Raw genomic sequence first — 144,179 nt, forward strand, 5'->3', positions numbered from 1 at the left:
GTGGAAATTCTGCCAAAGATAGTCTGCAAATACCAAGACACATTTTTCTCAGAGCTTAACTGGGGCTGTATCAACAGAACTGAAACGTTTCAAGAATGCTGTGCTACACTGAAAGAGATCCATCTATAGGCTGGTGGATTTTAGGATGAGGGAGTTGGTTTCATTATAACACAACCACAATAAATCCTTCGTATCCACAGTGGAAACTAAAAGCTTCAGTTGAGCCATTACTAGCTTTCATCCTTCAGACTTTAAGAGGTTCATTTGAGACAAGGTGGGAGACAGTCAGGGCCATAAATGGGATTGAAGTGTGGGTGTTGGCAGTAGGGGAAATGGAAATTTTTTATTAAGTGAATGCTGATCATGACACTATTAAAATTATTTATGAATTTATGAATTGGACAATCCCCTCCATTTCCACCATTGTTCTGATAATGAACCATCATCTCCATAACTGATAAAGTTTTCCCTCCAAAGGGAACAGAGCGTGCAGGTGGTGGTGGGGAGGGGGTCAAAGGGAGGACATAGGAGGACTGTCTAAAAATGAAAATCTCCTTTTTCAAGAAGCAAACGATGGTATAGTTCCATTCAGTTGTAAAGGTAATTTGATGAGTTGGTTTTGAATTGCATGAAAAGAAACATATATAGAGCGAAAGACGTAACTGTAATGAGTAATGTCAAAAAGAAGTTGTAACTAAAAGACGCTTTCCCAAATTCAAGCCCTCTTGATGAAATCTGAAAACATTATGATGAATAGCACTTGCCCAATGAGCTGAGCAGAACAAACTGGGTGGGTGTAAAATGTTATTTTAGCCATATTTACACAGTATGCCAATAGAATTTTATTTCAGCCTTCCTCCAGCCACACATGTGGCACAAATTTATTATTTACAATTTGTGCACAGGAAGAGTTTGATTGATGAGATAACCTCTTTTACAGAAAGACCTTTCCAAATGGGAATTTCTACTATATGTGTTGAATGAAGCACCATAAAATCAGTAAGATGTACTTTTTCAGTCCCAGATTTCATCTTGTACAAAACTACCGCATAAGACTTAACTTTCGTAGAAGGCATGTGGCTGTAGATAGCAAGCAAATAAAAATGAATTTAAAAATGTATCTTTCTGCATCAGTTCACTAAAATTATGAATAGATTAAAAATTATGTAAATACATGCTAAATTGTAAGCTTCTGGAGAACAGGGGTATTGTCTTTCACTTCTCTTTTATGTTCCCAGTATAGTGCTCAGCACACATTAGGTGCTCAGTAAGTACCATTGGTGATGATGATGAAATAGGGGAAGATTTTCTTTCCGGTACAGTACCTTTATGTGCACAGTATATACTCAATTATATTTTGCACTGCCATGATTTGTAGTGAGAACACATAAATATTGTCCTAAGCATATTTAATTTTTTTTAATTTTGGGGGGTGGGGTTAAATTTATGACAAGGATGTAGATGTTGGGTTTAAATTTCCCAGTGTGACTGACTTCTGCTTTCATTTTTATTAGTAATCATAGTAGTGGTATGATCATTATGAGTATTAGTATTTGTTAGCCACTTACTACATGTCAAGAATGGTTCCAAGTGCTGGAGTAGATACAAGTTAATCAAGTCCGACACAGTCCCTGTCCCACGTGCGGCTCGCAGACTAAGTAGGAGGGAAAACAGGTATTGAACGCCCATTTTACAGATGAGGGAACTGAGGCTAAGAAGCTAAGTGACTTGCCTAAAATCACACAGCAAGCAAGTGGCAGAGCCGAGATAAAACTCAGGTCCTCTGACTCCTAGGCTTATGCTCGTTCCATTAGGCCATGCTGCTTCTCTAATGAAGGGGAGATTAGCTAGGGCTCTGAGGAATTCATGCCATGCTCTTCTGAGAAATTCCACAGACTTTAAAACCCAACATTCTACACCACGTGGTCTTAGTGGTGTTCTGAGTTACACAAGCAGCGTGGCCCAGTGGAAAGAACACGGGCTTGGGAGTCAGAGGTCATGGGTTCGGATCCCGGCTCTGCCACTTGTCAGCTGTGTGACTGTGGGCAAGTCACTTAACTTCTCTGCGCCTCAGTTCCCTCATCTGTAAAATGGGGATTAAGACTGTGAGCCTCACGTGGGACAACCTGATTACCCTGTATCTACCCCAGTGCTTAGAACAGTGCTCTGCAAACAAGTGCTATGCTTAACAAATACCAACATTATTATTATTATTATTATTAATGATATAATTAAAGGAACAGATATTTTAAGCATCCCCATATAAATTATTCTTTTTTGTGCCTTGTTTATTTGCAAACCACTTTTCATTCAGCTAGATGCTCCCAGTGCAAAAATTACTTTCTGAGACATTATGAGGCATTTTCGGAAATACATAAATATTTTAGGCCAGTACAACAGAATAGGGCACTACTTACTGCTACTTACTACTTAGTACCCTATGACCTGAAAGAGTTAAACACCGCTCAAACACCTCACACTGAGGGAACATATTTCACAACTGAGAAACATGATTAATTGAGAACTGGTTCCGTGTGAAATTTAAAAATTTCATCCTGTTTACAACAGGTTATTTGTGTGCAATCCCCATTCTAAACATTATCTTCAAACCAGAGGACAACACTGTACTTTTGAGTGTCAAGTAAGGTAGATAGGGTTTTTTTGGATTTTTTTGTTTGTTTCCTGTCCAGGTCACCCATGAAAACCTCAATTAATTGAACAGAAACTTTCTTATACAAACAAAAAATACAAAAGGTCTTTGGAATCTTTTAGAAGTTGTGTTGGAAAGAAGACGTAGAAGTTGAGGGACATATTTTCGGACTATATAAATAGCAATCATCCCATTTGCAACTTTTAGTATAGAATTTTCAAATCTCGAAATAAAGTGAAGCTTAGATGCCTGTATGGAGTTAATAGGAGTCATTTCTGAATCAATTCTTCTCCTGGAAGCTATATAAAAAAAATCACACGTTGAGGGCAAATGGCAACAATCTCCTTTTTTATGCGTTTTGAAGGAAGGCCAGCCCATCCCCCTTCTTAGGGAGGTCACTTCCACAAATCACTTAGGGGTGTGCAAGACTTCCAACCACTTGTCAACAGAATAACAGAAGAGATGGTAGAGTATTCATATCATTTCATATGAGCTGATCACATGTAAAAAAAGGTTAATTATCACTCCAACATTTCCAGTTTCCTGGAGTGATTTTAGCAAATCCCTTTTACTTTTTCCTGAATCTCCTTTTCTCATGGCATCCGCTTCTCTGCTTGTCTCTTTGAAATCTGTCATAAACTCCTGAATGATCCTCTCCTTTAAGACCAAAAAGTTCTATATGGACACTTTAAAAAGTAACCCAGGAAATTGACTCATTCCAGAAACTAAGACCCAATAGCTACACCCTTCAATCTACATCAGTTTTATACTCTCATTCACTTTTCTCACCTCAGCATGAGTGCCTGCCATTGTTCTTTCTTAACATTAATGTTGTAAGTTAAGAGATCATTTGGAATCACTCCCCTCTGAAAAACAAGCGTCCATATTTAAAATACAGAAACTCCCTTTGAAAGGCTTGAAGGCCTTTTTATTTGAAAGTTCAATTTATAATGACTGTTGCCCATCAATGGCCAAACTACTTTCTCTCTAGGGATCTTTATTGTTTCTTTCTTATTACATGGTATAACAGTTCTTTGGTACTCATTTCCTGAAGAAGATTACTTTTCAGTATCAAACTTCGCCAATGGGCTTTTTCCTGGCCAAGGTCTGCAAACCTGCATTGCAGCGAAGCAGAGTGACTTTCCAGTCTTTGCCGACTGTAGAAAAAATACGGCGTCTGCTGTACTGTTCCTGTGCATATTTATGGCTTCTCATAAATGAACGTGTGCACTGGGCTGTACTCATCGAAGAATGCAGGCTTCGGCCAATGTGGTGATGCAACTCCCAAACAAGGATTTGGAGACCAGCAAGGAAAAAAGCCTAGTTCACATGATTTAAAGTGATTATGTGTCATTTAGAGAGTAGAAGTAGAATTTATGTATTGGGCTTTTTTTTTCAGATATTCGGTTTCATTAGAGGTGATTTCTCAAGGTGAAGCAGTATCTTTGTCTGCCCAAGTTCAAATAAGTGGGGCTTAAATAGTTTGACAGCCTCCCAAACTGAGGGATTTTTCCTTCTTTCCTCAGGGCAAAGACAGTATATGCCTAGATGCATCAACTCTGGGCACTGGAAATTGGCCCTTTCATTTTTCTATGTTGCCAGTTCTACCTGACAATGGAAGCCTGCTGGAAAACACCAAGGGTAATTTTGGGGGTTGATGCATCTTTACAGTGGAAAAATCAAAGCTATCTGCAGGCATAGACCCTCCCTTTATCTTTACCTGAATTTCAGGCACCGAATACTCTGCATCTTGTGAGTGTTAAATACCTGTTGATTAGTTGACGCTGTGATTCTAGTTAGACACAGATGAAGTCTTAGAATGAAAGAGCAATTTAAGCAACTTCAAAACTGAAGCGTTCAACTAATAAGGAGAATCAACCATGTTCTTGGTTGTCTGGGTGTCTGGGCCTCATAAATTATATGATTAATCAGTTAAAAAGAACATCTATGTCATTGATTTTGCTATCTGGATAGAACAGACCAGGTAGTCAAGGGTGAGGACAGGGCAGTAAGAAAATGGTACAAGCTAGCATTATTTTTGAATTTTTCTAATTATCCAATGGTATTTGTTCAATACCATGGTGGAATATTCCTTCAGAAGAGTAGAGATGGAGTGGATCTCTTGCTGTCAATATTTCCCATACCTGTGTTATAATTTACACATTCTTGAAAAGCTGCTATGTGGAAAATGGGCCTATTCAGAGATTTCAGCAATAGAAGCAGGGAAGAAATTAGCTCTGGGACAGGTGTAGTGTCTGTTCTGGGGGCTTGAAGGGGATCATTCTTCAAAATGGGAGAATTCCTGCAGTCCTTTTGGAATCCAGCCCTCCAAAGAATTGTGGAAGCTAGAGAATTGGTCAAATAATGATATAGGGCTTCAAGTATTCACCCCCTTCTATTCTCAATTAGACATGAGAAGTTGAGGGAAGGATGGGGTCCAACTGAGAATTTTTCCCTGGAACCTTCAAAGATCAATCAATCAATGGTATTTATTGAGTTCAGTCAATTTATTGAGTATGTGCAGAGCACTGTACTGAACTCTTGGGAGTGTACAATACATGATAGTTGGTAGATACGTTCCCTGCCCACAGTGAGCTTACAGTGTAGAGGAGGATCTTACAATCTAGAGGGGGAGACAGACGTTAATATCAGTAAATAAATTACAAAGATATGGGACTGCCTGGGAAGTGTTCAGATTAAAGCCCATGTGTTCTGTTAGTGTTTCTCATTGTGCCTCTTTATTTATGAGGAAGGGTACAAGGTAAGATTGGATATTCCTCATGCCTCTTACGGTTTTTGATCCTTCATTGAAGCTACCAATTTGAATATGAAAAGTCAAAGTAATCATAACTTTTTAAGTTATCACAATGTCATCATTTCTGGGTAAAGAGTAGCCTTCAATACATCATTTCTGGACAAAGAGCAATGCTTCAATACGAGCAGCCTACATGAAAATTGAAGTTATCCTCGTTCACAAAAAGTTGCTACTACTGCTGAAAAGCCTTCTGGATTATTTGATTCAGCTTTTATTACTGCAGGTCTCTCATGTTATCAACTCCTTCCATCCTAAACCAGGATGGTGTCTTGGAGGAAGAGAAATGGCAGCTCAATATGAGATTTGCATACCTCATTTAAAATATATAGGGTGTCCAAAAATGTACAGCACCTAGTATAAAAAGAGCCCTGTTAAAAGAATCAATATCCCTCTCATCAGTGATATCACATATAATAAAAATATGAAACAGACTTGTTGATTGAAAAGAAAAAAGATAACATTGATGACTGAGTTTATGTATTTTACAGGTGTGGAAAAGACCTCTGTTTTCCCACCCTATATTTCATAATAGCAGTTTTAGCCTTCAGTTGATTGGATACTGCACAGAACCCCTCTCTAATGCCTTTTAATTCCCACATCCCTGCCTGCTTTGTGTGAATGTGAACTTAGCTTGAAGTCAACTGGAAATCCATATGCAGATGTGGTGGGGAATGAGAATCAGGTGTATATGAATAGAAGTTCATGTCAAAAATCTCTCAAGTGAAGACCGAGGACAAACTACATGCTACTTTCAAAACGAGAATATTTATTCAGTTGTCCTCCAAGTCACAAATGGAAAGTTTTTGAAGAGTGTTAATGAAAAATTGGACATGAAGAGGGATTATAAGCCAGGCAATATTTTGAGACTGAAGAATGCTGTTTATAAACAGAATGCTGAATATTGGGTAGCCCCCTCTTGTCAAAGAAGCTTCAAACTCAGTGGTCAAAATCCAATGGGCCATTTTACAGATGGGAAAGCATTGCCTTTCAGGGAGAACCATGGGTTATATTATTGATAGATGAACAAAGACCTCTCCCCTCACTTATGTAAGAGCAATATGGCCTAGTGGAAAGAGCACAGGTTTGGGAATCAGAGGATCTGGGTTCTAATCCCGATTCTGCCCCTTGCCTGTTCTGCATCTTTGGGCAAGTCACTTAACTTCTCTGTGCTTCAGTTTCCTCATCCACAATTCCCCTTTAGACTGGGAATCCCATGTAGGTAAGGGACTGAGTCTGACCTGATTAACTTGCATCTATCCCAATGCATAGAACAGTGCTTGACACATAATAAGTGCATATCAGATTCCACTATTATCACTGGTATATTCACTTCTATTCCTTATTTATTTAACTTGAACTTGGACAGAATCAGACAGTTCAATTTTGTTTTTCATGTTGGCAAAATGTTCTTACAGTCCTGGAGGGGAGATAAGCCTACTTCCACCCTGGACCCATATTCTCCAGGTACAGCTAGACTCCTCCCCTTCTGCCCTCCCCCCTCCCAGATTTAGCCATGGATTCAGCTGGCCGCTACCTGAAGCTCTGCTGGCTGTGCCCAGTAGCCAGGAGCAGATCCCCAAGCACTCCTATGTTGTGTATGCAGGGAAATCTCTGTGCCTGGAACAGAAGATCCATAGAGTGTGCCCAGAGAACACCAGAAAAAGACACTTGCCCAGCTCTACTCCCCAGCCCCCCTCAACATGCTCCCCTTACCCCGTTTGACAGTGCACAATTGGAGCTCATCCCAGGCACTGCATCCACAGTACAGTAGAGAAGTAGCGTGGCTTAGTGGAAAGAGCACAGGTTTGGGAGTCAGAGGTCATGAGTTCTAATCCCGGCTCTGCCGCTTCTCAGCTTCTCAGAAGTCACTTAACTTCTCTGTGCTTGTTACCTCATCTGTAAAATGGGGATGAAGGCTGTGAACCCTACGTGGGACAACCTGATTACCTTGTATCTACCCCAGCGCTTAGAACAGTGCTTGGCACATAGTAAGCGCTTAACAAATACCAACATTATTATTATTATTATTGTTATTATTACAGTTCCTGGGCATAAACAAGGCAGTATTTTCCTCATCCTCCTTGCCCCCACATTTCCTGGGCAAGAATATACATAAACACTCACTGGACATAAATACAAAAATTAGTTCTAGCCTACTTTCCCTTGTACCATCACTGAGGATGGAAAACCTGGGTTAATAGGATCATGGAACTGTAAGGGATCTACTCAGATCACCTGGTCCAGCCTCCTGCCTCTGTGAAGGTGAACATTTAAACCTTCCAGGATCGATCCATTCATTCATTCAGTTGTATTTATTGAGTGCTTACTATGTGCAAAGCACTGTACTAAACACTCAGGAGAGTACATTATAACAATAAACAGACACATTTCCTGCCCACAACGAGCAGTTTTCTATGCCATTTAGAAATATGCATCCGAGAAAGAGACTCCTCACTTCTATGGAACTGTGTTTAGACCTAAACACTTTGGTTGTCAAGTCTTTCCTTATATCTGACCACGCACTGCTTCAATTTAAGCCCATTTCCTAGGTCAGAGAGTATGAGTTCATATGCTCTTCAGCGTGTGAGTCCATTTCAATAGCAACATTTTACATTGTAACCTCCTAAGGGCAGGGCTGCGCATGGAACCTGTTTACTGTACAGACCTTAGCATAATGCCGTAAACGTGCTCGAATACTGTATCATAATGATAATAGGACATTTAGTTATCTTATTGGGTACATGGCAGACAGCCTATCAATTTTTTCTGTGAGGAAATTGTTCAAGGCAAAAAAGTCATCAAAGACTTCACCCTGGTCATGATCTGAAGATGAGCTAAATTCTGTTACGAGCCCCAAGATTAAATTTCCTATCCTCAAGTAACCTGTTGGGTCAACAATTCTCGTGAAAACAGAGTCATAAAAATATGATATCCAGTTGAGTAAGAAATTGAACCGGTATCATCTTCCTGCATTATTTCAGCTCTTGTTCTCCTGGGACAAAGATGTGCAAAGCTGTATGGAAATCATTTTAAAGATGCTTTGGGTCAAGGAGAAGAAGAAGGTCCAAGCTGGTTTGGCTCAACTGAATTAGTAGCTCACTTTCTTGGGCTGACACTGTCCCAACTGAGCAGGAAATGAAGTGTGATCATTTCCCAGGATAGATGAGCATAAAGATCACGCACAGCAGTAGAGATGAAGGAAAAAAGAACTAACTAGGCTTTAGGCGAGGAGGATTCAACTCCAAAATATAAGGGAATTTGAGATCTAGTGGAGTCACACTTCACGGTCTTTTACTGACTGCTTTCTTCTTCTGTTCTAATAAACCTTTTTCATCTCTCTTCAGCCTTCTGGAGGGGGCTGTAAAAGCAGCTATAACAGATGATCGTGTCACCTGACACCTCCAAATGGACAAGTATATGCAGTACCTTTACTCATTGATAGGCCACATGAAACCTTGTTGATCACTTGAACAAACTGAGCATCTAGCAAAAATGGATAGACGAGTAGATAGCATAGAGTTGAGACACTCAGAAATCACTGGCCTAGCAAATAGCAATTATGTCAGCTGGTCTATGTTTGCTAAATGCTCGTGTGATGCTTCAGAATTCCATTTAATGGAATCTTGGAATGCCGCAGGGATTAGGAAATGAAAAAACTAGACATTTTGAAGTCCCACCTCCCACCTGAAAGGTTCACGTGTTAATGTAAAGGTGTGAATTGAAAAATAGAAAATGCCCTCCTCTATTCCACAGTGGTCCAGTGGAACCATGAAAAGAGGCTGAGTTTCAAAGAGGCTTGTGCAGTTGGGAAAATTCTTCAGTCCCTGATGAAACCAATTGGTGACTATATCAGAGTAGAAGTGAAAGAGGATTGTAGACTGTTAGGTCTAACAACTGAGCATTCTTTTTCCAGTGCTCATTATTAATAATAATTATAATAACAACAACAATAATTACTGTTATTAGAGAAGCAGCGTGACTTAGTGGAAAGAGCCTGGGCTTGGGAGTCAGAGGTTGTGGGTTCTAATCCCAGCTCCGACACTTGTCAGCTAGGTGACTTTGGGCAAGTCACTTAACCTCTCTGTGCCTCAGTTCCCTCATCTGTAAAATGGGGATTAAGACTGTGATCCCCACGTGGGACAACCTGATAACCTTGTATCTATCCCAGCGCTTAGAACAGTACTCGGCACATAGTAAGCGCTTAACAAACAAATGAAAAAATACTATTATGGTCATTATTAAGCACTTTCAGTGTACCAAGTGCTGAGATAGACACAAGATAATCAGCTCAAAGGCCCCATCCCACATAGATCTCGCAGTCTAAGATTTAGAGAGAACAGATATCAATCAATCAATGAAGGCTATTTATTGAGTGCTTACTGTGTCCAAACCACTATATTAAGACTGCAAGCCCCATGTGGGACAGGGGACCGTGTCCAACCTGATTATCTTGTATCTACCCCATGCTTAGTACAGTGCCCGGCACATAGTAAGCACTTAACAAATGCCACATTTATTATAATTATTAGGAAAGTACAATACAATGGAATTGGTAGACACAGTGCCTGCCCTCAAGGAACTTATCTAGTGCGGTAGGTTATCCCTGTCCACTAGTGGGGAAAGTGAGGCTTAGAGAGAGTAAGTAACTTGCCCGAGATTATATGTCAAATCAAGGACAGAATGGGAACTAGAACCCAGGTCTCTTGACTCCCAGACTTCCACTACTTTTTGTTTATGGCAAGGACACTTCACCCACCTTGCCATGTTATCCCGCCGCCCCTTGTTAACATATGGCCGCCTAAATGTAGATGTTGGTAGACTCAACTCTTTTCCAAGCTACTAGTAAAAAGCCGTCAGATGTGAAACAGATGCACAGATGCACCATGGGACGGATGGATGATGGAGACAAAATCATCACATAGCCTCCAAACTGACTTTTTTTTTCACTTGATCATGTGGTGTACACATGTGCTCTGTTGGTTAGGGCTGTCAGTTGCAGTGAGAAATATCAGATTTAGTTGTAGGGTTGTCTTCAGGTGGGCGGGGAGTGAATGGGTAGCTGATATAGGGGTGTGTGCAATAGTGATTGATCTCTCTCTCCAGCATTTTGGATCCCTTGGCTTCCATAATAACCATGATATTTGTGAAGTGCTTACTATGTGCTAAGAACTGTACTAAGCCCTGGGGTAGATACAAGATAATCAGGTCGGACACAGTCACTGACCCACGTAGACTATCTACCAACTCTGTTGCATTGTACTCTCCCAAGCCCTTAGTACAGTGGTCTGCACACAGTAAGCCCTCAATGCCATTGATTGACTGATGGGGCGCACTGTCTAGTGGGGAGGGAGAACAGTTATTGAATCTTCATTTTCTAGATGAGGGAACTGAAAACCAAGAAGTGAAGTGACTTCTCCAAGATTAGCTAGAAGGCAGGTGGCAGAACCAGGATTAGAACCCAGATTCCCTGACCCCCAGGCCACTAAGCCATGCTGCCTCCCTGTACCCTTGAAAGGACAAAACAGGGAAGAGAATAAGGGACCATCCTCCACTGAGTTATTTGGGATTGAGCACTGACAGGGGTTGAATCATGATGATTCTGTGTGTGACATTTACTCTCCTAGGCACTCTGCTGACCTCCCTGCCCACACCCCTCACCCAGCTACAGCCCATCCCAAGTAAACAGGCATTTTTAGAGGTTCTGCCCCACCACCCAGAAGGCCTAGGGCAGACCCCACTGAGGTCAACTTTCATCCAAGGTGGCAAGAGGGGACCCAACAGCTATAATGCCAGTAGTGGGAGCACCCAGCAGGGAAAGGAAATGTAGAAAAGGCAGCCCAACATCTCCCCTTCCACTTTCTCCACTTTGCAGCTGCAGCAGCAGCTAATACTCCGCCACTGCCATCCAACTAGCCCTTCCGGGTTGCCACTTGGTGTGTGGGCCTGAGGTAGACCAGTTTGCTGAGGCTCAGGAGCTACTACAAGTGCTCAGCCCGATTGGCGGCTGTGTTGGTAGCGAGTCTAGTGGCAGCTATGGAGGAGGATAGGCTAGATTAGATAGAAGGTGGGTGGATGGCAATAGCAGAACTCAGTGAGGAACTTCCAGTGCTTAATATAGTGCCTGACACAGTAAGCACTTAACAAATACCACAATTATTATTATTATTACTTCCCCCCATGACCTCCTCTCCCCTCCTCCCCCTTCTATTCTCCCTCCACTTTTTCTCCCAGTCAGTCAACTGTATTTATCGAGTGCTTACCGTGTGCCGAGCACTGTACTTGAGAGAGTACAATATAACAATATAGCGGACACATTCCCTGCCCACAATGACCACCTCACCCCCTCTCTCCCTAGTCCTTGGATGTTTGTTGATTGTCAAGCAAAAATAAACAAAATTATTATGGCATTTATTAACTGCTGGGGTAGAGACAAGATCAGATCAGACCGTCTCTGTCCCACAACCTAAGAAGAAGGGAGAGCAAGCATTCTCCATTTCACTGATGAGGAAACTGAAACACGGAGAGGTGACATGCCCACGATCACCCAGCAAGCGGCCCAGCCGGGATTAGAATCCAGGTCTTCTGACTTCCAGGTCCATGCTCTTTCCACTAGGCAGTGCTGTTTCTATTTGTCAGTCAACACTATTTATTGACTCATTTCATTCAGAGCTCTGGGAGAAGTGCAGTTTGTGTCTCAATCTCCTTTTTTCCTCAAGAGATCCTTGAGCCTGCGCATCATCTTGTCACATAAGCGCCTTGAGGACATGGATCGTGTTTTCCAACTTGGTTGTACTGTCCCAACTGCTTAGCACATTGTTCTGCAAACAGTAGAGGCTCAATAAATCACGGACCTCCCTGCCTCGCGTCTCTCCCCTCTCCAGGCCATGCTTCACTCTGCTGCCTGGATCACTTTTCTAAAAAAAAGTTTAGTCTATGTCTTCCCCATGGCTCCAAAACCTCCAGTGGTTGCTCATCGACCTTCACATTAAACAGAAACTCCTTACCATCAGCTTTAGGGCACTCAATGAGCTCTTCCCCTCCTACTTTCCCCTCCTACTTTTGAAAAGCAGTGAAGTGGAAAGAGCACAAGCCTGGGAGGCAGAGGACCTGGGTTCTAATCCCAGCGGTGCCTCTTGCCTGCTGTGTGACCTTGCCTCAGTCTCTGTGCCTCAGTTACCTCATCTGCAAAGTGGAGATTCAACACCTATTCTCCCTCCTACATAGGATGTGAATCCCATGTGGGACCTGATTATCTTCTATCTACCCCAGTGATTAGTACAGCACTTAGAACATAGTAAGCGCTTAACAAATACCACAATTATTATTCTTTTTACGTTCCCTCATTGATCTCCTACAACAACACAGCCCGGACCCTTCACACTTCCAACGCCAACCTACTCACTGTACCTTGATCTCTACCTCACCACCAACCCATTCCCACATCCTCCCTCTGGCCTGGAACTCCCTCCCCCTTCATATATTACAGACCACACTCTTCCCACCTTCAAAGCCTCAGTAAGTTTACACGTCCTCCAAGAGGCCTTTGCCAAACTAAGTCCTCATTTCCCCTACTCCCTCTTTCTTCTGCATTGACTCTGCACTTGGCTCTGTACCCTTTCAGCACTTGATGTTCAACCTACCCTCAGCCCCAAGCACCTATCTGTAATCTATTTCTCCTATCCGTAATTACTTTCAATGTCTGTCTCCCCCTCTGGACTGAAAACTCCTTAGCGGCAGGGGTCATGTCTACCAATACTATTGTATTGTACTTTCCCAAGGGCTTAGTACAGTGCTTTGCACATAGTAAGTGTACAATAAATACCACTAATTGAATAAATATTATTGATTGATTTACATTGTGATCTTGTGTCTTACTTCCTCTTCCCAGTGTCTAATACAGTGCCATACACTTGGTAGATTTTTCATAATTGTAGGTTGATGAGGAGGAGGAGGAGGAGGATAACACTGTAAATATGTATCAACCTGCATATTGACGTTTGGTATTAACAAGCGCTTAGTACAGTGCTTTACACACAGTAAGCGCTCAATAAATACGATCGAATGAATAAACATACTACACTCCACTAGTCAGTACAGCCTAGTGGAAAAAGCATGGTATTGGGTCTCTTGAGCCTTTGCCATCTTTCCCCATCCCTAGCTGTCCCTTGGGCAAGTCACTCAAACTTCTCTGGGCCTCAGTTCCCTCATCTGCAAAATGGGGATAAGATAACTTGTGATTCCTGTGTGGGACAGGGATCCTGTCAGATCTGATGAGCTTGAGCTTACGCCAATGCTTAGCCCATAATAAGTGCTCAATAAATGCCCTAATTATTAATTATGTGACTTTTCTCTAAAAAGTTCAAAAGATTTTGCGAATATTCGGACACTGATTTAAGAATAAATATAGTTATTTATGGTTTGTTTTGAGCACTTTCTATGTATGAAGCACTAGTGTTTTGGAGCCAGCTTCTATTTTTCTCTGTTCATACATTGAGAAACTGATTCCAAGAAAAGTTTCCCAGGCACTTGGAAGGTCAGTTGAAGAATCTATATTACTACCAGACACTCTGATTTGGGGACTGATATTAAGCTGCCGGAGCCTTCTGATATCGTAGTCATATTTTTTTTGTTATAGAGGTTCTACAATATTCATTAACCTATAAATATGGAGAAAATATTAATCTTGTGTATTTCTTAATGCAAAATGTACAAGAATTATTCAGTAGACTTTATTGTGTGTTGAATTTTCAATGACCTCTACATCTTCAAAGTCTGCGCTGAGATAGGAATAGGGGGTAATTATGCTGCTGATGGTAACATCTGCAATTATATTGTCTAGATTCCTGCTTGAGATTAGTGTCCTCAGCAGGAGAGAGCCACCAAAGGGCACTACAATCCACTTTCTAAAACAGACCCACCCTCAGGTTCCTTCATCATTTGAGGATCTGCTAATAGGGCTTCTGATCTATAAACCATGAAGCTAAAATACAGGAAACAGAGACTTGGCTCCCATCCATTGAGGGTGATAAGTCAGCCATTACCATTTGACAGTTTATCAGTACCTTCAGGCAACTGACATCTGGCAACTTCTGGGGCTAATTTTGTCATCAACGTTTGAGTTGCTCATATTTTCAATTATTTCCCTGTTATTGGATGGACCCACCACTTATTAAACTCTGGGCAAGTGTTCAAATATGAGAAGAAAAAGTCACTTTTTGCTACTGGTTACAGTCCGCAGGGACTGTGGGGACAGTCGGATGGACAGATGGACACACACACACACACACACTCTCACACACACTCCTCCCCGCCCCACCACCAGGAAAAAATGGCCATAAACCACTTCAGTCTAAGTTGAATTCCTGCCAGGAGGTGACACTGCTTTGGGGCTGATGTTATCCAGTTAGGTGAAAGAGGTGAAAGGGTTAGTATAAGAAAGAACAGTCTGTGGGTGGTGGTGTGGGGCCTTCCCCAGCCCCAAGACAGTGCTCTTGCCCTGCAGGAGAATTGGGTCAAATCAAAACGGTTATCCCAGCAGGCTGCTCTGGCCTGGGCCTGGGATTGCCAGGGCCTGGTCTATGCTAATATTCAGTTTTACTTGAGGTTGTATAAATCATGTCAGGTCATATGTTGTAAATTGAAAACTTTGGCTGATATAGGTACTGTAAAAATATCAGTTTTTGCTTTTTGTTTTTGTTTTCAAACCACACAGCAAAGGCAATAAAATGGGGCATTTACCTAGTAAAAGCATAGTCTTCAGTCTAAAACTAGTACCCACACAAACAGCTTATAAGGTCAAAGGAGGAAAAAACTCAGTTAGCCTAAGATTGGAAACTTCCTCTTCCATTGTTGCCTATTCAGACTTTCCATTTTTAAATGCTCTTGACCTTTTTTCCTTTGCATTTATCTTTATTAATAATCATCAGTCTACCTTGTGTACAGGATGCAACAAAGACCTCTAGTTGTGAAGGGCTGGGATTTCATTTCAACGTAGAAAATTAAAGTCCACATTAACCATTAGGGTGAGGTTAATTATTTTATTTTGTAGGGGCCTGGGAGTCAGAAGGTCATGGGTTCTAATTCCGGCTCCGCCACTTCTCTGCTGTGTGATCTTGGGCTTCTCTGCTGTGTGATCTTGGGCAAGTCACTTCGCTTCTCTGAGCCTCAGTTCCCTCATCTGTAAAATGGGATTGAGACTGAGCCCTACGTGGGAAAAGGACCGTGTCGAATCCGGTTTGCTTGTATCTACCCCAGCGCTTAGTACCGTTCCTGGCACATAGTAAGTGCTTAACAAATATTAGGTAGATAATATCACATTCTAATATGAGTTCTTGGCATTTTGTCTTGAGGCAGTTTCATGGTTTAGTGAACCAAACACCAAACTCTAGACTCAAACTAATGAGTAAAAGTCATAGTCCTACCACAGATTTTGCTGGGTAACTTTGAACAAATTACTTAAATGTTCTGTGCCTTTGTTCCTTTGATCATCATTCACTAATCCCATTACATAGGGTGAGGGATAGCTAATAAATGGCTGTAAAATGCTTAGCTAAATAGAAAGCATGAGACAAGGCTGACCATCACCCAGTGGCCTGGCTATCAGGAAATCCATCCTTCAGTGAGCATTTGCCCTGTCCCTATAAAGGATTCAGCTGCTGGTTTGCTATAAATGTCATCACTGGGGTTCAGTATAACCATCAGAATTTCACTGCCACACCAATATGTCAAGATAAATGGTATCATATATCTATTGCTCTGTCAGAGGCTGTAGGAAGTTCTAAGCTACTTCTATCCAACTGGATGGCTTTTTGAGCTCTATTCATCTGTTCATTTGAAATTTCTTTCATGCTAGGTTTTTCTGACTGCATTCATAACCCCGAAATCAGCCAAGCCCTTTCAATTGGGATAACATGGATTTGCTTTCGCTGCAAAGCCGAAATGGAAGATCTGGATTCGGTCATGGTTTCCGAAATTTTGGGGTGCAGCGGGACTTACGGTTTCCACAGAGAACACAGGCAGACGGTGTCAGGCCTTCTCCTTTAATCAGCACACCATATTGCTTTCGTATTTCCTCAGATTCTTTTCTCCAAGTCAAACATTCATGCCAAGCTTCCTCACGGCTCACCTTTCAGATATCCCCGTTCAAGCTTCTGAACAGCAGGGCATTTGGTAGCCGACAAACAAAATACCTTCAGAGCTTTGTCTGTGGACGCCGGCACACCCCTGGAACTAGTCTTTCACAGCAGCCACGCTAGGTGTTTGGTGCTTCGCTAGGCCTCTGCCAAGAAACAACATGTTTCCAGTGGGGAGGGAAAATCCTCATGTTACAAAGCAGTAGATGGGCTAAGAAGCAACCTGCCACACAAATCTGTGCTCCTGCCAGACAAAGCACATTTCTGTTTGCATGAAATTTCCCATTCAACAGGGGCACGATGAAGAATTTCAATTGATCTTTAGCCGGTGTCATTATCCCAGCACCTCTCTCACACCCTCGTGCAGGTCCACCCACTACGGTCCCCACCCACACCCACGGTAATGGCAGAAGCATATGAGGAAGCCGATTGACTTCTTGACCCAGCCCCCTATCATTCTGTAGATGTCACAAGGATGCCAAATGTGAAGCAGAAGGTTGTCAAAGATGAACTGGGCGAAAATCAAAGCTATAAGCTGTAACAGAAAGCAGAAGGAGCCTCCGGGGAACCATCTGTCTTCCTGAGGAGTCTTGTGAACTGCTTTTTAGTATCAGGTGCATCATCTTGAGAAGTCATCGAACATTCCAAGTAAAATTAGTTTAATGTTCCCACATAAAAAGGTTCTCAGCCAGGTGGAGGATCATTATGAGAGCACACAGCGTGGAACTAAAAAGGTTTGCATGCTGCTGGAAGGAATTTATGGGGAAATTTATTATAGATCCATTTCATATGTAAATCATGGCCACTTATTATAAGCTCAATGGAAGTGGTGAGGGCAGGGAAGGTTACGGGGGCTAAATATCATTACAACAGTCTGTGAAAAGGAAAACGCACATCTCCACCCTAGGGTTTTGAGACTGTAGCCGGGGAAGAAGGAGAGGAAAGAATCAAGACAGTTCTTCTAGAATTGGAACATCCTCTTGCCTTGTGGATTTTTCCACCCCACTGGAAACATGTTAGTGGAAGGCAGGTTGGGAGAAGGGAACAAATCAGAACAACAAAGTGAAGTTGCAGAATGGACCTTTCGGTACCCACGGTCCACTCTGGTGAGAGTTGCCCAAGCACTTCCTGGCTGTTCCCAATTCCTCCTTCCCGATACAAGATGGCACCACCGTTACTCTTTTCAGGGAGAAATAGGGAGGAGAGGGAGGAATGGTGAAAAGAGTGAAATGGAGAATGTAGTCTTTTGGCTATAAATTGCAAGTGATGGGAGGAAGATGTGGTTTTTGTCCAAGTGGAGAGTGGTTGTTTTTTTGCAACAGCTAATATTCTTGAAGTTAAAAATATAGAATTGTAATACTAATACTTAGAATTTCTAAACTTCCCCCCCCCAACAGGCACAAACACACACACATACCCCACCCCCATCAGTGATTTCATGGGACTTACAACATCCACGTGAGCTTTGGAAAGACAAATATAATGATCTCCACTGTACAGATGAGGAAACAGACACAGAGAGGCTAAATGACAGCAGATCAAGGCAGAAGCAGGAGCCCTGCATTCTTCCCACTAGTACCACTAGATCACACTGTCTTGGAAAGTTTCCAGTTATTATATTGACTTGATAAGGAACAAAGAGTCAGGATTTAAATTTGGTGTAATCACACAGCGTTTCAGAACCAGATCCTTTTTTTTTTTTGATAGTCATGGAGAGAAAAGTGAGGATAATACCTAAGAAGAAATTGGAGTTATTTGATTATTTGAGTGTTGTCAAAATCATTTTGAGAGATATGATTGAAGAAAAGTGTGGTTGAAAAATTCTGTGTATAGGTGGTCTAAAGCTGCATGTTTCATTCTGACTCTACAGAAAGGAGCAAAAACTGGTGCAAAACTAAATGGCACAGCCCAAAACAGCTCAATGAGTAACTCTTTACTGCTGAGCCTAAGACTCTCTTCATGGCAAATCCCCACCAAAAAAATTGCTATTGATTTTCACAGAGTTAGAGCAGAGCTGAAATGAATGTTCCTTTTTTTCCTCTGTACATCCAAACTCATAGAGAATGACTTTTCCCAGAAAGTGTTTTTTTCCCCTTTCTCCAGAGAGGAAAAAAATATAGTAGAGTTCAATCTGGGACTTGTTCTGTTTATCTGAACTCCAGAAATGTCATCCCCACCAAGCTTCAAATAAGAGATTCAGCATGATTTCGTGGAAAGGAGGATCAAGGAATAGATGTTGCTATGCCAACAGGCAGAAAACTTTGTTTTTGAGAGTATTTTTCTCAGTTCACGGATAAAGAAAAAGCACCGATTTACATTCAACATTGAATCTCAGCATACTTAAAGCTCTGCCAGGCTGTCACTCAGGCTCTCATTTCAGCATTACCCAGTTCTCTGTCTTTTTTTTAAAGTCAAATACATATACCCAGTCAAGCATGCAATTTGAAGCAAGAGTTAAACATTCTAAATGGCCAGACCATGATCATGCAAATCATCAAATATCAAGAGCTTAAAAATCCTTATTCGAGCATCTTGCTAATTATAATCACTCTGGAAACCCCGAAGCTGCTCAATGTAGTAATAAAGATCCAGCGGTGAAATCCATTTCTTTTGTTTTCTAGGGGACAGCAGGAGGGAAATAATAAATGTGAGAAAACCGTTCTCAAGGCATTGGCTGGGCCTAATAGTTTGTGTGGGCCAAAGCAAAGAATCGGATGGATATGAGAGAATTCCACTCAACTGGCCAGTCCTGTAATCAAAGGCCTCTTCTTCAGGTAACATGTATGAGGTTTCCTCTCCCCAGCATCGCTCATTTCTTTTCCGAGTGTCCATCCACCTGGTCATTAATGCAACTGCAGCTGGAGGTTAATGTACCCGGGTAGTCACCTGATGTCAGTTTAGAATATTCAGAGAAGAGGATGGGGAATTGTGTTAAGAAAGATTTAATCATGGATTTTCATTCCAATAACAATGGCATTTACAGCTACTAGATAGAATAATCCATGTCAAGATGTGGCTTTTATGCTTATTTGTTCTTGACGAGTGGTTAACATATGTTCCTCAGAAACTGCACCATGTCCAAGCTCATGACCGCTCGAAGTGTCAAAGTTGTTACAGACCATGTGTTTTAGTTCTGTTACAGTGGCAAAGTAGTTAGACCCTTGTTAAGTGTGGTATGCCATGGCTACAAAGCAGGAGGGAGCCTGGGACACAGGTCTTGTCAGAAGAATGAATGTGGAGAATGGATTATATATAACTTTTTCTCTGCCAATTTAAGTGAATGTTGAAGGGTCTTCGACTTAACCTGTTGGACTGAAGGATAATACTTTGGGGTCAAGCAGTTGAGCAGACAAGCCTCTTCTCTGTTGCTGTGTAACATTAACACGCGGTGCTGTTATAAATGATTCCATCCTTTTTGTACGAAGGAGGTGATTTATAGATCTGCCGTTTATCAGCGGAGCTTGATTTTTTTAATACCGTTTCAGAGAAAAAGCAGAAGTCTCCCCCTCCCCCAGTCCCCTTTTGGAGAGCAGATTCTATAACGTAGCATCGCTTTTATAAATGCATAGTGTAAAAGTAGTAAGGCTAAAAAGTCATAAAGTGCAGAGGAATTGCAGGCATAATCCAGAGGTTATTAAGGTGCTGTTTTGGAATTAAGATTACTGCAGATTCTTCCTAATGATCATAAATATTTTAGTATCCTTTTTTCATTAGTAAATGCTCAATAAATACCACTGATGGTTGATCCCTACAAAACAACTAAAATACTGTGAATTACATTTATTATATGAGCATTGAACAGAAGCATAGGAGAGATGGCCCCTGTTTCTAGCTCAACCAAGATATAGAACAAATCAGTTCACTTCTGTGACTCAGTTTCCTCATAATTGCAAGATGACTAAGCATTTGTATATACATATATGCATACATATATGTGTGCATGTGTGTGTGTATATATGTGTGTATGTTAGTGCGATTAGGGGAAATGGGGACTTAGTTGAGGAAGGCCTCTTGTAGAAGATGTGATTTTTATGATGTCTTTGAAGGTGGAAAGGATGGAGGTCTGTTGTACATGAAGGGGAGGGAGTTCCAGGCCAGAGGAACGAAGAGGACAAGGGTTCAGTGGTGACTCAGTCAAGATCAAGGTACAGTGAGTAGGTTGATGCTAGAGGAGTGGTGTGTGCGCTGACTTGTAGTAGGAAATCAGCTAGGCAGAGAGCTGATTGAGTTCCTTAAAGTCAGCAATAAGGTGATGCAGAGGTAGATGGACTGGTAGTTTTTGAGGAGTGGGAAGACACGGACTGAACTTTTTTTTAGAAAAATGATCCAGGCAACAGTGAAGTGTATGGACTGGAGAGGGGAGAGATAGGAGGTAGGGAGGTCAGCGAGGGGATATGATGAATGTTTGGACCAGTGTAGTAGCATTTTGGATGGAAAGGGTGGATTTTAGCAATTTTGTGATGATAGAACCGACTGGATTTGGTGACAGACTGAATATGTGAGTTGAATGAGAGAGTTGAGTTAAGGGTAATGCCAAGGTTATGGGCTTGTGAAACATGGAGGATGGTGATGTTATCTACAGGTGTACAGTCACAGGGAGGGCAGGATTTGGATGGGAAGTTGAGGAATTCATTGTGGGGCATGTTAAGTTTGAAGCGGCAGGGGACAACCAAGTAGAGGTGTCCTGAAATGAGGAAAGCATGGATCCAGGACCAGGGTAATATTGTGAAGTAGCAATATTGTGATATCCACTAGGCCAGCTGCTGCTCTGCCCCTTCAGCCCCTCCTTCACTGCCAGAGCCAAACGAAACATCCAGCATTTACAGCCTCGCCTCCATGTGCACTCTCGCCCCCCCCCCCCGCCCCCCCCGTCATGGCCAAGCAAGCTGCCTTTCATCCCCACCACCCAGGGCCGGCACCAGCTCCCCACTGCTCTGTCGAGGAGACCCCCATCTCACCTTTCTTTCCATCACCCCGGCAGGAATGCGAACAGTACCTGTCGTACAAGGCCTCATGTACCCTCAGGAAGGCTAGTGGCTTTGGTAGCCATTGCTGTAGACCCTGAATCATCAGGAGAAATGCAGCTCCTCTAGCCACAGATCCTTATTTACTTTCGTTTTTATTTTATGTATTGCGTGTTTGTCATTGTTCCCTCTGGCGATTTAATGTTTTAGTGTGTAATTGCCTCTTAGGTGTTCCTCTCCAGTCTCGCCCCCTCCTCACCCCACCACCAACACCCTATATTCTTAGAAGGGTGAGCCCTTCAAGGGAAAGGGTCTGTGTCCATTTTCTACCTGTATATTCTTTCCCAGTGCTCTGCACAAAGCAAACATTTAATAAATGCTATAACTACTGCTACTCCCTTCATCTGTCAGTCCCCTACTCACTCCCCTCATTCCTCCCAAGCTAAACTTTGAACTGTACCTCACACTTGACTCTCCTGCATCCCTCCCCTTTCTCACACTCCTTCCCCAGCTTGGAACTTTCCACCCCTCTCAAATCTGACAGACCACAGTTTTCCCCTACTTCAAAATTGAGTAATCTTCAGATCGAATTGAAGGTCTACAGAATGTAGTGCTGTCCAACTTTCTCTATGGTAGTGAGGCATGAATTCCTCACAAATACCTCATTTGACTCCATCGGTGTCCCTTACGGACTATATCCAGATCAGATGGCAAGACCACATCATAAACAGTGCTGGAACCAAGTCAGTCTGCCTGCAAGGTAAGAGGCAAGCTCACAGACTAATACCTCAATCAATCATTCATTCAATCAATCAATGGTATTTACTGCGTGCTTACTATGTGCAGAGCACTGTACTAAGCATTTGTAAGCATAATACTACCTCTGAGACGGTGAGATGATTTTCATGTCTTAGTTTTCCAATAGGTTGAAATCAGCTCTCCAAAATTGTGGCTGGCTCCATCCAGTGCTGTGTCATTTCACAAGGGATGGAGCTCTCCTCTGTTAATCCCTTAAACAATCAGTGATGCCGATTACCAAAGCTGGTGGGGCAGAAGGTTTTTTGGTAACTTGATTTTATTTCAAATTATTGAGCTCGGTCTTCGACAACAACACCTTATAACATAAATTCCCAAAATGTTAAAGACACCTATGTGAGATACACATATATATAGATGTCAATATATAGTATACATATTCTACACACATATGTGTATGTATATTGCATATATAATGCCAACAAATTAATTGATATGTGAGTTTGATAGATAGCCTCTGTGGTAGTTCAAGTGAATGTTTATTATTACATCCCGTGTAACAAGTTTGGAACTGCAGGACTCTATTTTATACTCTATTCGGTAAATCTGGTAGAATTGGCTAAGGCAATAGGTAACAAAATTACAGAACAGTGTATCTAGCCAAGTAATCACTGCAGAATTGCATCTGAAAATCTTAAATAAATAACTATTTTGCTGGAAACATTTTATTCTCTAGCCATCTCTGAAGATATTGACAATCAAGTAAAAACTCTAGACCATGGGCTTCCTCTTATAGTGAAATCATAATCCTATCAACGATTTATCATATCAAGGTTAAAACTGCCTAACTTCAGAACAAGACCCAGCAGAATATCAGTTGTGAATTATGTAGCTTTTGCTTAGGCAACAAATATGTCTGACAATCAGCAAAAAGAGAGTAAATTATGAACATATGGAGACAACGAACACGTTGATGTTGAATGAAATACATTGCATTTCCCTAGTGTTATAGATCCTTAGTAGTAAATAGAGTAACTTACATAAATGTCTGGGAAACATTTTCTCCATATAAAATATTGTAAAAATGATATATATAAAGAGCAAGAATAAATATCAATCATCAGCTAAAAACTGGTGAAATGTTAATCAGGGTCTCAGAGGCAAAGCTTCACATGTGGTAGGGATTTGCTCATTGGGAATCCAGACAGTTATGATCGCCGTGAGTGGAACATGTCATCTGGGTCCACACATGCATATTACCTGGATAAGTGAGGCTCCAAAAATACAAACGGGCCTTAAATAATCCCTGGATTTGGCACAGATGGGTATTGTCGGCCGGATAAAGCAAGGTCATTGTTAAGCCTCTTTATTCAGATCAGTAGATTCTGCTCTCCTGATCATTTGTGTTTGGATATAACCCAGTTCTCCCAAAACCCAGAGGTTACACTCTTGTAAAGCCCCGCCTTAAGGAAAAAGCATAATGTAGTCCTTATGGTGACTAATGCCGTTCACGTGGGCACAAGCCATTTCTGCCGACCTGCGGCTTCCTGTGTCCAAAAAGGCTCAAGTTGGATGAATATTCCCAAAGTCCCTACCAGCGTTCCAGCCCAAACGGGGAGTGAAAACATGCATTCTGGGAAAACTGAGTGCATGATGAATCATTCCATTCTGCATTCATAGGGATTCCTTTCTTCCCTGGAGCTCAAAGCACTGCGCCAATATTTTGGTCTGGCCATCTCTACTGCCTCACGGAACTGAGAACGTATACTTGGGTTGAGAGAAGTTGCGTGGCAGGCCTCAGACCCCAGGCCCCGTGGTAGATCGAGATTGGAAGTAGCATGGCGTAGTGGAAAGAGCATGGGCCTGGGAGTCAGAGGACCTTAGTTCTAATCCTGGCTCTGCCACTTGTCTGCTGTGTGACCTGGGGCTAGTCACTTAACATGATGAAGCAGCGTGGCTCAGTGGAAAGAGCCCGGGCTTGAGAGTCAGAGGTCATAGGTTCGAATTCCGGCTCTGCCACTTGTCAGCTGTGTGACTGTGGGCAAGTCACTTAATTTCTCTGTGTCTCAGTTACCTCATCTGTAAAATGGGGATTAACTGTGAGCCTCACGTGGGACAATCTGATTTGCTCTGCACATAGTAAGCGCTTAACAAATACCAACATTATTATCTCTGGGCCTCAGTTACTTCATCTGTAAAATGGAGATTAAATCCTCCTTCCTCCTGCTTAGATTGTGTCCAGGGGCTGTGTCCAGCCTGATTATCTTGTATCCACCCCAGTGCTTAGCACAATACTTGGCACATAAGTGCTTAACAAGTACCATTATTGTCATTATCATCATTACTATTTACTAATTGCACATTTTCCCCATTTTCAGATTTGGTGAGCTATTGGCTTAATGGAAAGAGCACGGGCTTGGGAGTTAGGGGTCATGGGTTCTAATTCCGACTCCGTCGTTTGTCAGCTATGTGAATTTGGTCACGTCACTTAACTTCTCTGTGCCTCAGTTACCTCATCTGGAAAATGGGGATGAAGACTGTGAGCCCTACGTGGGACAATCTGATTACCTTGTAGCTACCCCACCACTTAGAAGAGTGCTTGGCTCATAGTAAGCACTTAACAAATGCTAACATTATTATTATACATTTGACAAGTTGTGTCTGCCTGCTTCCCTTATTAGGTTGTAAATTCCTGGGGGGCAGAGATCATCTCTTCTACTCTACTGCACATTCCCCAGGACCCAGTAGAGCACCTAGTACAGTATTTCTAGCACACAGTAGGAGCTCAATAAATGCTGGAGGGGGAAGTCAACTCAGTATCCTGGCTGCTTTTCTAGAGTCTCTGATTTTCAAAGTGGGAGCCCTGCAATGATCAGTCCTCTGTTCATGAACAGGACCTTTTGTCAGAATTTAATGTAATATTTGTTCTTTTCCTTCCCTCCTCTTGGGTACCATATCTCTACTTGCTGGGTTTCAAATTCTGTACCAAGTGAATCAGGGTAATGACCCACAGAAAGGAGATATTTCCATTCTGGCATATCTTAAAAGGGAAAGAAAGGCATAACTTAGAAACCAAGTAATGTATTGTCTCAATATAATCATCCCTTGGATTAAACATTAAACTCACATCCCTTCTGCTCATCTTTCATGGCTATTATTTGGTGGAGGTTAAAATTCCATGGATTATTTTAAAAGTAACATAAATAGAGTTGCTGAAAAATGACCAGGCTCTCTCCTTCCTCCACCCCAAAAATCTTGCCTGACCCTCTCCTTCTTCTCCCTTTCTTCTCTCATACACGGGCTCTGAGCATTTCTCCAGAGGAAGGAAAGAAGAATAAAGTGCTTTTACTGTTTTATTTTCACTGTGCCGCTTGTGGCTTCAGACTCCAGGAGTTCTCTTCCTGAACCTGACCCTGTCCTCCTCCCACAAGTAACCAATCAATGCTATTTACTGAGCACTTACTGTCTGCAGAGCATTGTACTAAGTACTCAGGAAAGTACAGTATAACAGAGTTGGTATACATGTTCCCTGGCCACAAGGAGTCTGCTGTCTAGAGGGGGAGGCAGACACTGAAACAAGTTATGGCTAGGTATGTATGTTTTTTGTAGAAAAATGATCTGGGCAGCAGCGTGAAGTAAGATCTGCAGTGGGGAGAGATGGGACACAGGGATGTCAGCAAAGAGGCTGATGCATTAGTCACGGTAAGATAGAAAAAGTGTTTGAATCGGCATAGTAGCAATTTGGATGTAGAGGAAAGGAGGGATTTTAGTGATGTTGCAAAGGTAGAAACAAGAGGATTTGGTGTCAGATTGAAAACATGGGTTGAATAAGAGAGCTGAATTTTGGACATGTTTAGTTTGTTAAGCTTGAGCTGTGAGTGGTACATCCACGTAGAAAGTCCTGAAGGCAGGAAGCGATAATAATGTTAGATAATTAGATTAATATGGTTCGATAATGTACAATACAGTTGGTAGATATAATCTCCACCCTCAGGAGCTTTCCGTACAGACGGAGAGGCAGACATTGAAATAAATTACTCTTCTCCCATAGGTATGTAATTGCTTACTCTTTATGATTTGTACCTATTCCCTCATTCTTTTACCTATGGTACATTGGCAATTTGTATCTACTTGTCTCCCCATAGACTGTAAGCTTCTTGAGAGCAGGGACCACATCTCTGACTTCTATTATATGTATCCCAGCAAGTGGGGAAATGGTGCCTTAGGGGAAGTGATAGATCACAGGCCTGGGAGTCAGAAGGTCATGGGTTCTAATCCTGGCTCCACCACTTGTCTGCTGTGTGACCTTGGGCAAATCACTTGACTTCTCTGTGTCTCAGTTACCTCATCTGTAAAATGGAGATTAAGACTGTGAGCCCCGTGTGAGACATGGACTGTGTCCAACCTGACTAGCTTGTATCTACCCCAGCGCTTAGTACAGTGCCTGGCATATAGTAAGCACTTAACAAATACCATAAAATGAAAAAAAGGGAAGTAGTTACAATGCTGGAGGAATCTCCAGGAGTATATTCCCACCAATTCCCAGCCCCACCTCCAATGGCCTGTAGCTAGTGCCTGCACCAGTATTAATGTTAGCTTCCATGACCCAGAGCCTCCACAGTCTCAAAACCCTGTCTGATCTGATCCAGGCTCCCCCACAGGACATTGGTGGTCTGGAGCAGGTCCCCTAAGACCACCCTAGGCCACCCCAACCCTCCATGGCCCTACTTCTTTAGGTTTCATTGAATTAAGCTTTAAAATATTTCATCGTCCATACAAGATGGATTTTTTTTGTTTGTTTAATGGTATTTGTTAAGCATTTACAATATATTAAACACTGTTCTAAGTGCTGGAATCTCATCTTGTCTTATGCTGTTGAGTCATCTCCGAACCATAGCAGTGCCATGGACACATCTCTCCCAGAACACCCTACCGCCATCTGTAACGGTTCTGGTAGTGTATCCACAGAGTTTTCTTGGTAAAAATATGGAAGTGGTTTACCATTGCCTCCTTCTGTGCAGTAAACTTGAGTCTCCACCCCCGACTCTCTCCCATGCCGCTGCTGCCCAGCACAAGTGAGTTTTGACTTGTAGCAGATTGCCTTCCTCTCGATAGCCACTGCCCAAGTTAGGAATGGAATGGCTATGCCTCTGCTTGACTCTCCCTCCCGTGGTTGAGACTGGGAGAGTACTGGAAACTTTCCAGGTGTGACCCTGAGAGGGGTAAGTACTGGGGTAGATAGAAGTTAATTAGGTTGGACACATTCCCTGACCTATGTGGGGCTCACAGCCTAAGTAGGAGGTAGAATTTAATCCCCATTTTACAGATGAGGAAAGTGAGGCACTGACAAGTGAAGTGACTTTCCCAACATCACACAACATGCAAAAGGCAAAATTGGGATTAGAACCCAGGTCCTCCCAGGCCCGTGCTCTTTCCACTAGGTCAAGCTGTTATCATTCTGATTGTGCAAAGAGCAAGATTATGGCCCAGAACCCCTTGTCTTTGGCCATGTGACCAGTTTGACAGAGCAAGGGCTGGAATGTAGGTTTCTCAACCCAGTCCTCTCTTCAAATCTTGATTCTACTTATTGCCATTGTTCTTGTCTGTCTCTCTCCCCCGATTAGACTGTAAGCCCGTCAAAGGGCAAGGACTGTCTCTATCTTTTACCAATTTGTACATTCCAAGCGCTTAGTACAGTGCTCTGCACATAGTAAGTGCTCAATAAATACTATTGAATGAATGAATGAATGAAACTATGAGATTATCCTAGAAAGTTAGGGTTCTAGCCATTTCTCTCTGAGGGAGCATAAAGGTACCTCTGACTTTCCCAGTGGGTTCCAAGGCGGAGAAGAGTCGAGGAGGGAGGAGGAGGCTGCTGGGGAGGTAGTGGAAAGTAAAAAAGAGAACATCAGAAAGAGAGTCCCCACAATGAAAGAAAGGCATAAATGAAAAAAAAATACTGGGATATTCCCTCTTCCCCACCAAAAAAATCTGACAAACTATTCTGGCCTGAAATAATAGCAGAAAACAATATATTTGGTGAATTGAGACCAAAATGTAGCCACTGAAGCCCAAAGCAGGCAAGACCGTGTTTCAGTTGTTTTCTATTTCCTTCTGTCTTTTGGACAAGAAATGCAGGGTATTTGAGAAGCCAATTGATCTTTGGTATGTCAAATATGCTGAGCTCAAAATATCAATATTTTTCATTGCTAGATACATAACAATGAGTTTACTATAATTATTTTCAAATGAGGATTTCAAGATTAAACAGCCCACCTGCTGTTTTGTATACATTCTTAATGCATTACTATCCATCACAACGTGTATAGAGACTGATTCTTTGGTGCATAAACTACACTGTGACTTTCCCAAAAAGCTCTCCTATCTGGGGGCAATTCCCCTACTTGGAAATACATACAAATAATGCTATCAAGAGCTAAAACCTAAAACACTGGGTTGAGGAAGCTGCAGTGAGCAAAAGATTCTGTGAGATTCAATTTCCCCTTCCACTCTTTCAGGGCAGCAGTAGAGCAATGGCATTTATAGAGTGCCTACTGTGTTCAGAGCACTGTACTCATAATTTGGGAGATTACAATTAAATTAAAAGACAATTGCCCCTCCCCTCGAGCAATTTACTACCAGTGAGAGCTCATAAAGAAATCACATCCTGAACTGGAAAGAATTTGAGTCAGAAGACTTTTCACTCATCCTGATTCACCACAGGTTTAGGCCCCAGGGTAAAGAAATAAATCGAGGATGATGAAAGCCATATATAACTGACTGGTCAAGAGCTCAGGGGCCTGAAGCCTAAGCCGTAGCCGATGATCGTATGTCAAGGCAAACCCTGCTGCCGTTTTAGTTTTTTTCATAAATGTAATCAAAGGTATAAATGTAATCAAAGATTTATAAGAACATGTCTTACTTTATGACTTTCATTTATAAGAACAAAATAAAAACTATGGTCCATTCCTCCCAGTACTCTGTGCAAGCAACTGGATACTTGACTTTTTTTTAATGGTATTTGTTGAGTGCTTACTGTATGCCAGACACCGTACTAAGCACTGGGGAAGATACAAGCTAATTAGGTAGGGCACAGTCCATGTCCCACATGGGGCTCACAGTATCAGTTCCCATTTTAAAGATGAGGTAACTGAGGAAGAGAAAAGTGAAATGACTTGCCTAAGGTCACACAACAGACAAGTGGCAGAAATGGGATTAGACTCCCAGGCCCATGCTCTATCCACTAGACCCCACTGCTTCTCTGCTATGCTAATATTTAGGGACTGTAAGCTTGTTGTGGGCAGGGAATGTGTCTGTTATATTGTTATGGAACTCTCCCAAGCACTTAACGTAGTGCTCTGCACACCGTAAGTGCTCACTATATACGATTGATTGATTAATTGATTGGATGCTCCATCTACATCCCTACATTATCATTGTGCACCACACAGCCTTAAATTTATCCAAACTCCATTTAAATTGCTATTTTTAGCAAGTATGACTTTCTGTGGTAATAAATTCCATATACTTATCAGACACTCTGTGAAGAAGTGTTTCCTTTTGACTGTTTTGAACTCCCTATCTTCAAGTTTCAATGAGTTTCCCCTCATTGTGTTACTTTGAGATTTGGTGAACAATTTTGTTTGCCCAGTCCACCTCCTTCATTGACTTTGTAAACTTCAATCAAATCTACTCCCAGTCATTATCTTTCCAGAAAGGAGTCTTAAGCTTTTCAGTATATCCTCATTTGGAGTCTTCTCTATCCATCTTGATCACGCATCAACCAGAAGAAGTGCAGGAAATAGTCCAGATAGAGGTAAATCATTGTTTTATATAGTGGAAAACTATATCTTTTACTTCATTTTCTATCCCTTCAAGATGGTATTTGGTTGGACTTTTTGGCTGCCACTACATGTTGGACCAAAGACCTGAAAGGACAGTTAATGATAATAATAATAATAGTAATAACGATAGCAGTGATATTTGTTAAGCATTGTTATATGTTCCAAGCACAGTACTAAGCACTAGATACAACATGATCAAGTTGGACACAGTCTGTGTCCCAGATGGGAATCACAGTGTAAATAGGAGGGACGCAGGTAAACCTGTGAAATGTTAGTGGAAAAACATTGGAAATTGTTCCCCACCAGCCTTCACTGTGCCATCAGAGAATTGAAACTCGGTTGTTGAGATCTTCCTAGCAAATCACAAATGCTGGCTTTTTCCAGAAAGAAAGCTCTTCCAACATCCTAACCAACTTTTCCACTGGAAAGAGAAAACTTTCTGAGGCAAAGCAGAAGCAGAGCAGATTGCAGTAATGTTATGAGTGAATTTGAATGTGAACATTGAAGGAGAGTGGAAATAAGAGACTTGACTTTGTCAAGGTGAATGATGTTATCTTGGTATGGAGGCTAGAGGGTTCTGCCTACAAAAGATTAGGAAGGTGTTAGATTACTGATCAGAGTTGGATTGTGCTAAAGGGTAAGGAGGTATTTCTCCCTCTATCCCTCGTTTGGAGCCCCTCTTTCCAAGTCAGTCAGTCAGGCATATTAATTGAGTGCTTACTGTGTGCAGAACACTGTACTAAGCACTTGGAAGAATACAGTACAACAATAAACAGATACATTCCCTGGCCACAATGAGCTTACAGTCAAGAGGGGGAGGCAGACATTAATATAAATAAATAAATTACAGGTATGTATAGAGTGCTGTGGGGCTGAGGGAAGGGTGAATGAAGGGAGCAAATCAGGACAACACAGAAGGGAGTGGGAGAATAGGAAATGAGGGTTTAGAGGAGGCCTCTTGGAGAAGATATGCCTTCAATAAGCCTTTGAAGGTGGGGAGAGTAATTTTTGTTTGGATATGAATTAGGAGGGTGTTCCAGGCCAGAGGCAGGATGTGGGCAAGAGATCGGCAGTGAGATAGACAAGATTGAGATATAGTGAGTAGGTTGGCATTAGAGGAAACAAATGTGTGGCCTGGGTTGTAGTAGGAGAGTAGTGAGGTTAGGTAGGAGGGGGTAGGGTGATGAGTGCTTTAAAGCCGATGGTTAGGAGTTTCCGTTTAATGTGAAGGTAGGTGGGTAACCACTGGAGGTTCTTGAGGAGTAGGGAAACATGGACTGATCATTTTTGTAGAAAAATTATCTGAGCAGCAGAGGGAGGTATGGACTGGAGTAGGGGGAGACAGGAGGCAGAGAAGTCAGCAAGGAGGCTGATACAGTAATCAAGGTGGGATAGGATAAGTGCTTGGATTAACATGGTAGCATTTCAAAGGTAAAGGAAAGGGCTGATTTTAGTGATGTTGTGAAGATTGAACTGACAAGATTTACTGATAGATTGAATATGAAGGGAATGAGAGAGAGATGAGTCAAGGATAATGTCATGGTTTTAGGCTTGTGAGACAGGAAGGAGGGTGGTACTGTGTATAGTGATGGGAAAATCAGGAGAAGGATAGGGTTTGGGTAGGAAAATAAGGAGTTCTGTTTTTCATTCATTCAATAGTATTTATTGAGCGCTTACTATGTGCAGAGCACTGTACTAAGCGCTTGGAATGAACAAGTCGGCAACAGATAGAGACACTCCCTGCCGTTTGACAGGCTTACAGTCTAATCGGGGGAGACGGACAGACAAGAACAATGGCAATAGAGTCAAGAGGAAGAATATCTCGTAAAAACAATAGCAACTAAATAGAATCGAGGCGATGTACATTTCATTAACAAAATAAATAGGGTAATAAATATATACAGTTGAGCAGACGAGTACAGTGCTGAGGGGATGGGAAGGGAGAGGGGGAGGAGCAGAGGGAAATGGGAAAAGAGGGTTAAGCTGCGGAGAGGTGAAAGGGGGGTGGTAGAGGGAGTAGAGGGAGAAGAGGAGCTCAGTCTGGGAAGGCCTCTTGGAGGAGGTGAGTTTTAAGTAGGGTTTTGAAGAGGGGAAGAGAATCAGTTTGGCAGAGGTGAGGAGGGAGGGAACGTTGACATGTTCAGTTTGAGGTGTTGGTGGGGCATCCAAGTAGAGATGTCTTGAAGCCAGGAGGAAATGTGAGACTGAAGAGAGGGAGCATGATCAGGGCTAGAGAGGTAGATTTGGGAATCATCCACATAGAGGTGGTAGTTGAAGCCATGGAAAATGGGAAAGAATGAGTTCACCAAGGGAGTGGGTGTAGATGGAGAATAGAAGTGGACACATCATTGAGCCTTGAGAGACTCCCAGTTAGATGGGAGGCCAAGGATCCCACAAAAGAGACTGAGAATGAGTGGCCAGAGAGATAGGAGAATCAGGAGAGGACAGTGCCAGTGAAGCCAAGGTTAGATAATACTTCCAGAAGGGAATCAGCATGGCTTAGTGGAAAGGGCATGGGCTGGGGAGTCAGGTTGTGGGTTCTAATTCCAACTCTGCCACTTAGCTATGTGGCTTTGGGCAAGTCACTTGACTTCTCTGTGCCTCAGTTACCTCATCTGTAAAATGGGGATGAAGACTGTGAGCCCCACATGGGCCAACCTGAAGACCTCGTATCTACCCCAGCACTTAGAACAGTGCTTGGAACATAGTAAGCATGTAACAAATACCATGATTATCATTATTATTAAGGGAGTGGTCCACATTGTCTTAGCAGCTGAGAGGTCAAGGAGGATTAGGATGAAGTAGAGGCCATTGGATTTGGCAAGAAGGGATTTGTGTCCTCTGAACAGTGGTTTCTGTAGAGTGAAGGGGATGGAAGCCAGATTGGAAGGGGGTCAAGGAGAGAATTAGAGGAGCAGAAATTGAGACAGTGGGTGTAGACAACTCACTCAAGGGGAAAGACTGTGAGCTCATTGTTGGGCAGGGATTGTCTCTATCTGCTGCCGAATTGTACATTCCAAGCACTTAGTACAGTGCTCTGCACATAGGAAGCGCTCAATAAATACAATTGAATTAATTAATTAATTAATGAGTTTGGAGAGGAATGGTAGGAAGGAGATGGAGGGATAACTAGAGGAAGCCAAGGGGTCAAGGGAGGGATATTTTTAGGATGGGGAGACATGAGCATATTTGAAAGCAGTGGGAAAGAAGCCATTATTGGAGAGCGAACAATTGAAGATGGCGGTCAGGGAGGAAAGAAGGGAGCGGGCAAGTGTTTTGATAAGGTGCAAAGGGATGGAGTCAGATCAGCCTGAGTAGAGTAACTGGAAGCTGGATGATAGGAGAGATGGATCAGAACCTAGAATGCTGGGTATCACAGGCTGGGTCAGGGTCAGTACTGTGGTAAAAACGTCCAACCCTTTCCACCTCTGTTCTCACTGTGTTTAGTCAGTTTTGACCCTCCACCTCTCCCCAGTTTTGCAGCTCCCCCAAGTATTCTGGACCCCATTCCCTCCCCTAACTCCCTACTTCCTGCTCTGAGGTTGAGGATTACTGAGCTCAAGGAAGGGAATGGTTTGGGGATGGTCAGCGGTCAGGGTTGGGGTAGGGAACGGTTCAAAATTACCCAGCTGCCCAGACTCCTAGATCAGGAAGATTTTGTCTGTGCTCCCCATTTCTTTGGCTTTCCTGGAGGTAGAGTGAGAAATAGGGAGATAGGAACCAGTAGTCTTTCTGCCCCTCCTTGTAGAGAAGCAGCGTGGCTCAGTGGAAAGAGCACGGGCTTTGGAGTCAGGGCTCATGAGTTCGAATCCCAGCTCTGCCACTTGTCGGCTATGTGACTGTGGGCAAGTCACTTAACTTCTCTGTGCCTCAGTTCCCTCATCTGTAAAATGGGGATTAAGACTGTGAGCCCCACGTGGGACAACCTGATTCCCCTATGTCTACCCCAGCACTTAGAACAGTGCTCGGCACATAGTAAGCGCTTAACAAATACCAACATTATTATTATTATTATTATTATTACAGCATAGGGGTAATTAAGTAACTCCCATTCTCTCCTGGACCCCCTCCAATCTGGCTTCCGTCCCCTCCACTCTACCGAGACTGCTCTCTCTAAGGTCACCCATGACCTCCTTCTTGCCAAATCCAATGGCTCCTACTCCATTCTAATCCTCCTTGACCTCTCTGCTGCCTTTGACACTGTCGACCATCCCCTCCTCCTCCATACCTTATCTCACCTTGGCTTCACGGACTCCGTCCTCTCCTGGTTCTCCTCTTATCTCTCTGGCCGGTCATTCTCGGTCTCCTTCGCGGGCGCCTCCTCCCCCTCCCATCCTTTAACTGTTGGAGTTCCTCAAGGGTCAGTTCTTGGCCCTCTTCTGTTGTCCATTTACACTCACTCCCTCGGTGAACTCATCCGCTCTCACGGCTTTGACTACCATCTCTACGCAGATGACACGCAGATCTACATCTCCGCCCCTGTCCTCTCCCCCTCCCTTCAGGCTCGCATCTCCTCCCGCCTCCGGGATGTCTCCATCTGGATGTCGGCCCGCCACCTAAAACTCAACATGAGCGAGACTGAGCTCCTCATCTTCTCTCCCAAACCCGGTCCTCTCCCAGACTTCTCTATCACCGTGGATGGCACGACCATCCTTCCCGTCTCTCGGGCCCGCGATCTCGGTGTCATCCTTGACTCGTCTCTCTCGTTCACCCCACACATCCTATCCGTTACCGAGACCTGCCGGTTTCACCTTTACAATATCGCCAAGATCCGCCCTTTCCTCTCCACCCAAACGGCTACCTTACTGCTACGGGCTCTCGTTATATCCCGGCTAGACTACTGTGTCAGCCTTCTCTCTGACCTCCCTTCCTCCTCTCTCGCCCCGCTCCGGTCTATTCTTCACTCCGCTGCCTGGCTCATCTTCCTGCAGAAACGATCTGGGCATGTCACTCCCCTTCTTAAACACCTCCAGTGGTTGCCTATCAACCTCCACTCCAAACAAAAACTCCTCACTCTAGGCTTCAAGGCTCTACATCACCTTGCCCCATCCTACCTCTCCTCCCTTCTCTCTTTCTACCACCCACCCCGCATGCTCCGCTCCTCCGCTGCCCACCTCCTCACCGTCCCTCGGTCTCGCCTATCCCGCCGTCGACCCCTGGGCCACGTCCTCCCGCGGTCCCGGAACGCCCTCCCTCCTCACCTCCGCCAAACTGATTCTCTTCCCCTCTTCAAAACCCTACTTAAAACTCACCTCCTCCAAGAGGCCTTCCCAGACTGAGCTCCTCTTCTCCCTCTACTCCCTCTACCACCCCCCCTTCACCTCTCCGCAGATTAACCCTCTTTTCCCCTCATTTCCCTCAGCTCCTCCCCCTCTCCCTTCCCATCCCCTCAGCACTGTACTCGTCTGCTCAACTGTATATATTTTCATTACCCTATTTATTTTGTTAATGAATTATACATCGCCTTGATTCTATTTAGTCGCCATTGTTTTTACGAGATGTTCTTCCCCTTGACTCTATTTATTGCCATTGTTCTTCTCTGTCCGTCTCCCCCGATTAGACTGTAAGCCCGTCAAACGGCAGGGACTGTCTCTATCTGTTGCTGATTTGTTCATTCCAAGCGCTTAGTACAGTGCTCTGCACATAGCAAGCGCTCAATAAATACTATTGAATGAATTAAAGTGTGTGTGACCGCCTGTCCAAGTTACTAATTGCCTGGCAGCAGGATGTGACTTCTCTAGACCTAGCTAGGCTTGATCAAGGAAAAAGATCAAGTTAAGACAGCAGAGTTAGTCAATATAAATGGCACATTCAAGAAACTTGAAAAAAAATGTAAAAGAGAGGCAGGGGGTTAAGTGGGTGGAGAGAAAAGAAAAGGGAAAGGGAAGAAAAGAGAAGAGAGCAGTTTAGAAGTGTCACTGAATGCTGCTAGGTATATAGTTCCTGGAGATCCAAACAATCAGGAACTAGGGCAATTTAGGCAAACTAGGCAATTCCCTGAGATGCAACTCAGTTAGTGGCACTTTTTCTCTTCCCAACTACAGCTTCTTGCCACATGGATAGCTTCTCTTCCCCTCTAGACTGTAAACTCCTCTATAGTATTGTACTTTCCCATACACTTAGTACATGCCAATACATACCATTGGTTGATTGACTGATGGATGCGAATCAACTCGCATCCCGATCCTGATGGTCCAGTAGATAGAGCATGGGCCTGGCTATTTGTTGTCGAATTTTACTTTCCAAGAGCTTACTACAGTGCTTTGCACACAGTAAGCGCTCAATAAATACGATTGATTGAATGAATGAGTCAGGAGGACCTGGATTCTAATCCCGGTTCTGCCACTCGTCCGTGACCTTTGGCAAGTCGCTTAACTCCTCTGGGACACAATTACCTCATATATAAAATAAGGATTAAGACTCTCAGCCCATGTGGGTCATGGACTGTGTCCAGCTCAATTAGCTTATATCTACCCCAGCACTTAGTACAGTGCTTGGCACATGGTAAGCGCTTAACAAACACCATTTAAAAAAAGGCCTTCCCCAACCCTTCCTCTAGCCTAGGGGCCTAAATGGCATAGTGGGTAGAGCACAGGCCTGGAAGTCCGAAGGTCATAGGTTCTAATCCCGGCTCAGCCATTAGCTGTGTGACCTTGGGCAAGTCACTTCACTTCTCTGTGCCTCAATTATCTCATCTGTAAAATGGGAATTGAGACTGTGAGCCCCATAAAGGACAGGGACTGTGTCCAACCCGATTTGCTTGTTTCCACCCCAGGCTTTAGTGCAGTGCGTGGCACATAGTAAACACTTAACAAATACCATAATAATAATAATCATTATTATATGTTGAGCAAGGTGTGAACATACAGCATGTATCTAAGTCTTTCTCTTCCTCCCATTCACAAAGCTGGCATTCACCTAATACCAAATTTTCCCTTTTCTATACCAGTCACCATAAAGAAATCTTACTAAAGACCCACTTACTTCCCCAGTAAGATGTTTCAGTGTCTTGCCTTTCTAAAATCTCATATACAAAAAAACCAGTTGTACAGTATATCACATGTAAAATTAAAATTCTTTTTTCCAGAAAAGGTGCAACAACTACAGTTAGTCTTCTATTTTAATCCTTAAATACCAAAGATGACGAAAGTTATGGCACCTTTTAAAAGAAATCTTTAAGATGGCACCTGAGACCATCCTCCCAGTGCCTAAAATGTCACACTAGGCATTTTGGGAGGAGAATTAACTCTTTCAGACCAGTAAAGATTTTGATGCATGGCTGCCTACATTGTGCAAATACTATCACAATGCACTCAACTGTCTTCTGGTGGCCTGAAAGAGTTAATGATCTGGCTAAGGGGCCCTGGGAGCATTAGAGCACTATACCCAATTTGTTTCTCTATCAGCCACATCTCTATGCTCAGACAAAATGTCTTCAAATAGAAGCCCAAAATCAGCAGCCATTCCACAAGATTGACATTTTAAAATTCTGGATGCCATTTCCTATTTACTTAGTAAAATCACCCAAACACAACGCAGTATTGCATAATTCTTGGTTTGTAGAAATGAAATTGGGGTTTGTTTTGCAGAATCAAAACAAGAATATTAATTCAAAAGCTATAAAATGTTTTCCAAGGTCAACTTTTCCCTGATGCCCAACTTCTATAAAAACAGAACGTCTTTGTGTGACTGTGAATTTATTCCCTAAAGCACATCAGTTGGTGATCATATGCTTGTGTACAAGCCGGCAAATGAAATGCGAGAACTTTGCATGATCCTTATTGTTCTTTCTTATTCCCATAAGGACAAACTGCAATTTAGTAACATTTTGGATGATCAGTTGGATAGAAAGACCTTTGTTTTTCACTTAAATTCCCAGTCTAATAAATTGGACTTTCAGCTTAAGTTGACATAACCATCTTTGAAAATGAGAGCCAAGAAGTTATGAATAAGGGGAGAAAACCCAAACACATTTTCTACATCGTGGGTGTTTCAACATTATCATGTCATTGGAACTCACTGTGGCTTGAAACAGGCAAACCTCACAGGCGGCAACAAATACCGCAAACAATTGTGTAAGAACAGATTTAATCGAGAAAAGATGAATCTCACTGAATGAGCAATCCCTTTAAGGGAATAAAGTAATAGCAGCATAAATCCTGCCACACAATGAGCTTCCCAAGTTTCATACTGGCCAGGTCTACTGGGGGAGGTGGACTTGGAGAAGGAATTTTGTGGCAGAAAATTCCAGTTTTTGACTGCACCTAATATCAGGTGCTGCATAACATCGGTGGGGATTGTGCCATACTGTCATGACCAACAGTTTTGGAGCCAGTACTAGTAGTCGTGCCTCTGAAGCCACCCCAGAAACCCTGAGAGCAGCACGTTGGCCTGATTGACAGTCTGTGTTTTGGGGTTTCCCCACCCTGGGCCTGTTTTCCCACCCTGCTACCTCCCTGGGTGGCCTCAGAATAGACCCCAGAATCCAAGCCAGCCAGCAACCAAGTGAGTGGAAACAGCATGAAACATGCAGATCCCCGGGACACAGCTACCAGAATTCCCAAGAGAATAGGAAGCTTTCACAAGGACCCTACATTAAAGAAAAATTACTGTCTATATCATCTCAACCTAATGCCTTTTTTCCTGCAAAGTGCAGTCATAACAAGATGAACTCCAGTAAACTCCCATGATCATAAAACATTCCAATTCATTCTTGATTCTGAAATTTTTTCATACCCACTACCTAAGAAAATGGCCTTAAATCAATCCAACTAGAGAGATGATCTACTACTAGGCAAAACAAAGTAGTACCCAGAAGCAGCGAGGCCTAATGGAAAAAGCATGGCCCTGGGAGACAGAGGACCTGGGTTCTAATCCGGATCTGCCAATTGCCTGCTGTGTGAACCTGGGCAAGTCACTTACCTTCTATGTGCCTCAGTTTCCTCATCTTTAAAATGGGGAGTCAATATCTGATCTCTTTCCTACTGAGACTGTAAGCCCCATGTGGGATAGGACTTTGTGTCTGAACTGACTTACTTGTATCTGCTCCAGTGCTTAGAACAGTGCTTGACACATAGTAAGTGCTAAACCAATACCATCATTATTATAACTCCCTCCTCACCCTTCCTGTTTCCCCACCCCTGCCAACTCTTTCCCCTAATGACCTGGCCAAATACTTTACTAACAAAATTGAAAACATCAGGCATGCTCTCCCTAAAATCTCTCATACTCCTTTCCAGTGCCCCCCTCCTCCTCCACCCTCTTCTTCTCCCCCAGTATTCCCAGGAGTAGCTCAAGAAAAGATTTCTCTCCTCCTCTCTAAATCTGCCCTCTCCATTTGTGCCTCTGACCCCATCCCTTCACACTTTACTAAAACACTTGTCCCCGCCCTTCTTCCCTCCCTGGCTTCCATTTTCAACTGTTCACTTGCCAATATATTCTTCCCCATTGCTTTCAAACAGGCTTAGGTATCCTAAAAACACACTCCCTTGACTCCATGGCTCCCTGCTGCCATTCTCACCCCATCCCCCTCCTACCACTCTTTTCCAAACTCCTTGAGAGAATTGTCTACATCTTCTGTCTCTGTTTTCTCTCCTCCAGTTCTTTCCTTTATCTCCTCAAATGTGGTTTCAGCCCCCTTCACTTCACAGAAACAGCCCTCTCTTAGGTAATAAATAATCTCCTCACCAAATCCAACAGGCTTTACTCCATCCTAATCTTCCTCAACTTCTCAGATGCCTTCAACCCTGTGGACCATCCCCTTCTCCTGGAAACATTACCCGACCTTGGCTTCACTGAAATTCCACACCTAGTTCTCCTCCTAGCTTTCTGAGCACTCCCTCTCAGTCTATTTTGCAGACTGCTCCTCTGCCTCCCACCCTCTGTGGGTGTCCCTCAAGGCTCAGTGCTGGGTCCTCTTCTCCATCTACACCAACTCCCTCGGAGAACTCATTCACTCCCATGGCTTCAACTATCCTCCCTTTGTGAATGATTCCCAAATCTACATCTCCAGCCCTGACCTCTCTCCTTCTCTGCAATCTCGCATTTCCTCTTGCCTTGAGAGCGTCCCTACCTGGATGTCCCACTGACACCTAAAACTAAACATATCCAAAACAGAACTACTTATCTTTCAACCCAAACCCCGTCCTCATCCTGTCTTTCCCGTCACTGTAGACAATACCCCTATCTTCCCTATCTCACAGGCCTGTAACCTTGATATTATCCTCGATTTATCTCTCTCATAAAATCTGCCTATTCAGTCTGTCACCAAGTCCTGTTGGTTCTACCTTCACAACATTGCCAAAATCTCTGCTCCATCCAGACTGCTACCCGGCTGATCCAGGCACTTATAATAATATTTGGTAAGTGCTTACTATGTGCCAGGTACTATACTAAGCACTGGGGTGAATACAAGCAAATTGGGTTGGACACAGTCCCTGTCCCACATGGGGCTCACAGCTTAATCCTTATTTGACAGATGAAGAAACTGAGGCACAGAGAAGTGACCTGCCCAAGGTCACACAGCAGACAAGTAGTGGAGCTGGGATTAGAACCCAGGTCCTTCTGACTGCCAGGCCCATGCTGTATCCACTAGACCACTCTGCTTCCCTCCCACCTTGACTACTGCATCTGCCTCCTCACTGACATTCTTGCCTCCTGTCTCTCCCCATTTCAATCATACTTCACTCTGCCGCCCAGGTCATTTTTCTAAACAAAAGCATTCAGTCTATGTCTCCCCATTCCTCAAGAACCTCCTGTGGTTGCCCATCCTCCTCCTCATCAAACAGAAACTCTTTACCATCCTGCCAACACCTCAAACGTAATATGTCCAAAACAGAACTCCTTGTCTTCCCACCCTGTCCCCGCACCTGATTTTCCCATCACTGTAGACAGTACCACCATCCTTCCTGTCTCACAAGCCTGTCACCTTGGTGTTATCCCTGACTCGTCTCTCATTCACCCCACATATTCAATCTGTCATTAAATCCTGTGTGTTCAACCTTGATAACATCGCCAAAATCCGCCCTTTCCTCTCCATACAAACTGCTACCACGTTAATCCAAGCAATTACCCTATCCCGCCTCAGTGACTGCGTCAGCCTCCTTGCTGACCTCCCTGCCTTCTGTCTCTCCCCAGTCAAGTCCATACTTCACTCTGCTGCCTGGATCATTTTTCTACAAAAACATTCAGTCCATGTTTCCCCACTCTTCAAGAACTTCCAGTGGTTGCCCATCCATCTCTGCATCAAACAGAAACTCCTCACCACTGGCTTTAAAACACTCAATCACCCTTCCCCTCCTACCTCACCTTGCAGCTCTCTTACTACAACCCAGCTCGCCCACTCTGCTCCTCTGGTGGCAACCTACCTTGATCTCGTCTATCTCGATGCCGACCTCTGGCCCATGCCCTGCCTCTGGTCTGGAACACTCTCCTTCTTTATAGCCTACACTTACTCTCCTCCCCTTCAAAGCTTTATTGAAGGCACATTTCCTCCAAGAGTCCTTCGCTGACTAAGCCTTCATTTCCTCTTCACCTACTTACTCCCTTCTGCGTCACCCTGATTTGCGCTCTTCATTCACTCCCCAACTCTCAGCCCCACAGCACTTCTGTACATATCCGTAATTTATTTATTTCTATTAATGTCTGTCTCTCCTTCGAGACTGTAGCTTCTTGTGGGCAGGGAATGTATCTACCAACTCTGTTATATTGTACTCTCCCACTCTACATGCAGTAAGTGCTCAATAAATACAATTGATTGATTAGCTTGAAAGCACTCATTCAGCTTAGCCCCTTCTACCTTAACTCACTGATCGCCTACTAGAGCCCAGCCTGAGCACTTCACTCTAGTGCCAGCTTGTTCACTGTGCCCTAATTTCATCCATCTCACTGGCCACCCCTTTCCCACATCCTCTCTCTAGTTTGAGATGCCCTCCCCCTCCGTATGAGCCAGACCGCTCTCCCCATCTTCCAAGCCTTATTAAAGTCACACCTCCTCCAAGAGGTCTTCCCCGATTAAAGCCTCTTTTCCCCGACTCCCTCTCCCTTCTGTATCATCGATGCACTTGGATCTGTACCCTTTGGGCATTTGGTATTCACCCCACCCTCAGCCCCACAGTACTTACGTACATATCTGGAAATTATTTATTTATATCAATATATATCTCCCCCTGTAGCTATTGTATTGTACTCTCCCAAGGACTTAGTACAGTGCTCTGCACACGATAAGCATTCAATTAATACCATTGATTGACTGATCATTTGATTATGTGAAATTCCTTTGTAATGGTTTGACATAACATGCAGTGAATGTAAAATGCAGAGCCTTGGCTCTCCACAAGGACCCCAGGCTGAAAAGGGGAGGGTGTGGTATGGTGTGGGAGAGAATGAAGGTGGAGAGCTCTGGCAGCTGGAAGACAAGACAGGGGAAGAAGGAGAATAGGCAGTTACTAAGGATCCAGGAAGGGCTAGGTTAGTATCTACAGAATGAGATATTTGATCTCCACTCAATGCCCAACCCAAAACGCTTGAAATAGTCATCAAAATAACCTTCATAGAACACAGTCCACATTTCCTCCCCACAATGTCAACCTAGTCATTCGCTGTAAGCTGAGTTCAAGGGCACATGTGGATTTTTCCAAAGTTATTTTAGGTTCCTTATTTTGAATTGCTGACAACTCTGAATTTTATTACACTGAATTGTCATAACATTGCAGAGATAAGCTTCCTGGGGAAGACTTTGAAATTTTTTGTTGAAAGTGATCCATTTGTTATTGTGTTTGGTGGAAGTGGTAGTTTACTGTAATAATGATGTATCCTAATGCTAGCTTTCTAATGTGTTAGGTAGGGTGAGGGTCATTAATAATATATAGTAGGCATTATTGTTTTTCTACTTGCCATCTGAATGTCCCCATGCCAATGCAGTAATATTTTTTTTCCATCTTATAGGTTAAATAGTTTAAGAGTATAAAGTATAGGCATAGGGCACTTCACTAATACTTCTGCTTTGGGGTCACATAGGAATTCAACATTTTTACTCATGCATTCTGAAATATTCTCCATTTTCTATGGTTAAGGCTACGATTGTTTTCAGAAATACAGGATGCAACAGGTTGCTACACAAATAAGTAGAAGGTAGAGTGTATAATGTTACTGAATATATATGTGCCCAACTTTGATTTTCTATAGTGCATATATGCATGTGTGTATACTTTTATACTTATAATACTTTTATTTTTATAAGGTTATAGATTTATATATGCACATTCATAGAAAAATAGAATCAAAGATTTGGTAGGGCCTTGAGTGAATAACTGGTCTAAACCACAAATGTACAAAATGCATCAGATATTTCAGGGAGATTTTTTGTTATTTCATTTGAAATTGGATCTTTCATTTTGAAATCCATTTGCCCTTAGGTTACTATTTCGCCTTCTCACTCTGCACCTAAGGGCACCTCAAAGGGTAATTCCACTGAGGCACCTTACAGATTCCTTCGTGTTTTCCAGCTACTCCATTTTTCAAGCAGTGATTGGAAGGCTCCAAGAAAATCACATTCGGAATGTGCCTGCGTGGAGCAAACATGGATTTTGGAGATCCTTTTTCAGTAAATAGTCCTTTTGGGATGCAAACTGTTCGGGGGCAGATGTAGTCAATACTTGGTGCCACTTGGTGTAAGCTGTGCAAGCAAAGAAAAATTAGTGATGCTTCTAGACCGTGAGCCCATTGTTGGGTAGGGATTGTCTCTATTTGTTGCCAAATTGTACTTCCCAAGCACTTAGTACAGTGCTCTGCACACAATAAGTGCTCAGTAAATATGATAGAATGAATGAATAAACCACTAGTTCTACCACCACACCCATTGTAGGAACCCTGATGTTGGCCCATCTGATTACCAGAGAGTATTTCAGCTTCTTCCATGCCCCACCCAGTCCTGTTTTCCCCTCCTTGCTGCCATTTCAGTCCCCAGAGGACAAACCCCAGAGTCCTGGAAGACACAAAACCACCTAGAGAGCAGCTTTCAATCATGGCGTAGTGGATAGAGCAGGGGCCTGGAGTCAGAAGGTCATGCATTCTAATCCTGGCTCCACCACTTGTCTGCTGTGTGACCTTGGGCAAGTCATTTCACTTTTCTGGACCTCAGTTATCTTATCTGTAAAATGGGGATTGAGACTGTGTGCCCCATATAGGAACAGAGACTGTGCCCAACTCGATTTGCTCGTATCCACCCCAGCATTTAGTACAGTGTGTGGCACATTGTAAGCACTCAACAAATACCATAATTATTATTAGGTGGGCCCTAGGCCAAAGATATAATCTCCCACCAAAATTATTCTGGGTCACTAGTTCAACCTGTAACTGTTTTGGGGCTTCAGGCTGAAATCTCACCAAAGCACACTCTTTGCAAAATTCTCCCAAGTTAGATGGCCAATGAGTGAGATACCATAAGGGCCATTAAGTCACAGGTTGATTCCGTGAAAGGTTTCCAACTTGGTATTCCATTCACCCTATACAGACACAAAGCTGCTAAGTGTTTTTCTTCCAGTTGGTGTATTTCTGGCTTTGTTCACAGTAAAGACGGACAGAGACATTTTGAGAGTGGTACTGACAATGGAACCCTTTTTTTCCCCTCTCAAAACTATGGCTTCAGATGGAGCCAGTAAGTGTTCAAAGAGCTTGGAAGCAGTCGAGATGAGTTGTCTGCTGACCAAGTTGTCTTCTTTATCCCTACCCACTAGTATCATCTTTCATCTTCCATCAGATAAGTGTAAAAGTAATGCCATTGATATAATCTGGTTCTGCAGGTAAGAGGAGCGTCTATGTATTTTGCAAAAGATTAGTATATGGAGGAGGCCTGAGGAATGTCACTGGTGCTGTGTCAAAACAATATAATGAAGAGATCTATTGTTGTCTGTTTACCCCATTTGGGTCAGCTTAACTCAGGTGGAGCCCTTGAAAACTCCATTATGGTATATCATCCATTTGCTCAGTGGTGTTCTGGTAAGCTGCGATCTTCTTCTTTTTGAAATCGTGATTTTAAAAAGCATGTGACTTCAAGAATGCTTAAACATAGTCCAATTTTCAGAGCTCAAATTACTGGCAAAGCAAGTTGTTATATGTATGCTGTTTAAGAAAGTCCAGACATGTTCTTAATAGAAAGCTAAATAATGCTTCAAGCCATATTCCCAAATGTCACCAATATCCATCTCTGGTTCCATTTAATATTGATTCACAGATGCTTTAATTTTGTGTTTTAACAATTCATTTGGTATCTGTCTATGAAAAAAATAGCAACCACTTTAGACCCAAGAATTATCAAAGGACAGATTTCTTGATGGTGTAACACTGAAGAAGGTTCATTAGAATGCAAAGACTAGACAAATTGTAGTGAAAAATATTCCTGCTACCAAAAGCTCCTAAAACAAAACCTTCCTATCACTGGCTCCAAAGCTCTCCATTAGCTGCCTCTCTCTTACTCACCTATCAATCAGTCAGTCAATCAATCATATTCATTGAGCACTACTGTGTGCGGGACACTGTACTAAGAACTTGGGAGAGTACAACACAACAATATAACAGGCCCATTCGCTCCCCAGAGTGAGTTTACAGTTTAAAGGGAAAGACAGACATTGATATAAATAAATGAATTACAGATTTGTACATAAGTGTTGTGGGGCTGGGGGCAGGGGTGGTGAATAAAAGGAGCAAGTCAGGGCGATGCAGAAGGGAATGTGAAAGAGGAAATGAGGGCTTAGTCAGCGAAGGCCTGCTGGAGGAGACGTGCTTTCAATAAGGCTTTGAAGGTAGGAGGAGTAATTTTCTGTCGGCTCTGAAGAGGGAAGGCGTTCCAGGCCAGAGGCAGGATGTGGACAAGAGGTCAGCAGTGAGATAGATGAGATCGAGGTACAGTGAGTAGGTTGGCATTAGAGGAACAAAATGTGTGGAATGGGTTGTAGTTAAGAGAGTAGTGAGGTGAGGTAGAAGGGGGTAAGGTGATTGAGTGTTTTAAAGCCAATTGTAAGGAGTTTCAGTTTGATGAAGAGGTTTATGGACAACCACTCGAAGTTCTTGAGGAGTGGGGAAACATGGACTGAACGTTTTTGTGGAAAAATGATCCGGGCAGCAGAGTGAAGTATGGACTTGATTGGAGAGAGACAGGAGGCAGGGAGGTCAGCAAGGAGGTTGATACAGTCAACAAGGCAGGATAGATAGGGTAATTGCTCGGATTAACGTGGTAGCAGTTTGGATGGAGAGGAAAGGACAGAATTTAGCGATTAAGATTGATTTTAGCGATCTACTCTCTTCTCTCATTGTTCCTCAGCTCATAGTCTTTGCTCTTCCAAGCTCCACCCAGGATAGCCTTCTCAATGTATCTAACTGTGACTTTCCATTTCCAACCCATTACTCGAGGTTTTCCCATTGCATGGAGCTCAAATCCACCAAATGATTTTCCTCCCTACCTTAAAAGCCCTCTCAAAAGTTACCTTTTCCATTCCCTGACTTGAGAGTCCTGCCCTACCATTTACCTACCTTTTACCACTCTTAAGTTACAGGAAAACAGCATGTCCTAGTGGATAGAGCACGGGCTTGGGAGTCAGATTGGGTTCTAATCTGGGCTCCTCCACTTGTCTGCTGTGTGACCTTGGACAAGTCATTTAACTTCTCTGGGCCTCAGTTACCTCATCTGTAAAATGGGGATTAAGACTTTGAGCCCCATGGAGGACATGGATTGTGTCCAACCCGATTGACCTATATCTACCCCGGTGCTTAGTACAGTACCTGGCACATAGTAAGCACTTAGCAAATACCGTCAAAAGTGAATCTATGGATTTAATTGTTTTCAATTCATCTAAGTTCCTTGTGGGCAGAGGGCATGTCTTCCAACTCTGTTATCCTGTACTCTCCCAAGCCTTCAGTACAGTGTTCTGCATGCAGTAAGTGCTCAATAAATCTGATTGATTGATTGATTGATTTTGTTTTTATCATTTGTATCTATGTGCATATACTTTTATAGATGGAAATGTGTTTCTGCAGTTTGTCTCCTCTAATGGTGTTATTTCTGTTGTCTATTTCCAAGCGTTGTCTAGTTCACTGCTTTGCACATAGTAGCTACACAGTAAATGCTGATTTTGATGGATGATGATACCACACTGATAGTTTTTCTTTTAATTTCGGAACAAAATATCCATTTTCAGTGTGCATTGTAATGAGTTATTTGAGGAGTTTTTTTTTGTTTGTTTGTTTCTTAAAAGAAGAAACTGCTGAAACATCTGCCTGAAAACAGGGTTATTTTATTTTTTTGTAAAAACCAATAAAATGGCTAATTAATATAGTACATAGATGAATCTCTTGATTGCCAAAACATTTTGTCCATGACCTACAGGAACACTGGGAAAGCCTTTGCTTCTCAGAAGGAATGCCCCAGATATTCAGTGGTCATGCCAGGATTTCATCATTTCAGGTAATATTTACAAATGTTATAAGCTCTGCTGGTATTTTAGTCAATTATCTTATAATATGTGGCAGTATGGAAGGAGGGGGTACTCATCAGCTGCCTGGTTTCTTATTCCGGTCAGAAAATCATCTAAAATGCCTCATTATATATATATATAGGGTATCCTGTTTGTCTTGAAACAAAAAGGGTAACACTACTAGAATCTTAAGCCACTTGTTCAAGGGAATCCAGGGAATAGAGCACTTGATTCTTAAGTCTCCAAGATCTCCTTTCCTCAAAGACTTCTGACAAGTGGTTTCAGGGTTCTCCATAGGTTCTTTTTGTCTCACTTCAGTCATGTCTCTTACCCCACTACTCGAAAACCCATGCTCCGTGCTCCTTCCAAGCAAACCTTCTCACCACCCCTTACTCTCACCTCTCCCACCTCTGGCCCCTTGCTCATACCTTCCTGCCTGCCTGGAATTCCCTCCGCCTTCAAATCTGAAACCACCAAATCCATCAAATCGAGTCACTTCTTAAAAGCCCTTCTAAAAAGCCATTTCCTCCAGGAAAGGAATCTCTAATTTCCATCTCCGCCCATCAGTCACCATTAGTCCTTCCCATGTCTATATGTTTCATGGCCTAATGGAAAGAACACAGGATTAGGAAGTAGGAGACTTGAGTTCTAATCCCAGCTCCACCACCTGCCTGCTATGTGGCCTTGGGCAAGTCACTTAACTTCTCTGTGCCTCAGTTCCCTCATCTGTTAAATGACAATAAAATATCTCTTCTAATAATGTTGGTATTTGTTAAGCGCTTACCATGTGCCGAGCACTGTTCTAAGCGCTGGGGTAGACACGGGGGAATCAGGTTGTCCCACGTGGGGCTCACAGTCTTAATCTCCATTTTCCAGATGAGGTAACTGAGGCACCGAGAATTTAAGTGACTTGCCCAAAGTCACACAGCTGACGAGTGGCGGAGCCGGGATTCGAACCCATGACCGCTGACTCCAAAGCCCGGGCTCTTTCCACTGAGCCACGCTGCTTCCCACGCTGCTTCACGCTGCTTCTCCCTCCTGTTAGACTATAAGCCCCATGTGGGGCAGTGACTGTGTCTGATCTGATTGTATTGTATTTACCCTAGCACTTAGCATAGAGGTTGACAAATAATGCTTGAGAAATACCACAATTATTGTAAATTTCATTCATTGATCAATTCATTCATTCCTTTTTTCCTCACTTTTGTTTTTGTCAGTTGTATTTATGTTATTACTTTTGTTTCCATTATATGTTTCCGTTATAGTACATATACTATAACTGTGGCTTAGGAGATAGAGCATAGGCGTGGGAGTCAGAAGGACCTGGGTGGTTCTAATCCCAGCTCCACCACATGTCTGCTGTGTGATCTTGGGCAAGTCATTTAACTTCTCTGGGCCTCAGTTACCTCATCTGTAAAATGGGGATTAAGAGTGTGAGCTCCATGTGGGACAGGGACTATGCCCAACCTGATTAATTTATATCTACCCCAGGGTTTACAACAGTGCTTGGCACATAGTAAGTGCATTAGATGTACTATTATTATTATTATTGTTATATGTATTTTAAGGTCACATCTCCTCCAAGAGGCCTTCCCCGATTAAGCCCTTTATCTCCCGGCTCCCACTCCCTTCTGCGTCATCTGTGCACCTGGATCTGTGACTTTGGGGCATTTGATATTCTCCCCACCCTCGGCCCCGGAGCACTTATATACATGCCTTTAAATTATATATTATAAATTACTTATACTAATGTCGGTCTTCCCCTCTTGACTATACACTCACTGTGGTCAGGGAACGTGTCCACCAACTCTGTTGTGTTGTACTCTCCCAAACACTTAAGACAGTGGTCTGTACATGGTAAGGGCTCAATAAATACCATTGATGATGATGATGTTGTACACCTCTCCCCTACCCAACTTGCAGATAACTGCCCATTTCCCTCCTGCCCATGGCAACAGGGCAGGAGAGACCAGCCTGGTTAGACTACACCACTCACCAGCCACACCTAGTCTCTAAATAGAGGAAGGACATTCCTATTGGCATGAATGCAGTAACCCAACCACCAAGCCTGTGGTCAAGGACTAGTGTTTACAAATGTAAATGCAACTGTGATACCTGCTTATTGAATTCAGCCTCAAAACCGATGAGTAGGGTACAGAGCAGCTTCTTCTCTCAATCTCAGAATGTTCATACTATGTAAATGATTTGTAAATTAGAGAAGGAAGTGTAGGTTCAGAAATTTTGAAAACACTGGTCAGGCAACCCATAAAAATTTCCACAGTAACAGTGGCTTCTAGAGAAGTCATAGTAGGAATGATGCTATGTATTAAGAGGGTTCATGACGGGGAGATTTACCAAACATGAAGAGCTCTATCTGTAAGATCGGGTTAGCTTCATGGTACGCTCATGAACATACCCCATTTCCCCATTTCCCATCTCCCCTGTTTGTAAACTCCTGAAGGGCAGGGACTAATTCTATTGTACCCTCCCAAGCGCTTAGTAGAGTCCTCTCCACACAGTAAGTACTCAACAAATACTACTGATTCATTAGTCGATTGGCATCCTTCTGAGCATTCTAGTTTGTGGGGTTTCTGACCCCCATTCTGCTCATGCAGGGGACTGAGCTACGCCCTGGTGAGGGCAGGGAGAGAAGAGGCTTAGGACAAGATCTTAGTACAGTGTACTGCACCCAGAGGGTGTTCAGTAAATGAGATTCCTACTACTAGGTGGCCATCCTGATCATCATTCATTCATTCAATAGTATTTACTGAGCGCTTACTTTGTGCAGAGCACTGTACTAAGCGCTTGGAATGTAGAATTCGGCAAAAGATAGAGACAATCCCTGCCCAGTGACGGGCTCAAAGTCTAATCAGGGGAGATAGACGGACAAAAACAAGACAACATAATCACAATAAATAGAATCAAGGGGATGTACACCTCATTAACAAAATAAATAGGGTAATAAAAATATATACAAATGAGCACAGTGCTGAAGGGAGGGGAAGGGGGAGGAGCAGAGGGAAAGGGGGCTTAGCTGAGGGGAGGTGAAGGGGGAAAGGGGGAGGGAGCAGAGGGCAGAGGGGGAGCAGAGAGGGAGCAGAGGGAGCAGAGGGAAAAGGGGAAGCTCAGTCTGGGGAGGCCTCTTGGAGGAGGTGAGCTCTCAGTAGGGCTTTGAAGAGGGGAAGAAAGTGAGTTTGGCGGAGGTGAGGAGGGAGGGCATTCCAAGACAGCGGTAGGACGTGGGCCAGAGGTCGACAGCGGGATAGGCGTGAACAGGAGATGAGGAGGAGGTGAGTGGCAGAGGAGCGGAGCCTATGGGGTGGGCAGTAAAAAGAGAGAAGGGAGGTGAGGTAGGAGGGGGCAAGGGAATGGAGAGTCTTGAAGCCCAGGGTGAGGGGTTTTTGTTTCATGTGGAGGTTGATAGGCAACCACTGGAGGTTTTTAAGGAGGGGAGTGACATGCCCAGAGCGTTTCTGCAGGAAGGTGATCCGGGCAGTGGAATGAAGAATAGACTGGAGCGGGGAGAGACAGGAGGAAGGGAGATCAGAGAGAAGGCTGACACAATAATCCAGCCGGGATATTATGAGAGCAGCCAGGATATTATGAGAGCAGAGCGTCCCCCCCCCCCCCCCACCGCACACCACAAACACACACACCGTGGAACCCAATTATTAGAGGTGTGTGGGTGTATGATCTCTTCGACTCTCGAAATCACTCCTATACTCAACTGACAGAAAAGATAAGCCAGCATTAAAAACAATGAGCAAGCACTAAAGAAGCAAAGAAAGACATGCACAACTAGGCCTTAAATAATTCCCTAACATTCAAGGAACAGTTCCTTTCCTCTAAATCCATAAGGTGCGTGGCTCAGTGGAAAAGGCCCGGGCTTGGGAGTCAGAGGTCATGGGTTCGAATCCTGGATCTGCCACTTGACAGCTGTGTGACTGTGGGCAAGTCACTTAACTTCTCTGTGCCTCAGTTACCTCATCTGTAAAATGGGGATTAACTGTGAGCCTCACGTGGGACAACCTGATCACCCTGTATCTACCCCAGCACTTAGAACAGTGCTCTGCACATAGTAAGCACTTAACAAATACCAACAGTATTATAGGGTCCTGATTGTGACTGTAAGCCCGTCAAACGGCAGGGACTGTCTCTATCTGTTGCCGACTTGTTCATCCCAAGCGCTTAGTACAGTGCTCTGCACGTAGTAAGAGCTCAATAAATACTATTGAATGAATGAATTGTGTAGTAATCTTGGACTGAGCAAGTCAAAACCCAAAGATACTTGATTGTATTTGGATTTTTTGGCCATTTTTAATTTTCAGATTTCATTTCAAAGGCAAGTACAGTGATTCATAAAATGCCAGAGTTGGAAGACCCTAGAGAAGTCCCCCAGTCCATCTTTCTGTCATTAACCACTACCATTCATACCATGAACTACCCTCCCTTGGAAACCCATTTTCAATCACAACAATATTGCAGTTTAATTTGGTTTCCTCGTGTTGCTAAGTATGGTCCCTGGCAGCATCTAAGTGGCACAATACTGACATTCCAAGCTGGATACCCAAGCTCCCTGATTGGTCTAACTCATATAGACCAACACAATGAGGCTTGTTCAAACCCAACATTTGTGGCTTACTTCTTCTCTGGCTTTCTGAGGAGCTGTGGCCACAGGGCATTAGATGCTACTCAGAATATAAAAAAGATGCAGATGTTCACTGCCCTCTAAGAAGCTTATACCTCTGAGGCAGTCTCCTTTTAACCCCCTTCACCCCTGCCCCACCCCGCCAATCTGTTTGCCTTGCTAAGTTGGGGGCTCCCAATTCCTCTATTTCAGTGCAAGGGGTTAGTTTCCAGTTCACTGTTCATCATGTATTAAATACATGTGGCAGCGTCAAGCAGATCCTAAAGGGATGTACCGATTGAGACTGTCCCCAAAGTCTCCTCTCCTTTCCCCTTTCCTAATGGGGGTACTGTAGAAAAGATTTTGGTCTCTAGTTTAATTAGGTTCCTTCAGTAAAAAGCAAGCTATGGGTGGAAAGCAGTCAGAGGCTGAGTATGAAAACAGGACCATGCTTGTTTCTTTATATCCAGGCAACTGCTGATTAATTTCATAATATTAAACATTTTGTTGTTGTTGCCTTTTAGGACTTAGCCTGCGTGACCCAGCAGCTGTTTAACTTGGCTCAAAGCATTTATGACTTTATTTTGGACAAATCTTTAACATTTTCATTTGATTTTTTCCCAACTCAGCTTTGTGACTCAAAATTTGTTTTAAATTTTATGGTCTCTTTTTTTCTTTCCCCCTCTTCCTTTCCCCTTCTTACAGCTGTAGCCCTGGGAGTCTAACAACTGTGGTGTGGTTCTTTTCAGCCAGCAGCCTATTCTGCAATGCAAAGGCTGCATTACAGGAGGTGCCGAGAATAAAAAAAAAAGAAGTAGAGGAAGAAGAAGAATAGGGAGGTCATTCTACCAACTCTTTGGATCCACTCAGAACAAGCTAAAACCTAACACTATATATATATCCAAGTACAGAGTAGAGTCAAAGTATTCAATAAACATTTACTGTGAATGGAGGCATTAGGGAAGGCTTAGGCCCCGCCTGAATTCCCATGAAATTTGTAAATATTTCTTTCATTTGTTCTCCATTTACAATTAGTTGCGGTCAAGCTGATCAAAGACAGAAGAGGCCTGTTGCATGTGAACCCGCTTCCCTCACAATGACATCCACAAAGCAGAATGAAATATGAAATATCAGGTTTCCACGGATGTATGAACTTGTAAAAAATCTGAAAGAATAGGAGGTTTTTCACACTGAGTAATGTGAAACATTTGGTGCGGATTGTAGGCCTCTGAAGAGGAAAACTGAGAGCCAAAATCCATCAGGCAATAAAACAGAAGCAGGCCAAAGTTAAAACAACAGCCATTCCCTTAAATCTAGTGATTTAGATATCACTCTGGTCCCCACAATTCTGCGAGGTCTAGGGAGGAGTCCGAGCTCGATCGCTGTGAAAGGAACCCCAATTAAGAGGGAGGGAAAGGGAGAAAGTACAAGAATGCTCTCTTAATGAGTACTTTGCTGTCTTTCGCTCTCTCTACCCTGTGGTCTCTGCTGCCCCTCCCTCCCTGTTCCAGGTTGGTTTTCCCTCTCCAAGTCAATTAATGGAGTTACAAACCGTTTCCAGCCAGACAGGTGCTAAGGTTAATTGGCTAAGTAAGTAGACTGAGGCTTCCAGTTTTTAGACACAATCTAAGTAAATAAATAATCCCAAGTGGATCCAGAAGGATCCACTTGCACAAAGCCTCGAAAGCCATATGTAACCGCACCCCAGGCCCCCTTCCATTTTTTTTTTTATCTCTTTTGCAGACCCGTGTTCTCCACAGAGTACGCATCGTCGCAGAGAGCAGCCTTTGTGACTAATACAGTGTGTTTTAATTGCTTCCGATGTCTTTCCCAGCTGTCAACTCTTAATGGGGTCGGGAGGTGGGGGCGTGAGGATTTTAACAGTTTACATTCTTTCACCTCCAGAAGTGCACACTGATGGGAGGGGTCATCTCCTCCCTTATTAGAAAACGCACGGCTGCCATCACGGTCCTTGCTCTAAAACAATGTGTCTCTGCACATCATGAATTACCAACGAGAACTAGGCGAGTGCTATTCGCTAAGGGTTTGCAAGTCAGAGTGGTGGAAGCAAAGCCCTTCAAGTTCTCTGTGGAAAACGGAGTTTGACCTTCTTTTCCCAGCCCTTCGCTCAGAGTACAAATCTAATTGTACTTTCATTCATTCTCTTTCATTTCTGACAAGAGTAGACTTGGTTGGTGGGTTCACCAGCATCGAACACCGGGAAAGAAACACCACACGATCCATGATATTTCAGTGCTTTGGGAGAAAGGTTTGGAGGGAATGAAAGATTCCAGTGATCCAGCTGGGGTAAACAGAACAAAAACAGAACAGGGGCTTCATCCTGTTTATGGCCTAAACTCTTTTCTTCCCTTTCTTCTTTTACCTCATTTACCAGAAGATATTTTAAGAGGAAGAACCAGAAGCCTGTACAAACAAATGGTGATGTCAGTTCCACAGTGAGGGGTCACCTTCCAGTGAAAAGTCATCATGGGACATCAAAGGAAAAGTTTCAAAGGGGCGTGTGTGGAAGGACATGTGATGCATGGCGCACGCTTCTCTTGTAGACAGACCTCAACCCTTTGGCTACTGGGCCCAAGGGAATTGAAAAGCTGACCTGGAGTCAGAAAATACTGCATAGAAATTGGGACCCAAGGCTAATTCAAAGCTTTGGAAGTTCTGATCCTGAAGAAAATGGGATTCAACTAACTTGGAGAGGGCTTAACCCAATTTTGTTCTGTTACGTGAGCTATTTTCTTTTGGATGAGCTGAATTAGCCTTGCTTTAGGTTGGTTTTCCTCCCATCTCTCTGGCTGCTCATTCTCCGTCTCTTTCACAGGCTCCTCCTCAGCCTCCCACCCCCTAACTGTGGGAGTTGCTCGAGGTTCAGTTTTGGGTACCCTTCTACTCTCTGTATACATCCCTTCCCTTGGAGAACCCATTTGCTCTTACAGCTTCAACTATCATTTCTACATAGATGAGCCCTGGCCCCTCCTCTCTCTCCAGTCTCTCATTTCCTCCTGCCTTCAGGACATCTCTACTTGGATGTCCTGCTGATGCCTCAAACTTAACATGTCCAAAACAAACTCTTCATCTTCCCACCCAAACCCTGTCTTCCCCATCACTTTCCCATCACTGTAAAAAACCTCACCATCTTCCCTGTCTCACAAGCCCATGACCTTTCCATTGTCCTTGATTCATCTCTCTCATTCAACCTACATAATCAATCTGACACCAAATCCTGTCAATTTTACCTTCACAAAATCTCTAGAATCCCCTCTTTCCTCTCCATTCAAACAGCTACCATGCTGATCATATCCTATCTTGACTATTGCATCACTGGTCTCCCTGCCTCCTGTCTCTCCCCATTCCAGTCCATGATTCCCTCTGCTGCCCAGATCATTTTTCTAAAACAAGGTCAATCCAGGTCTCCCCACTCCTCAAGAACCTTCAGTGGTTGCCCATCCACCTCCACATCAAACAGAAACTCCTTACCATCAGCTTTAAAGCACTGATCTCCACTTCACTTCACTCCACTCCTCTACTGCCAACCAACTCACTGTACCTTGATTTGATCTATTTTGCCACTGACCCCTTGCCCACATCCTCCTTGGGCCTGGAACTTCATCCCCATTCGTATCCGACCATCCGCTATTCTCCCCACTTTGAAAGCTTTATTAAAATTGTTTCTCCTCCAAGAGACTTTCTGGGACAAATCCCTCATTTCCTCTACTCAGCCTTCTGCATCACCTATGCAGTACTTCAGCCTGTACCCTTTAAGCACTCTATGTTCATCCTAACCCCGGGCCCAAAGCACTTATGTACATATCTCTATACCCTGCCATTTCCCCTATCTGCAATGTATTTTATTGTCTGTCTCCACCTTTAAACTGTAAGCTCCTTGTGGAAAAGAAATGTGTCTACTCTGTCAATTGTTTAGTACTCTCTCAAGCTTTTAGATTAGTGCTCTACATGCAGTAGACATTTACTCACTCACTCAATGGTATTTTTTGAGAGCTTACTGTGTGCAGAGCACTGTACTAAGCACTTGGGAGAGTATAACAGAGGTGGTAGCCATGTTCCCTGCCCTCAGTGAGCTTAGAGTCTAGAGGGGGAGACAGACATGAATAGAATTAAATGAATTACGGATATGTACATAAGTGTGGTGGGGCTGAGGAAGAAGTGAAAAAAGGGAGCAAATCCAAGTGCACTGATGGATAAATACCAATGAATGATCAAATTGGATAACAGTTATTTGGCTCATTGTCTTTCTCCTGCAATTTGATAGAATGGCCTAGAGACTGGAGACCTCTTGGTCCACATGATTTCTGAGACCCCAAACCAATCCAGAGCTGTGTTTATTCCCAGAAAAACCTAGGTGCCAGTTTCACAGAGGGGTTTCTTTATCTCTGCCAGTCTCCAGATTTTCTAAAGATTTCTTGAACCTCAAATAGGCTGCATGGCCTAGTGGCATCAATTAATTAATCCATGGTATGTATTGAGCACTTACTATGTGCAGAACACTGTACTAAGCACCCAAGAGAGTGGGAAGGGAAATGGACAGAGAGTCAGGAAGCCTGGGTTCTAATCCCATCTCAGTTACTATTCGGCTCTGACTTTATCAAGTCACTTAACCTCTCTGTGTCTCAGTTTCCTCACCTGTAAAATGGGGATTCAATACCTCTCCTCTCTCCTTCTTAGGCTGTGATCCCCATGTGTGACAAGCAACTGTGTCTGATCTCTTTATCTTGTTTCCATCCCAGCCCTTGGCTCATAGTAAGTGATCATTAAATACCATAATTGTTATTTTTCAAAATCACTTTATGATCAATTAGTCTCTAGGGATTAGGATTCCTTCGGTTTAAGATCCTCTTCATGGAGCCATGATTTAACAGTTGGAGGGGGAGAGACCTCAAGGAAAAATGCATCTTTAGCTAAAACTAAAATGCCTGAATTTTTGGCTCCTCATTTTATTGGCCACTAAGTGCACTTAATTCCTCCTGCCAGGGTGCTCAGGGAAGGAAAACTTTCCAAAGGCCATTTCTTGGCCTGTAGGCAAATGGATGTGTCCATCTTTTCTTTAAAATCTCAAGAGCAGGAGGCTGAACAACTTCCCTCGGGGATATATTTCAGTGCCTCACAATTCAGAAATTCTTCCCGATTGCTTGAGCTAAATTTCTCCAGCTGTAATGTGAGCCTATATGTAAAATATTTGTCGATTTGAATCTGCCTCTCTCCCCCAGAGGATTATAAGTTCCTAGAGGGCAGGGGCCCTGTCTTTACTTTCTGGTCTAGTGCACTCTCTCAAGCACTTAGTACAGGGTTCTGCATAGGGTAAGTACTCAATAAATACCACTGATTGATTGATTTATACATTTTTGCCTGTATGTAGTGAAAAAAAATTCAAACATTATCCCTGCAAAGATTTGAAGATTTCTATCATGTTCTTCAGTTTTGTTTTTTTTAATAAAGCCTAAATGAAGTCAGCTCTTTTAGACTTACACATCATAGGGACTATTGATTTTTCTCCTTTGGATACTTTCCAAGTTCACCAATCCCACTTTCAAATTGCAAAACCTAAAATTATTCTCTAATAAAGATCTTACCAACAATGGGTATGAGAAGAAGGATTATTCTATTGCTCCTCTATGCTCTACTCCTAAGGTCGTAATAGGCGGGGAACGTGTCTACTAACTCTGTTGTATTCTCCCAAGTGCTTAGTACAGTGCTCTGCACACAGTAAGCACCCAGTAAATACCATTGATTTTCTTTTTTTAACAATACTGTCTCTTCATGGAACTGCTGGCCATTATATCCGTGACCCAGTTTTCTTGGTTCTCTAGTTGAGTGAGTGCATGGAGGACTTTATGAGAATCAAAATTATTCCCACCAAACCTCAAAATTATTTAGTGGTGTCCATCAGTTGCAACCACCTAAACTGTTCCTCTGAGTACAGAGGGCAGCACTGTCCAGGCTCCCGCAGAAAGTATTAGGTACTGTCACTTCTGCCATAACCTTGTGTCCTCATTATGCATCTTCATTCATTCATTCAATCATATTTATTGAGCACTTACTGTGTGCAGAGGACTGTACTAAGCACTTGGAAAGTACAATTCAGCAATAAAGAGAGACAATCTCTGCCCACAGTGGGCTTACAGTCTAGCATCTTGGCTAGAGGGCTGTTGAGGAGTTAAGGAACTTTCTTCTGACACCATGCATCTGTCTGAATAGGTCAGCTGTGCCCACATGCCAAGGCATAAGTATTACAGAGTAATTTCTCTTCCTATGTGGGGTTTGTCAAGAACGCAACTGCCAAGTTTTAGGAGAAATGACTATTTGGAACTAACCTGTTCTAAGCTATCTCTAGGAAGCCTGTTTTCAGGTTCCTCAGGCCCCAGTCCTTCCATTAGACCATGTCGGAGAAGCACGGGCCTGGGAGTCGGAAGGTCATGGGTTCTAATTCCAGCTCCTGTGTCTGCTCTGTTCATTCATTCATTCAATAGTATTTATTGAGCGCTTACTATGTGCAGAGCACTGTACTAAGCACTTGGAATGAACAAGTCGGCACCAGATAGAGACAGTCCCTGCCGTTTGACGGGCTTACAGTCTAATCGGGGGAGACAGACAAGAACATGAGCAAGTCAATTCACTTCTCTCTGCCTCAGCTCATCTGTAAAATGGGGATTGAGATTGTGAGCCCCTCAGGGGACAGAGTCTGTGTCCAGCTTTTATCCTCCCTAGAGCTTAGTACAGTGGCTGGCACATAATAAGTGCTTAACAAATACACAATTATTATAGAACAGGCCTGGAGTCAGAGGACCTGGATTCTAATCCTGATTCCACCACTTGACTGCTCTGTGATCCTCTGTGGGAAGCAGCATGGCATAGTGGATAGAGCATGGGCCTGGGAGTCAGAAGAACATGGGTTCTAATCCCGGCTTTGCCACTTGTCTAGTGTGTGACCTTGGGCAAGTCACTTCACATCTCTGGGGATTGAGACTGTGAGCCCCACAGTGGGATAGGGACTGTGTCCAAATCGATTTGCTTGTATCCACCCCAGCGCTTAGTACAGTGCTATTACAGTTACTATTTATTAAGCGCTGAACAAATATCATTATTATTATTATTATTATCCTGCACAAGTCACTTAACTCTTCTCTGCCTCAGTTATCTCATCTATAAATTGGGGATAAAATGCCCCTCTTCCTCTTAGACTGTGAGCTCATGTGAGACCAGGACTTTTTCCAATTTGCCTGCATTGTATGAATCCCATTGCTTAGTACAGTGCTTTGCACATACTGTGTTCTCAACAGATAACACAGTACAATAATAATTCCCACCCTTTTCCTAGAAGACCCCTACCATAAAGAGGGCAGTAGAAGTCCTTACCATTCCCAAAAGGATGACAAGCTTTTTTACTGGCTCCTTTAAAGATGAAGCCGAAGACAAAGAGGCAGTTGATTGAGCTCATTTAAAATAGGAAGAGGAGGTCAGTTAAAAGATTTATTTGACATTCGTATATGTATATGACATTTGTATATTGTATATGGCATTTCTTTTGCATGGGATCCTTTTCAAGTTCTGCTGAGGTAGGGAACATTTCTCCTTCTCCTAGAGCAGACTATGTCTGCTGTACTTCAACCTTAATGTTTTGGTCCCTGAACTTCCCTCCAAATGTAGGAAGGGGAGTTCACCTTTCTACAGAAAAATGAGTCGTTGTCTCCAGATTCAGACTCAATAAAGTCAGGAGGTAAAAGTGGGTATAGCAGCGCTGGCACAGACGCATTTCTTTAGAGTTTCACTGTTATTTAGAGGTCTGTCAAATGAACCGTTGCAGGGGCCTATGGGAAAGCAGAGCCAAGGTTTCCCCTAAGGGGTGGATACCAAGACTAACTTTCACTTCTTTAAAGGGGAGAAGGATGAGAGAAGCCAGATAATGTTCTGTGAAATGGTAGATTGGATATCTGAAACTAGAACAATTTAAATTTTAAAATCCATTGGGGAGGATCCTGAAATGAGCCTGCAGTGAGTAGTGAAATGTGTGACTGGAGTTTCGCCTGTTTCTTTTGATATTGTTGGCTAACCAAGCCCGTCAATTACAGTCCAGAAAATTTTCCCCCCAAAGAGAGTGAAATTCCCAAGACCTACAGTGGGGTTCTCGGGATCCTCTACTACATTTTCCTCCAGAAGATCAGCATTCACATTTTTATTGGCGAACATGTTTCCACATTTGTTTTTGCTCAATTTCATTGGGGAAAAATCTACTTTTCAAGCCCTTTTATGGCAAGATAATACACCCAATTCTTTTCATAAGTGGGATCTTTAACAAGATCCATAAAAGCACTAGGTTTAACAGACAACAAACACATGGTTGCGAATTTTGCCTGCTTTTCTTGTTGCCCCCACAAACTTGTTAAGCTAACTGGATTCGATCACTGGTTATGACCGATTTTAATTGTGTTAATGTGTTTTTCGAGTGGAATCTCCTCTTATTAGCAGCTAAACTCTTGGGATCTTAGCTCCTCCTGGACAGGGAGTGTATCACTTGCTCGTTTTGCATTTCCCCAGCTCTTAGTACAGTGTATTACGACTACTACTCTTACTCTTCTCATCGCTATGACTACTACAACTTCTACTATTATTACTTAACTATGTAAAAAATATCCACCCTGTATTATAATAATAATAATAATAATAACAATGTTGGTATGTGTTAAATGCTTATTATTTGCAGAGCACTGTTCTAAGCACTGGGGGAGATACAGGGTAATCAGATTGTCCCACATGAGGCTCACAGTCTTAATCCCCATTTTACAGATGAGGTAACTGAGGCACAGAGAAGTTAAGTGACTTGCCCACAGTCACACAGCAGACAAGTGGCAGAGCCGGAATTCGAACCCATGTCCTCTGACTCCCAAGCCCTTGCTCTTTCCACTGAGCCACGCCTGATTCTCCCCATCAGGCTCAAGTTGGCCTCTCCTGGATATGGAGGGAATCCAAGCCAACATAGGAGCCCCCATCCTTCCCTGTCAGGTATTCTCTCCTGAAGGGACAGTATCCTGGGGCTTGCCATCAACCTGAGCCCGCTGTTGGGTAGGGATTGTCTCTATCTGTTGCCGAATTGTACTGGCCAAGCGCTTAGTACAGTGCTGTGCACACAGTAAGCGCTCAGTAAATATGATTGAATGAATGAACCTGACTGAGACTGTGAATGTCGTTCTTCCACCCACCAGTGAATTCTGTGCAGGGGAATTTCTGGTTGAATGGATTTCCACAGTTTGGCTCTGCCCCACTCGCCCCCATGCCACTTGATATCCGTGCATAGCAGGGGAAATGACTCTCTTCCTCCCTCCCCCTTATTAACACTCATAAAGACACTGGCTCCTGATTCCTAGAGGAATAGCCTGTACAGTAGTGTTTTATCTTGACTTCTCTAGGGCTTAGAAAGGAAATTGCCATTATTCTGCTCACTAATGCAAAAATATTTCTGCATCAACATTATTATTATTATTATTTAAATCACTCATACTTCTGCTTCTTTTCCCAGTTTGATGCTTGAAAAATTAAATTCCTAACCGTTGGCTTCAAGGCTCTCCATCAACACAATCGTTATTCGGTCTCTCTGGTGTCTTCACTCACTACAGCCCAGCTTAGGCTCTGTGCTCCCGCCAAACTAATCATCAAACAGTCTCTCGTTCTCAACTCACCACTCATCCCTTGGGCCACCTCAGCCATCTTTGTACTTACCTGTTCACTTCTTAGTTGTTGATTTATTATTCACTAGGCCTTACTATATCCAATTAATTAATCAGTAGTATTTATTGAACACATACTGCAAGAAGAAGACTGTGCTAAGTGTTTGGGAGAATGCATTAGAGATAGTAAGCACAATCCCAGCCCATAAGGAGCTTACAAGCTAGTGAAGGAGTCCCTAAAATAATTGTCAAACAGACGGAAGAATGTTTCATCGCATCGCACCACTGCTAAAGATCTGGGCCTTTGGGCCACACGTGCTGCAGATAAATCAATTCTTCCTCACTGCCTGGAGACAAGCTGCTCCCATACTTTCCTCCCTCAAAGGAGCAGAGGGGATAAAAAATAGCCGTACCTAATTTTAGAACATTGAGGAGGCTGCAGCAGAACCTTGGGGAGGTCACAGCAATTAGCAGCTGTACTGCTATATCAGTCAGTCTGCCCCCTCTCCCGTGTTCTTTCCTTCCTTCCCCTCCCTCCTCCATATCCTTGTTCTTCCCTCCCACTGTCCTCTAAACCTCTCATCTCCCAAAACACCACCTGGTACCTCGCCCCACCCCTTGGATCTCCAAGGGGACCCCCTGTGGAACCCCTACTCTATCATGAATAAACTTTCCTTCATCCTCAACCTGTTTATGGTCGACTCAGCACCTCCTCACCATTACCAAGCCTTGAGAGCATTATCTCCCATGCCAAGCGCTCTCTCTCTCTCTCTCTCTCTCTCTCTCTCTCTCTCGGTGGGGGGTATCTCATCTTCTCCCACTCCCCAGTATTCATGAGAACAGGGAGATGGATCAGACTGCTCCTCCCATCATTGTCATTTTGTTACTATCCCACCCCTCTCTTTCTCCCTTTTCTCTTCCTTCAAATCCCACCTTGTCCGTCTGTACTCCACTCTGCAGTCACCTCCTTCCCTGCTGGCCTCACCTCTGCATTCCTTACTGGTTTTGATTATCATCGTCATCACCATCATCATCATCAATCAACGGTATCTGTAGAGTGCTTACTCTGTACAGAAGATTGTTCTAAGCACTTGGGAGAGTACAGTACAACAGAATCAGTCGTCACGTTCGCGGCCATGACGAGCTTACAGACTAGAGGGGGAGGCAGACATTAATATGAATAAATGATATAGAATATATAATTTAAAGATATGTACATTAGTGTTATGGGTGTGGGGGTGGGAAAGATATCAAATGTTCAAAGGTCACAGATCCAAGTGCATAGGTGATGCAGAAGGGAGAATGAGCTGAGGGAATAAGGGCTTAATACCATCATTAGCATTAATGGCATCTATTGAGCACTTACTGTATGCTAAGCATTGTACTAAGTGCTTGGAAGAAGACAATCCAACAGAGTTGGTAGACACATTCCCTGCCCTCAACGAGCTTACAGTTTAGAGCATGCCTTCCTCACCTAGATGTTCTCCGTGAATCAATCAATCAATCACATTTATTGAGTTCTTACTATGTTCAGAGCACTGCTATGCCCATCTTCTGTGTTCCTCAGGTACATCAGTCTCCATTTTTATGATCCCCCTGACCATACCATTCACTGTTTCCTCTCAGTTCTCAACTGAGATGACCTTTTACTCTACCCACCTCGTCCTCACGTCAGCACGGTCACATGCTTCATCTAACAATCTGGAAACATTGCTCTGTCTCTAACTTCTCTGATCTACCACTATCTCCCCTTTTTAACCTGCCTCATCTCTCACACCCTCTCTCCCCAAACCTGGCCCTCACCCCCAACTATGACCTCCATACTCTGGAACCATTCCATCTATCCCAGGGCATCACAGTCCCCTTTGTACACAGCCTCAACTCTAAGCCGTCTACCACTTTCAACTCCCTTTCCCTCATGTTCCTTTTTTCCTTTTTCATTACTTCACCAACAATCCCTAGCCCTGGATCACCCCACCAGTCCATTTCCTACACTCTTTTCGGCTAAATGAAGCTGATGGAAATCCAAGCACCAATCTGAAGTTGCTCTGCTAGGCAACTCTTCTTTTACTCCCTTAGTGCCTCACAATCCTTGGCTCTGCCTCTCGTCTGCTGTGTGACCTTGGGCAAGTCACTGCACTTCTTTGGGCCTCAGTTACCTCGTCTTTAAAATGGAGATTAAGACTGTGAGCCCCACATGGGATAACCTGATTACCTTGTAACTACCCCAGTGCTTAGAATAGTGCTTGGCTCATAGTAAGCTCTTAACAAATACCATTATTGTTATTATTATTATTATTGTTATTATTATTTCCTGAAGTCTCTAACCCCACACTAACTCCTAACTCCTCGTGATTTGTCCTACTATTTTGTTGGGAGAATTGAAGAAATCAAGTGTTGCTTGCCCAAAGTGCCCCAATATCCTTCTCCTCATCATTATCATTCCACTTCTCCCTCTTCATCCTTCTCCTGCTTCCCTCTTATTTCTCAAAAAATAACCTATTCCTTAAATCCATTCCCTCCACCCCTGCCTCTAACACTATCCCTCTTCCCCTCCTAAAATCACTTGCTCCTACTCTCCTCCCCTTCCTTTCTGCTATCTTGAATCGCTAACTCCTGGCACCTCTTTCCTTTCTGCTTTCAACCACGTTTATGTCACCCCATTTGAAAAAAGCCCTATGTTAATCCTATAGCCCCCTTCAGCTATCACCCCATCGCCGTGCTCCCATTTCTGTCCAAATCCTTGGAATGTGTCATATACAGCTGCTGCTCTCATTTCCTTCCCACCAACTCCCTTTTTCACCTGTTTCAAATAGGTGTTTGATCCCTTAACTCCCCCAAAGCTGAACTCCCTAAAGTTGTCAAAGACCACCTTTATAGTCAAATCCAATGGGCTCTACTCTGTTCTAATCCTCCTTGACCTATCAGCCACTTTTGACACTGAGGATCATTCCCTCCTCCTTGAAACACTCTCAGGCCTCATTTTTCCTGACAGGATATTAAGCTGATTTGCTTCCTTCCTCTCTGCCCACTCGCCTCATCTCATCCACTGGCTCCACTTCTGCCTCCCAGCCCCTAACCATAGGTACCACAGGAGGCTTTGTTCTGCATCATCTTCTCTTTTCACTCTACAACCATTCTTCCTGGGAGCACGCATGGCTTCAGCTGCCACCTTTGTGTGTGTGACCCCCAAATTTTCCCGATCTCTTATAATAATAATTGTGGTATTTGTTAAGTGCTCACTGTGTGTCAGGCACTGTATGAAGTACTGGGGTGGTTACAAGCAAATCGGTTTGGACATAGTGCCTGTCCTACATGGGGCTCACAGTTTCAATCCCCATTTTACAGATGAGGTAACTGAGGCCCAGAAAAGTGAAGTGACTTGCCCAAGGTCACACAACAGACAAGTGGCAGAGCTGGGATTAGAACTCATGACCTTCTGACTCCCAGGCCTGTGCCATGTTGCTTCTCAGTACAGTCTCCAGTTTCCTCTTGCCTCCAGGCTATCTCCATTTCCTAATCCCACCAGCGCCTCAAATTTAATATGTCCAAATCTGAACTACTCCACTTCCTTCCTAAACCTTTTCCTTCTTTCCAGTTTCCCCAGTTTAGTCAATAACTCCACCATCCACCCTTTCCCAGAAACTGGAAGACTTGGTATCATATTGGAGTCCTCACAATTTTTCAACTTCCACATCGAAGCTACTGCTAAATACTGCTGTTTCTTCCTACCCGACGTTTCCCCCATTTGCCCATTCCTCCCTACCAAGACTTCTACCACCTTGGTTCAAGCAGCTAGATTATTATTGCATCAGCCTCCTTGCTGGTCTCCCTGCCTCCATCTCCTCTGCCCTTCAAATCTATACTGCACATTGTTGCACAGATCATCCACTTGAAGCATCACTCATCTCACATCTCTTCAAAATCCTCCACTGTCTTCTTATTTCCCTTTGCATCCATCAAAAAGCCCCCACAATCAGCTATAAGGCCCTCACCAACTCTCCTCATCTCTCTCATCAGCCATCTTCAACCGTTACTTCCCACCTCGTTCTTTTCATCTTTCCCAATCCAACCTTCTGACTGTACTTTGCTCTGGACTCCCACACCTCCATAATAATTGTTGTATTTGTTTAGCACTTATTATGTGCCAATCACTTTACTAAGTGCTGGGGTAGATATAAGATACTCAAGTCTGACTCAATCCCTGTCCCACATGTGGATCACAGTCTAATGGGGAAGGTGAACAGGTATTTAATCCCCATTTTACAGGTGAGGCGACTGAGACACAGAGAAGTGAGTTGCCCAAGGTCATACAGCAGGCCTGTGGTAGAGCCAGGATTGTGGCTCAGTGGAAAGAGCATGGGCTTTGGAGTCAGAGGTCATGGGTTCAAATCCCGGCTCTGCTACTTGTCAGCTGTGTGACTGTGGGCAAGTCACTTAACTTCTCTGTGCCTCAGTTCCCTCATCTGTAAAATGGGGATTAAGACTGTGAGCCCCACGTGGGACAACCTGATTCCCTTGTGTCTACCCCAGCGCTTAGAACAGTGGTCTGCACATAGTAAGCGCTTAACAAATACCAACATTATTATTACAACCCAGGCCCCTTGACTCCCAGACCAGTGCTCTTTCCTCTAGGCCACACTGCTTCTCATTCTCTCTTTCATCCTATTCTACCAACCTGGAACTCCCCCACTTCCCTAATCTGACAGATGACAACTCCTTCCTCTCTCTGCAGCTCTGACCTGTTGCTGGGGTTGTCAAAGAGGATGCCCATGGGAACTGCCCATGGCCGCTTAGGGAGCCAAAGCCCCTAGCCCCAGCCAACCCAGTGCAGAAGACCCCAGCTCAACTTCGGGAAGTCAGGAAGGGGAGAGCCCCCAGTCCTGCAGGGAGAAAAGCAAGCAAAAAGATCACCCCATTTGTCCTCTCTTCTCCTTCACCTACCCCCAAAACCTTTAGCTGTGAGGAAGCTGACCCAGGAGGAGCCACATCATTTGTGGCCTGGGAAAGAACTTACTCCAGGGCTGAAATGCTAATTGTTGTGTTAGTAACTGCTAATATCCCCATAATTAGCAAATGCTAATGGAAATGAGATTAGCTACTGTTAATGGGAAAGATTCCAAGGGGCATAAAGAGTAATCAGTCCCTGCTGAACTGGGAGAGTGGTTCTGGGAAGCCAGTGTAGAGATGGGGGAAGCACCTAGTTAGGGTTTATTCAGCTCTAATGTCATCATTTACAGCCTGAAGTAATGACATCACACACCATATGGAGAGGATTCACAGAATCTATTAGCCTTGAGTGCAGAGAGATTAACAAAGCCCAGTCTGCCCTCTGCCTAGCTAGGCATAATATATTTTACTTTGGTATATTATTGTTTCATCATGTGTCTCTCCAGGCCCCTCTTCCCATATTATATTATCAGACTGTGAATCCCCAGAGGGACAGGAACTATATCTAATTGCCTCCTGTGTATTCTTTCCTGGTGCTTAGTACGTTGCTCTATAAATAAGAAGCATTTAATAAATGCTACTACCACTACTGCCAAGAAAGAGCAGGCCCAGGGCAGAAGGGAAAGTAGGGGCTGGAGGGAAGAGACTTGAGGAGCTGGAGTCAGCAGGGCCATTCCATCAATCAGTAGTACTTACTGAGCAGCTATTATGAGCAGAGCACTTTACTAAACACTTGGCAAAGTGCAGTAGAAGTAAAAGGCCTGCCTTCGAGAAGCTTACACTCCGAGGGATGAGCTAATAAGTAAAAGGAGCAGAGAACAGGGCTCTGAAAGGACAAAACAGTGCTAGGAAGAATGGATCACAGAGCCAGGGACGCACTGCTTTGAATCTTGCTGCTCCTTCGATCATTCTGCCCTAGACGGCTACTCAGCTTGCCTTGGTGGCTACACCAAACCTTGTAGCATAGTCCTTAGTTTCTCATGGGTGTCAGAGATCTCCCACAAGACTAAGAGTAGAAGCATTGTGGCCTAGTGGAAAGAGCACAGGTCTGGGAGTCACAGGACCTGGGTTCTAATCCCAGCTCCACCACTTGTCTGCTGTGTGATCTTGGACAAATCGCTTAACTCCTCGGTGCCTCAGTTACCTCCTGGGCAAAAGAGGAATCAATACCTGTTCTCTCTACTATTTAGACTGTGAGCCCCAAGTGGGTCCTGATTATCTTGTAACTACCCCAGCGCTTAGTCAGTGTAGGCCCCTAGTAAGTACTAAACAAACACCACAATTATCATTATTATAGTAGTAGTAATAATGAATACCATTGAATATATTATTAATAATCATAATCCTCATCATCATGGTGGTATTAAGCACTTACTATGTGCCAGGCACTGTACTAAACACTGGAGTGGATACAAGCAAATCAGGTTGGACATAATCCCTGTCCCACATGGTGCTTACAGTCTTAATCCCCATTTTACAGATGAAGGGACTGAGTCATAGAGAAGTGAAATGATGAGAAGTAAAGCATTATACCATATCTGTTGCTGAATTGTACTGTCCAAGCGCTTAGTGCAGTGCTCTGCACACAGTAAGTGCTCAATAAATGATTGAATGAATGAATGCTTAATAGCCTCTATTGAAAGCCAACTTGCTGCAGTGCATCATGCAAAGCATTTGGGAAGTACAGAATAATGAAGTGGCACGTTCCTTATTCACAGAGAGCTTACAATCTAATGGGGAAGATAAACATATAAATACTTACAACTACAGCAGTCAAAATAAATAATCGAGTACACATATATACATGAGTGGTAAGGAGGGTATAAATGAATTTGTAAGTTCTAGAGTTGACTGAAGAGATGACATGTTCAGAGTGCTGGAAGTTTAATCATGGAAGGCTTGTTGGAGGAGGTGGGATTTTAGGAGGGCTTTGAATGTGGGGAGAGCTGTGAACTATCTGTTGTGGGAGGGAAGGAGTTCCAAGCTAGGTGAATAGAGGGAGTTAGAGGAGGAGGTGGGAGAGTCGAGCGAGAGATATAACTAGAAGTTTGGCTTGAGAGGGACCAAGACAGCAAGCTGGGGGAAAACAGCTTGTTCTTCAACTGCCAGAGGTCCATAGAGGAATGAAGGCATATGCCTCAGGAGTCTCCAACTGTAGGGCTATGGTAACATATATGTCGCTCAGTAATATCACATGCCACCTACTTGCCTCTTACGGCTATTCAAGTTGCAGACTCTGTCTACCAAAGCCCTAAATTGTTCGAGCCCTGGTTATACTGTAGATTGCCACTTGGCATGTAAGATCCACCAAAGCTTCCAAGTTTGATGGTCCACCAGCGGGAATCAGGTATTCGTTTCCTCAGAGGGAGGGATGCTCCTTTGGAATGTGCTTCTCCTGTTAGTACAAAAAAGCCAGAGGGAAATGGGTCCACAGCTCATTGCCAGACCATTTGCTTAGTCAGGAAGTTGACTGATTATATGAAACATTCAATCCAGTCATGAGGGTAGTTTTACAAAAGTATATTGGCCTGACCCCTAGTAAAAGAAGGAGTGAAGGGGGAGGGAGGAAGGGGAAGGAGAAGGGAGGAAGCAAAGTAATCCTGGGTCCTTGAAGGAAGAGCCACTTAGGTTCAGAACCCATGACAGTGACCCCATTCTTCCCTTGGGCTTCCAGAAATAGAGAGGAATCCCAAGATGGCCACTTTCTGTAAATCGGGCTGGTTATATCTCACATACTCCTATTTTATGGTATTTGTTAAGCACTTACTCTATGTCAAACTCTGTTCTAAACACTGGGGTAGGTACAAATTGTTTAGGTTGGACACAGTTTCTATTCTACATGGGCCTCACAATCTCAAGAGGAGAGAGAACAGGTATTCAATCCCCATTTTAGAGTTGAGGAAACTGAGGCACAGAGAAATTAAGTGACTTGATCAAGATCACACAGCAAGCAATTGGCAGAGCTGGGATTAAAACTCAAGTCCCCTGATTCCCAAGTCTATGGTCTTTCTTCTAGCCCATGCTGCATTCTCTGTGGGAAGTATGTTTAGGGTTGGAAATTCTAAAATTTCCCACAGTGATTTTTGCTTTAAATGTTAAGTGATTTGCTTTTTATAATGTCAGAAGCATTGCCTGGGGGCTCCAGAAACAGAGGAGAAATGATAAAGGAGGGGACATTAAGGAAAATTCACAACAATGGAGTGGGTTTATCAGCATACATATCATTTAACAGTGGTAAAGTTAGGATTCCCAAAGTAAGTGCTTCACTTTCCTCATCTGTACATTGGGAATTAATACTGTGAACCCCATGTGGGACATGGACTGTGTCCAACCTGATTAACTTGTATCTACCCCAGTGCTTAGTATAGTGCCTGGCACATAGGAAGCACTTAGCAACACTATGCTGTATGATTATAAAACGTGTTGTTTCTCTCCAAACCTAATGAATTCATGTCGGTGAAATATTGTCGGGTCTACAGAGAGGAGTTTCTGAATGACATGAAGAATGAATACAATCACTAGAAAAAAAGGGGGGAGGAATACAGTGAAAATCTCATCCTTGAGTCTAACCTAGAAAAGGAAAAGGAAAGGGTAGAATCAGTGTGGGAAGTTAATATATGTATATTCACATGTGGTTGTTTTACTGTAAGATACATCAAAAAGTTATATTTCACTTATGAAGACATAAAATGTTGGATTTTTTTATTACAACAATAGCCTATCTAAATAAATGACAACAGTGGGGAATGAGGAAGAAGGGGGAGTTAAGACAGATAGCCAGTCCAGTTAACCTTTCAGGAAATGATGCCCTATATCAATTAATCAATGGTGTGTATTTATTGCATCCCTGCTATGTGCAGAACACTGTACTTAGTTCTTGGCAGAGTACAACAAACGAGAAGACACAGTACCAGCCATCAAGGAGCTAACAATATAGCAGGGGAGACAGATACAAGAGAAATTGCAGGTAGGAGGAAGAAGAGAAAGGAAAGGATGAGTAAGTGCTAAAATTTAAGTCAATATGTACAGAAGTGCCACGGGTGGTTGTGAGTGCATAAGTGTGGAGGTGGCAAAAATGTGCTAATCTGGTATCTGGGAGAATATGTCCTGCGGGAGGAAAAACTAATTGGAGGAAGCCTCCCGGAGGAGATGAGATTTCAGAAAGGCTTTAAAGATGGGGAGAGCTGTCCTGTGTTGGCTTTGAAAGACAAAGGAGTTCCATGGAAAGGGAATGGTGTGAGATAGAGGCCATGGGTGGATAAGATGAGAACCAGGCATACAGAGTAGGTAGGTTATCTTGAGAGGAGTAAAGATCATGAGCTGGGATGTAGTGGGCAAAGGGAGAGAGCTTATTGGGTGCCTTAGACCCAATTCATTCAATATGAATTACTAATTGCAGAGCACTGTACTAAGCACTTGGAATGTACAATTCGGCAACAGATAGAGACAATCCCTGCCCAATGACAGGTTCACAGTCTAAACATGGTCAGGAGTCTGCTTGATGCAAAGAAGAATGGGTAACCATAGAAGGGTTTTGAGGAGTAGGGAGAGGTTTGTAGAACATTTAGAAAAAAATGTCCAGATAGTAGAATGCAGAGCAGGCCCAAGGCAGAAGAGAAAGTAGGGGCTGGAGGGAAGAGACTTGAGGAGCTGGAGTCAGCAGGGCCAATCCATCCATCAGTAGTAGTACTTACTGAGCAGCTATTATGAGCAGAGCACTTTACTAAACACTTGGCAAAGTGCAATAGAAGTAAAAGGCCTGCCCCTTCAAGAGGCTTACACTCTGAGGGATGAGCTAATGAGTAAAAGGAGTAGATAACAGGGCTCTGAAAAGACAGAACAGTACTAGGAAGAATGGATCACAGAACCAGGGACAGAACAGAGCACTGCTTTAAATCTTGCTGCTCCTTTGATCATTCTGCCCTAGACGGCTACTCACCTTGCCTTGGTGGCTACACCAAACCTTGTAGCATAGTCCTTAGTTCCTCGTGGATGTCAGAGATCTCCCACAAGACTAACAGTAGAAGCTCTGTGGCCTAGTGGAAAGAGCACAGGTCTGGGTGTCAGAGGACCTGAGTTCTAATCCCAGCTCCACCACTTGTCTGCTGTGTGATCTTGGGCAAATCGCTCAACTCAGTGCCTCAGCTACCTCATGGGCAAAATAAGAATCAATTCCTGTTCTCTCCACTATTTAGACTGTGAGCCCCATGTGGGACCTGATTATCTTGTAACTACCCCAGTGCTTAGTCAGTGTGGGCCCATAGTAAGCGCTAAACAAATACCACAATTATCATTATTATAGTAGTAGTAATAATAAATATCACTGAATATATTATTGATAATCATAATCCTCCTCACCATCATGGTGGTATTAAGCATTTACTATGTGCCAGGCACTGCACTAAACACTGGGGTGGATACAAGCAAGTCGGGTTGGACATAGTCTCTGTCCCACATGGGGCTCACAGTATTAATCCCCATTTTACAGATGTGGTAACTGAGTCAAAGAGAAGTTAAGAGAACCCCGATTGAGCAAGGGTAAATTGAGAAGAGACAGAAGCTCAGGATAGAGCCTAGAGGGATATCGAATGCTAGGGAATGAATGGGAGGCAGAAGAAGAACCAGAGAAAGTGACCTTAGAGAGATTTTCCAAGGAGGTAAGAGAAGAACCAGGAGAGAACTATCTCAGAAAAGCCATGATGAGAAAGTGTTTTCAGGATAAGAAAGGGATCCACAGTGTTGAAAGCAACTGAGAGATCAATGGGAATTAGGATAAAGTAGGGATAAAGTAGAATACATTTGGCAAGTGACTTTGCATGGTGCAGTCCTGATGGGGTGAAAGGGATGGAAACCAGACTGTAGATAAGTCAAGAAGGAAGTTGGAGAAGAGAAAGTGAAGGAGGCAGGTTTATACAACCTTTTTCCAGGAGTTTGGGCAGGAATGAGAGCAGGGTTATGGGTCGATAGCTGGGGGTTCAGTGGAATCCAGAGAAGGCTTTTTTTTCAGGATAGGGGAGAGAGATGAGAATATTTGAAGGCAGAATGAAAGCAGCCATCAGAGAGTGACTGGTTGAAAACGGCACTCATGGAGGGAAGAACAGTGGGTGCAAGTGTTTATAGAAGTTAGAGGGGATGGATCGGACCAGAGCTACATCTCCCAACTCTTCAAGAACCTCCGATGGTTCACATCAAGCAGAAATATCTGTCCTTAAGGCAGTCGATCAGCTCTCTCCCTGCTTCTTATTCTCACTCCTCTACCCCAACACCCCAGCATGCACACTTTGCTCCTCCAAAACCAACCTATTCACTGTGCCTTACTGTCATCTCTCTCACCACTGACCTCTTGCTTACACCTTCCCATCTGCCTGGAACTTCCTTCCCCGTCACTGTTCTATCCATCTTCAAAGCCCTTCTGAATTCACATCTCCTCCAAAAGACGTTTCCTAATTAATCTCTCATCTCACTCTATATTGCCCCCAACTGCCACTTCAGCCCTACCGCATCACCTAAGCACTTGCCCTCGTGTACCTTTCTTTATACTCTGTTGTTCCCTCCTACCTGTAATTTATTTTTGTGTCTGTTTTCCCGGCTAGATTTTAAGATCCTCGAGCACAGGAATCATGTTTACTAATAACTGTGGTACTTGTTAAGCGCTTACTATGTGTCAAGCACTGTACTAAGCGCTGGGGCAGATTCAAGATAATCAGGTCCTACGTGAGGTTCACAGTCTATGTAGGAGGGAAAACAGGTATTGAATCCCCATTTTGCAGATGAGTGAACTGAGGCGCAGAGGTGTAAAGTGACCTGCCCAAGGTCATACACAGCAAGTAAGTGGAGGAGCCAGGATTCGAACCCAGCTCCGCTGACTATCAGGCCATGATCTTTTCACTAGATTATGCTGCTTCTTGCAACTCTACAAGTCTCTTATACTCTCCCAAGGGCTTAGTATAACACTCTGCTCACAGTACACACTCAATAGATACTGCTGATCGATTGACCTTTGGACTAGATTGGAGAAGCAGCATGGTTTAGTGGATCATGGGTCTGGGAGTCAGAAGGACCTGGGTTCTAATCCCGGCTCTGCCACGTGTTTGCTGTGTGACCTTGGGAAAGTCACTTAACTTCTCCGTGCCTTAGTTACCTCATCTGTAAAACGGAGATAAGAATGTGAGCCCCATGTGGGACGGAACTGTGTCCAACCTGATTAACTCATATCTCCCCAAGAGCTTAGACCAGTGCTTGACACATAGTAAGTGCTTATCAAGTACCATAATTATTAGATTAACCTGGCCATGCTGATATGCTACTGTTTGTGTACTGTGTATTTCTTTTTATAAGATGCCCACAGCTCTTTGGTGTCTTAAGTTATCAACCCCCTCCATACCCCTCCACCCCCATCCTCAAGAGATAATGAGTGGGACTGCCTCCAACAGAGTTGGACTACTTTTTTGGAGTATGCCTGGCCACTTGACAGGGATTTCTGGAGCAAGACTTCCAAAGAGAGATAACCAAACTTAAGTGTACACTGGGAAATAGTGAATCCCTGAAATGATATTCTGTAATGAAAAGGGCATGCTTAAGTGTCACCAAATAAGTGGTTTGTGAGCTCTTGGGAAAGCACGACAGGAACAAAATGCACATTCCCTGCCCTCAAGGAGCCTACAGTGTAATGAGGACACTGACAAAAATTGTGCATAAATGGTGGAATCAGGAGGAACAGCATGGAGAAAATAGGTAGCATTTCATAAGTATCATGATGAGCTATCAGAGTTAATAATTGATAGTTGAATATACATACACACATAAGTGCTGAAAATGGGCATAAATATAAAAATGCTGAGGGTGATTTGGAACTTGGGGGACAGTGAATTATTTGAGGAAGGCTTCCTGGAAGGGGTAGGGTTTTAGGAGAGTTTTAAGACTGGGAGGACTGTGGTCTAATGGATATGGGTGGATGGGGAGTTCCAGTAACAGGGGTCAGAGGTGGGAGAGTTGAGAGCAGGGTACAATTAGAAGGTGAGCTTGAGGTGAAGCGTGAAAACTGGGGCGAAACAAGTGAAGGGAACCAGTTTGTAAAATGGGAAAAGTTGCTGAAGAGCCTTGAAGGCAGTGATAAAGTTTTTTTCAAGGCTTTTGAGGAGTGGAGCGACATGTGTGGAATGACTTTTCGGGAAGATGATCTGGGCAGCAGTGTGTAGTGTAGTTAGTTATGGTATTCACCAAGTGCTTACTATGCTCCAGACACTGTTCTAAGGCACTCAATTAATGAGTATATCGGTTGAGTATGTTTCAATCAAAGCTCAAAGCATTTAGCAAGGGCCACATCCCTTCTCATCACAAATGTCCCCAATATTTCACTGGTTTTCTCCTAAAAATACATCTCACACCAGGAATCTTATTTTCTCCTCACTCTTTCTTTCTGTCTGAACCCTTAGTCAAAAATTGGGATTTAGCCCACTCACTGAAACCAAGAAAATCGAGCAAAAACTCAATCTCTGATCTTGAGCCTGCGCCCTGCACTGTGAGCAGAGCTCGTTAAAACCCTAACCTTAATCCTGAGCAATGAGCAAGTGTCTTTTCTTCCTATGCTGAGCTTGAGTCCATTTTTAAATGAAAAGAACAAATGCAAACATAGATCATTCTAAACCAGCTTGACAACATCACCTACCTCGAGCCAACTAGCCAACTACTTCTCCTTTATTTTCAGAAACATATTTCAGATTCTGGTATTTGAATAGGGGACTCGAAGGGTTTAATCTTATCTCATGAACATATTAAATGTCCATTTATTAAAAGACAGTCACTTTGCAAGCTTTCAGGCATCAGTCCAGTTTTATGGAGGATTTAACAATGAGGCTTATGATTAAAATGCTTTTGAAAAATATGAATAAATGGTAAACAGTTGTGATACTTCTCTACATTTTTACGATATTTAAAAATATGTTCAAATATTCAGAAATGATCTCGTGATTTGATTTATTCACAAGTCCCATGAAGTGTTTAACAAGTACAATATGGTACAATGAAAATCATGCTTATTACTGCTATTGGGTTGGTAATTCTCCAAGATGAAATCATACTTTTCAGGTTATAAATATACATTTTTATTGTTGATTTTATGCTTCATTTTGAAATATTGCTTCTCTGCTTTCATATTTTCAGGGCCATGCTACAGTACTATAAATCAGCCCCCAAACTGAAGGAATGCTAATTGATATCAGGTGATTTCAAAATGAAGGTCTAAGTTAAACTCACATCCCATTATAGAATATAAATTTGTGAGGGGCTCTTGTGTATCTTGCTTTTGAGTTGCATCTTCTTTTGAGATGAATTAGATACTTACACATATTGAGGTTAAGAAATTTCACCAATTTCTCCAGGAGCATTCCAAGACCTGATTATCTTGTATCTACCACAGCGCTTAGTGTAGGATTTGAAACAGAGTTGGTAAACACGTTCCCTGCCCACATCGCATTTACAGTCTAGAGCTGTCATCAAACCCCAGAAGCCTCATCCATCAAACCCCAGAAGCCTCATCCCTGGAAGCTCTTCCCATTGCCTGGCATTATGGGATTTTGCCTGGCTTTATAGTTGAAGATGTCTCAACCTGGGCTGGGGAGGGGAGATAGTGAGCCTTAAATCGAAGAGTTCGCCGTGGTGGAAAGTGTCCTCCAGGACTGGTAAACAGCATCATAGGGATCAAGAAGATTTACTGGTCTCCCCACCTCCAGCCCCATCCCCACGTTCTCTGCCCCCTCAGTGGAGAAACTGGAAGTGCAGGACAAGAGAAATTAGGCAGGGCAGGTCGAAAGTCCTAGAATGTGTTATCTTCTGGCATTGAATGCCATGGCAGTGGTTCCTCTTTTACCACATATCTGGAAATGGAAAGTACATGTGTGTATATTATCTCCAAAAATTAATCCCTTTCTAGGTCATGTTTTGTCTCATATTCCCTCAAATCCAAGGGAGCATAGTAACCTTAGCATATATGTTATGGTGTGGAAACCAGATCACTGTAAGAGTTTATTGCACTATCAAAATATGTAGGAACACTTTGTGACTCATTGTATCAAGATCAATGCTACCGTCACAGTATTCACTGCCTCAGCTGAGGGAGTTTTCTTTTTTTCCACTTCTTGAAATGCCTCAAAGGTAAAACAAATATCAAGTGATGCCTTTCCAAGAGATTCTGCCTGGTTCATAAAGTCCATTTAATCTACGCATTAGCCGAGCTGTCTGCAGGCTCCATGTCTGGGAGTTAGTTTATACAATCAGCCACACCACATGTGGTACCAAAGTCAGCTTAGGTTCACAATCAACAACACACCACATGCCAAGTACTAAGCATTTTCCTGGTGGCTGTTCCCCAAGGAAGAGCGAATCTAGAGGAGGAAATTAGAATGATCACATATAATGAACCAACCCATACATATCCTTATTCTCATCCTTCTGCCCCCGGCTAAAAAAGGTTCACTGCTTTAGTCCAGAGAACCATGGGACATCTCAGGTTCCATCTTGCTTATTAATATGGGTCATTAAAGGCAATTGACCATTCAACATCATTCCTGCCAGAGAAAATATTGCGATTTTCACTTATGTAAGACTCCGATTATTGAAAAGCCTATCACTCTGACCTTTTTCATTATATCATGTCAAATCAACCAAACTAGACAAAATAAATAAAAACAGAAAAGCTGAAATCAAAAGCCTAAACAGAAAGCTTAAACTAAATATAAAATATGATCATTATGTGTGCAATATTCATATGCTGACCTATATTGTATATATATATAAGAGAGAGGGAGAGAGAGAGAAAGAACTGTCCTTTGTATTCAACTAAGACATCACCAGTGGTGAAGTTCATCTATGAGTGTGTGTGTGTGTGTGTGTGTGTGTGTGTGTGTGTCTGTATGTCTGTGTGTGTGTGTTTGCTGGCTGAAAAGGCTAAGGTGGCTAAGTCTTCTCTTCTATGGTAAAGCATCATGCACAAAAATGAAATGATGAGGGTGCAAGTCACATAAAATATGCTCATTAAGTGCCGACAGTCAACACAGAAGAGCAAACATCTAGGCAAGAAAATGTTACTAGACTGCTCAATACATTACAAATGTTGATGACAACAAGACATTCATTCATTCAGTCATATTTATTGAGTGCTAACTGTGTGCAGAGCACTGTACTAAGCGCTTGGAAAGAACTATTCAGCAATAGAGACAATCCCTGCCCACACCAGGCTTACAGTCTAGAAGTCCTAAAAGCTATGGAAGCATCCAACCTTACATATGGCTGTGAAACCTAGGAAATACAAAATAACACAAGTACACAATTACAGAATCACGTGTTGCCTGCCCAAAAGAAGCTCACATTCTTAACAGGGGAAACAAACAAAACTATTGACAACTAGAGTGGTCAAAATAAATGAGTACACACACATCTACACACACATATACACACACACACAGGTGCTAAGGAGGGTGAAAATAAGTTCATAAATACTAGAGTTGGCTGAAGGATGATAGACTTAGGGTGTTGGGAAGTTAATTGGAGGAGTTGGAGGAGGTGAGGGATTTGAATGTGGAGAGAGCTGTGATCTGTTTGATGTGGGGATGGAGGGAGGGAGTTCCAAACCGATGGAATGGCATGAACGAGGGGATGGAGGCAGGAGAGATGAGCATGGGTTACCCCTATAATAATAATCATCATAATAATTGCAGTAGTTGTTAAGCACTTACTATGTGCCAAGTACTATACTATGTGCTGGGGTAGAAACAAGATAATCAGGTGGTATAGAGTCCTTGTCACACAGGTGGCTCACTGTATAAGTAGGAACTTGGCTTGAGAGAAATAAAGACAGCAAGTTGGGGAACAGTGAGTGAAGAGAACAAGTAAGTTGTGGGGGGACAGAGGGTAGAGAGCCTTGAAGCCAATTGTGAGTTTTGTGTTTGATGTAAAGATTCAGAGGGAAACAGAAGAGAGGAGAGATGTGAGCCAAGTGATGCCTCAAGAAGATGATTCGTGCAGCAGCTTGTAGTTTAATTTGGAGCGCAGAGAGACTGAAGACTGGGAGAACAGCAAGGAGGTTAATTCAGCAGTTTAGTCAACTGAGGCAAGGCCAGAGTTTGTACCAGGCAGTTTGGATGGAGAAGAAAGGGTGGATCTGGAAGATGTATTACAAGAAAAACCGGCGAGATTTGGCAGAAAAACCGGCAGGACTTCATAGTGTGAATGTGACAGTTGAAGGATGGATTCTGGGACAGGGAGGATGGTAGTGTTGTCGACTAAGTTGGGAAATTGAGAGGGATGGGGAGGTTTAGGGGGGAAGATGATCCTCTCAGCTAGACTGCTGAATTAACCTCCTCGCTGGTCTTCCAGTCTTCAGCCTCTCTGCTGCTACACAAGTCATCTCCTCAAAGCATCACTTGACTTATACATCAATCGCTGATCCTCCCTATCCTTTATTCTTCTATTTTGAGCCCCATAAGGGCCAGGGACACTGTGTAATTGTCATCCGTGTATTCTTACTCCATACTTAATTCTGTGCTTGGCACACTGTAAGCGCGTTCAATAAAGACTGCTACTACTAATCAATAGTATTTCACTGTGTGTAATACCAATAATGTAGTGCTGGAACACAGTCAAATCCCGCACATGGAAGTCAACATATGAGATTCGACCTTTTCTGGGCGCAAGGCATGAGAGGTAATAAATAATAATAATTGCAGTATTTAAATCTACATATTCTTTTACTACTCTGCTACTCCCCCAATCTGTAATTTATTTTAACGACTGTCTCCCCCACGCTTTTTTAAGCTCCTTGAGGACAAGGAACGTGCCTACAAACTCTATCGATATTGTCCTCTCCCAAGTGCTTGATAATAATAATAATAATAATAATGTTGGCATTTGTTAAGCGCTTACTATATGCCAAGTACTGTTCTAAGCGCTGGGGTAGATACAAGGTAATCAGATTGTCCCATGTTGGGCTCACTCACAGTCTTCATCCCCAAATTACAGATGAGGGAACTGAGGCACAGAGAAGTGAAGTGACTTGCCCAAAGTCACACAGCTGACAAGTGGCAGAGTCAGGATTAGACCCCATGACCTCTGACTCCCAAGCCCGGGCTCTTGCCACTATGCCATGCTGCTTAGTACAGTGCTCTGCAATCAATCAATCAACCTTATTTATTGAGCACTTAATGGGGGCAGAGAACTATACTAAGCACTTGGGAAAGGACAGTGTAACAGAGTTGGTAGACATGTTTCTTGTCCACAACAAGCACTCTAAAATACTATTTATTTATCATTTGATTGAATGGCAGCAGGATACACAAATAAGTGCTCTGTGGTAATTGTAGTAAAGGTGGTCAGAAAAGATGCTATAAAGACACAGGGAAGCACAACCACAAAAGCAGTCGACAATTATGAAAGGGAACAAATCAAAGTGCAAGGGCAATGTGGAAGGGAGTGGGAGAAGAGGAAATGAGGGTTAAGTCAAGGAAGACCTCTTGGAGGGGATGTGCCTTCGATTATGGCTTTGTAGGTGGGAAGAGTAAATGTCTGTTGGATATGAAGAGGAAGAGCATTCTAAACCAGAGGCAGGATGTGGGTGAGAGGTCAGTGGCCAGATAGAAGAGATCAAGGTACAGTGAGTAAGTTGGCACTGGAGGAGTGAAGTGTGAGGACTGGGTTGTACTAGGAGAGCAGGGAGGCAAGGTAGAAGGGAACAAGGTGATGTCATCATGACAAAGGACAACTTTTACATCACTCAGGGTGCAATTGTGTGTCAGCTTTATCTAGATATTTTCAGGCACATCCTCACACACTGATAGGATCTCAGTGTCTCTAATGTCTGAAGTCCACATATATGCACAATATGAAACACCATATCACTGTGAATAAACTACTCCCTAAGAAGAGGCTTGCATTTTGGAAGCTGCCTTATGTCATTCCTGAGCTGGCTTCAGGGAAATAAATGAAAGACTAGTGGTCTGAAAGAGTTCATGCAGCTCTTTGCTAACATTCCCAGGGAGTATCGGATCCTGGGAGAATCTGCTCCATTTCTGTTCCAAAGGACCGAAAGAGAACTGGAGTCAATCTGGAACTGTTCTTGAGCTGTCGTATTCATTCAAATTAAATTATGGGAAAATCAAGGAATGGGGAGAGTACTCAAGTCCTGGGAAGTATCCTACTCAGTCTACAGTATGTTCATTAGCATCTGCTTTCATTTTGATTCAAATCTTTGTCCCAATCTTTTTCTTTTTCAAAGTTTTGTCCCAATCTCTGGCTTCAAAGCAAGTCTTCCCACTCCAAGCCCAAGGCAAATAATCTCAAACTCTATTTCCTCCAGCCTAGCTGAAGCTGTCAAATTTGGGGTGGTTTATGCCCAGAACATGCCCTTGGTCCACAACTCTTTTGAAACAGCCTCACCTTAATGTGGCTTAATGTGCACATTTAGGGTAAATCTGGATTAGGGCCTGATTTGAAAGAAACTTTCAGGTCAAATTGGGTTTGTCCTCATCCAAGGTCTTTGATTTGCTGAGGGTAGGGTAAATATCGAGTGGCTCAGTGGAAAGAGCACGGGCTTGGGAGTCAGAGGTCATGGGTTCTAATCCTGGCTCTGCCGCTTGTCAGCTGTGTGACTTTGGGCAAGTCACTTAACTTCTCTGTGCCTCAGTTACCTCATCTGTAAAATGGGGATTAAAACTGTGAGCCCCACATGGGACAACCCGATCACCTTGTATCCCTCCAGCGCTTAGAACAGTGCTTTGTACATAGTAAGCATTTAACAAATACCATCATTATTGTTATTATTATTACAGATGCAAGCTCATAGACAATGCAGAAGCGAGAGGGAGTTAGGGAAAAGAGGACTTAAGTGGAGAAGGCCTCTTGGAAGAGTTATGAACTTAATGTGGGCTTTGCAGGTGGAATGAGTGGTGGTGTCGTGTATATGGAGGGGGAAGGTGTTCCAGGCCAGAGGGAGGACATGGGACAGGAGTTGGAGGTGAGATAGATGAGATTTGGTCACAGTGAGCAAGCTGGCACTAGAGGAGCAAAGCGTGTGGGATGGTTGTAGTAGGAGATCAGTGAGGTAAGGTAGTAGTGGGCAAGCTGATTGAGTGCTTTAAAGCTGATGGTAAGGAGTTTCTGTTTGATGTGGAGGTAAATGGGCAACCACTGGAGGTTATTGAGGAGTGGGGAGATGTTGACAGAACCTTTTTTTAGAAAACAAGTAAGGTGGCATATATAGATGGCAAAAGATGACATTCATTCATTCAATCATATTTCTTGAGCACCTACTGTGTGCAAAGCACTGTACTAAGGATTTGGGAGAGTATAACAATAAATGGACACATTCCCTGCCCACAATGAGCTTAAAGCCTAGGGGGGAGACGGACGTTCATATAAATAGATTACAGATATGTACATAAGAATTACAGATGTGTACCTACTGTAGATATAGATGCAGATATAGATGGCAAAGGATTCATTTCAGCTATATACCACCCAGATAAACAGACTGGCCAGAGCACATCTCATGATAGTGTTAGTATAGGGAAGCATTGACTCAAGGGATGAGAAAGTGAGGCTAAAATGAAGCAAGGCCAAATGGAAAGCATTTCAAACCAAAAGGCAACCCAAAATCAGTAGTGTCACAGATGAGACAAGCAAAAAGATATGCTCCCCATACACCTTGGACAGCTGCTCAGTTCTGATAAAACCCAGATGGAGGAAGTCAAGAGGAGGAGGAAGACAGAGTTAAGACACATTTTAGAAAGATGAAAGTTGCAATAAAATGCCACTTGGCCTGGTTAAAGGAGCCCTACAGCCAGTATGACCCTTCACTGTTGACATACAGCATAGCTTGAAGATAATAATAATAATGTTGGTATTTGTTAAGCGCTTACTATGTGCAGAGCACTGTTCTAAGCACTGGGGGAGATACAGGGTCATCAGGTTGTCCCACGTGAGGCTCATAGTTAATCCCCATTTTACAGATGAGGTCACTGAGGCACAGAGAAGTGAAGTGACTTGCCCACAGTCACACAGCTGACAAGCAGCAGAGCCGGGATTCGAACCCTTGACCTCTGACTCCCAAGCCCGGATTCTTTCCACTGAGCCATGCTGCTTCTCAGCCATAGGAAGATAATAATAATGTTGGTATTTGTTAAGTGCTTACTATGTGTAGAGCACTGTTCTAAGTGCTGGGGTAGACAAAGGGGAATCAGGTTGTCCCACGTGGGGCTCACAGTCTTAATCCCCATTTTACAGATGAGATAACTGAGGCACAGAGAAGTTAAGTGACTTGCCCACAGTCACACAGCTGACAAGTGGCAGAGCAGAGATTCGAACCCATGACCTCTGACTCCAAAGCCCGTGCTCTTTCCACTGAGCCACGCTGCTTCTCTATAAGATCCTATACCCATTCACCCCAACCAGCCATTTCCATACAAACATGCATGCACGCACACACATGCAAGCACATGCACATACACACACTATCACGGAGAAAAAAAAAACTTTTCATCTATTAATAAGGATGGAATATGATGATGATGATGGTGATGATGAGGATGATGTGAGGTCAGGGAATGTGTCCACAAACTCTGTTGTGTTGTACTCTCCCAAGTGCTTAAAACAGTACTCAGTGCACAGAAGGCACTCAATAAATACGACTGACTTATTGATGGTGATAATGATAATGATAGAGTTTCCCATCAGGAACAATGGATGAGCCTTGCATATCACCACACCTTCACTGCCCATATTAGCCAGCTATTATTCCAGATTCTTACTGAGCCTCTCCAGCTGGAAAAATGCCCTAGAGATGTTTCTTTAGTCAGAAGGCTTTACCACTGATGACATGACCCTAGTAGGAACGGTCAGGACTAGAACCCAGGTTGCCTGCTTCTCAAAGCAGCACTCTTTCCACTGGACCAACAGGAAACCTGAAAAAGTGTGGATGAAAGTTAACTGCCAGGCACAAAGTAACTCACTGAATCCCAAAGGAAGACAGTCTTCACCATTTTCCGATGACCCTAAAGAGCAGTTTTCAGGGGGGGAAGGAGTGTCACCCATAGCGTGACTCAATTTCTTTGGAGTGGGAGTCAAAGACTGAAGCACACGTGGAGGGTGAATGTGATGGATAGTGAAGAGAAACATGAATGGAAGAACTCAGATGAGCATAGTGGATCTTGACATTGCCCAGTGCACCATGATAATTTGGAGGCCTTCCCACCCAAAGAGAAGCTGACAGAAACCAGGAGAAGTAACAAAAAAAATGTTGTTGGGAGTTGATACAAACTTGGGCTAAAAAATGCATTTCATGAAAAGAACAACAATAAAGTCATTAATCATTGCTGAAGCATAGATGTGAGGAGGTAATCTCATTGAAAAGGTTGGAGGAGACAAAAGACTCATTCCCTGCCCCTGTTCTTCCAGTAGAGTAAGCATTCTTGGGGAACCACACCCAACTCTTCTACTTGCGGGCTTACATTATGAAAGCCTTTTTTTTTTTTTGAAAGGGGATCACCGAGAAGTCATTATATATGTTAAAGGGAGGTGGAAGCTGGCACCTCATAGGGAGTTCGCACCCATTCTACACACCATAACCCAGGCCTGTTTATGGCTTTGCTATCCTCCTTGGCAGAGAGTTCCTCAGATAACTGGAAAACGTTCCATCAGCTGGAGCCAGTTTAGACTATGCCAGAAAAGCCCTCGTAGAGGATAAGAGCGCAGGAGTAAAATGCTATTTCAGGGTCCCCAAACCAACAAAGCCGAAGCCCACCTGGAACTCTATATAGTGGTCCATTATATTAGAAGAAGACACCACTGACGTGAAGTTCACCTACAAGGGCATGTGCGACTGAAGAGGCCAAGGCGGGACCCATAGTCCCGGCCTCTGGAACCACCTTCTGCTCTGAGGAGAATTCCTCAACTCTCTCCTGTCATGGTAGCTGACTTGCTCTTGTGAAAATATTTCCGTCTTCAGGGTCTTTTCCAATGCCAACTGGAACCCAAGAACTGCAAGGATTCATCTAAATCCTGATCTTTTTGATCTGAGACCCCCAGTAATTGAAAAAAAATCCATTTCATCTCTTGCTTTAGAACATCACATATAGTTTACAACCTAGGACCCCATAGCTCAGATTTAATGGTAATCATATAACATCTGTTTAATTTTAAAATTTATAGGGAGGCTTTTTGAAATCCCTGAGAGTTTTTCAACTCTTTCTCTTTGGTCAAATACAGAGAGGATCGAGAAAATTAATTTCCTGTGTAAAAATACAAGATGACAGAAGGTCTAAGGTTAAACCTATTTACAAAGAAAATCACTGCCAATATTCAGAAAATTCTATTTTATTTGAAATATTCTGTGATGTACCTGGCTTCCAGTGTCCTCGTAGCACTTTACTATAAAGACTTTCTGTCCCATAAACAGCAGTGGAAAAAAAAATCCTCAGTATTGATTTTTCCCCAATGTACTATGAACTTTCGGCTAATAGGCCAATCAGTTTGTTTTAATAAAATGACAAACTTGTGGCGTTTCCCATTTTCTCACCCTCTGGGGCTTTTCCAAGAGGACTTCCACCAGTGAGCCTCAGCTTTTGTCTTCAGAGATGCATGTGGCTCTTGAGAACCCCTCATCTAGTTCTAATGGCATCCACATGTCTGGTGCTTCATTCATTCTGCCTGGCTCAGAGCAAGCCAAGTTCTGATCACACAAGTGTGCTCCAGGCTAATCTGGGTATTTCAGGCCAAGGGATGGGTGGCGGGGGAGGGAGGGGAAGGGAAGGGGAGAGGGAGTGCCAGTGAGTCAGTGGATTTAGCAGTCAAGAAACTACCAGGATGATATTTCCTATCTTCCTGCTTCTCTCCAGGTAGAATGCATAACCAAGGGAAGAAAGATAGAGCTGTGAATACCGCATCATGTCCCCACAGATGTGGAACCCAGAATTGGGAGTGGAAGAAGGAAAAGCATGGAAGAAAGGGGATAGAAGAGAAGAAGGTGTAGATAGAGAGATCTTTCACTTGACTCTTGAAATGGATTTGAATTTTTAAAAGCAAGGGGACAAATTTGGCTAAATGGATTTGGAGTTTTACTGGGTTCTAAATCTTTATGAAAAGAGTTGGAGAGATTTCCAGCCTCCTTCATCCTTATGGAGCAAATAACAACAACAATAAGAAGAAAGAGAATTGTCAAGCATTAACTCTCTGCCAAACATAGTACTAGCCCCTGGGTTAGATACAAGGTAAGCAGGTCAGACACAATCCCTGTCTTACTATGGTGTTCTCAATCTAAATAGAAGGGCGATGAATCCCCGTTTTACTGATGTGGAAACTGAGACATAGAGAACTAACTTGCCCAAGGTCACACAGCAGGCAAGTGGCAGAGTCAGGATTAGAACTCAGGTCTTCTGACTCCTTGGTCCGTGCTCTTTCCACTAGGCCACAATGCTTCTGGTGAAATTAACACCAAGATGGAATCTCAAGGCACAGGTATATGGTGCATTTCATAGGTTCTGCCAATGGGTGTTAAACTATAATTTGTCATTTTAATTTCTCTGATTTACAACCTGTAATAATAACAACAATCATAATAATCACAATAATAATTAAGTGTTTACTGTGTGCCAAGCACGGTACTAAGCACAGTACTAAGCACACGCTATTCCCTGGCCATTAAGGGGCTCGCAATCTAAGGTTGGGAGAACAGACATAGAATTCCCCCACTTTACAGATGAGGGAGCTGAGGCACAGAAAAATTAAGTGACTTCCCCAAGGTCATTCAGTAGGAAACGAGCCAGAATGGAACCCAGATCTCCTAATTCCCAAGTCTGTGCCCTTTCCACTAAGCTATGCTGTGAATACCTCTTAGGCTTCTGCTGGTATCACATGGCAGATTATTCACCAGCTCTTTTGGAATTGTGTGAACTGGAAAATTCACCATGATTCCTTTTACTGGCCTGTGATGCTGATGGATCACACAAGCAAGAGGAGAATCACCAAGACCTCCTAGAACAAGTACCACCTAGTTCACTTTGTGGTTGTGCCCACCTTTGGGAGCCACAGGGAAACATCATTGCCCCTTAGGTTGGCACAGGTCATCTTTCCATACTTTTCTGCTTGCTTCTTCTTTGGATCAACTTTCCCCTAGAAGCTGACTATCCTCGGAAAGTATAGTAGTAGTACTAGAAGTATATTTCGAGTGACCATTTGCAGGGAAGTAGCAAAGCCTAGGGGATAGGGCATGGGACTGGGAGTCAGAAGGTCCTGGGTTCTAATCCAGGATCTGCCCCTTGTCTGGTGTGTGATCTTGGGCAACTCACCTCAGTTCTATGTGCTTCAGTTACCTCCTATGTAAAATGGGGATTTAGGCTGCGAGCCCCATGTGGGACAGGGACTGTGTCCAACTCAACTTGCTTGTATTCACCCCAGTGTTTAATACAGAGCCTGGCACATAGTAAACTCTTAACAGATACCACAATAATAATTCTAGGCGCTTTGAAAGTACAGTATAAAGAAGTGATCCACTTCCTGCTTACATTCTACCAGGGGAGACAAACCATTGGGAGTTTTTGAGGGGTAGAGAGCTATATTATACTTTCCCAAGTGATTAGTACAGTGCTCTGCAAACAGTAAGTGCTCAATAAATATGATTGAATGAATGAATAGGAAGGGTTGGTGGAGAAATAGGTTTAGGAAGGAAGATAATGAGTTCAGTTTCTGACATGTTGTGTTTGAAGTGCTGGTGAGGATTCTAAGCACTTTTGAGAGTACAATGCAATGGAGTTGGTAGGCATAGTCCCTGCCCTCAAGGAGCTTGTAGTCTAAAAGAGGAGCTTTCTGAGGTAAGAGGAAATGAGGGCCTGTAGATTAAATGAGAAACTAGGGCTAGATGTGTGTATGGGAGTCTAGGGCATAGATAAGGTAGCTGAAGCAATCTGAGCAGATGAGCTTCCTAAGAAAGTGAGAGTAAGGTGATAAGAGTAGAGGGCCCAGAATAGAGCCACATTTATTGAACTCCTACTTGGTACATTGCATCTACTAATCACTTGGGAACTACAAAATTAAGAAGTGATCCATTCCCTGCCCACAAGGAGCTTACACTCTAATGGGGGATCTTGTCTTAAGTTGTCGAGTCGATTCCGACCCATAGCGATGCCATGGCTACATCTCTCCCAGAACACTCCACCTCCATCTGCAATCGTTCCGGGAGTGTATCCATAAAGTTGTCTTGGTAAAAATACCGAAGTGGTTTACCATTGCCTCCTTCTGCACAGTAAGCTTGAGTCTCCTCCCTCTACTCTTTCCCATGCCGCTGCTGCCCAGCACAGATGAGTTTTGAGTTGTAGCAGATTGCCTTCCACTCGCTAGACACTGCCCAAGCTAGGAATGGAATGGGTATGCCTCAACTTGACTCTCCCTCCCGTACTCAAGACTGGTAGAATACTGGAAAAATGGGGAATACAAATATAAAAATATTGAAAATTCAAGTGGTCAAAATAAATGATCAATGACATATGTATATATACACATGTGAGAAGAGTTAAGGAGAGTGCTGGAATTGGCTGAAGGAATAATATGGTTTAGTGGAAAGAGCAAGGGCTTGGGAGTCAAAATTCATGGGTTCTAATCCCGGCTCTGCCATTTGTCAGCTGAGTGACTTTGGGAAGTCACTTAATTTCTCTGTGCCTCAGTTATCTTATCTGTAAAATGGGGATTAAGACTGTGAGCTCTACTTGGGACAACCTGACAACCTTGTATTTACCCCAGCACTTAGAACAGTGCTTAGCATTTAGTAAGTGCTTAACAAATACCATCATTATTATTATTATTATTATTAATTAGGCTTGTTAGAGAAGACTAGACTGTAAGATAGAAGCAGCATTGCAAAGTGGATAGAGCACGGGCCTGGGAGTCAGAAGGGCATGGGTTCTAATCCTGCCTCCACCACATGTCTGCTGGGTGACCTTGGTCAAGTAACTTCACTTCTCTGTGCCTCAGTTACCTCATCTGGAAAAAGAGGATCGAGACTGTGAACCCCACATAGGACAGGGAGTGTGTCCAACCCAATTTTCTTGTATCCACCCCAGCGCTTAGTACAGTGACTGGCACATAGAAAGCACTTAACAAATGCCACAATTATTAAGCTCATTGTGGGCAGGAAATGTGTCTACCAAGTCTGCAGTTTGGTACTATCCCAAGTGCTCTGCACACAGTAAGCACTCAATAAACACCATTTATGATGATGAGGAGGAGGAGGAGGTGGGATTTTAGGAGGGCTTTGAATGTATAGTGAGCTGAAGTCTGTCTGTTGTGGGGAGAGAGGGAGTTCCAAGTTGGGAGAACAATGTGATAGAGGGTACAGAGGTGGGAGAATTGAGTTAGGGAAGAGAAGCTGGTCAAGACTCAGAAGGAGTTGTCAGGAAGTTAGGAAGAGGGCCAAAACCAAGGTCTGATAGTGCTTCAAGGAATAAAGAGTGGTCAACGATTTCAAAAGTGGCCCAGAAGGCAAGGAGGATTAGGATAGAGTAGACCTCACTGGATTTGGCTACAAGGATGTCATTAGTGTTTTCAGAGAGAGCTGGCTCAGTAGAGTGAAGTGGGTAAAAGTTGATAGAGAGGAAGTGAAGGTAGCAGGCATGTACAACCCATTTGAGTTTGGTCAGGAATGGGAGATGGGGTGATAACTGGAGGGAGCTGTTGGATTCAGAGAAGGCTTTTCGCAGTATAGGGGAGACTTGAGCATGTTTGAAGTCAGAGGGGAAAGGGACTGTCGAACTGACAGGATGAAGATTGTGGTGAGGCAGTGGAGGAAGTTGAGTGTTTTTAAGAGATGAGAGTGATGGGTAGATTTTTAGATCAAGCAGGAAACTGCTTCTTGAAAGATAGATGGGAAACGGGGGGAGTAGTAGAGGTGAAGTGGGAATGGAAGGACTTTGGGGATTTCACACCTAGTGGTTTCTATTTTACCAACAAAGAGGCAAAGTCATCAGGGTAGAGGAGATAAAAATGAGGGCTTCAATCAATCAATGGTATTTATTGAGCGCTTAATGTGTGCAGAGCATTACACTAAGCACTCGGAAGAGTACAATATAATAGAGTAGGTAGGTACACCCTGTGCCCACAAGGAGCTTACAGTCTAGAGGGAGGGAGTTAAAGGTTTTGAACAATTGGTGGTGTCTATGGGTGTGGGAGTCCACAAGGAAGAAATAGAACTGTTACTGAACAGAGCAGGGCTGCAGTGTAGCATGGCAGAGTTAACTTGTAGGGGTGGAAATTAGCCTGGCACCCAAAACCAGAATAGGAGGAGTCAGGCTGTAGTGGGTAATCCCCAGGGCTGGGAGTTGGTGGTGCAACAGAGTTGGAAGGACAGTGGAACAAGGGAGTTGAGCTTGGTAGAGACGGAGATGTTGAGGGCATCAAGATAGCTAACATTAAGGAAGGGGAGGGGTGATAGGGAGTTCAAGAGGGGTGTGATAGACTAGGACAGGTGGAGTGGGCCCAGGGTCCAGAGGTCACAGTGAGGGGGAGCGGAGGGGGAGAAGAGAATTCGAGGGTGAGTGAAGTGGCAGGTTAGAAGGTTGTGGCCAGATAGAGGTAAGTCAGAGTTAGTGAGATTAGATTAATGGTGATCTTTGTTCTTCTTTCAGTTAGCAAAACCACTTCCTGGAAAAATAATCTAAGGCAGAAGGCAAAAAATTGTTCTGCATAATTGAGACTAGATGTTGTCTTCTTCGATCATTTTCCTAAGACCAAATAATTCATTCCAGATTTTTACCTTAGGGCCCCTTCGATTCTTGAAAAAGAAAGAAAATAGATAGATCTGGTGATCTTCTCCACATTCATGGTAGGGAATTAAACCTAATCACCCTCAGTTTTACATGCGAGCCTTGTTTAAACCAGTAAAGATATGCCACTAAAGGATAGGGGTTTGTTTAATAAAATAAAACTTGTTTAACAGGTTTCTCTAAATCTGAGTAGTTCCAGTGTTGTTTATATTGTGGGAGCACTAAATCATTATCATCAATCATCATCAATCACCACCACCATCATGCTACCATTATTTTCATCATATCATCTTCATCACCAGCATTCATTGAGCCCTCTGTCCACGTACAGCACTGGGAAGATTATAAAGCACATGAAAAATATCTCGTCTCTGGCCCTCAAGATGCTCAAAATTGACAGATGGCTAGACAAAAACAGAACAAAATCAATAGCCCATAAATTTCCAAAAGGACTCAAAAGTTAGAAAAAAATGAATAAGCATTCATAAATATTGTGATTTCCTGCTACTTTAGGATCTTTCCAAACAGCGGGAAAATATTCCCATTGGATTTCGTCTACTTCTCTACTCCAGTTAATCAGCAGGAGGGAGAATAGGGAGGAGAGGGAGCTTCTTTCAGATCAATCAATCAACCAATCGTATTTACTGAGCACTTACGGTGTGCAGAGCACTGTACTAAGTGCTTGGGAGAGTTCAATATAGCGGAGTTGGTTGATGCGTTCCCTGCCCACAACGAGCTTACAGTCTGGAGGGGGAGACAGATATTAATTAAAAATAAATAAATTATGGCTATGTACATAAGTGCTGTGGGGTTGAGGGAGGGGTGAATAAAGGGAGCAAATCCAAGAGCAGGAGATGCAGAAAGGAGTGGGAGACAAGGAAATGAGGACTTAGGGAAGGCCACTTGGAGGAGAGGGAGCTGCTGGGCCCCCACCCCGACCCAACCCCCGCACATGGCGGACATAAGGAGGGGAGACCAGGGGAAGAGACAGTGAAAGAAAAAATGTAGCCAATTCCTATCAGCAAATTATTATTATTATCAAATGCCACTGAGTCATTTCTGATTCATGGCGACTCAATGGATATATTTTCTCCAAAACATCCTATCTTCTATCAGCACATACATTCATTTTATTTGTATAGTCGATCATGTATTCTGCTATTTCATTATTATAACCTTGTTCTCATTCCCATTCTTTGTAAATCATTTTTTTGTCCATCTCCCCTATTAGAACGTAATTTCCTTGCAAGCAGAAAACATGTGTCTTGTTTCTTTTATACTCTCCCAAGCTAGGACATTGCTTTGCATTCAGTAGGCAGTCAATGACTATCACTGATTGATTGATCTCCTTTGAGGGTGTAATCTGCAGAACTCTTAGAAAAGGGAAAATTGTCCTCAGAACTAAGTGAACAGACAGGTCCATATAAAAGTGTCTTGCATTTAGAAAAAAAGCAGGGTAGATTGCTGAGGTAACTGATAATGGAGCAGAAGTCCTTCACCTCCATATGATCAATTGTGTTCAGGAGTGTGGACTTTCTCCTGGTGTGAAATCCTGGTGTGAAAGCCAGATTTTCTCCTGGTGTGAAATTGCTCAATGTACTCAAGCCCAAAGTCTTGAGGGAGAAATCTTCTCATCACTCAGGCAAAAAGGGCCGGGAAGGCAGGTAATTCCAGCCAGTCATCAGTATCTAAGAAAATGAAAAGGGAAAATGCCTCATCTTAAAAATAAACAAAGTGAGTGATACCATTTAAGGTGTCTGCTGTGATAAGACTATAGTTCAGCTTTCACATCAATCAATACATGGCATTTATTGAGCACTTGCTGATTATTAGCACTTGCTAAGCATTTGGGCGAACACCACAATGGCAAGACACACAATCCCTACCCTCAAAGAGCTTACAATCTAGTGGAGAAATCCAGTAAAACATATTGAAAGAGGATTTAACTGTTTAACTTCTTAACTGTTTGTGGGAGGTATTTTTCACCAAGCGGTGAAAGACACTAGATATCTAGAAAGATCTTCTAAGTCAGGCAATCAGTGTGGCTTAGTGGAAAGATCATGGGCCTGGGAGTCAGAGAACTTGGGTTCTAATCCCTGCTCTGCCCTTTCCTGCTGGGTGACCTTGGGCAAGACACTTAACTTCTCTGTGCCTCGGTTTCTTCCCACTTAGACTGTGAACTCCACATGGGATAGGGACTGTGTCTGATCTGATTGATCTGTAGCTATCCCAGCAGTTAGAACAGTGCTTGACACATAATAAGTGCTTAACAAATACCATAAAAAAGCCATTGCCTTTCAGTGTCATCTTCAAACTTCCAAATGCTCAAACAAATTTTACTCTGTTCCTTTTAGACAAGGTGGGGACTGCGAAGAGTGAGTTCCAGGGAAAAGGACTCACTGAAAAATGTTCTCCTCCCACTTGCTTCAGTTGAAATCCCAAGATGTTCATCTCAGATGCTCTGTCTGGACCCCGAGACAAGATCTCTAAACTAGCCTAATCACACACTCGCCAAAAGCTCAGTGGATTATTAAAGTTGCATTTTACAGTCAGGAATCACATTCATAACTGAGTTCCAGCCTGAACCCCTCCTCCCACCCACCATCACATCCTCCAATCACTGCTATGCTCAACTCTATGTGGGCAGGATAGAGGAAAAGAATCCTAGAATCGACCTCAGATGGGGCAGGTGGCATAAGTTATGGACTTGTCTGCTGGAAACCATTTCCCCTTCATTTGCCTGTAAATGTCCAGGTGTGCCTTCTGCATCATTATCTGTCAAAGAAACATATCGTCCTAAATGGCTTTCATTCCTTTAGTCACCATATGTGCCTGAAGGGCTCTTTTACAACAAACTGGCTACCCACAGCGCCCTGAATCCCAAAGAGTTCTCTTCTCTTTAGTCAACCTTTGAAAGGATAAGTAAACAGTTACCTCTTCATCAACTCGGTTTGTCTAAGAAAGGTCTGCTAGTCTGCTGAAATGATTCTGCTCAGAATGCTGCTGTAATGGTAGAGGAAGATGGGAAAGATGTGTGGCCCAGCCTGACTAGGGCCTAACAAGGTCTACTGCCCCTACCCTTTGGAAATCTCCAAGACAACCCACGAGGCCCCACATTTCTTTTTTAATAGTATTCCTTAAGCACTTACTATGTGCCAGTCACTATACTAAATGCTGGGGTAGATATAAGATAATCTGGTTGGACACAGTCCCTGTCCCACATAACACTCACAGTCTTAATCCCCACTTCGCAGATGAGGTAACCAAGGTCTAGAGAAGTTAAATGACTTTTCCAGTGTCACACAGCAGGCAGTGGCAGAGCCGGGATTAGAACCCAGGTAGTTCTGACTCTCAGCCCCATGGTCTATCCACTAGGCAACATATCCCATTCTCACCTATAACCAGGAGGAAATAGCAGCCTTTCCTTCCTATCTCTAATCCCAGGTCTAACCCCAGGTCCATCACGTGTCTTCTGTGTGACCTTGGGCAAGTCACTTCACTTCTCTGTGCTTCAGTTACCTCATTTGTAAAAATGGGGATTTTACAACAGGCAACAGCTCATCTAGGTGAAGGCATAGGCTATGTAGAAACCCTTTCCCTGCCTTAGGCGCCCTAACCAATGCACCCTTGTTCCAGAGCTATCAGCCACCTGAATTTAAGGGGCAAAGAGGAGACCTGTTCCTTTTCCTTCTCCAGGTCCAGAAAGCCCCAAAAGACATTCCAGGTACTTTGATACTTGTTATTTTATCTTGATACTTTACCTGTTCATCCTGTGATGCCCACCCCCACCCCCCACCCCACCAAGGATTTCAACCCCTATGCTACCAAAGAGAATTACTATATTAGCTAAGAAGAAACTCCATCTGCTGCAGCTGAACCTTTCAGAAGAAAGTAACTCATCCATGCAGAGAGTGGACGAAAAGAGCAAACACTGAGAAAGTTTTGCTGTTGCCAGCAAGAGAGGTGTCAATATATCATCAGCTTCAAAACCAAGCTGAGATAGGTGGGGAAATCTGAGAAGTCCAATTGTACACCATTTCGCGTAATACAAGGCCATGGGAGACAAAGAAAGTATTTGCATTCAGTTCCTAAAATTAACTCCTTTTTACTTGATCCATTAGTGTTCCTTATCAGACTGGGGGATCAGACTGTTTGTCTCCCTCCTACTCAGCAAGGCAGCTTCTCCGTCACTGGAAAATATGTAGGGAATAGTTCTGCCGATTCCCCAGGAAAACCTGCTGTCATCTAGAGGATTAGAGGGCAGTAGTTTGACCTGTTCTGCATGGGTTTTTTTGCAAATATTAAGTAAATCAAGAGCATAACATGGCACGAATGCTTCCTTCCTCTCTACTATAGTATGCTGTGTCTCCATGCACAAAGGACTACATCTTCTTCTTTTTGATTTCCCCTTTTATTTTTATCTATTTCCTCTGGCTACACTTCCACTTATTTTGATCAGTGAAAAGGCCCCCAATTCCAAATATGACCAACATGAGGGCCACACTCAATGAGGGCTTATGGAAGGGGTCAGGGCACGGCCAACTCTTTAGTCACAGAACAGAATATCTATGGTCACCTGTTTCAGCACTCAAGTACTTGTCCTTCTCATGCTAAAATATTCTCCCCACCTAATCCCAAACCCTAACCCAAAGTTCTGTGGAACTTTGGTGTCTGAGCAACCCTAATGAAAGGATAGATGTTTGTCCCCAATAGGGTTAATTGGCTAGAAAATGTGCCACACTATAGTTTTGTGTGGGCGATGTGGATCATGTCTACTATCTCTATTGCCCAAGCTCTTAGTACAGTGCTTAGCACAGAGTAAGTATCCATTAACATTACTAGTTGATGAGAGAGTCCTCCCAGGGATATCCATGCACATGGATGACACGGATGGCATCCCACTCCCTGCACCAGCAACTTCAAATACTCAGGATGGCTTTGCTTACGTACACTATGATATGACTGATCTAAGGAGTGAAGGGGAAAAGCACCTTTGAATGAAAATGTTGCATTCAACATCTGCCTGGATTCTATTAGTTCCACAACCCCCCAAAAAATTAATTATACCTTCAGCTGTGAACTGTGTGCTTCACAACTGTTTTCCTTCCATATGTATGTCCTCTCAAGAGTTTCCCGTTGGGCTGCCAGGTAACGGATTATTTTGATCTAGCATCTTTCATGCCAAAGCATCCCACAATGCTCCCCTGCTGATTACACACCTGGAGAGGGCTGCAAAAACAATTCACTGCTTTATGTTTGAGAGGCAGCTTGGCATTAGGCTACGTTACATTATTAAAGACGCGTAGCTCAGTGGAAAGAGCCCGGGCTTGGGAGTCAGAGGTCACGGGTTCAAATCCCAGCTCTGCCACTTGTCAGCTGTGTGACCGTGGGCAAGTCACTCAACTTCTCTGTGCCTCAGTGACTTCATCTGTAAAATGGGGATTAAGACTGTGAGCCTCACGTGGGACAACCTGATTACCCTGTATCTACCCCAGTGCTTAGAACAGTGCTAGGCACATAGTAAGTGCTTAACAAATACCAACATTATTATTATTAAAGACTGTCTGGACAGTCCATTATCTAATGCAGAAGGTGTAAGTGAGCTTGTTTGGGGAACCCCTAATTGAAGGAAAACTTTGAATGTGGTCAATACTTCACTGATTAACTTATTCACAGCACCCTCAATGTACCCAAGCAGCAGGGACCTTGAATATACCCTGTAAGTAATCATTCATTTCTCCCCTATCCATGGAGTGGGCACTTCTTTCTGTTCAGTTTTCCTTAAGAAGAGAAGTCAGTCTTCAGAATGATCATACCGACTCACTCTCCCTCCTGCATCTCCTATGCACTTGGATCTGTACCCTTTAAACCTTTGATATTCACCCCCACCTCAGCCCCACAGTACTTATGTACATAGTTTTATACCCTGCCATTTCCCCTGTCTGTAATGCTGTCTCCCCTTTCTGTAATTGATTTCAGTATCTGTCTCTCCCATAGACTGAAAGTTCCCTGTGGGCAGGAATCATGTCTACCACCTCCACTGTATTGTATTCTCCTAAGTGTTTAGTTCAGTGCTCTGTAAACAAAAAATGCTCGATAAATACCATTGATGGATTGATATGAACAGCAACTTCACTGGTGTAGACCCGCAGCTTATCTTTTTAAGAAGGAGGAAAGAGAAGAGGATCATTAAATCCTGTCGTCTCCAACTCTCCCAGTGCTTAAGGCAATCCTTGTAGAAGTTCTGCCCCCAGTGTATCCTAGTGGAAAAAGTATGGGCCTGAGAGTCAGTGGACCTGGGTTCTAATCCAGGCTCTGACATTTGCTTGCTGTGTGACTTTGGGCAAGTCACTTAAGTTCTCTGTGCCTCAGTTTCCTCAACTGTAAAATGGGTATTCAATGCCCATTCTTTCTCCTCCTTAAAACTGTGAGCCCCATGCAGGACAAGGACTGTGTCCAACCCAATTGACTTGTACCTACCGCAGAGCTTAGAACAGTGTTTGACACATAGTAAGCACTCAACAAGTACCATAAAACAAACGTACCTCAGGCCAAGTGATGTACTGTGGAATACACATGCTAAAAACCCCTAATCCAACATAAAATGGTGATTACCATTTACAACTATCCAACAAAGGCAACATGTTCTCTTCCCAACCCTATCACTGCCTATCACCATGAGTATAAGGGATAAGAATTGTTAAAATTTCATGTTATTTGACTCTTGAAATCTTTCATGAACTCTGCACACCCTGAAATTTATTAAATGGCATTCTGGTAGCTAGAAAGAATTTAAACACATTCCAAGTGGACACATTCTCCTCCAGGGGTTAATTTATGCATTGATCAAGGAGGATTTGCTTTTTTTATAGTGATATTTGTTAAGCACTTATTGTGTGACAGGGACTATACTAAGCACTGGGGTAGATACAAACTAATCAGGTTGGACACAGACTTAATCCCCATTTTACAGATGAGGTAACTGAAGCACAGAGAAGTGAAGTGACTTGTCTGAGGTCACACAGCAGACATAAGGCAGAGCCAGGATTAGAATCCAGGTCCTCTGACTCCCAGACCCATGCTATTTCACCAGGTAAACCTGCTTCTCCTAATTAGAGTGATTACACTTGATTTAGAATAACAGTTTTTTTTTCTTAATTATCCCAGGGTTTTAGCAAAATCCACCTCTGAGCATTCCCAGACTAACCCTAATGATTACAATCATTCCAATCACTCTAAAAACTTGTAGCATCAATGTATATCTCTACACATAACAAAATCAATAAAATTGGGTCATTTTCAGTTTGGCGGTCAGATTGGATAATTCGGTTTCAATCATCATCATCATCATCCTCAACTGGTATTTATTGAGTGCTTACTGTGTGCCAATCAATCAATAAATCAATGGTATTTCTTGAGCACTTACTGTGTACAGAGCACTGTACTAAGCACTTGGGAGAGTACAGTACAACACAGTTGGTAGACACATTCACTGCCCACAATGACCTTACAGTCTAGAGTCTACAGTCCAGAGTCTCCCAAGTGGATTTTTTTTTAGCCTGGATTATTTACTGCTGACCCTAAGCGAAATAACCCTTGCCAAATCTCTGCTTCACTTTATACTTTGTAGACACAAGCTACAGAAACCACCCTAAATATCAAACTCTTTGACAGCAATATCTACTACTGACAATGGAAGCAATAAGCTTGGTTTCAACATGATAGCCATGGCTCAATTATTAATGGGGTGATTCTGTCCTGCTGTTTGCATATTAACACTTTGCGTATGTCTCTTCTAGAACCATATTCTTTTTTTTTTAAAGGACACAGCTCAGGCAAAGCAAGATGAACAAAAACTTTCAATTTAATAAAAGAGATGAAATCTACAAGTAAAATTTCCCCAGAATAGAGCCAGAATCTAAGAAAACAAAATCACAGCATAATGTTTTGTGGGTGATGATATGCAAAACTGCCAGGAAATAAGAAAACACTCCTTAAAGAGTCCATCTGTCCAGTCCATGATTTGTATCACTGTTTGGCTATGCAGAGAGTGAGACAACTTTTGGAAAATGCTTTTTCTCTGACCGCAAACTGCATGAATTGGACAATGACTGCTTTGATATTGTCCATTGTTAGTATTTGGTACAGTCAATTCTAGCACAATGCATCATGGCCTAGTGAAAAGAGCATAGGCCTGGAAGTCAGAGGATTTAGGTGATAATCCCAGATCTGCCATTTGCCTACTGTGTCACCTTGGGCAAGTCACTTAACTTCTCTTTACCTCAATTTCCTCATCTGTAAAAAGTGGATCAAATACCTGTTCTCCCTCCTTCTTAGACTGTGAGCCCCATATGGGACAGGGACTGTGTCCAAACTGATTATTTTGTATCTCTTCAGCACTTAGTACAATATCTGGCACATAATAAGTGTTTAGAAAATACTACAACTAGTATGAAATTTCGATGGAATACTAATAAGGAATTTAGAAAATGCTCTTTCCACAGGGAGCAACTATCTAAATAGAATGGCACCTGCTATCAGAAGAAATGGGTGTGCTCCTGAGTGTGGTGTTGGTTTTTAAGAATACAACCCCCACATTATCAAACTGACTCTACTCAATTTTTCCCTTATTTTGAAGGATATATAAATTTAATTCTCTAGAATCATATGGGAGAAAGATGCTATAAAATAACAGAGAGTATCATTATTATTATCGTTGTTTTTATCGTTGTCATCATCACAGTTCCTTTTAAGCTCTGATTAGGTGCCAAGCCCTGTATTAAGTACTGGAGTAGATACAAAATAATCAGATTATACTCAGCCCCTTTCCCAGTTGGCCTCACAGTCTAAAGAGGAGGGGGTAGGATTTAATCCCCATTTTCCAGATGAGGAAATTGCACTGAGAAGTGATTTGCCCAAGGTCACACAGCAGACAAAGATCAAACTGCATTCTAATTTGTGACAATTTTGCCCCATGTACTCAATACAGTACTCTGAACCCAAACAGCACACAATAGTGCTGTTAATGATTACGTACCAGAACTTACTGGATCCTTCATACTACAGGAGGATTGGTATGTGGATATACACAAATAGAGATAGTGAGAATGTCAGTTGGCCATCAGAAACTCCGGTGGCATTTTCTGACCATTCTGTTGTTCCCTTTAAGGAGTAGATGCAGCTCTGGGGAAGTGACCTGGGAGAATTTAAGAAGGAGCAACCAGAGGGGGCGAGGACAGAGAACAGTCCAGTTTCTACAATTTGGCTTTCTCCAGATCTCTTGCAGAGCCAGTAAAAAACCTAATTAGGGGGAGTAAGAGTAAGATTGCTATGACTGGGTTTCTTATGTTCATCCTTCCCCTCCTTCCTCCAATTCCCCTGATCTGATTTTCTTAGACTTCTTAACCCACATTCCCCCCACACCCCCACCTGTGGCTCTTAGATTACAATATATGTACATATGTAAATACCATAATAGTAAAAATTTGGACGGAATAAGAATACAACCCCCACATTATGACACGAATGACATTTTAGTATTATTATTTTATGGTACTTGTTAAGCACTTATGTATCAAGAACTGTTCTAAACACTGGGATAGATACAAGTTGATCAGGTTGGACAAAGTTCCTGTCCCACATAGGGGTTACAGTCTAAGTAGGAGGGAGACCAGACATTGAATCTCCATTTTACATTTGAGGAAATAGAGGCACAGAAAAGTTAAGTGACTTGTCCAAGGTCATACAGCAGACAAGAGGCAGAGCCGGGATTAGAACCCAGGTCCTCTCCCAAATCTGTGCTATTTTTACTAGACCATTTTGCTTCTTGTTTTTGCCTGGCTTTTTCATTTTTGTTCCCTGATTTGAGGTGTCAGGGAACAGTTATGTGGTTTGTTGTTTTCATTGTTTTTAAACACAAATTATGTGTCCTCAGTAGCAGAATGCAACTGTTAAAGATGTCACATCATCGCCTCGTTGCAAACTCTCATTTGCAACAAAATAATTTTAAAACAAACACTGTTTTGAAAACAAATATCATAGTCATGAGCTTAATGTAATCAGAGTTTTTTTTAATGAAGTACCAGCCTTGCAAATGCAGAGTTCTAAGGCCTTAAAAAATGGCTAAAGTGAAGGAAGAGTTATAATAAACCGAGAAGCAGTGTGGTCTAGTGGAAAGAGCAGGAGTTTGGGAGTCAGAGGACTTGGGTTCTAATCCCAGATCCACCACATACCTGCTCTGTGACTATGGGAAAGTCACCTAAGCTCTCTGTGCCTCAGTTCCCTCATTGGCAAAATGGGGATTTAATACCTGTTTTCCCTCCTACTTAGACTGCGGGCCCAATGTGGACTTGATTATCTTGTATCTACCCCAAAGCTTGGCAAATAGTATGCACTTGAAAACCCCACAATTATTATTAATTATTACTATTATAAAAAATGAAAATGTGGTCCATAGCACTGACACTATATTCCTTTAGGCTTCTTATGCTCTCTGACATTAGTTGTACTGTCACTCTAGAGACCCTGGAACACGAGGAGAGCCCCACCCCACATTATCTCCACCCCTCTACATATCCCTACCTGACTTTCACCTGGTCAGTTGCCTCCATCATCCTCTCTCCTGATTTTTGCCTAACCTCCTTGATAATTCCTTACTCGACCACAAACAAACTCAATCAATCAATTAATCAATGAATCATATTTTTTGAGTGCTTACTGTGTGCAGAGCACTGTACTTAGCTCTTGGAGAGTACAATATAATGGAGTTAGTAGACACATTCCTTGCCCAAAACAAGCTTGCAGTCTAGAGAAGAAGAGAGACATTAATAAAAGTAAATTGTAGATGTGTACATAAGTTATGTGGGGCTGAGGGAGGGATGAATAAAAGGTGAAAATTAAAGTGTGAGGGTGACACAGAAGGGAGTGGGAGAAGAAATGAGGTTTAAGTTGGGGAAGGCCTCTTGAATGAGATGTGCTTTTAATAAGGCTTTGAAGGAGGGGAAAGCGATCATCTGTTGGATATGAAGAGGGGAAGGGTATTCAAGGCTAGAGGAAGGACATGGGTGAGGGGTCAGCAGCGAGATAAATGAAATCAAAGTACATTGAATAGGTTGGCATTAGAGAAGTGAAGTGTGCAGGCTGGGTTGTAGTAAGAAATCAGGAAGCTAAGGTAGGAAGGGGCAAGTTGATTGAGCTCTTTAAAGCCTATGGTAAGGAGTTTCTGTTTGACGCGGAGGTGAATGCACAACCACAGGAGGTCTTCGAGAGTGGGCAAACATGGATTGAAAGGTTTTGTAGAAAATGATCCAGACAGTATGGACTGAAGTGGGGAGAGACAGAAGGCAGGGATGTCATCAAGGAGGCTGATATAGTAATAATAATGTTGGTATTGTTAAGCGCTTACTATGTGCAGAGCACTGTTCTAAGCGCTGGGGGAGATACAGGGTCGTCAGGTTGTCCCACGTGAGGCTCACAGTCTTAATCCCCATTTTACAGATGAGGGAACTGAGGCACAGAGAAGTGGAGTGACTTGCCCACAGTCACACAGCTGACAAGTGGCAGAGCCGGGATTCAAACCCATGACCTCGGCTCCCAAGCCTGGGCTCTTTCCACTGAGCCACTGCTTCTCCATCAAGGTAGGATAGGATAAGTGCTTGGATTAATGGGGTAGAAGTTTGGATGTTGAGAAAAGGAAGGATTTTAGCACTGTTTTGAAGGTTTAGCTGACAGGGTTTGGTGATATATTGAATATGTGTGTTGAATCTGTAAAATGGGGATTAAGACTGTGAGCCCCATGTGGGACAACCTGATCACCCTGTACCCTCCCCAGCACTTAGAACAGTGCTTTGCACATAGTAAGTGCTTAACAAATACCAACATTATTATTAATCCCCATTTTACAAATGAGGTAACTGAGGCACAGAGAAGTTGTGACTTGCTGAAAGTCATACAGCAGACAAGTGGCAGAGCCATGATTAGAACCCACACCTTCTAACTCCCAAACCCGCACTCTTTCCACTAAGCCACGCTGCTTCTCTGCCTGATATCTGGATTTCCTGCAGCAGCACTCAGCAGCTCATGCATGGGAGCTAAGGAAGCGGACTGTGGAGATGATCCAGGGCTGTGTGTTAGTGGTACAAGATCGGCAAAGGGATAGGGAAGCGAGTGAGTTGAGTTCAGTAGAGAAGGTGGTGTTGAGGGTGTCAATTTGGTTATCAAGGGAAAGTTGTTTGGGTATGAAGACTAAATGGGGTACGACGACTTGTGAAAATTGGATGGAGTCAAGGGTCTCTGTGGAGGAACAGGACAGATGTGTGAGGAGTGGGTGTTTAGGAGAGAAGGCAGGTGAAGAAGTTGTGGTCAGAAAGAGGAATTTCAGAATTGGTGAGGGTAGAGATTGTACAGTGACTAGAAATGATGAGATTGAGTTCACATCCAAGTTGGTGAGTGGGTGAGGTAGTGTGGAGTAGGAGGTCAATGGAGTTGAGGAGTGATAGAAAGCAGGCAGAGGAAGGGTCATGAGGAACATGCACATAGATGTTGAAGTTCCCAAGGATCAGTGTAGGAATGGAGAAAGGGAGAAGGAGTGTGAGAAAGGAATCAAAATAGTTAAGGAAGTTGTAGGTGGGTCCTGGCAGATAGTAGATGACTGTGACTAGTTACCTGAGTGGGTGGTAGAGGTGGATGATATGGACTTCAAAGGAAGGGAAAGAGAGGGACAGGGGAGGTGGAATGGTGCAAAAGTGGCACTGGAGAGTGAGAAGGAACCCCACCCCCCTCCTTTCCCAGTGAGTCTTGGGGAGTGGGAGAAGTTGAGTCCCCTTCTGGAGAGAGCAGAAGACAAAAAGTCCCAGCAAGAATGATGAAAAGACTTGTTCAATTTAACAAATGTAATTTGGCCTTCAGGGTTTTTATGACAATGTTGATTTGTACTTTTAGGAGCCAGAGTTATTGGATCACTAGAGAAGCAGTGTGGTTTAGTGGATAAAGCACGGGCCTGGGAGTCAGAAGGACCAGGGTTCTAATTCCAGCTCTCCCACTTGTCTGTTGTGTGACCTTGGGCAAGTTATTTAATTTCTCTGTGCCTCAGTTACCTCATCTGTAAAATGGGGACTAAAACTGTGCACCCCATGTGGGACAGGGACTGTGTCCAACCTGATATGCTTGAATCTACCCCAGGGCTTAGAATAGTACTTGACGCATAGTAAGCATTTAATAAATACCATCATTATTATTATTATTATTATTATTGACTGTTGTGTGATCTTTGGCAAGTCACTTCACTTCTCTGTGTCTCAGTTATCTCATCATCTGTAAAATAGGGATTAAGACTGTGAGCCCCATGTGGGTCATGGACTGTGTCCAACCTGATTAGCTTGAATCTACCCCAGGGCTTAGTACACTGCCTGACACACAGTAAATGCTTAACAAATACCATAAAAATATCATTAGGCTGTAAGCCCCAATAAGGGTCAAGAATGAGCCACGTTCTTATAAAATCTGAGGCAGAGCCTAATATGGTTCTATGTATGCCATAGCGCTCCTCTAAATGTTTTTAGAAAATGACAGCAAGAGTAATTAGTATAGGAAAGACTACAGAGGAGTTTTGCAGGGCCTGAAAATATTTGAATGCTATCTGAAGCCAGGCTTGGCTTTAAGAATCTTGGTGATTCAATTAATATTCCCTATGAATTCACCTGAAAATTGTGTTCACAATAGAATGGATAAGGCTTCTGCAAATTAAGAAATAAGTAGGAAATCTCTTTTTCATGTGGAAACCAGACTAAGGCCATCTGCATAAAAAATGAAAGGAAGAAATAAGTATGAGTTAAATGAAAGTACTCTTAATGTTGTAATGAATTAAAGCAGGAGGCTCTCCCCTAGTCCATCAGGGAGTCTGTACACACTCTCTCCCTCACTACTTAGGCCCAGTAATTTTTCCCACTTTGGTTTTGACCAGTGAGCAAAAAAAGTATTTTACTTAGATGGATGTTCAATAAAACAGGTAGACCGTAAGCTCTTTGTAGGCAGGGAACGTTTCTACAAACTCTGTTGTATTATACTCTCCCAAGTGCTGAGTACAGTGCTCTGCACACAGTAAGTGCTCAGTAAATACCACTGATTGATTAGCAAGTGGTGAAGAAGAGCAAAGGGAATAAGAAAATTGTCTATACACAAAGTCCATTTGCAGGACAAAGAATTTTTAAAGGCCCAACCCTATGGTGAATCCAGAAAGTTGCCTTCATTCTTTCAGAGCACTGGGATTCCATTTATAAAACTGTGTGTCCCTCAGACCAGCTGGTTTCTTCCAAAAAGGTTAATTCATACCACCTGGGTGAGCTGTTTACTCTTAGAGAGCAGTGTGGGGTTGATCCTGTTGTAACCCAGTTACCCCAGAATTGGCTCTAAATCCACTGCCTTTCAGAAAAATGTCACCTTAACAATTTCTAGAAGTTGAGGTCTTAGTTTTTCATTTCACTGGGAAGGCAGCTAGTTCCACAGGCTAACTCCTCTACTAAATGGAAGAATGTTGCTAAAAGATGATGGGAGGAACAGGAATCTTCTTCCAGGTTAATTATGTTCAAGCAACTGACATCATGAATTAAAGTTTAAATTGTCAGCTCAAGCCACCTGCCTTTCCATTTATTTTTTCCAAGTGTCTTTCATTTGAGACTTAGCAAGGACTTTAATTTTTTTTTTTCTGAAAGAGCAGGAACATCTGCCAATGTCATTTTCAAATTATGGAAACAAGGCAATCTGTTGGTATTTGTGCTTCATTTTCACCCTCACATTGGTGCAGGAGATAGAAAACACAACTTTGAAGTCTGTGGAGAGCTGACCACTTGTCCTTTACCACTGTGATGCAAAAATGAAACAACTCATAGCCAGAAAAAAAAGTTTGTTTCAGTTCTATCACATGTCTAACTTGGCCTTTATATCCCATCTGCCCTTCATTTTCTGGCAAAATTCCCTTATATGTTATCACACTTGAAACTTAACTCCAACCTATGTAGTTAATTATGAAAAACCAATATGGAAGCAGTTATCACTGAATATATAGTTATTCACCAGGTGGTGCTCAGCTAATTGTTCACAACCACCTCCCTGCTGGCAGAGCTTGGTTATGGAAATGTGCAGGCTCATCTTGGAGGCAGATCTGAGGTCAAACAAGCTGAAGGGGAAGAAGGAAATGTATTCTTGCAACACCTGCTGCCAGGGAATCACTTTTGTGAATGAGTCCTAATCATCAAGCTGGCCAAAGCCATTAAATACAGGAGAGGGCACACTCTCTCTCTCACACTGCCTGCCTGCTGAGTCATGTTCCAGTAGGCCAGCATCACACATTGATCTGTGAGTACACACAGTGGAAACTTCTGTTTCTAAAGAAGCTCTCTACATGCCTGTCTATGTGTTAAAACTGTCTATTTAATTGAGGGTAAGCATTTTAATCTGGCTTAGGTTTCCCCTTGTTCTCGCCTTTGTTTTAAACCAAGCTTCTGGGTTTGAGGTCTAAGTGTTGGCAAAATATCCACAGGTACTTATGCATCCTTCTCTGGCTCCTCCACCACTAACTCCACTGGACTACCATCAACTTGTTAAACCAGGATTGCCACATGGCTAGTACGGGACTGAAGGCTTGTGGCTCAGAACCTTGATTTGAAGCACCAAAAAAAGAACTCACTGTTTAACACTTTCCTCCTAGGAAGGCTGATGAGATTTACTCAGTGGGGGGTAACAGGCAAATGATCTAAGGGAAAGGTATAGAACAGTCACTATAATAGGAGCTTCCAGGTGGCACATTTATCTCTCTTCCCCCCTGAGCACCCCTGCCCCCCGAGTAAGGCCTAAGAAAGATTGAGAGGTATTTTGTCATCTTCCAGAATGACATGTATGTAATTATAAAGCTGGAAGCAATGTCATTTATTTAGTCCAGCCCCCTGTCTCTACCTAAACTTTCATGCAAAGATACTGTAACTTACCTTGGTAACCCATTGTATTTTATTACCTTGCCACTCAGGAAGTTCTTAAGCTTATTTGAAATCTTTTGCAACAATGTAAGCACTTCCTCATAAAAGCTTTCATATATTGGAAAATAATTATTCAACTACACTTTCACTGTCTCTTCACCAGGTCACCTCACCCCCAGTGCCCAAGCAAATTGTTTTACAAAGTAGACCAATTGCAGCTCATCCTGACCAAGTGTAAATGAGCATAACCTTATATATAACTTTTAATATGAAGTTTTCCCATATTGCAGGAACAGCGTCTAAAGTCATTGAGAGTTGTCCCTCTGTTTGTCAGCTATTTAAGATTGATATGTTTACAGAAATGGTAATGATACCCACCAGAAAACTATTGTTTTTATATTACTGGGTATTAGACTATTTCTAAATACCAATGATTCTTTGCAGCTACAAACTGGGAGCAGCCACAGTCTAGAAACCAAGGTTGATCACAAAAATTAAGCTTTTCTGGCTGTGACTGACTAGGGCTTAACTCATATTATCTCTTATGGGCATTGTTAGTGACTGATTCTCCCATCAAGTCCAGTGACTCTCAGAATTAATATTTTAAGTCTCTTGCAAGGATACAAATTTCATGCACATTTCAATTCATACTCAACATACATATAAGATTTTAAGTTCCAATTAAGGAGCACATGGTTTTACACCCTATTTTACAACAGACAATTCAGTAATTTGTTTATGAATTCTATGTTTGTAGGTGCTCCCATGGTAAGGCAGTATTGCAGGCTGCATCTACCAGAGTAGTGTTAGGGTGAATGCTGTCTCTTTACCCCATAGTGCTGGATACCAAGCTGGCTATTAAAAAATCCAAAGTGTTTTATGATGGGAACATTTGGGCCAGTCATTTTATTTATCAGTTCATTCAGTAGTATTTGCTGAACGCTTACTGTGTGCAGAGCACTGTTCTAAGCACTTGGGAGAGTACAATATAACAATAACAGACACATTCCCTTCCCACAATGAGTTTACAGTCTAGCGGGGAAACTATGCCCCCAGAGAAGATAGTTCTTGCATCTTCAAGGTCCCTGCACTACCAGAATTTACCACACTTTACTTGGCAAAGTGTTCTTAGAGATACTTTTGATAGGAAACTTATTGGCTGAGCCTGCATAGGGCAAACCTAGATTTTGATTTTCCTCTTAGGCTTGGACTTGACCAAGGATGAGTTAAGTAGGCCCCTGAAATTTGACCCATGCTTAATGTTCCAGTTAGAAGCTGAAAAAGCCTAACATGCTCTGTCAGTGCCAAAATGCATCATCATAATGATTGTATTTAAGTTCATACTATGTTCTGCCATTTGTCTGCTGTGTGACTTTTGGGCAACTCACTTAACTTCTCTGTGCCTGTTTCATCATGTGTAAAATGGGGATTACATCACTCAAGATTGTAAGCTTGTCCTCAAAGCTCTAAGCTTGTCCTGTAAGCTCAATGTGGGCAGGGAATGTGTTTGTTTATTGTTATATTGTACTCTCCCAAGCACTTAGTACAGTGCTCTGCACATGGTAAGTGCTCAATAAATGTGATTGAATAAATGAATCCTACTCCCTCCTACTTAAAAGGGTGAGCCCCATGTGGGAAAGGGACTTCGTCCAACCTGATTGTCTTGTATCTACCCCAGTGTTTGGCACACAGTAAGCACTTAACAAAGGCCATAATAATTATTAAGTACATATTAAGCACCGGGGCAGATACAAGATAGATCAGACACAGTCCCCATCCCACATAGGACTCACAGTCTAAGGGATAGGGACAACAGATATTTTATCCCCTTTTAACTGGTGAGGAAACTGAAGCCCAGAGCAATTAAATGACTTACCTAAGGTGGCAGAGCAGAGAAGTGGGGTGGCTCAGTTTGAAACTCAGGTCTCTTAACTCATAGTCCTGTTTTGTATCCATTGGAGCATGCTGCTTCTCATAAGACACACAAAGAGTATGTTTGGCAAAAGGCGTGAAAAAAGTCATGTCACAGAATTGATCAGTGCCTTGTTGATAATTGACCCCTCCTAAGCAGTTTCTTAGTGAATTGAAGCACATAGTTTGAGCCTGTCAAGGCCAAATTTCTCTACATTCATTTCAAGCAAACTCATTTGTCTCTGTCTAGGGAGAAGAACACATCTCTCAAAGTGAAAGAAGAAACTTTTAGATGCAGGAGACTAGTTTTCACAACATGGCCTGGGGCCAAATAGGGTAAAAGGAAGTATGTTTTTCCTTTTGTCCTACCCATTGTGCAACTAAAGTCAGAACTCTTAGAGAAGCAGGATGAGCTAGTGGAAAGAGCCCAGACCTGAGAGTCAGAGGACCTGGGTTCTAATTCCGGCTCTACTGCTTACCTGCTATGTGACCTAGGGCAAATCATTGAACTTTCCTGTGCCTCCATTTCCTCATCTGCAAAATGGGGATTCAATCAATCTCCACTGATGGATTGAATAGGGAGGGAGTGAGCAAGTGCTCCATAAGTGAGAGAGATGAGATCAAGACATTTTACCCTTGCCCTGATTGATATTGATTTTTATGCTAGAATGCATGAATACAGGAGTGGAGAAGTGAAAAGGGTGTTGGCGATGAAAGGAGAGAAGAAAGCAGGTAGAGGAACTTAATCAACTATGGGGGGGAAGGGAAGTCTGACTTGGCCTTTATCATTTCCGTTATATGGGCTTCTCAGGAAGCTTTTGTTATTATGATTATTACAAAGGCTCAGTATACTAAAGGCAGTTAGCATACTATTTTCAGGAGGGGAGACTCTTAAAATTATTTTTCTTATGGTTTCATCATTTTTCTCCCCCTTTCCTTCCCCAACTTTCCTTTTTGCCCTTTGCCACCAACCAGGAGAGATGGAAAATGCCTTTTAGTTCTTACTGAAGTCAGTCACTTTAATTCTAGCATTTCCCCCAGCATTGTAATGTGCCACACATGACATTCCTGCCATAAAATGTTGCAGAAGGATATTATTTTACTCCTTGGAGTGCCGATCAGATTCTGCTGAACTGAATTAGGGTGAGTGTCGGTCAGAGCTGACTCCAAATGGAAGAGTAGTGGGTTTCTTGCTCATCCCAGAGGAAGCCTGACTTTAATCATTTCTCTGCAGAGGAAAAAAAAAGATCATCTTAAATCATGAGCATCATTGTCAATGAGTACTAGAAAACTTAATATACAGAAAGGCATAAAGATCAAAGCTTAGCACCTGAAAAATTCCACATGGTGTGGGTTAATATAACAATACCATCCATTACATAAATCTTGAGATTATTCCTGGATGTACACACAAAAAAGAAATTACTGTAGGGGTCAGATATCCGATATATAATACATGTGACCTCCCTATCGGAGAGCACTCCTTTGCCCTAGAAGAGTGTTGACACAGGGCAGTGAGATGTTATTTTGTTTTAAACTTCTTTTGTCTAAAATTGACATTACAGCTTTTGGACCTGGATCCTGCACATCTGCAAGCCAGCGGAAATACCAAAATCTTGCATGCTTCTTTGATTGTTACATTTAAGATATCATATGTGCTACCAGCTCAGCTGCTGCAAGGCATTAAAGTCAGTTACTCCAAGCTTGTAAAGTACTTTGGAAATACTATAGACAAGGATTAGAGAAGATGAGTATTCCACATGGTTTCAAAAGAGATGATAAACAGAGGGCAGTGCACTACAGTTAAAGTGATCTATGGGCTACATGTGGGAATCAATCTTGAGGACCCCGTCGATGATTTTTGTGTGGTTTGGAAACTAGAAATTAAGTCAGTTTTATATTTGGGTGGGGGAAGAGAATCTGGGGATCTAGAGACTTTGTCAACAAGCTCTGTGGCATCTTTATTCTGTAAATGAGTGGAATCACAAGGATGTCCCAAACCTAGTGATGAAGTAGAGGACCTGTACTTTATTCTCTGTTGAGAGCGTAAGGATTTCATGTTCTGGCAAGATTTCTTGGTAGTAATGGTAAAAATAATTTGAAGAGTATCAATTCAGAAATTAGTAAATAGGTAAGCACAATTTTGGAGTTGATGTATTCTTGTGTATGACCCAGATGCACATCTGTTAGGTGACCAAGCCTAACTGTGGCTTTACACACACATGATACAAATGACCATGCATACTTACACAAATACACTGGTGAAGTCTGATTATATATCATTGTGGACAGGGAATGTGTCTACCAACTCTGTTGTACTGTACTCGCCTGTATGCTTTTTTTACTATGTGCCAGGAACTGTACAAAGCGCGGGGTAGTTATGAGATAATCTGGTTGGACACGGTCCATGTCCCACATGGGGCTCCCAATCTTAATCGTCATTTTACAGATGAGGTAATTGAGGCAGAGAGAAGTGACGTATCTGCTGTGTGACCATGGGCAAGTGGCAGAGCCAGGTTTAGAACCCAGGTCCTCTGACTCCCAGGGTCATGCTCTTTCCCCTAGGCCACTCTGCTTCTAAGCACAGTAAGCACTTAGTACAGTGCTCTGCACACAGTAAGCCCTCGATAAATACCACTGATAATTTGCCCCGCATTCACAAGAAAATCCATTTTCCTGCTCTGCTTCTCCCCAGTAGAATTGTGCTGTTAAAATAACTTTTCAGGGAGAAGCTCCTCGGGGCATGTAGAACACTTTGGAGGAACAGAGCCAGGAACAAATGACCTCCCCAGCAGTCATTTTCCCAATACTTCACAGTAGCAAAGCATATGTCCTTGTGTTTGTGAGTTCGCTTTGGTTGCAGTCCCATAATCAGAACGGGGTGCCTGAATCTATTCTAGTCATGTGAAATAAATCCATTTTAATGTGCATTTAAAATATTCTAGTCAGTCATCTTGTACATTTGCCTAAGGGTGTTTCTTTGAAATTAAAAATGAAATTATGGGCGTGGGTGTTGTGTTCTTGGAAATGTTAGTCTTGACTGTATAAAAAATATGCTTAGCCAGAGTACAGTACTATTCAATTTCACAGCTTCATTTGTTTTCCTATACTACTGCCTCCCTTGTTGCAGGAATTCGAAGAAACGTATATAACAGTGGGAAGGCCGGAGAGGAACAATGGATGTGGAGAGGAAGGAAATGGGGGAAGGACTGATATCTAGGCTGGTATGAGTCAACAGTTCCACTGGTGAAGGAAGCAAAGTATACACCTGGTTAGATAGTGATCTTTGCTTTAAAAAAGGAATGAACCATGTGGAGGCTGGAGATGGGGAAAGGAGGCCAAGTAGATCACAGGTGTGACAAGCTGAAGAAAGATACTGACAGAAGTTGAAGGTCCAACAAGAGAAGGAAAGGCTCAGAGCTGGAGAGAAAGATGCATAGGAATGAAAGGAAATAAATGGAATCAAACAATCGAAGGTATGATGTCACAGTTTGGATTCTAGTGAGAGTGAAAAACCAAAGGGGAATTACCCAAGTTTATAGGATAAGACTTTGATGAGTCAAATTCAGATCTCTGACTTGATCATACCCACTGGGTATTGAAGCTGTCCCTACCTAAGATCAACCCTTCTTGTTCTGCTTTGGAAACTCCTTTCAGATTTTTCACCGAAAGAGTAGGTATAGGATCACTTCCCAGCCACGCAGTAATCCTAATAATTATGGCATTTATTAAACACCGACTATAAGTCAAGCACTGTTGTAAGTGCTGGAATAGATGCAGGATAATTGATAATCAGGTCAGACCCAAGTCCCTGTCCCACGGGAGGCTCCTGGTCTAAGTAGGAAGGAGTACGGGTATCGAATCCCCATTTTACAGTTGAGGGAACTGAGGCACAGAGAAGTTGTCACTTTGACTGAGGTCACACAGCAGGTAACTGGCAGAGTCAGGATTGGAGTTCAGGTGCTCTGACTGTCAGGCCCGTGCTTTCTCCACTAGGCCACACTGCTTCCATTGCTGCTTGGTAGGTTGCAAACAGTTGAAACACAGTTGCCATCATAAATGCAAAGCCCTCGAAAGACGTAAAACCAAAATCCTTGCACACCTCTTGCCAACATCAAGAAGAAGGGCAAGTCAGGGAGGAGAAAAAGAGCCTTAACTGAGTACAGCCTAAAGACAGAGCTCATTACAAAATGTACAGAGAGAAGGGGAGGCTCAGAGCAGTCAAAGATGGAAAGTCAGAGGAGACCAGGAAGACTGAAAAGAGAGACCTTAAGGGGTAGGAAAAGAGAACAAGAACCCGGAAAAGCAAGAAAGGCCAAGGAATGAAGCCCCAGGGGACAGGGATGCCCATGATGGAGAAATCTCAAGAGGTCAGAAAAGTCAACAACTAACAAGGGGGGAAAAAAGCTAAACGGAGACTGAAAACAGAGAAGGGTGAGATGGGCTAGAAGAGAAAAGTGAGAGCTTAAGTTTGCCACAGATTCTTTGTGGGGGGTCAGTTCATTTTGAACAATATAAGAAAATAGACCACAAACCAAAAAGTAAGTTAAGAATGAAGTCTAGGAGATCCCAGTGCCCAAAGGAAGATAGTAGGGGAATGAAGCCTTTTAGTCTATGGCCTGTCTGTCATGAGTCTTTAATTCTAAACCTCCTTTTTCTCACTTGCATCTGATTATTTCTTTTTGGCTAAAATGCAGCTCTGAGAATATGTGGTATTGGGGTGGGGTTTTTTTCAAGTATGTCTCTATCTCCAAGAATAAATGGCCTGCAGTTTGAAGCAGAAACCATCCTGATGTTTTTTTTTATTTTTACAACTGCATTTGCTGTGGTTCCAACTTCAAAACCTAGTTTGGTTACAATCTCACTTGGGATAAATTCCATTTAGCCTAAAATCAAAGAATACTAGATAGTTTGAGGTAGTCATAGCCCTATTTTAAAATGTAGGAAACTGTAAAAAAAAAAAAAAAAAAAAAAATCTTTGTGCATAAGTGAACATATCAGGTTTTAAATGATATTTCTCCTTAATCATCAGAAGTCAGTTTTGAATGACTTTTTCATGAGCTATCTGCAAACTTGCCATTGTCTCCAATAATTAGCTACAGAAATATTTTGGTGAATATGCCATATTTCATCTTCCTTCTGCCCTTAAATCCTACAAAGCATATATTACTGAAGCATTCAGATATGTGCCTTCACTACCGCAGAAGATAATCTCAAAGTTTAATTTTAGGCAGTGGAGGGGAATCTCTCGCTCACTCGTTCGCACATGTATGCACACCCACTGTCTCTTGTGCTTTTGTGTTTACCGGTCTAACACTGTTCACTTTTCCATCATCTCACTAACATGCTGAGTTTTAGCTATTTTTGATACAATTCCTTTTTTTTTTTTTTAACATGAACTATGTTACTAATAATTTCTGTTAATTTTTAAATAAGTAGTTTTTCCAATTCTGGATTCCTTCATACATCAATCCATGGTATATGGGTGCTTATTCTAAAGTACAATAGAGTTAGATATGATCCCTGCTGACAAGGATCTTAGTCATTCATTTTAAAAGGTTTTTTGGCTTTCATATTGCATGCCCAAATCAGGGGTATTTAGCTACCCTAAAGCTAAATAATTAATTTAATCAATTAGTTGGAACAATTATGATTTTTAAAACTCTAAAAATCCTAAATAATGGCAAAAGTATATGACTCCATTTGTTGAAACTCCTTATATCTGGATGGAGGTTTTTCTTAATCCCATAAGAAAAATCAAAGACCTTACTAAATGCTCATCTTCAGGAGTCTGGCTTTAAAACTTTGCCAGCCCATCTCAGTCTCTGCTGAATGCAGTGGACCTACCAGGCTATCAAAATTCACCTTCTTGTGCAGTTTTTGTAGCACATGAGAATACAAGTATTAAGCCTTAACAGAGAATGAAAAGGCAAAATGTCTTGGCAACCATCTAAAATGTGGGTGTAAAAAACTCTGAATTAAACTCTGATAATTGTGGGCTTGAAATGTACCCTCCATCATATTTTAATTATGCCAGAAGGAAGAAAGTGACCAAGGTACAGACTGTAATCATTAAAAAACATTACTGGGAATAATTTTCCCACCAAAGGCAAAGCTTCAAATTGAATTGTACCTTCCTATCTCCACCAGACTGTCCCTTGGGTTCTGTCCTAAAAGGAGATTATTCAGGGAGAAAAATGTAGCATTTATACTCTTTAACAGAAAAAGAGCTGGGGATTTTATTTCTAACCCTCCTTCCCCCACATTAACATTTCCCCATACACATCCTTTTATGCCTTGTGTCTTTAATTCTCCCCCTATGGGGAAGCAGCAAACCCCTAAAAAAGTGCTTAAAGTGCAGTAATCAAGAAATCCCAAATGTCTATTCAATAATGTCAGCCAATTAGTGACCTCTATCATTAGGATTCAGATTATGTTTGAGCCAGTTTATAGATTAGGACCTGAGATTAGGGTTGGTGTTTACAGCTAGGGCTAGTATTAGGTTTGCAGTTAAGACTAGGGTTAAAGAATAGGATAAAATTTAAGGATAATGGTAAGAGTTAAATGTTGACACTTGGTTTTTGTAAGCTAACAGACTGTCAGTGAGTAAACATTAAGTGACTCATATACCCACAATTGATCTTTAGGTATTTGTTTTCCATCATTTGTTGTTCAACTCAAAGGGAGAGCCATCCATTTGCTGCCTATCGGATACCTCCAACTCATAATTCACCATCATCAGGGTTGGATAAAGCCTTCAGTTTGATCAAAAGCTTCATTTCAGGCTCCTCCTTCACCAAGCCTTGTACCAAAACTGTCAAAAACCTCTAAAATTGGATGGTTTGAGTTTCACCTCTTCCTCTGCCTTGCATATTCACTAGTGAAGGTGCTGATAAGGAGAAAAAAAGGCTTAGTCTGGCGGCAGCAGAAGTGAAAGGAATAAGGGACCTGAAAACTCTACATTCTAGATAATTGATATCTGCATAATCAGGGTTCACTCAATATGGAAAACTATTAAATTTCTGTCATGTTCTGGCTGAAACCACGAAAGCTGGATATTTAGAATGGCTTCTATTGCCAAAGCAGTTTAACTGTGTAAAGTGTAGATAGCGTCATTTAATGTGTATTGAAAAAAATTGGTCCTGACCATTGTTATTTTATTTTTCTTATCTAATGCTTTCCATGATGATGGCTTTCATTTCTACTATGCACACTTCAGTGAGTAAGTCTCTGAAGAGTCATCATTCAAGGCTGCCTAGTTAAACCAGGCCTGTTCAATCTGACGGGTTGCTAAATGAGCTGCCCTGTATAATTCTTGAAAATAGATTTACATCTCCTCTCTTCCATTTATGAAAACGTCAAATAGGCCAAACTGATATAATTTCTAAAATTTGTAAGAGCTCAAATTCCTACCAACTGGGCTAAGAAAAGCAACTTTGGTATTATTTCCGATAGACAAAAAGAAAATTATTGAGACTGGACTGATTTCCTTTTAAGCTCACTACTGATCTTGAACTGCTCAGCAAAGGCTTCAGGATAAAGCATGGAGTGGAGAAGTGAGAGTAAAACAGAGAAAGACAGAGTAAAAGAAAGATCAAGGTGAGCGAGTTTTTTTTTGTTTTTTAGAGAGGGAGGTGCTTCTTCCAAACCTATTCTGAAAACCAAGGTATTGAAGATGAACGAGATTGGAAGGAAGAGAAAATCCCCAATTCATAGGGTTCATCCAGAGAGGTCAAGGAATAGAGGAGGGAACTGATGAGCAACACAGACACACACTTCTATACAAAGTGAACTTCGTTAGAATGGGAGCTAAGTCTTCATGCTCAATACCAGCTGTCAGCAGACCAGTTTTTAAACATACAACATAAGCTATAGAAACAAATCTTTACCCATCATCCCCATGGTATATTTATATTTATACAGTGCCAGATTCCAACTGGGCAGGGCTCTGGATTCATTGATTGTGCTTGTGATGTTTTTCTGGATTCCTGTGGTGCAGAAGGGATGACACAGCCCACCCCCAGTTGCCAACTTAATTTGGGTCCAGCTGCCACAAGCATCTTTCAATAGTAATAATAATTATGGTAATTGTTAAGCACTTACTATATAAAAAGCACTGTTCTAAGCACTGGAGAAGATACAAGTCAATAAGGTTGGTCACAGTCCCTGTCCCACATGGGGCTCATTCATTCATTCATTCATTCATTCAATAGTATTTATTGAGTGCTTGCTATGTGCAGAGCACTGTACTCAGCGCTTCAAATGTGCAATCCGGCAACAGAAAGAGACAATCCCTGCCCATTGATGGGCTTACAGTCTAATCGGGGGAGACAGACAAAAACAATAGGAATAAATAGAATCAAGGGGATGTACATCTCATTAACAAAATAAATGGGGTAATAAAAATATATACAAATGAACGGACGAGCAGAGTCCTGAGGGGAGGGGAAGGGAGAGGGGGAGGAGTGGGGGGGACGGGGACTTAGCTGAGGGGAGGTGGGGGGGGCAGAGAGGCAGCAGAGGGAAAAGAGGAAATTCAGTCTGGGAAGGCCTCTTGGAGGAGGTGAGCTCTCAGAGCTTGGAAGAGAGTTTGGCGGAGGTGAGGAGGGAGGGCATTCCAGGACAGCGGGAGGACGTGGGCCAGGGGTCGATGGTGGGATAGGTGAGAATGGGGGACAGTGAGGAGTTGGGCGGCAGAGGAATGGAGCCTAGGGGGTGGGCAGTAGAAAGAAGGGAGGAGAGGTAGGAGGGGGGCAAGGTGATGGAGAGCCTTGAAGCCTAGAGTGAGAAGTTTTTGTTACATGTGGAGGTCGATAGGCAACCACTGGAGGTTTTTAAGAAGGGGAATGACATGCCCAGAGCGTTTCTGCAGGAAGATGATTCGGGCAGCGGAATGAAGAATAGACTGGAGCGGGGAGAGACAGGAGGAAGGGAGATCAGAGAGAAAGCTGACACAATAATCCAGCCGGGATATTATGAGAGCCTGTACCGGTAAGATAACCATTTGGGTGGAGAGGAAAGGGCAGATCTTGGCGATATTATAAAGGTGAGACCGGCAGGTCTCAGTGATGGATTGGATGTGTGGGGTGAATGAGAGAGCTGAAGCAAGGATGACACCGAGGTTGCAGGCTTGAGAGACTGGAAGGATGGTCGTACCGTCCACGGTGATGGGGAAGTCAGGAAGAGGACAGGGCTTGGGAGGGAAGATAAGGAGCTCAGTTTTGGACATGTTGAGTTTTAGGTGGAGGGCAGACATCCAAGTAGAAATGTCCCAGAGGCAGGAGGAGATACGAGCCTGAAGGGACGGGGAGAGGACAGGAGCGGAGATGTAGATTTGTGTGTCATCTGCATAGAGATGATAGTTTAAGCCGTTGGAGCGAATGAGTTCACCGAGGGAGTGAGTGTAGATAGAGAACAGAAGAGGGCTGAGAACTGACCCTTGAGGAACCCATACAGTTAGAGGATGGGAGGGGGAGGAGGAGCCTGCGAAGGAGACTGAGAATGAACGGCCAATGATCTGGAGACCCAGTCTCAATCTCTATTTTAAAGATGAGGTATCTGAGGCCCAGAGAAGTTAAATGAGTTGCCCAAGGTCACACAGCAGACAGGTGGTGGAGGTAGAATTAGAACCCAGGTCCTCTGACTCTCAGGCCTGTGCTCTATCAGCTAAGCCATGTTTGCTTTACGAGCCTACTGCTCTTCTAAGTCATATAAGACATTGAAAGAAGCCAAATTGTGGTTTGTAACACCTAGAATCATGCCACATATAGAGGGGGTAATTTAGCGATTGTGGATAGGATAAGCAAATTTGGGGAAATTTTTTTTTCCTCATGTAAAGTCCTGTTATGATCTGGAGACCCATATCAAGATCTACACCTGCAAACAGTAATCAACAATGATGGGAAGAATCTTGTGCAGTTGCTATATTCCTCTTAGTCCTGCTCTGGGAACCATGATATCATGAGAAGCAGCATGGTGTAGTGGATAAAGCTTGGGCCTGGGAATCAGAAGGTCATGGGTTCTAATCCCAGCTCTGCCACTTAGCTGCTGTGTAACCTTGGGCAAGTCACTTGATTCATTCAGTCATATTTATTGAGGGCTTATAGTGTGCAGAGCACTGTACTAAGTGCTTGGAAAGTATAAGTCGAAAACAAATAGAGACAATCCCTACCCAACAATGGGTTTACAGTCTAGAAGTCGTGACTCCTTTATGCCTCAGTTATCTCATCTGTAAAATGGGGATTGAGTCTGTGAGCCCAGCATGGGACAGGGACTGTGTCCAACCCAATTTGCTTGTATCCACCTCAGTGCTTAGTACAGTGTCTGGCACATAGCACTTAACAAATATCATAATTATGATTGTGTCATCACCCTTGCCTGAATACCCAAGGCCTGAGCCATCCTGTGACACCCTCCCTCGGTGCTGGTTTCTAACCCACAAACCTAAAACTCCTCTGGCACTACGAGCCTAGGAGGAACAACTGGTGCCAGTTAGAGAAGCTGATGAAATTTGGCAGAGTTGGGGATATAAGATGTTTGAGGAAAGTGTGACAGCCAGGAATGATATCTAATAGTCACTGTCTGGATCCTGCTGCACATCCTATGTAGGACCTCTTTGGCCTGTGAATTTCCCAGCAGCAGCCCTATCCTTGATTCAGTTGTTGCCTCCAGCTGGTATATTGAGGGATGCAACAGATGAAAGGCAATAGCCTGAAAGGGGTATATACATATGACTAACATTTGCCTCTGGCAGCCCAGTGAGTCAAGGAGCACAAAGACTAAGCGCTACTGCAGCCAACTTGCTGTGTCCTACTTTTCCAGAAACTCCCCTCCCCTTCAGTCCACCTTCCCTCTCTACCATCTCTCACTCCCTCGCATGACACCAAAGAACATATCCACACCTAGGAAAAGAATGGAAGTTTCTATTGTTTGCTCAGACTAATAGGCCAAGCTTGTTTTAGGAAGCCTCATTGCACAACCTAATTCACTTGTATCTACCCCACTGCTTAGAACAGTGTTTGACACTTAGGATGTGCTTAACAAATGCCATTAGAGAAGCAGCGTGGCGCAGTGGAAAGAGCATGGGCTTTGGAGTCAGGGCTCATGAGTTCGAATCCCAGCTCTGCCACTTGTCAGCTGTGTGACTGTGGGCAAGTCACTTAACTTCTCTGTGCCTCAGTTCCCTCATCTGTAAAAGGGGGATGAAGACTGTGAGCCCCACGTGGGACAACCTGATTCCCCTGTGTTTACCCCAGCGCTTAGAACAGTGCTTGGCACATAGTAAGCGCTTAACAAATACCAACATTATTATTATTATTATTATTAAAAAAAAATTCCTAAAACACTCTGGCCACCCTGGAGACTGTCTCCTAATAGTCCCTAGCACTACGTCCCCCTTCTCTGCCACTGCCTCTTCCGACCTACTAATGTAAGCACTGGAGGGAGTGGTGGTTTAAATGTAATGGCAGGAGTTCGGATTGAGTTGCGGGAAGATGAAGCCACCCAGTGGTGGTAGCATTATGGGATATCAGCAGAGGTCCACAGTAACAGAAGCAGTGGCAACAATTGTCATCCCCTAAAATTTGATACTTCTAGGCCATAATTTGGTTGGTTTTTTAAAAAAATTCACCACTGTGGGGAAGGTTGAACCAGCCAAGTTGAGATAAGCCCAAGAAGCAAGCCAGGAAAATTACTGAAACTTCATCCCCCTCCCACCAACACACAGAATCTGGCTCTCCCCTTTCTTTTTTAGTCTCTTCTGATTCTTTTGGGCAGCTGCAATGGACTCCATAGATTATTTTTCTCTCTGGCCAACTGGACAGTGCCTGTGAATTAGCTAACATGGTTACTGTTCACAGCAACTGCTCTGAATGGTAGGATACATGCCCAGTTCTTGTTGAAGTTAGCCCTCTTGTTTTCACAGAATCTCATGCTAAGGAAAATGTGTCTCATAGCATTTATCCTGTGTCCAATGCCAGGCATATGCACACAACCGTTTCTTCGGACACCCCGTCACATTCTACCCAGACGGATGCATGTTGTGGGAGGAGTGGTCCCTAAATCTTTCATCACTATTTATGCAAACATTCAGAGAAAACCAGCTTTCTGGCAGAACTATGTGTACTTGTTAGGAGCCACTAATAGGTCAAATGATGGTGTTGAGCTAATTTGCAAACTGTGAAGCATTTATCAGTGGTTGATCCAAAGAGATTCTTATTGTCTAGGTGAGAATAATTGTCACGACATCAGTTAGGCTGCCTGCCTCTGCTAGAAGAAAAAAAATCTTGGCAGGCATAGCTGAAAGGGAAGTTCCAATTCTTTTTTTGATACTTGATGAAACCCAGGGAGTGGGCAAACCCTTTCATCTAGTAGTCTTTACTTACTTTTCTGTTAAAAAGATTGACCTCTAGGCAGTAAAAGAAAAACTATAAAATTGACTTTGTGAATTTGTTGTGAATGGCTAAACAAAATGGCCATAAAGCACTCTGCAAATAAGATAGAATTATGTTAGTGAAAGAGGAAACAATGTGTTCTAAATACAAATTAGAGCCCATTAGAATCAGGAATAGAAATGAAAATTTATTTCCTTAGGGCATCTTGACTGAATTCCAGGTGAGTAATTTATCATGATCCATATAATCATAGTAATAGCAATATATTTATTGCGCTCCCACTGGGTGCAATGCTTGCTTGGCAAGTCCAAAGCAAGTAAGTGACACAGTTGCTCCCAACAAAGAGCTTAGTCTCATGGGAGAGACAAGCATAAAAGTATTTACAATAAAGTAATCAAAATGGAATAAATATACATGCATAAGTGCTGAGGAGAATTGCCCATGACGTGTTTGGAAGCAAGACAATAGTGGTGGCATTGGAAAATCGATGTGGCCTCATAGAAAGAGCATGGGCCTGGAAGTCAGAGGAGCCGGGTTCTAATTCTGACTCTTCCACTTGCCTGCTCTGTGACCAAACATCACAAATGGAACAAGGAGGGTAATGACTGAAGTTGTTACCATTTTTTTAAAAAAAGGGTATTTAAGCGATTACTATGTGCCAAACTGTATTGAGCTGGTGTAGGTTAATATAAGATGCTCAGGTTGGTCGGTCCCTGTCCCACATAGGGCTCACAGTCTAAGGAGGATTTAATCTTCATTTTACAAATGAGGAAACGGAGGCACTGAGATGTGAAGTGACTTGCCCAAGGTCACACAGGTAAATGGGAGAGCTGGTATTAAAATTCATTTCCTCTGACTCCCAGGCCCTGTTCTTTCCACTAGGCCACACGGCTCCTTTTGCTACTTTGAAATAGCTACATAAGGACAAAGCCGGAACCAGAGTTGCACTAACAGTTATTATGATTGATTCATAAAATCAATCAGGTTTGAAAATTTGAGGATTCATTAATAACCATGGAAATAAACATTGTTCTGTGTATAAAGGGTCTAAGAAATTAGGATGGCCTGAACACGTTCACATTGTTTTGTTTCAACTTTATCTTCTCTTTCTGTTTTCCTGGAAATCTGTTTTTTCTTTGATCTGAGTGTGTTTGCTGCTAGTAGATGCCTGCTTCCTCATAGTTTATTGGCCTGGACAATAGTGGAAGGAAATGAGGATGTCTAGAGGAGAACAGAGTTAGGCTAAGAATGCAGATTTTGTGGACCAAAATGATTTTGTAGGTCTGATATTTGAAAATGACTTGCAAAGTATTATATAAGGTCCCCAATGAAAATAATAGTAATCATAGTGCCATTTAACTACTTACTATGTTCCAAGCACTGTACCCAGGTCTAGGGTAGATACAGGGTAAGATAGGGCCCAGTCCCTAACGCACATGGGCTCACAGTCTATGGGGGAAGGAGGAAAGGTACTGAATTCCCATTTTACAGATAAAGAAACCAAGACACAGAGAAGTCTTGACTTGCCCAAGGTCACGTAGGCAAGTAATGAGCGAGGATTGGAACCCAGACCTCCTGACCTTCAGGCCCAGGCTCTTTCCACTAGGCCATGCTGCATACTATATGGAAAAAATGTTTGTGAAACCTCAATGAAGTGGGATTTCCAAAAATTCAGTTAAACGTTAAGCTCTAATGAACACTCTCTTCTATATTCAATGATAATTGGATTAGAGAAATTAAAGGGGATTGTTTTAATTTACCCCTAAAATGTCATTTTGAAGCAGAAAAGAAGGCTAATATGGATAATTTGCCCTTTTGGCAGAGCCCGATTAAAGTGTAGGAGAAGGGTTGAGGTGGGGAAAGAATCCACTGGATGACTTCTGCTTCCCAACTACACTGGAGAATATATATTTCCCTCCCTGACATTGCCAGGGCTCTCTTATAACCTCAACAGCGGCCGTGACGGTGTTCAAAGTGGGAATTTGAGGTTGCTGTGATGGGTTGAATAGATGGCAGTGGGGCCAATTGGTTGAACTATGTCTTTGGAACCCATGTGGGTCCAAAGGTAGGCTTGGGACCTGAGGGAGGAGAAGCCTTTGCTTATTACCCTCTTTTTCTCGTAGGTGTAATAACCTTTCTAGACTGTAAGCTTGTTGGCGGTAAGGAACAAGTCTACCAGTTTGGCTATATTGTATTTTCAAGTGCTCTACACACAGTAAGCATGCAAATACTATAACAAGTAAAAGAAAAGAATAGCAACAGTGGTATTTAAGCCCTCGTTTTGTGCCAAGTCCTGGGATAGCTACAAGGTAATCAAGACAGACATAGTCCCTGTTCCTCATTGAGCTCACAGTCTAATTAGGAAGGGCAAAAGATAGTGAATCCCTGAACTCCCCTCTAGATTGTAAACTCATTATGGGCAGGGAACATGTCTACCAACTCCTGCTATATTGTTCTGTCCCACGTGTTTAGTACAGTGCTCTGCACAAAGTAAGTGCTCAAATACAATTGATTGATTCAGTGAGACAAACCTTCTCTTCTCTTCCCCTCCCTTACCCCCAGGTGACATGCAGCTCCTGGTAGGTCAAGCGAAAGAATTAGGCATTTGTGCTAATAAAAGTGTGAACAAAGCACTTCTCACTGTAAGACTATTTTTTTCCTCTCTAGCAATATCAATTTGACAGCACCTTTGTTTTCTCTCCCATAATCAGGTTCTTCCTGAATGCCTGCTTGTTTAACAAGGTTTTATCTGCAAATTTATCCTTCCATTCATTTTCCCCACACAGCTGTGTCTATCACTTGTTTCTACGACAGCCTGATGAACACCTCTTCACCTTTCTCTGTTTTTTTTACCTGACATCTTTAATCTTTTTACACCCCCCCCCCACAGGCGCACACACACACACAGTGAGTGGGGAGGGGAAAATTGAGGGACTCCAAATCAAATGGGGAATGGGAAAAGAAGAACATAAACCTGGTTTTTATTCTTCTTCCCTTTTGTGAAGAAGAAGAAGAATGGAGGACAAGGGAAGGAGAGGAGGATGAATGGAGAATGTTTGAAAGTAATTTCTTTGGAGACCATTCTAGCCTTTGTATGCCACCACAAGGTCTTCCTGCTCTCCAGCTATATCGCCTCTCACCCCATCTCCTTTTAAAACCTTTGCTCCCACTTTCCTCCCCCACCTACTTCCATCTTCAGTTGATCAATGGTATTCATTAAGCACATATTGTGTGGAGAGCATTGTACTAAGCACGTGGGGGAGTACGACAGTTGGTAGACACATCTCCTGCCCACAAAGAGTACCGTCTAGAGACTCACATTCCCTCTTTCTTCCAGTACATTCAAGTCACACCTATACTAAAAAGGCCTTCTCTGGATCCCACATCTCCCACTGGCTTTCCCACCCCCCTCTGCCTCCTCCCTTTCATTCTAAAGTCTTCCAAAGGGTAGTCTACCTGCTTCTCTCCACCCACCCTACTAAAGTCAAGTTTGTGTCCCCTTCACTCCAATCAATATGTCTGGGTATCTCTCAGAGGACTGCTGCTAATTCAGAAAGGGTTTTGGCCAATCTCCCCTACTTCTAAGCAGGCCTCAGTGAGGTATCCCAGCAGCCCTCCCAGAGTTGGGGTGTGCTGGAGCACTCCTCTTGACCCACTTAATTGATTATTTGTTAAGCACTTATTATATGCCAAGCACTATACTAAGCACTGGGATAGATATAAGATATTCAGATCCCACGTGGGGCTCACAGTCTTAGAAGGGAGAACAGGTATAGAATCCCCATTTTGCAGATGAAGGAATGGAGAAGTGAAGTGACTTGCCCAAGGCTATGCAGCAGGTAAACAGCAGATGCAGGATTAGAACCCAGGTCCTCCGACTCCCAATCCTCTGCTCTTTCAACTAGGCCACACTCCTTGCCTAGAGGGCAATCTTACTTGATCAAGTTGAGTGGTGGGAGCAGTGATTTCAGGAGGTATGTTCTGGGGATTGGATGGGGACCCCTAAAATGTTATCCTGCCCCTGGAGGGTTTTGTGACACTGCAGAACAACCAGGTATCCAAGAGCCCTCTCTCCAGTACCTTGAGGTTCTAGCTGGAAGGACTGGGGAACCCCAACATTCCAAATACATTCAATGATTTATTCCTGTATTTCATCCTGGCATATTTGTTCACCTCCCTATCAGATCTTCATTCTTCCTACTGCTCCTAGTGTATGTATTTTTATACCCCTCTCCCCCATTAGTGTGTAAGCACCTTGTGGACAGAGAATGTGTCTTGTTTTGCTGTACTTTCCCAAACAATGTGGCCTAGTGGAAAGAGAATGGGCCTGGGAGTCAGAGGACCTGGATTCTAATCCCAGATCTACCATTTACCTGCTGTGTGACCTTGGGCAAGTCCCTTTACTTCTCTGTGCCTGTTTCCTCATCTATAAAATGGGGATTAAGACTGTGGGACATGGGCCTTGTGCAACCTGATTAGCTTGTATCTACCCCAGCACTTAGTACAATGTCTGGCATACAGTAAGCACTTAACAAATACCACTTTAAAAAGTGCATTGCACCCAGTAAATGCTCATATACTGTTGTTCTATTCATTTTTTTTAACTCCAGGCATCAATTTAAAACCGCTTCCTGAAGAGTTCTGTCCTTTTTGAGGAAGTCCAGGTTTAAAAAAAATAATCAGGGCCTTAAACTGTGCCTAGAACCCTGGAAATCTGTTGAAGTAAATTGGATGTAGAATTCTTTAATGGGATATTTGAATTAATAAATGTAAGCGATGACCAGAGGAAATGCTCTACTTCCAGGTCTTGCTTAAGTTTAAAAATCCCACTGGATTTTACCATAAATCAGTGACACCAGGATCTACTGGCACACTTACTTGCCTCTGTTATAGTGCTGCAGTGGGATTCTGAGGATACAGCTAGCCCTTTGAGACTTATAGTTCCAGAGGCAAAATAATCCCTCATTTCTCAATGTTCAGTTCATGGCAGAGTCAACTCAAGACTCTTCAGGGACTGATTATCCAATTTGAGATTTTTTAGGTTCTGTTTTCCTCTGCCTGGTCACCTTGTGAGAGTGGAGCAGGAAGCAGAATGATAAAAGTTGACTGTGAAATGACATGTTTTGCTAATAATCCTAATTGTTAAGTGTTAGTAAAATGTTTGATGGGAATGAGAACAGCACTTGCAGCATGAGGCCTCGTATAATCTCAGGAAAGCTAGTGGTTGGGGTAGCTGTTGCTGTGGACTCCGATTTGTTAGAAGTTCTACCCCTCTAACCACAGTTTCTTACTGACTTTTGGTTTTTATTTTACATACTGCGTATTTGCCCTTGTCCCTTGTACTGTTTCTCCCCTCCCATAACACCATCACCTATATTTATAGAGTGTGAACCCCTCGAGGAACAGAGTCTGTCGAATTCCCCACCTGTGTACTCGTTCCCAATGCTTAGTACAGTGATCTGCACACAGTGAGTGCTTATCAAATATTGTCACTACTCAGTTCCATATTGACAACAACAACCTTCTCAACATCCTAACAGTTGGAAAAGCTTCAGTCTGCTGGTGTTTCCTCACCCTTCTGGGCCTGGGGCTGGAGAAGGAGATGATGAAAGGGTTCAATGGCATGAAAACTGGAAAGCTTCTCTCCCAGGCTGCAGGCTCAGCTGGTGGGCCAATGGGTTAGAGAGCTATTAGGGCTCATGATACCAAAATTTCCTCACCTTTCCTAAGTGTTGGGCTCAATAGGCTACCATGCTTTTGGGTTTTCTAGTTTATCCCCCCTTACCCCCTCCCTCACTCCTTGGAATAGAGAGAAAAGAGATGCCTTTTTTTATTTTCCAATAGATCTTTTCTCATGAGATTAAAAATCGTTTTTGAAATATTTCCAAGTCTCTTGTTTACAGCAAAGTCATAATATGTAGAACAAATTCACTTCAAAATATGTAGCAAGGCCCAGAAGATCAGAGGACCTGGGTTCTAATCCCAGCTCCACTACCTTCCTGCTGGGTAACCTTGGGCAAGTAACTTCTCCATACCTCAGTAATAACCTCATCTGTAAAATGGGGATACAGACTGTGAGCCTCATGTGGGACATGGACTGTGTCTGACCTGATTAACTTGTATCTACCCCAGCCTATTATTAAAAAGTGCTTAACAGAAAAAAAATTATTAGTGTAGTAATGTGAAAAGGAGTCCTCTGAAGAAACTGTTTAAGGGGATAATCAGCCCTCTTTGTTTTCTTGTGCCTACAGTCACAGCCAGTTATCTGGGCCTGTCAGAGCATTTCTCCAGCACTGAATGGGCATTTGTCCAATAAAAGTCAAACCATTTTGGTGCCACAGATGGAGAATCAGCTACTATTTTATAACTAGAGATAGTTCTTGACTTAGGTTCTCTTCTAGTTTAGCAAAGCATCTTAGTAGCCTTCTGTAGGCTTCCTTCATAGCCATAAGTATTTGTTTCTAGACTGTAAGCCCGTTGTGGGCAGAGATTGTCTCTCTCTATTGCTGAATTATACTTTCCAAGCTCTTAATACAGTGCTCTGTACACAGCCCTCAGTAAGTACGATTGAATGAATGAATGTTTCATGTGTCATACTTTGCGGTCGATATGTGTCCATATGCCATTGTGAAAACAATCTAAGTGACCGAGTGAGGGCTCATTTTGAATTTTGCTCATGTGCTGGAAAGATGAGGGGGATTCAAAAAAGAATAACTTGCAAATTAAAGGGAAAAAATATTTAGATGTCCTAAATATTGCCTAGGTTGGCATGTAACTACAGACACTGGAAGTAGCCAAACTCCAGGATGGGAAGGAATTAATCATTGTGTTTTGCCCAAGACAAAGCTTCACAACTAGGAGCAACTACATGAAATTAAGAAATGGAAAATGTTAGCAGTAAAGGGAAAATATCCTATTGGATTATACTTCCCCAGGGAGGGGAGGGAAACTCCATCTCTCTATTTAGAGTTAGAACAAACTAAACGCCAGAGGGCGTAGAAACAGGAATGGAAATGCAATGGCTGAAGTGCAACTCTGAGACTGTGCCATGCACTTTTTCTAGGATCCTATGCTTAAAGTCAAGCTGCCAATGAAAAATATAGGCCCTTGCATTGAAAGAGTTCTCTTTTCTTCCCTTCCATCCCCTTCCCTGTCTTACTACATGAAGGTGAAGCCAAATTAGTGAGGTTTCATACCTGAAGGGGCCTTGGTACAACCTCAATTCAGAGACTGTAGTACACCCATTGTTTGTGTTATTCTGTAATAATCATTAATCTTTTACTACGGTCCTATGTTATGTATTACACTTTTGCATATACAATTAAGATCATCCTCTCTTTTCCCTAAGGCGAGAGGCACAGAACCCCAACTTACAAAAGTTGGCATGGGTGTGGCCGCACACCCCAAAAATGAGGCACAGGAGTGTGAAAAGAGAAGGGGGTCTATAAGTGAGGTTTTGTGAAGGTAATGAGAAGTGGCAATGCTTTCTAGCTCCACCACTTATCTGCTGTGTGACCTTGATCAAGTCAATTAACTTTTCCATGCCTTCCTTTCCTCACCTGTAAAATGGAAATTAAATCCTACTTAGATTGTGAGCCCAAGTGAACAGGGACTGTGTCCACCTTGTTTATCTTGTATTTACCCCAGCACTTAGTACAGTGTTTGACACACAATAAGCACTTAAAATACCACCATGCTTTATAGTTTTCAAGTGGTTTGAAATCGGTTCAATCAGTCCTTCTGTGACAGCATGCTAAGTGAGATTATTAAAGGGAGGGGGTGTTGACTCCCCTTCCCCAACCCCATGTTTACCTCCAATATTTTTAATGAAAGGGGAAACGTACTCTAAATTTTTTTTCTTTTCCCTTTTTCAAATATTTCCACACCACAAACTAATTATCTCATAACCTTTCACCCTTCTACCTCCCTAAAGGCATATGACAGGATTTGTTCATTCCGCTGGGGTACTCAGGAAATGTAACACTCATTGCCATTCATCTAGATGTGCACAGAGGCATTTTTCATGGCAGGATGGAGATGCAAGCATCCAGCTGGTATCCATACTGCATATTCATCAGGAACTAGAGGAAGACCTGGAGTGACTCACTGATGTCAACTTTAAATAGCTGCTGGTGTATGGTGTCTCTGTTTAGTACCATAGTTTTCAAGATGCGTTTAAAAGAAATTGGAAAACATATGCAGAAAAGGAAAAGGCTGACTCTCTGACACTTTGTTTGGCCTTAGATTTCAGCAATAAAATGCAGGACTTAAAGCATAGCTTTATGCTGTTACAGCTATAGCTGTACAATAGCTATAATCTTTTCCAGAAAATCTTAACCTGGTGTTTTCCACTGCAAGATTTCAGTACTTCCTGTTCACTAAGCATCATGTGGGTTTATCAAATGCACAGGTATTTTCTGCTCTGCTTTCTAGCTTTCCAATATCATGGTGGCATTGGGATCGACATGGAGGGATGGTAGAAGATAGCAGGTTTATCTAACACTATTGAAGGTCAGATTCCTTTACTCTATGCTTTTCCTCCTTCGCAACAGGAGTGGTTCTCTATTGCTAAGTAGCATTTAGCCAGAAAGCTGTTCCATTCTGAAGCCAATGGAGATATTACAGACTTGGCTTTCTTTTGTCAAGAGCTGCATTAATCACAACACAGGAAGGAGAGGAACATAGTCCAGCAAGTACATTAGCGATATGGAACCAACCTGTTCACTCAGGTCCTTCAGGAACATATTGCAAAAAGGCAAAAGACAGCCATGTTGCTCTTATTTATACACAAATTGCATATGCCTGCTCCTGCCAGTTGTTTCCATATCCACACTCAGTTAAATTCTTGAGCCTCTTCTTATGATAAATGGATATCAACTCTGGCTCTGGATCACTCACCATCAGAATAAGAAAAGTAACAAACTTTGACCACAAAACCAGAAAACCACTGCCATGTGTGGATGTGATGAGGTTGTTAATCACAAAGAATGTATTGAGGAAACCTCAGTCCTGATTCCAATACCACTGCTGATTAACCCCATGCAAATCCCTGAAGCTTTCTATGCCTCAGTTTCCCTTTAAATTGGCATAATGCCATCATTCTGCACTTCCCCACGAGGACATTGTGACGATAAACAAGAATAAATGATCAGTAAGAGCACTGAGTTGCTAATCAGAAGATGTACTTTGTCGTTCTACCTGTACGTGTGAAAGCTGCACGATCACATGGGTTTACTGTATGTGCAGGGGTATTTTTTCCCCTTTTCTTTCCAAAGAATTGAGTCTAGATTTTCTTTTTTTAAAAAAAGACTTTTGTGCAGGAAATAAATAGTATTTGAGTGTTTACTTTGAATTGGGTGCTCAGCAGAGTAAAAAAAGTTAGTAAGCACAATCCCTGACCTTTAGCAGCTTAAAATCTAGGGGAAATATGTAGGTTAACTAACATTTAACAGCAATACCTGAGCTGGGCAGATAAAATGAACACTAGGAAGATATTACCATTAGTCCACCACCACACCCACCCCAAGAACCCTGATATCACTCTTGTCTGACTAGCAGAGAAGACCTCAGCATGTCCAGCTGGCATTCATGTGTAACTCCAGGACAGTCCTGGGACATGTATAAGGAAGCAGTCTCTGACGTGTCTTCCTTGTTTCTTCAAGACAGACCTAATGAATGTCGGTGACAAAAATGGGTAGCGCGGTAATTTTTTTTTTTAAATGGCTTTCATTAAGCCATTTAATGTTTCAACACTGTTCTGAGTCCAGGGGTAGAAACAAGTTAACCAGGATGGACACAGCTCCTGCCCCACCTGGAGCTCACAGTCTGAAGGAGAGCAGGTATTTAACCCTCCATTTTACAGATGAGGAAATTGAAGCCCAGAGAAGGTAAGGGATGTGTCCAAGGTCACACAGCAAGCAATTGGCAGAGCCAGGATTAGAACCTGGGCCTTCTGACTCCCAGGCCCATGTTCTTTCCCCTAGGCCACACTGCTTCTCAAGCTGGTCTGCCTTTTATAATTTTTGATGAACTTTAGTGATAACCAAGGGCACCCCAGAGATCTGGTGTGGTTTCAGGGAATAGAGTCCCCACTCTAGACTGTAAACTTGTTGTGGGCAGGGAACATGTCTACCAACTCTGTTATATTGTGCTCTCCCGAGTGCTTAGTCCAGTGCTCTGCATGCAGTAAGTGCTCAGTAAATACAATTGATTGCCGAGAGGCATCCTTAAAACAATCTTAGGCTGGATACAGCTCATAAATGATGTGGGACAGGTACTGTGTCCATCCTGTTTATCTTGCATCTTACTCCAGTGCTTGACGCATAGTAAGCGTAGTAAGTACTCAGCAGATACCATAATTAGTATAAGCCCCAGGGGTGAAAGTGGTAGTTCAAGGCCACCCACCCACAACCATTATTGCAGTGGGTTGGGACAGAACTGAGCTGCGACCCTTAAGTTAGCCACCACCATAAGCCAGCAGTCACCAAGCCTCTTCTCTGGTTGAAAGTGAGGCTTGTAGTAGCATTAGCAACAGAAAAAAACAGGTGAGACCTGGGAACTTTCATTCTTTTTCAGCTTGCCGTCAGTTCCGGCCCTCAGCTCTATGCCCTTCTCTTAATCAACCTAGCTTCTCAGTTATGATGATGACTATGCAGTCTGATTGCATGAGCAGAGAGATATTGATGGTGTGGGGGTTAGGACTCAAAATGTGACCAGGAATGCAGTCGTCGGAGAATTCTACATGGGGTACTGCAGCACCTTACAAGACTGCAGGTTTGATTTTGGAAATTATGATCCGTGTCACCAATCCAAACTATATCATAATGTTTCCCTTTCCTTTTATAATCCTTGTGCAGGAAGTGATTCTAAGCAGGTAACCTTCTGTTGCCAATTCAGTTCCTACCCTGGGAGTGAAGTATCTGTATTTCAATTATGCTCATATTCTGTGAATTATAGTGGCGTATAGCCATACCTTGACCTTTTCATTAAGCTGTAATTTGATTAGCTGACCATTTAATTTCTCCCTTGTTCGTGGCTCACTTCCTTCTGTGGAAAAGATGAATGGCCAACCCAAACAGATAATATTGAAAAGGTCGGAGTGGCAGAGTATACAGCTATATTTCCTGGAATGAGCTATGAATTACAATTCTGATACATCATCCTCTCAACAAGAAAGAACAAGGAAGCATAAAATCAATCCTTTCTCATTCCTGCTCAACTTGATCCATTTGCAGGGAAACAAAATGAAAAGCGAAAGATTTGGACCAGATTAGATGATGCCGTTCAACTTTTTTTCATTATCCGATGTCATTTGTTCATTTCCTCTGCCTTCTGGATCCTCAGTAATGCAGTGCACATGCATATGATTGTTCCTCATTTACACTATATTTTATATTTGCAAAAGGCTTACAAATATCTCATTAGGTGTTCCCCTTGGTGATTGTTAGGGCATAGGGGAGGGGAGGTTAAGGAGGTTCATGGTGGTTTTCCTAGCTTACTGAGGAACAAAAAAGTAAATGATTTTCTCAGTCACATTGAATTCCTGGAAGAACCAGGATTAGCATCTGAAGGCCCCGTGAGTTAACTAGTAGCAACAACATGGGCAGTAGAAATGACACTTTTATGAGGATTTTGATTCAGACCTAGTCCCTGACCTTCAAGGGATTCATAATCCAAAATGGGAGGAAGGGGTGAAAGAATACACTCAAACGGAAAGAAATCATCCTGTAAATTTGGCAAAAAAAAAAGACAAAGTAGCAGGACGTGACTGCTGGGAGGAACTATAATCAGGTTCCTGCCTGCTCCCAGCAGGGCTGTCCTTCATCCAAAGGGCCACAACCTTCCTAGTATCCTAACTTTTAGGGACTTTTCCCTAGAAGGCATGGAAGGAGATACCCAAGACAGCAAGTGGTTCCTGTTCCCCTCCCCACTCCCCCCAAGGTCAGTGCCTGTTCCCCACCCCACCCCCAAACCATGGATGCCCAATAGTGGGGGAACTTAAAGGCCACAAGGTCCTCTAGACTGTAAGCTTGCTGTGGGCCAAGAATGTGTCTATTTTATTGTACTCTCCCAAGCACTTAGTACAGTGCTCTGCAAGCAGTTAGCACTCAATAAATACCACTGATTGATTTGATTGCTCTTGGCTTCTGCCCTGCTTGTTTCCTGTTCTTCTGACAAAATGGGTGCTGGCTTCTCAGTAAAATTGGAATTCATCTTGTTGATTTTCAAATGAGTAGTGATCCAGCTTCCTGATTGTCACTTTACATCTCTGGATCTCTTTTCCCTCATCTCTAAAAAGGATTGAAACTGTGAGCCCCACGTGGGACAGGGACTGTGGCCAACCCGATTTGCCTTGTATCCACCCCAGTGCTTAGTTACAGTGCCTGGCACATAGTAAGCACTTAAATACCAGAATTATTATTGTTATTCTTTCTTGGAGCAGCAATTCAAATGGCTCCAGTGGGAACTTGGATTAAAGTGTAGATGTTGTTTTGTCCAGCTAAATGTACAATGAATGAAGAATTAAAGTTGAGGCACCGAACTGCCTGTTAATTGCTTTTTAAGGTTATAAGACAAGAAACAAAGAAGTGAAGAGTCCCTAATAAAGCCGTTTGGCTCTCACCTTCTGTCCCAGTATTTACCTTTGTATCTCTTAACACCCTTTGGAATTAGCAGCATTGTGCAGTTTGGTTTGGTTTAAGCCCTGTGCATTGATCTCTCCATTGCCTCTATAGAGATATTTTATGTAACCAACATCCTTCTTTCAGTCCTTAGCTTGCATTCAATAGAAGGGATCATTTCAAGTCACTGTGGCCTTAAATACAGGCATTCAACAAATTCTTTCCACTTGTTTGAGCTTATTTACTGATGTTCTTTTTTCAAGTGTAACATTCCTCAAACCTCACTGACACAGCTCTCTAAACACCTGGCTCAGCTGTAGTAAAAAAAAAAAAAAAAAAGGACGGGGGGGGGGGGGGGGGGGGGGCCTGAGGGGCAGTGGAGTGGGGAGAGGTGGGATTCCACTGGGTACACAAAGGCCTGTTTTCATTTATGAATCTGATCTACCATCCGGCCATTGAAGAAACCATTTTACAAAGAAAGGCATCAATCTGGTCGAATTAAGATGTTGCTCCCCAGAATCTGTACTCTGAGCATAAGAATGTTGCCTGCTAAGACCATGTGTATATATGGGTATAGGTATTTGGGCATGTGTGGGGTGTTGTGTACATGTATGTTGCTGAGTTTCAGACTGAAGGGGATATGATAGGGACAGTGTTTGACAGGTTTATCCCCATAAACTCAGAGTCTTTGAATTACTAGTTTTTATATGAAGTATGGATAAGTAGGCATTATCATCATCCTTAACATTTCCAGAATGTATTAGAATGGAATTTAACCAAAAAAGTCCTCTTTTAATTCATGTATATCATATTATTGTTGCCAAGAGTGGAAATGGAGGGGAATGCACTTCCAGGATCTCTTGATCCCACAAATATGAAAGCCATTCAAAAGTGTTCAAATGACTTAATGGTAAAATAATTAGGAATCCCAGAGCTAATTATGCCAAATTTCAATCTGAGTTTATATTTAACTCTTAGAAAATGCCCACAGTGTAGTAGGCTCTATCCAGAAAATATTGCTTTGGTTAAAAAATAAAAAAGACCTCCAAGTAGAGAGTTGCAACATTTTTGTGTAAATTCTTTTTTAACTTGCCAGCTTTAAGGCCATTGAAAGAACTTCCCTGTGGTTTTCTGCATTGTGCTTTGTGAGATTCCATGGCTAGAGGCTGTATTATAACTGAAAAGTAGTGAATGTTTTAAAAGAATTTCTACTATACATGGACTAAAGTGGTTTTCCAGGTATTTTAGAATATTGTAGCAAATCAGAATTGAGAACAAGTAATGTAAGAAGTTGGGAATTTTTGTGTTCAGGCATTTTGGGGTTTGTTTTTTTTTTTGCTTGTTTTTTTTTTTTTTTAAGAAAAACAGTCTGTTTTTACACTACCCATTTTACTTAGAACATCTAGGAATAGTTTTTCCAAAGCCTTCCCTAATGATCCCCCTGTAGATGCTCCAATATAAAATGAAGCTGGTGTTTTTTTTTTTAATTTGGACAAGCAAAAAGGGAGCTACTCTTCTTGCATGTGACTTTAGCTCAGCCATGAAAATTAGTATTGGCCAGGATCTGTTAAAAGCACCCGAGTTGTAAAGAAATCATCCATGACAAATAAGGTTAATGAAAGTTTTAAATATGACCAATAACACTAGTACTGCATTGAGGTTGTTGATGTCCACTACCAATAATAGTAACAATAATAATAATTGCAGAATTTAAGTGCTTTACACTGTGCAAAGCATTGGGGTAGATAAAAGTTGATAGTTTGGATACAGTCCCTGTCCCATACAGAGTTCACATTCTAAGTAGAAGGGAAAACAGGCATTGAATCCCTATTTTACAGATGAGGAACCTGAGGCCCAGAAAAGTTAGGTGTCATGCCCAAGGTCAACAGCAAGCAAATGGCAGAGCTAGGATTCAAATTTGGATCCTCTGATTCCTGGGCTCTTTCCACTATGCTATGCTGCTTCACAAAGCATTATGATGATGAGATGCGTGATGGTGAGGAAAGTGTTTTGAAAAATGGTGGGCCAATAAGAATTTGGGGGGTGAGTGAAAAACTGATCCATGTGGTTGCTGTAACAATGCTATTTGCTACTGCAATAATAATAATTGTGGTATTTGTTAAGTGCTTAAGTACTAAGCACTGGGGTAGATACAGGGTAATCAAGTTGTCCCACTTGGAGCTCAGGGTCTTAATCCCCATTTTACAGATGAGGGAACTGAGGCCCAGAGAAGTTAAGTGGCTTGCCCAAGGTCACACAGCAGACAAATGGAGGAGCTGGGATTAGAACCCACATCTCTGACTCCTAAACCCATGCTCTTTCCACTAAGCCATGCTGCTTCTCTGGCACTTAGTGTGTGCCAAGAACTGTTCTAAGAGCTGGGGTAGGTACAGAGTAATTAGGTTGTCTCTTGTGGGGCTCCAAGTCTTTTCCCCATTTTACAGATGAGGTAACTGAGACCCAGAGAAGTTAAGTAACTTTATCCAAGTCACACAGCAGACAAGTGGTAGAGCCAGGATTAGAACCCACAGCCTCTGACTCCCAGGCCCGTGCTCTTTCCACTAGGCCACCACTATAATACAGACAGAACATACAAGTCTGTATAACATACAAGATGCTAAGTATTCCTTTAGCATCTGATATAATTAGATCTAGTTTGGTATAGTTTAGTGCTTCCCAATAATAAATTGAAAACACTTGTCAAATCCTGACTTGACTACTGCAACAACCTATTTTCTAATCTGTCTCCAGTCTCTTCCCTCTCCAGTCTATATGTCACTTCTTGCTTTGCTGTAATTAGTTTTAAATCTGAGCTATTTTTATCAAGTAAAACTTGAGATATCTCCTTCCCACACCCACAGTCTTGGTGACTTGCCTAATAGAAGCTGTTTTTGCGAAGCTCACATTCGCATGTCATGCCATTATTTGTAGCTGGGTTTCCTTGTGGTTTGTTCTTAATGGTATTTATTAAGCGCTTATTGTGTGCCAGGAACTCTACTAAGCGCTGGGATATTTAGAAGCTAATTAGGTTGGACACAGTCCCTGCTCCAAGTAGGGCTCACGATCTTAGTCACCCATTTTATAAATGAGGTAATTGAGGCACAGAAAAGTTCAGCAGCTTGCTCAAATTCACATAGCAGACAAATGGCAGAGCCAGAATTAGAACCCAGGTCCTTCTGACTCCCAGACCCATGCTCTATCTGCTAGGCCACACTGCTTCTTCTGAAAGGGCTGCTGTGATGTGATTCCAGAACACCTTCCAGGTTTCTTTATATAGTGAGTCTTCTTGATGGTTTGGATGTTGATTTTTTTTTTTTCAAGTCACTGGTTGTACTGCCAGCTCGAGTTTGGAGCATGTCAGCAAATGGTCAATCCAGCACTCAGCCCCTTGAAGTGAACCATACATACTTCATGACCTTCTGCTAGTTGATGACATAATCTATGAGATACCATGATAGGGATTTTGGATACACCCATGATGTCTTACTCTTTCCTGGGAGATGGTTGGTGATCTACAAGCTGACTTTAGTTTCCAATCCTTTGGGGGCTGATAAGTTTATTTTCCCCATTTTGACATCACTGCCCAGCCATCCATTGAAATCTCCCATGATGATCAGATTGTCAGATCTTGGATTTGATATGATGAGCCTCTTCAGATCCTTATGCAGGCTTCTCGACTTAGGATGTTTTATTATTACTGTTAAGTGCTGTGGAGTCATTTCTGATTCATAGCGACTCCATGGGTATACTTTCCCCAGAACATCCTGTCCTCTGCCATAATCCACAACCTTTCTATTGGTGGTTCTGTTATCGTTGCTATGGTCTCTATCCATCTAGCTGCCGTCTGCTTCTGCCACATTTTCCCTGGACTTTTCCTAGCATTAGTGTCTTCTCCAGAGAATTAGTCCTCTGTCCAAAATATGCTAATCTATCGAGTCATTTGGCTGTTTTAAGTCATGTCAGAAAGCACTTACAATGTTTCTAAATGAACATCCTGCTATAAACCAGTCCATATCTGGAAAACCCTACACACAGCCAAGGATTTTCATTGGCAACCCATAAACTAATGCTCTCTATGAACTCTGCCATAGTGGCATTACAATATCCAATGATCTGGAAAGACTGAATCTAGAATTGAATCCCTGAAGCCGGAATGGCTTTCAGCAGACCTCTAAGACAGAGTGTGGTGACTTGAATGAGTCATGCTCCAATCAGTCAATCAATGATATTTGATGATAATTGCATTTAAGTGCTTACTATGTGCCAAGCACTGTTCTAAGCACTGTACTGTGTAGCAGAGCACTGTACTAAGCACTTGGGAGAATACAAGGCATGTTTCCCGCCCATGGAGCTTACAGACTAGAGGAGAAGGCAGACATTAATATAAATGAAGAAATTATAGGATGTACATAGATACTGTGGGGCTGAGGGTGGGGTGAATACCAATTGCCCAAAGGGCACAGATCCAAGTTGAACCTTTATATGGCTGATACATACTACAGGAAAGACATCCTACTGCTTGAGCAGTTTCACCACTTAAGAGCCATATTCAGCAACAAATATAGGAAAAAAAGTGGGAAGGCAGCATAGCCTAGTGGAGAGAACAGGTCTGGGAGTCAGAAAACCTGGGTTCTAGTCCCGGTGCCACCACTTGCCTATTGTGGACAAGTCATTTAACTTCTCTGTGCCTCAGTTTCCTCATCTGTAAAATGAGGATAAAATCCCTGCCCTGCCTCATTCTTAGATGGTGAGCTCAGTGTAGGACAAGGACTGGGTCCCAACTGATTATCTTATAAATGCCTCAGGGCTCAGCACATGGATCTTTAAATCTATAAATGTCATTATTGAGATGGCCAAAAAAGGACCCTGCTACATAATCGGCTCACCATCTTTGAAGCCATGTTTACAGCAACACCATACCACTCAGTGGGTCACGTGGGGAAAATGGATGATGGCAAGATTCCCAAGCAGCACCTGTGTGGAATGTGCATGAGCCTGAGAGACAGTCATTCTTGTCTGTTGTGTGACTTTGAGCCAAGTCACTTCACTTCTCTGTGCCTCAGTTCCCTCACCTGCAAAATGGGGATCCAATACCTATTCTCCCTCCTACTTAGACTGTGAGCCCCATGTGGGACCTGATGATCTTGTATCTACCCCAGTGCTTAGTACAGTGCTTGGCACATAGTAATCACTTAACAAATATCACTATTACTATGGAGACATACACAGGAGGAGGCAGGACAGAATAAACAGTTTAAAGATGAAGTGAAGCACAGTTTCAAATAGTAAAACATAGCAGTGGACTGGGTTACCACTTCAGCAGATGGACCAGCCTGTTAGGCAGCAATCAGGAAACAGGATTGCTGGCCTTGACCAAAGGCTTTATGCAGATTTTAGGACACCAAGTCAGGCTCAAACTCGAACACAAAAAGCTAGGCCCAGTATGGGACAATGCCATTAACGCAGCAAGGAAATTTCTTTATGTGTGAGCAGTGCAGAGTGAAGTGTTACTCACCGGACTTTTCAGCCACACTAACAGGCATCTTTGAAAATGGAAAGTTATGATTCTACCATGATCATGTGAGCATAGCACTCATGCTCTGGAACGAGCACAAGGAAATCAAAATTGGCGGAACCTCAGAATTCTCACGGCACAACTCAGAGGTTCCAAACTCATCCAGTGTACCTCAGTGCACCATTTGGGAACCAGTGGTGTAATGATCAACTTCTGGAAGGGAAATTAAACCCATCTTTGAAAGTGTTAGAGCATAAAAGTGAGTAGAGAATAGAATAGAGAAGAATAGAATAGAGAAGCAGCGTGGCTTAGGGGAAAGAGCACGGGCTTGGGAGTCAGAGGTCATGGGTTCTAATTCCGGCTCCTCCACTGGTCAGCTGTGTGACTTTGGGCAAGTCACTAAACTTCTCTGGGTCTCAGTTACCTTATCTGTAAAATGGGGATTAAGACTGAGCCCCACGTGGGGACAACCTGATTACCTTGTATCTACCCCAACACTTAGAACAGTGCTTGGCACATAGTAAGCACTTAACAAATATCATCATCATTATTATTATTAAAAATGGAAAATAATTACTCTTTGAGGTCATTCACTATAAATGCGAACTGCCCTGCCTTTTTAATTTGACCTGACTCTAGTTCAGTTTGGAACAGAAACAGATACTTCTATATGCAATTCTTGTTGAAGAGACAAATTCACCTTTAAAATGCATTCATATGCACAGAAAGCAACACTATCAGAAAAATCATCCCAAACAGGACAGATGTAGGATGAGGTTTTTTAATCCATCTTTTAAAGAAGTATTTCAACCTGTCTAATACACAAAGTTTGAGATGCAGATATTTTTTAACAAGCTGAAAGATGTCTTCAAAAGGTAGTGTCCTTGAAAGAATATGGACATCTGTCATTCAAGATGTCATATGGTGCAAAGGCAAACACAGTTTATTGTAAAAAATTATCATCAAAGGGAAAATTTTGCCATTACCATCCAAAGAAAACTTTAGAGTGCATGATGTCCATGATAGACTAAGGATAGTGCTATATAACCATTTAAATCTCAATATAATAACACTTATGACCAAATAAGAATGAATTAAAAAAAACAAACCCTGAATGTGTAATCGTTCTCTGTAGGTTAGGGGTGTAGCACAAACTGATACTTCGAATTGTCTGAACCTAAAAGAAACTATTTCCTCTATCACTAATCTATTTTAATGTCTCTCTCCATCTGTAATAATTCTGGTATATGTTAAGCACTTCCTATGTGTCAGGCACCGTTAAGCTCCTTGTGGACAGGGATCATATCTACTGACTGTTGTACTGTGCTCTCCCAAGTGCTTAGTTTAGGGTTCTGCACATAGTAAACGCTCGATAAATACCATTGAGTAATTGAAACCTTCATTTCTTGTAAATTGCCTCCCAGCACCCCAACTCTGGACTGTAAGCTCATTATGGGCAGGGAATGTGTATATTGATGTGGTTGTATTGTGCTCTCCCAAGGATTTAGTACAGTGCTCTGCACACAGTAAGTGTTCAATAAATACCATTGTGGGTTTTTTTTATGTTCTTAACTGGATGGATGAATAATAATAAATCCAGAGATTTTGCACTCACTGAACAAAGCCTTGGGATCTTGACAAGATTTGCATCCCTTTAATAGAGCAGATTTTGGGTTGAGACAAACATATCAGAGTTTTTAATAGAGTAGAGGTGGTTTGGGGTGAAGTGAGGTGGCCAACAAGTCACTGTTATATTGCTGAACTGGTTTGATTTATTAAAGACTTCCTTCTTTTGCTACAGCGGCACTTTGCCTGAATTACTCTGATATACTGCTTCCTCTTCATCCAGTGCCTGACCTCACTTTCAGAGACACCACTCCCATTCTTTCAATAACCTGCCTGGGGTGCCAAAAAAAATATGAGTCCTCCTTAGAGCCTCATCCCTCTCTAGAATACCTCTCGCTTGCCTCAGAATGTCCTATCCCTCTGTAGTGCACCACTCCCTCTCCAGAATTCCACAGTTCCTTGTCAATTAACTATGCTTCTCATCTCTCTCCAAAATACCACCTCTTCTCCTTCCATGCCCAGCCTTTCTTTGCTTTAGTCTGGATGTCAAAAAGAGGTCTGGGGTGGGAGCGGGGCGGGGGGTGGCGGGGGGAGGGGAGGGAAAGTATTATCTTTCTGGTATTTTACTAATGCATTCTTTTTTTTTTCTTTTCAAATCTGAAGTGGAATACACAAGCTGGAACAAATTTCTTTCAAGGCTTTTTAGTCTTTCTTGTGCTTTTTCCATTATCATTTTTATAGCCGAGATTTCTGTGAGGATTCACAGTGAGTCATTTTATGAGGCAGCTCTGTACCATCTGCACTCAAGAGTTTCCCATCACTCTAGACATTACGTATCTCCTTATGGCAGCCTGGACAGGATAGTAAGATTGCCAAGCCAGGTCACATGCCAGTAGGCCATCACTCATCTAAAGGAGGAGGGCAAGATCTGGTTACAATTAGGTTCAACCCCTGGTTCTGGATAACATGTCCCTGTGGCTTCAGATTCTTTATTGCCAGTTCCCTGCTGGGCTCAGGAGGAGTCTTAAGATGGTATGTGTCTGACCAGAGAGAAGAGTATTGGCCTTTCTCTAGCCCTCTTGTATTCTCTGTGTATGTGTCCATCCTCTACTCTCTGCCCCCCCCTCTCTCTCTTCCCCCTCTCTCTTGTTTGCCCTCTTCCCTCCTCCCCCTCGCCCCATTTGTACAGGGCATCATATTTTCATGTCACGCTGACAGTGTGTACAGCTGTTTCTCACGAGGTTTACCAGAGGAGGAAAATGCCAAAGTGTGAACCAACAGAATTCCAGATAAAAAAAATATTGTGTAAAATACACCGATCTGGACCTGTAAACAACATGTCAAGGCTCATGAAAAATATTTTTGGTCATCCAGCCAGGACTTGGGGAAAATCATCTGTAAAATGAATACGGGGTCAAGTTAAATAAGAAACATTGAATGCCTCATTAGAGGGACAGTTTCAAGTAATATTAATGTCATTATCTCGGTCCCAAATTCAATTTAAAACAAGCATCCATGGTTCCACCATTTCCTCTGCATTCCATTCCATGCGTCATGCAGAGAGAGTAGTACCACGGGGAAAATGAGGTTTATATTGGGAATGTTCCTTGAGTGAGTCACGTTAATTTGCGCACAATTTGTGTCTACCTTGTAAAAAGAGCATAAATGTGTAAATCAATATTTTAAATTCAAGCCTGCATAGCCTTTAAATTTAAGGAGCATGAAACTGCAGTCAGGGAGTATCTACACTTCTTTTTCAATAGCTCTGTGGAAAGTTGTTCTATTAAAAACACTTGAATCTGCTGCATTGTGCTGAGGCCAATCTGGCAAAAGGTGTTTTTTGTATTCTAAGCAGAACAGCTGTATAGATGCAGCAAAGCATGGATTCTAAATATAGTGCTTTATTGGTTGTAGTAGATGGGGCCTTAGAGGCGCTCATGCATCCTCTCTGTACATGGCGGTGTAAATGAAATGTGCCTTTCATTTGTGGTTGCAGAAACAATGCTAGATCTGATAGCCAGTGCATGAATATTACTTCACAATTATTTCACACTGGCCCATCCTTGGGGACTAATGAATCTAATAGAAATCCATATTCTTTTAGAGTGGAAGAAAACATATTGATTCAGTTGTCAGGCTTATGGGAGAATTATCATTTCAGCAGTGACCAGTAAGGTGGCTCCGAAATGCCACCTGGCTGCCTTGCAGATCAGCTAAAATGGAGCTTTTTGGAGGAAATTGGAGGAAAAATGAAAATCACTGCAAGGTAAAGTAGATGAATCACTGTATTAAGAGTTGTTGACATCCTATTTCAAAGCAATAGTCAAGGCCAAGAAAATTATCTTTCCCTTTATTATAACCAAAGCTGAGGCTCAGCCCTTGGAGCTGTTCCAAATGGCAGAAACCCCAGTGGTCAGCTAACACGATGGAAAACCAAATATCTAAAGGCCCGTTATGAACAAATCAATCATCTAATGTCCAGCCAAGATGTTCAAATAGTTGTCAGAACAAATAGTATTAACATTACATATCAATCAATCAGTGGTATTTATTGAGCACTTATTATGTGCAGAGCACTATTCTAAGTGCACGTTCCCTGCCCATAATGGAGCTTAAAGTCTAGAACCAACTTTGTTCTATTGTACTCTTCCAAGTACTTAGTAAAGTTCTATACACACAGTTAGTGCTCAGTAAATACCATTAATTATCTCTAACTCTCTGGGGAGGCAGTGTGGTGTGATGGAAGAGCCGTGGGCCGAAAAGCTGGAGGTCCCAGGTTTGAATCTCAGCTTTGACATGGGTTCCCTATGTGACCTTGGGCAAGTCACTTAACTGCCCCATGCCTCAGTTTCCCCAGCTGAAAATTAGGGGTAATATCTAAACCCTTCCTCACAAGGGTGTTGTGAGGAGTAAATAAGTAATGTAAGGGGCTTTGGTAATAAAAGCACCACCTAGAAACACAATTTTAGAGAAGCAGCATGGCTTAGTGGAAAGAGCATGGGCTGGGGAGTCAGAGGTCATGGGTTCTAATCCCAACTCTGCCACTTGTCTGCTGTGTGACCTTGGGCAAATCACTTAACTTTTCGGTACCTCAGTTACCTCATTTGTAAAATAGCGATTAAGACTGTGAGCCCCACGTGGGACAACCAGATTACCTTGCATCTACCCCAGCACTTAGAACAGTGCTTGGCACATAGTAAGTGCTTAACAAATACCATTATTCATTATTTTATTAGTGGTAACTCTACCCCTAACCTTAGCCATATACCTAACTGTGGCCAAACATTAAGCACTAGCCCTAATGGACATTTTAAACTATTGAGGCAACCAACTGACCAATTTCAATTTTTGCAAAGCTCTTTGGCATTTGTGAACAACTGGATTTGAGACATTTTGTTTTTAGCCAATTTTTAGCTCTCTGAGCTGGATGAAATTTGGCTGTCCTTAGATGAAAGGTTGGAGGAAATGTTATTAATTAATATCCATATTAATATGAAGGGGATCCAAAATGACT

This window comes from Ornithorhynchus anatinus, chromosome X5, assembly GCF_004115215.2.
Source record: "Ornithorhynchus anatinus isolate Pmale09 chromosome X5, mOrnAna1.pri.v4, whole genome shotgun sequence".
NCBI classification, from domain to species: domain Eukaryota; kingdom Metazoa; phylum Chordata; class Mammalia; order Monotremata; family Ornithorhynchidae; genus Ornithorhynchus; species Ornithorhynchus anatinus.